The 144,179-nt window shown below is 43.6% G+C and overlaps 1 protein-coding gene across 3 annotated transcripts; it reads left to right on the top strand.

Annotated features, from left to right (window-relative positions):
- The first annotated feature begins 31,497 nt into the window (after positions 1-31,497).
- On the top strand, positions 31,498-105,834 carry ELF7 (hydroxyproline-rich glycoprotein family protein). 3 transcript variants are annotated; one of them, XM_087401435.1, is made up of 13 exons: positions 31,498-33,293; positions 47,026-47,094; positions 70,614-70,721; positions 70,862-71,042; positions 71,136-71,215; positions 71,505-71,624; positions 92,564-92,669; positions 99,388-99,474; positions 103,583-103,651; positions 103,750-103,821; positions 104,713-104,880; positions 104,984-105,151; positions 105,375-105,834. In XM_087401435.1, exons 1-12 carry the CDS (start codon positions 32,044-32,046, stop codon positions 105,119-105,121), a joined length of 2,448 nt encoding a protein of 815 aa, XP_087257561.1. In that variant the 5' UTR covers positions 31,498-32,043; the 3' UTR covers positions 105,122-105,151; positions 105,375-105,834. The 3 variants fall into 3 exon arrangements, with proteins under 3 accessions (XP_087257561.1, XP_087257562.1, XP_087257560.1); XM_087401436.1 differs by lacking the exon at positions 105,375-105,834 and adding an exon at positions 103,845-103,901 and having other exon boundaries at positions 103,750-103,764; positions 104,984-105,316; XM_087401434.1 differs by lacking the exon at positions 105,375-105,834 and having other exon boundaries at positions 104,984-105,316.
- The last annotated feature ends 38,345 nt before the right edge of the window (positions 105,835-144,179 follow it).

Genomic DNA, 144,179 nt, shown 5'->3' on the forward strand with positions numbered 1-144,179 from the left:
ATAGACTCGTTTCAGCTAGTACAAGATTGCTCTTTTCACATCCATTTGATGTCAATACAGACCATGTGCAGCAAATGTTGAGGGCAATTATGAGGTATAAAGGACCTAATTTTAAAAATTGGAGCATAGGTTTCAGATCACCAAAATTTTGTGTGATTCCAGAAGCGGCAAATCAGGCCTTGTATTGAGAAAGCGTATCATCAACGTTGTACTTGTGCTTGAGAAGGGGTTTGGAGGTGATGATGTGACGCTGGGGTGGAGGATCAATGAGGAAGAAGGCATGATTCTTCAAGAAAGAAGGGCATTCATCATCCATGGCTGCATGCCGATGTGGAGCTTTTGGTGTGTTGATAGCTTGTGCCAAGGTGATGGTATTGTCCTCGTGGATGGTGTTGACGTGGGCCGGGTTGCGGATGTGAGCAACAAGAGAGTTTGTGGAGTCACGAAAATGGCGTCCATGTGCCAAACAAGTGGAACAATGAAGGGGAGGTTCTTGAGGTGTCTGCATCGGGATAGGCTATTCTTGGAGTTTAGTAATCAGGCGTGGAAAAGCATCTCAGTTTGCATCTTTGTACGATGGGGAGTCCTCTTGATCATCGGGGTCAATGCTCAACATTTCATGGAGGGCCTTGGACGTTTGGCAGACAAGAATGACACATGGTGGACCATGAGGGAGGGGAGCCCGTTGAGGAATGGGAAAAGGTTGCCATGTGGATGGCGAGACTATCAACACACACACACACGTGCCTTCATATCCATCTTCTTGCGGATTTTGTTGGTCACGTGGACATAGGCGACAAAGTAAAACAAATGTAGATCATCTAAGGAGGGGTTCAAACCTATCTACAGCTCGTGAGGCGTTGCATGCAGCTCGCGGCTTGGAGCAGCCACTTTGTGAAGACAAGTAGCGGTGGTTAGTGCCTCACCCCAAAACGTGGGGACACTGAGTAGCTCTCTCATCGTGCGGGCGAACTCCATCAGCGTCCAACTTTTCTTTTGGCGATGCCATTCTGTTCAGGCATATGTGGAATCATCTTCTGTTAGAGGATCCCATGGTTTGCACGGTACTTATAAAAAATTTGAGAGAATCATTCTCCACATTTATTTGTGTGGAGTGATTTGAGGTGAGTGCAGAAACTTCATTCTAACACAAGGTACTAAGTAAACTTATTGAAGACCAATCGTGTGGAAATCTCGAAGGTGCACTGGGATGGAGCCTATGCCAACACCCTCAAACTGGCTGTTGTCACCTAGATAAACAGGAATGGGATGAACAAAAGCCTTGTACTCCATGAGCCAAGAATGGTCAGGAGTCACTTGGCGTGAAGGACTGGTCTCCATGAACCAAGTGGGTCGATGCTCAGGCATGACAGTTCGGAAAGAATGAGATGTGCAGAATAATTGGAGTGGTGGTTAGCCCAGGCAGAGTTTGCTTGTTGATTGGTTGACTTTTTGGGGGGGACATAAGAGTGTGTTTATTTTATAATCATTAGATTTGTACAATATTGTCTCCGTTCAACAAAACTCTCTCAAAGGAGAAGGTCTGAGGATATCAAAGTAACCATCATAGCTATGGAAAGACCAAACATCATAATGGTGACATGCCAAGTCTCCAGCAGCATCAACCTCAAAGAGCTTCTTCTTTGATAGGAAATAGCAAAGGGATGACTTGAGCCTGTAGACTCTGAATTGTATTTCTGCAACTGTTGAAAATTTTGTGGTGTTCATCAACTTCCTCCTTTAATTGGGCCAACTCAGCATTGTAATTAAATATATCCTGGTCAAGTAGCCATCTAGCTTGAGGGAGTAGAGTAAGAGCACAAAAGTCTCATTTCTGAACATAGAAGCTTTTCTGAAAGAACAATAAGCAAAAAGGTCTTCAAAGCATTTCTGGCAATCCAAATAAACCCTAAAGCATGTGCTCTTATCAGGTCCCATGAAGCATAAGGCAACTTGAGTGCATCCCCTAGCAAAAGAGATTTCCAATTTATAGGTTTCCCTATCGGGTACTGCACAAACTTCCAGACCCTTCTGGCACCAGGGCAGGTAATGAAAAGGTGGAAAACTTCTTCTTTAAAATTCAGGCATCTCTTGCATGTGCCATTGCCTTTGCCTTCTTTCACTTCTACAGTTTGTCCATATTGTCTTGTGCATGATTAGTCATAATAAGGTATACATTTTTTCAGGGATTTTCCTATCTCAAATCATAGGAACCTGCTTTTCCATTTATAGCTGTTGTCACTCCTACAGTTTGTTCATACTGCCTTGTGCATGATAAGCCTTAATAAGGTAGATTATTTTTCAAGATTTTCCTATCTTAAATCAGTTGGAACTTGTCTTAAATCAGCAGGAACTTGCTTTTCTAGGATTTTCTTGTCCCAGATCAGCAGGATCTTGCTTTTCAGGGATTTTCCTATCCCAAGTCAACAGCAACCTGCTTTTCCCTTTATAGCTGTTGTCAGCAAATTTCCATCTATTATTGAGAGTTGTCTATATCATCTGCTGGGGTTGGAATTGGCCCACCCAACTAAACTTCCTTAGTAAAACATTCCCCCCTTTCTAGGTTAGTTGTTTCACAATTGTATTCTGCTCATGACCAAGTCCTGAACCTGATTTGCTAATCTGAACTCCCTCCTTATCTCAGGCCAAGATTCCCATCTGAACAACACCTGGTCCCATGAAACCTTAAATGCTTTACGTACGCTTCATTAATGCTCCGATCAAAAAAGTATTCGTCAATTTTTGTGCACATCCTTCTACTCTGTGTGTGTGTGTGTGTGTGTGTGTGTGTGTGTACACCTTGGATTTCCCATAGAGCAAATACTGTTTGACATATGGATCGTCCAATGAAGTGGTGGAGAAAAAGGCTGCGTCTCCTTTGGCATTACAAAGTCCCTCTTCGACAACAGCTTTTCCTATGGCGAGTTCTCTTTGGCATTTTTCCATCCGGACAGTTACTCGCACACAGGCATATTGCTTCAGCTGTTTGTCACAGATGCCAGCACTCTACTGAATCAGTGCTTCACATTTTTTGGTTCTGTCCAAATACTTCTGATCTCATTGCTCTCATCAGACAGAGGCTTTGACAGCGATTTCCTACTGTTACTTTTGGCAGATTTTTTTGGTGGTTTGGTTTTCATCCGCAGAGACAGGGTTTTGATTTATTTTTTGTATGGGTGCGCTATTGGACCCTATGGACTTTATGGATGGACAGAAATCGTAGAGTCTTTGGTGATCCAATATTTTCATCCTTTCTTTTTTTCAAACGTTCTCTGCAACAATCATTCTACGATTGTCTTCAGACTCGTTTGATTGATCACGATGTGTATACAGCTTATACTGAGATCTTTAGTTGAGTAGTAGCTACTTCGTTCTTGAAGTAACTATGAATGTAATTATTCTACAGCAATAAAAGATTTCTTCCCACAAAAAGTGTGTGTGTGTACACATTAGGACCCATAACCAACATAGGCATCCTTATCCCCTTAACAATAGGCCAATTTATCCTTCTCTTGTACCTGCAACAATTAATTAAAGCACATAGCCATTGCACCCATTAATTGTTAGCCTTTGCATTCAAAAGAAATCTCTACACTGATTCCTAGTTTCTGTGGGTGTCCCGACCAAACAAACCAATGTGTACGCACAAACAATAATTCTCTGGTTGATCGGGGTCAATCTCTTTGACTATAATTAAGGACTTTCATCGAGAGGCAAGGCGTCTTAATTATAACCAAGTCTCTCCAACCGAGGTTGGATGACTAAACTCAACCCTCTTGGATTAAGCCAAATCTCCTTGACTAGAAGTCAATTCTTTGCCCAATTAAAAGAACTCTTTGACCATAATTAAAATAAACCAAAAACTCATTAATGATGGTCAAATTAAAGGTCAACTCAACATTTGACTTGGAATATTTTAGAAGACTCACATGAAAGGCATTTTGAATCTTCCAATGCTCTGGGAGTTGCAACCTCATTAATCTCATCTAAAACCCTGAAAGGGCCATAGTACTAGGAGATAACATGGCACACACTCTCTTTTCCCTTAACCTTGTGGAGCCTGACTTTTTCAAACTTGAAAGGTACACAATCCCCTTTCTTGAGATCTAGTTGTCTCCTGTGCTTATCTACATCTTTCTTGTACTTCCCCTGAGATCTCTCCATTGCTGTCTGTACTTGGGTGAATGTTGTCTAGAGATCTCTAACATATTGATCAACTGCAAAAATCTTGTCTACCGTCCTTAGGATTGGTGGCAAAATCACCTTTTGATAAATGACCTCAAACAGGGCTTTCCCTATGGAGCTGTGAACTGCATTGTTATATGCAAACTCCACAAGTGGGAGGTGGTTTTCCCAATCTAATTTATGATTAGCCACATAGCATTTCAAAAGATCTAACACAGTTGAATTTGTTCTCTCTCTTTGACCATTGGACTGGGGATGGTTGGAAAGAGGAAGAACAATTCAGTTTCTTCCCCATATTGTCTCTCCAGAATAGGCTGGTCATCCTGGGGTCTGGGTCACGACAATGGACTTTGGCATGCATGGTGTTTAAAGATCTGTGCCATAAAAACCTTGGCCATATTTTCAGCCTTTATGGTTTTATGTACTGAAATGAAATGGGCATGTTTGCTGAATCTATCAAAGATACTCCATATCACGTCATTTCGTAACTTAGATTGTGGCAAATCAAAGATGAAGTCCATTGCTATATTTTCCCATGGTGCCTGAGGCACAGGAAGAGGCATTGGTAGGCCAGGTGTCTTCTGTCTTTCTGACAAGCGAGGCATTCTATCACATACTTGTAAGTTGTGTATATCCTTACGCATGGTCGACCAGTAAAAATACTTCTCTAAAGCCTGAGTGGTAGCGATAATTCCTCTATGCTCAGCATATAGGGGTGCATGGCATTCCATATCTTGGCTGATACATAGGCAGTCATCCTTCATTAAATACCCTTTTTTAAGGGAATACCGACTTAAAGACTGCCCCTCTTGCATTTGCTGCTGCTCCCAGCGTATGGACAATCTGAAAATGATACATTGACAACATATTTGCCCATTTCAAGTGTTTGTCTGAGAGCTTAGTCTGTGTCGGAAAGTATCTTAGGCTTTGGTGGTCAGTCTTTATAGTAAAATTTGCACCTAAGAGATAGTGCTTCCATGTATTAATGGCATGAATCACAACTAACAATTCTTTCTCATAGATTCCCAGATATCTCTCAGCATCCCATAGTCTCCAGCTTTCATAAGCCACTACATGGACATTCTGATGAAGTATAGCCCCAACACATTCTCCGCAAGCATCGCAATCCACATCAAAAGCCTTGTACAAATTGGGGACTACCAAAATTGGTTCTATAGTCAGGTAGCTTTTGAGTGTATTGAATGCTGTCCTCTGTGGGTCATCCCAGTTGAAGGCTGCATTCTGTTTAGTCAAGTCATGAAGTGGGAAAGCTATATCAGCAAAGTGCCTCTGATAAACCTTCTCTAGTACGAGTAAAGACCCAGAAAGCTGCGTACTTCATGAGCACCATGCCATTTTTGAATAGCTTGAATCTTAGCAGGATCAATTCTTGGATCTCTTCCAGGAAGAATTCACTCTTCTTGCTATTGGCATAGAGCTGATATTACGCAGCTCTCTTGAAAAACAATAGCAAAGTGCTGTTGGTGCTCTTCTTTAGACTCCGAAAAGGCTATGATGTCATCTAAGAAGGCACCTACAAAATGTGTATACGGTCGGCAGATGTGATCCATCATTCTAGTAAAGGTGGCAAGGGCATTTGTCAATCCAAATGGCATCACTCAATACTCATATAGACCAAAGGTAGTGCGGAAAGCTGTCTTGTACATCTTGTGGTTGTATGCAAACTTAGTGGTAACCACTTTTCAAATCTATCCTGCTGAAAACTGAAGCTTCATTAAGCTGATCCAGCACATCATCTATGCACGGAATTGGGAATCTATTCTTGATGGTCATCTTGTTTGCATGATAATCAACACAAATATGAAATGAACCATTGTTCTTCTATACAAGAATTATAGGGGAAGAAAATGGAAAGAAGCTAGGCTGAGTTAATCCTTTGGACGACAAGTCCTGTACACGAGCTATAATCCCATAAGGTGATCTGTTAGGTGGCCCAATGCCAGAGGCATAAGCTCTATCTAATGATCAGGATGGTCTCTCAGGGGTAAGGCATCTGAAAAACAATCTTTAAAACCAGCAATGAAACTAAAATCTTTCTTTATCTGCATCATTCATTTTAGCATGCACTTCTAAATCATTTTCTTTAATGAAAATCGTGTATTTCCTTGCCAACAACAGAAACATCAGATACAATGGGGATAGTCTCCCCTCTATTCCTGGCAATGACACATCATGCTTTACCCTTATTTACAAACTCAAGCACTCTTTCACGAAGAGATAACTTCACTGCTTTACGATGAAACCAAGGCATTCCCAGAAGTACATCATGATGTTTGAGAGGGGATATGAAGAACTGTGTACATGGATACAAAGCTTCTCAACCAAGGGAGTAATAGGTCCCTATGGAACATCTCATTGGCATCTAGGGCCCTGCCCAACTCTTCGGTCTTTATTCCCAACCTTGGGGTTGTGCCTTCTGATATGAAGTTATTTGTAGCCCCTAAATCAAACAGAATAAGTGCTTGCTAATCTCTTATCTTGCCCCATGAAAGCAACATCTCTCTCTCCTCTGGAATTCCCCCGCCACCGGCCTGGGTGGTACTTGGGGCTAGCTTTGCTCCTTTGCTGCTGAATGCCTCTTAGGGAATTGGGTAGCCACAAGCCCCTCTTTGCCACACCTAAAGCATATGCCCTCTTTTGGCATAATGGCAATCTGTTCAGGAGTAAACTGCAGTTTCCCCTTAAAGGTTTTTTGTGCTCAGTTTCCCCTGGGCTTCTAGGCTGCAATTCCATTTTTAAAGCCTTGGGAAACTCCCTTTTCTCAAATTAGGGAGTGGTTGACTTCTTCTTCTCTATTGACCCGGCTTGCAAGGAAGGCACAATGATGGGATCCTGCATGTGCATCAGGCTGTCCATAAAGCTGAATGCATTATGTCATGAATACTTTTGATGTGCTGGGTGTTTACCATAGTCTGGATCTTGGGAGTCAGTCTAGCCTTATATTTCATCTTGTTGGCCTTCTTAAAAAGTGCAATCTGCAGATACGTAATCCCAACACTTTCGATTATAAGCCTTCACTGAATCTCCTACATCCATGTAGACTATCCCAACTGGGGAGGACATGGTCCCAACTCAAGGCATATTTCCCCCAAATTCCTTTTTTCTTTAAAAAAAAAAGGCATCAAGCCACTCTCATCTGCTATTTGTCAAACCGTTCTTTTTCTGTTGTCTGTCAGACTTTTTTCATAGAAAAAGACAGGTTGGTTAACTAACTATAGTCTGGTTAAACTAACCAAGGTGGATAGCTATGGTATGGTTAACTGAGCAGACTGGTTAGGTGGACCGTCCATCTTACTTGCTATTGAGTTAGCTGCCTCTAGTGTAGTTAGCTACTTACCCTTTGAGCAACAAGGTTGCTCAACACTGTCGTTTCCCACATCAATGCTCTTTGCTCACCGCTCCCTTGTTCAAAGTTCCCTCTCCTGCGTTCATTTTTACGCTACAGCCTATGGTCGACTATGCTCCCATAGTCTTCACGTCCACGCATCAAGGTTGAAAGATGCGCATCCATGTACTTATGGTTCTCCAGTGGGTGTTTCACTTGCATCGACGTTCGAAGACAAACTGCTTCGGATCACCTTTGAAGCGTCTCTAGAATGTATTCCAGGGTTTTGGCCTACGCTATGCAGTTCTTCACGCTTGATTGAAACCAACTATGGCAATTTTCAGTCAATTCCGTGTCTTACTATCATGCGAGGCGCGCCTAAGAGCACTGTCACGCGAGGCCTGTAGTTCGTCTGTCCGCCAGAACGTATTGTAGTCACACGAGAATTGTTGAAACTATAGGCATTTGTAGTCTAGCTAAATCCCATTGGCTCGTTTGGATTTAAACCCATTTTTGCAGCTTCCATTATTTATGTGCAGAGCAGTAGTAAATGCTCATATCAAAGTTTTGGAGTGCTGATTGGCTGAGCTTGCTTAATCGTGTCACAGAAGATGATTCGAGCCCATAGCCCCTCCTTTCAAGTTGGGACGATGCTTCGCTCTGGAATGTGAATCAATTCGCCCCTTGTTGGGGATTGATTCTCAAAATTTGCGACGAAGAAAGAGCCTTGCATGACAGCGCTCTAAGAGGGCCTCCCCATGCAGGCCAGTAGGGCTGGGACAACCCTAGTGGCAGCCAGATTGCACAACCCCATGACTGTTGGGCTGCCAGAGCTGGCTTTCTTACAGCTTTGCAATTCTAGCCCAACAACTCCATGACTGTTGGGCTGCCAGAGCTGGCTTTCTTTCAGCTCTGCAATGCTAGACCAACAACTCCATTTCAACCTTTGCTAGCCTAGCATTGCAATGCCTAGGTGCTCTGATTGGTCCAGAGACTTTGATGGTCTTCCTGTTGGCTGAAAGAACCTGCGAAATCCTTGTCCCGCCATCATTAATGGTATTCTGCAACCTCACAAACCTTCACGGGGATGTGCCATTTACAAAGCTAGTATAGCATCCAAATGCTACAGTTCTAGCATTCTCAAGAGTGCGGGGAGGTGCTCTAATCCTTTATTTGTTATTCCACTATCCAAGCGCTCACGCTCGCACCCCATTTGCATATGCTTCCTTTCCAAGATCACAGAAGGCAGGGAGATTTGGCTCTGATACCAATGAAGGCTCAAATGCTTTATGCACGCTTCATTAATGCTCTGATTCATCACCCAAAACCAAGATGGGCTCGATCCTCCCTTGAAAATTCTTTATTTTTTATTGTTTTTAAAAACTGAGTACAATTTGCAGCTCAGAATTTGATGCTTACAAAAGTCAAAAAAATGAGAAAAATGAGAATACAAGGGAGAGAGGGCTCTCCAGTCTTGGCAAGTGCCAAGTGTCAATTGCCTATCTAACATGCCAAATAGATTGGCTAGTGTAGAGGCTTCCAAGCCTTTCTTTGATAGGCAGCCTGGTTACTATCCGGACAGTGATTGCCCTTGCTGCCCAATTCCAGTGGTCTATTTTTCAAATGGATGTGAAGTCCGCATTCCTTAATGGAACCCTGGAGGAGGAGGTATACGTGGAGGAGCCACCGGGCTTTCAAGATCCAAGGTCCCCATTAAAGGTCTACAGGTTGAAGAAGGCGTTATACGGGCTGAAACAGGCCCCCAGAGCTTGGTACCAAAGGATTGATGTATTCTTTCAGAAGATAGGGCTAAGTCGGAGTCCTTCTGAGGCAAACCTTTACTTGTTCATTGAGAAGGGATTGCGACTGGTACTCATCCTCTATGTTGATGATCTTATCTTGACAGGTGATCATGTCAAGAAGATTTCACAGGTCAAGGAGCTACTCATGTCTGAGTTTGAGATGACTGACCTTGGGTTACTACATTACTTCCTTGGGATTGAAGTAAAGCAGGCCAAAGACAGGATCTTCATTTCACAGGAGAAATATTGCAGAGAACTTTTGAAGAGATTTCAGATGGAGGATTGCAGGACAGCATTAACTCCCATGGAGGTCGGGCTCAAGCTAAGTGTTCACGACACATCTCAGCCGGTCGATACTCCCTTGTACCGACAATTGGTAGGAAGTTTGCTTTACCTTACCAATACTCGACTTGATATTTGTTATGCAGTTGGGCTATTATGCCAGCTCTATGCTTCTCCCAGGAAGGGTCATTGGGATGCAGGTTTACGGGTGCTGAGGTATCTAAAGGGTACTTGCACCTATGGGATCACCTACACCAAAGGCATCGAACTAGGCGGGTTCTGTGACAGTGATTGGGCGGGTGATGCTGACACCAGAAGATCGACAACAGGGTATCGTTTCTTACTTACATCTGGTGCCATCTCTTGGCTGAGTAAGAAGCAACCCACAGTAGCCCTTTCATCTACAGAGGCAGAGTACAGAGCCGCGTGTACAGCAGCTTGTGAGACACTGTGATTGAGGTGGATTCTGGAGGACATGGACGTGTGTCAGGAGGACGCAACAGTGCTGATGTGCGACAATCAGAGTTGCATAGCCATTGCTAAGAATCCAGTGTACCATGCACGGACCAAGCACATCGAAGTTCATTACCACTTTGTTCGAGAGCTCATCATCGACGACGTGATCGAGCTTATCTACTGCCCGATCGCCGACAACTTGTCTGACCTCTTCACAAAAGCACTCCCTCGAGAACAGATGGAGCACCTCATCAAACGCATGGGGATTGGCCCACAGTTGTGATATTGAGGGGGGGTGTTAGAAATTCCCTGTGCCCACCTGTGAGCCCCCGATTTGAGGGGACAAGGGGCAGTGAGAGGTAGGAGGGCTGGGCAAGAGAGAGACCCAGGCTGACATCATAGGCAACCAGCACACGGGCTGGTTGCTGCCTGCAACAGAGAAATAGGGGGCTTTGTGCCTCCCTGGAGGCGCCTACAGCTGCATGGACTAGCTACACAGGGCACCCTTTTATAGGGGCCTGTGGCAGGCCCAGTCGGCCTAACCAGTGCCACCGACTAGGGCCAACCCTAGTCGGATTTCCAGGGCCGTCTAGTCGGCCACCAGACAGGGTACCGACCCTGCTGGTCGGTCAACCCAAAGGGCTTGGGTAGTGCCTATAAAAGGCCCACTCCTTCAGTCATTCCAGCATCTAGTGCAGGACAGAAAGCCTCCTTCCTAGGCTGTGCTGTGCACTCAGAGCTAGTTCAGTTTGTGAGAGAGAGTTCCATCGGTTTTCCTCAGCACTTCGCTGAGTTTTGTATTGCTCCCTTGGAGCTAGTTTCTGCCCACCATCCGGTGGATGAATATACTCTTTCTCCCATCCGTTTAAGTTATCTCTGAGTGAGTGTTTATTGCATCTGTGATCATCTATCTGAGTTGAGTGTGTGGAAGAGTGGGAGAGATCTTGGGTGGAGGTTTGAGTGATTCATTCCCTCCTATTCTCCAACACTTTGATAGGCAGCCTTAGCCCCTTAAATATAGGAAAATTTATCCCTCTCTTCTACCTGCAACAATTAATTAAAGCACATAGCCATTGCACCCATTAATTGTTAGCCTTTGCCTGCAAAATAAATCTCTAGACGGATTCCTAGTCTTTGTAGGTGTCCCCCACCACGCAAACCAATGTGTATGGACAAACAATAATTTTCTGGTTGATCGGGGTCAACCTCTTTGACTATAATTAAAGGCTATGACCGAGAGTCATGGTGCCTTAATTATAACCAAGTCTATCCAACCGAGGTTGGAACATCTTGGTTAACTAACCTCAACCCTCTCGACCTAAGCCAAATCTCCCTGACCGGAGTCAAGCTTACTTGATCGGAGTTGACTATTTTTGCATGAAGCTAGTTCTTTGCCCAATTAAAAGAATTCTTTGACCATAATCAAAATAAACAAAAAACTCTTTAACTTTGGTCAAATTAAAGGTCAACTCAACAATTAACTTGGAATATTTATTGTTTGGTGATATCCCAAGTCTATAGCCCTCTCTTAAATAAGTGCCAGGCTCTCAGACGTCTATGCCATTCAAGGGGTGATTCTTAAACAGCACAGAAACCCAAATGGAATCTAAGCCCATAAAAGAGCATTTCCCTGAGTAAATAATTTGAGATTTCACACTGGCAAGGCAGTTGCGAACTGTTGATAGCTTGGCGTAGTCCTTCCATTTGGGAGCTCTCACATGTCTAACATATTTGAAGTTTCTTAAGCATAGGTTGGACCAATCCATATTCAATGATTCGAGTTGCTACCGGTGCAAGGCTGCTTAGATGTTCTCCACCCCCAGCCCTCCTTCATCTTTTGCCCTTATACAAAAAGAACACCTGACCTTGGAGATTATATTTCTGTTGTCACTTCCTCCCCACAAAAAGGATCTACAAATCCTAATAAATTTATCCAAACCCGTTTTAGAAGGGCACCAGCAGCAAGGCAAATAAAAAGTTGAAATGGGTTAAGTGTAGTGATTTAGTACAACCCGTCTTCCAGCTAAATTGGCCTAAAAACCTCTCCACCCGTGCAATTTTCCCTTAAGCTTATTCAGAAACCAATCCCACCTTTCTTTCATGCTGACATTAAAGCCCATAGGTATTCCCAACAATTTGAAGATTTGTCCATGTGGAATTTTTAGAGCCAAAATCCAAACAAAAAATATCAAGGTAGAGCATAACAATCTCTATATTTGTGAGAGTGTTCTTGAGTGTAAGACTTGTGTCATCAACAAACTATTGATTCACTAAATGCTTTCCTAAAGGCGAATTCCTTTGATAGCACCATTGTCAACTTAGTCTTGAATCAACCACTCTAGAGTATTTGCAGCTATTGCAAACAGTAAAGGGGCTAAGGGACAGCCCTGCCTAATTGATCTTTTCAATAGAAAGGGTTGATTCATCTCCCCATTTACATATATTGGCAAAGGCATTTGTGAGTACCAATGCTACAAAAGAAGTATATCATAAGCCATGTGTCAATTTTAAGCCTAACATATGTCCTATTTTGTCTTAGCATGATCTATTCATGGCATCTAATTTCTTTTTTCTTTTGTAGTAGCTGTGCCTGAGCCTGAACATCCTGTTGTCTTGCTCTAGTTTCTAAATCTTCAAGCTCCTCACTCAACTTGCCCTTTCTTTTCGCTCTTATCTATGCCTCTCCCTCTCCTCCTCCCTCCTCCTCCTCCCTTTTCCTCCTCCTCCTCCTCCTCCTCTTCCTCCTCCTCCTCCCTCCTCCTCCCTTCTCCTCCTCCTCCTCCTCCTCCTCCCTCCTCTCTCTTCTTTCCCCCATGCTCTTACACCTTCTTCCTCTCCCACTCCTATGCTCCCCCTAAACCCTTAGTTCCTCAACCCTTACGCTCCATGATCTACAAGGGAGACGAGTTCTCCACCATGTACTCTACTCTAAACCTTGGAACCCCTTCTAAACTCTGGAACCTCCTTCTAAACCTTGGAACCTCCTTCTAAACTCTTGAACCTCCTTCTATACTCTAGAATCTCTCTCTAAACCTTGGAACCTCCTTTCAAACCTTGGACCTCCTTCTAAACCTTGGAACTCCTAACCCTGGAACCTCTTCTAAACCCTGGAACCTACTTCTAACCCTTAAACTCCTCCTCAACCCTGTAACCCCCAATGAAAACGAAAGCCTTCATTACCTCAACCATGATGATACACATTCCTTTTACACATGCATGCACTATGTTTGCTTACCACACTTAAGCCTACGTCTCTCACCGGAGCACGACTCCAGGTACTAAGCTACACATATACTACAAACGACAACCCTGATATATCTGTAGGTGACAAAAAGCCTCAGAACCCTGCATATTGAGAATACCTTGCTCTTCCCGTGGAAGCTGTGGGAAAGAGCCAACATTTGGTGCCACTGTCGAGGAGACTAGCATCTCAAGTAACAAGTAAACATACGCAGGTATGTGTAAAAAACAAACTACTTCGAACTTTCATGAACATATCACTCAAGAGCTAGGAGAGCTAAAATTTTCCAACTCAAGTAAAAAATAATAATAATTTCCTAGCTGAAACTCATCGTTATCGGTTTTGGAAAATGCATGTTTTCTTGAAAAACAACACCTTAAGGAATAAATCAAACCATGTGATGGTTGTCAGAGTGTAGAGCTTGAAATTCTGAACATTTCTCCTTTTTATGGAAGCACATTCCAACACAACCACCAAAAGTTATGGGCAATAGATGATTAAAGGTTCTAAATGCCATAACCCAAAAGAAAAATTAAAACCACCTCCCTAGTCAAACTTGGACAAATTCAAAGGTGCACATGTGTTTGACTAAATCCACAGCTCCCCCTCCTTCCCTATAAAAGAGCACCCATCCCTCTCATACTTTTTTTTTCACATCTTGCCTCCATCCTCTTCCCCATTCTGAGCCCTACGCAAGACACTCCTCCCTCTCCATCGACCACCACCCTACTCCCATCCTCACATGGTAAGTTACTTCGAGCCCATCTCGCAGGCGATAACCTAGCCATCCACCCACCATCCATTGGTCCTCAACAATCTTGTTACATCGAGAAAGACTTGGAGAGCGTTCAGGTGACCATCTCTTCCTCCCTTTGGATTTCCGTCAAAGTTTTATGTTTTCCATCAAAGTTTTCCATCTGTCAAGTTTTTTCTTTTTTCCCCTCCCCCTCCTCCATCTCCCCCTCCACCCTCCCCTCCATCTCCACCACCCCTTTTCCCCCCTCCCTCCCTCCATTCCCCCCCCACCCCCCCTTCCATCTCCTCCACCCCCCTCCACCACCACCCCCCTCCTCCATCTTCCCCTCCACCCCCCTCCATCTCCTCCACCACCACCCTTTCTTTCCCCCCCCCACCCCCTCCCTCCCTCTATTTCCCCCCTTCCCCCCCACCACCTCCCTCACTCCATTCCCCCCCACCACCACCCTTTCTTTCCCCGCCCCCACCCCCTCCCTCCCTCCATTTCCCCCACCCCCTCTCTCCATTTCCCCTCCCCCCCTCCATCTCCACCACCCTTTCCCCCACCATCTCTCTCTCTCTCTCTCTCTCTCTCTCTCTCTCTCTCTCTCTCTCTCTCTCTCTCTACCCCCCTCGCCGACCGCTCCTCCCCTAACCTACCCAAGCCTAGTACTAAAGCAAGGGCCTAAGCCCTTGCTGTTGCTGCAAATTGCTGCAAAGGGTAGCCCGATGGCGGTGCTCACAGCACCCGCTCACGACAGCGTGCTAGTGGAGCCGCCAGCGACATTGCCCGCCTACCCCTGCCACCTCCTCCCCACATCGAGGTGCTTCTACCACCGCCCACCTGTCCCAACCAACCCCTTCAACTCCACCCACCCCCTCTCTGTGCTCCCCCTCCCCTTCGCGTCGCGCCCACGCTCTCCCCCTCCCCTCCGCCCCGCGCCCACACTCTACACCTCCCCTCCCCTCTCTGCCCTCAGCCCCCGCCTGCCCCCTCTCTGCGCTCCCCCTCCCCTCCGCCCCGCGCCCACGCTCTCCTCCCCCCCTCCCCCTCCCCTCCACCCTCCCCTTCCCTCTACCCTCCCTACCACCCCCCCGCCGCCGTGCAAAACCACCCCTTGTCGCCGCAACATCCCCCCTCCCCCCCCCCAAAGTTCTTTTTTTTTTCTTTTTTTAAACTAACCCTAGGTTAGTTTAACCTAGGTTACGTTAGTCTAACCTAGGTTAGGTTTAACCTATATTAGTTACTAATAGTTAGGTTAGTTTAACTAACCTTCAATTAGTAACTAACTGTAGTCAGTGAAACCAGTTAGGTTAACTTCATGTCCATTCACACCACCCTTAAGACCCCCCCCCCCCCAAAAAAAAAGCCAATTTTACCCCTATTTTAACCCCTCGTAACTCGTCCATTTGAGACCCAAAGTGGACCCCGTTTGAACTAGAATTTCAGACACAGAAACACCACACCATGGGGTCTTTTTCCAGCCCATTGCACACCATTTCGGAATCCCTAGCACTCGCTCATTTGCGCTCTTGTGTGGGTCTCGTTTCGCACAAATTCGCTCGTATCTTCACGCTGTGACCTCCGATTAATGATCCGTCTACACTGGCACAGTTCCCTACACACGTAGGACAATCTTAGGCACATTACTAACACGACGGTCCCTGCACAAACTAACACCACTCTAACCCTCCCAACAAAACTACATCCACACCCGCACTTGCAACAGAGACACCCTTTGCAAATCTCGCCCAACAATCTACATGCAGCTACATTCCGGCCAACGCCTCTGACTCCAACGCTCGCCAAATCTGCATACAACTCCGCGACAACCACCGCCCCTGACAATCCTCTACCCCGAATCCCCCCCTCAGATTTTCAATCCCTTTAACTCCTCCACGCCACAACATGGCTGGCCGCCGTCGCGACAATGATGGGGATATCGACCTCAATGCAAAGGTTGACAATTTCTTTAATCGAAGAAATAATAATACTCAAGGCAGGCACCCCTTAGGAAAACTGGAACTTCCCAAATATAATGGTAGGGGAGATCCAGCCCGATTCCTCCAGCATTTTGATGCAGCATGCCGAGCAGGTGGAGATCAATCCCATGAAACCAAGGTGGCTTGGTTTCCCATGGCCTTAATTGATGAAGCTGGTACCTAGACCTTCTAGTGGAAGAGCGTGCCACATGGGACCTACTTCAAACAGAATTTTAACGATGCTTTCAAATGGAGAGGCTACAAGATGATCCCGCTCTCCAACTAAGCAAGATCGAACAAGGCCATCGAGAAGATGTACGCACGTACTTGGGTAAGATGAAAAGATTAATCGCCAAATGTGACCCACGCCCCGATGCAAAGTACCTCATGGCTTGGTTCATTGTAGGACTAAGAAAGAAAATCGGAAAGGATATGAAAAAGATAAGCAGCTTATGAAAAGTTCAGTGCTACTCATGCGGCAACCATTAACATCGAGGATGGCATGACCGACTCAGACACTAGCAATGATGACTGCAGATCTAGTGCATGAGATAAGCGTTCGAAAAAGGGCAAATCAAAGTCCACTGCCGAAACATCAAATGAAGATTGCCTAGAAGCCATGATCATGAAGCTGAAAGAAGACATGATGCAGGCCATGGAACAAAAACTTCACTTGTCTCAACCGCCAACTCAAACATATCCACGGTGAGAAAATGTATGGTGTCCACACTACATGGTAAATCATTCAGCAAATGGGTGCCCGGTCCTAAGAGACTACAGAAGCAAATCCACCGCCAAGGTTGTGGTGCCATATCTGCATCATCGACGGCCATGATGAGAACAATTGCATCTTCAACATGCGCAACAACCTGCCTCAACCTCAACAATACCAAGTGGCACCCATGCCAGTGTATAGGCAACCAGCACTTGCACAAGTGCCCCCAGCTCCGAGGCTAAATCTTGTTCTCATTCGGACACAAGTCCCACAACTACTCAGGAATCCAAATCCATGACCATATCCAAGAGCACCAAATCCTGCTCCTCAGGCAGTTCCAATACATCAATTACAAGCCAAGGAAGTAGACTCATCATTTGAGTATGAAACAGAGTACCCAGTGTACTATGTAGAAGGTGCAAAGTGTCTAATACCAGTTTATGCAAATAAAGTACATCCCAACACATATCGAGCACCAATCAAGTGCTACGGTTGTGGAGAAAATCACCAGATCGCAGAGTGCCCTCATCGTGGTAGCCCCGCTACTTTCCAACCACTCTACAGAGATTGTGGTATAGGACATGCCTGTATGGATTGTCCAATGAAAAATAAAGTCCCACAATAAAGAGAGGTTAAGCTTGACATCCCAATCGGCATCATTGGGGTGGACCATCAAAGTCTAGGTCCGGCAAGTGTAATATCACAACCTGTCAATGTAATTACATGCCAACAGAAAGAGGCCACCAAGGACCCTAACATTCCAATCCAACCAAAGCGACTTCTTAAAAAGAAAGCACAAGTGCCTCCACCTCCGCCAAGCAATGAGCAGCCGAGCTCATCCACATCAACTCTAGAGCCTCAAATAAAAGAAGCTGTATACCCAAATGCAGAGGTGGAGAAGGCTTGTTTTCAGGCACTTCAACAATGGGTACAAAAGGAACAAGCTCAATTTGAGGCTGAGAAACAACCTCAAGACCCAATCCATGACTTGGCCACACAGAGTATTGATATTGTACTCGAGCCTTTGTTCTAACAATAGACTCAACTTAATGTACTGCCACGTCAACTTGAAGGAGCCGCACTCTCTAGCATCTTGAGTTGCCTTAAGTCAATTCCATCCTCCTACAAAATTGTCCCAATCTCTGGAGAGTTTCAAAGGATGGATTGAACTCACAAATCCTCCTCCACCTATGAACGACATCAAAGATATCCCTGTGTGAGAGAGATGACATATGCAACATTATTGTGCCTTTGATCCACAAGGCATATAATGAAGTCCAGCGGATGGGGTGTAAATGTCCTATCAAAGGAGCTCTATGAAGAATGGGGTCTCCCACCAACGCAAAAGACTAATTGCGGATGATTCACAAGCTAAACCCTTGGGAATAGTAAATGGCGTGTCCACAAAGATCACTGGAGTCTGCTTTTCCCTCAATTCACAATCTTGGATCTCTCCAAAAAATCCTATCAAATCTTACTAGGACGTCCTTGGTTTTATGGGAAGCATCAGTCCTCCATGACTGGGGAACTAATAGACTGACAATCCAAAATTGTGACACCGCAGTCAGGGTGAATGTGGGAATAGGAGCTATAAAACCAATTGTTCCTAGAGCATTGGATGACACATCTTCCACGACAATCTCAAGCAAATCAGCTCCCTTGCAACAGCATACCATAGCGGGGGACTCACAAATCAATGTCAATAACTCGGTACAAACATTGGCAACCATCGACAACTACCATTCATTAGACACCATCTTCTCGCAAATTGATGCTAAGGTGCTACAGGTAGATCCTCCACTCACACATGAAGAACCAATCGATCTAGAGATGCCATTCTTTATGGTTGACCTCGAGTGGGATAATGAATCTGAAGAAGGTACCCATACCAATGATGACTCAGATTTTCCTTGGGACTTTGAAATTGAGGCTGAGAATGCTGAAATTGAAGATCAAATCTTTGATAATGACTTAGCCATTCTGCATGCCCTAATGGCAGTCGAGCTCCCAAAAGTTGAACCTCCAAAGTTGAATAACAACAGAAGATCCTACAAGAAAACTGAAGAAGGAAATCGTTGAAAAGCCAAGACCGAACACTTCAATGAATTCGAACGAGTCCAAACAAGGATCGTCGAATTGTACCTTGCAAAGCCAGCTCCCTTAAAATCAAAACCATCGCCTCTTGAATGGTCCCCTGAGAGACTGGAAGGAGTATGCACAGCAAATGAACCCTTACTTCGAAATACCTTACCAGTGGAAAAGTTACCTCACAGTTCCCTACGTAAGAAGTTTCGGTAATATAAGCCACATGTGTGGATGAAGCTCGATCAAGAGACTTTAGAACCTCCCCCAAGTACTACATAATCATGGGGATGGCTACATGGGCACCACTTTATCAGCATTATCGCTAGACCTCATCACCGTCTGTCATTCTCCAACATCAAGCTAGCCAAATGATCCAAATGTCACAACTATTCACTAGCTTGACCAAGGAAGAATATGCAAGAGAATTAGACAGGAAAACTGCAACAGAAATCGAAGAACAATTCAAGGCAATCACCATAGAGGTCAAGGCACTTTGGGCACATATAGATGAGAAGGAGGTAGAAGAAGTGTGCATGAACCAAGCTCTCCAAGCTCAAGAGAAGGCAATGAGGGATGTGACCTCCAACCTCCACCAAAGTCAAACACAGCGGACAGCAGCAGTACAAGCAACGGCAATCCTACAGACCTACTATAACTCCTTGACATCCGCACATGCTCAACAGATGGAGGTAGTGGCACAAGCTCGACTCACTCTAATTCACAAAGAAGAAGAGCTCCAGGATTGCAAAGACAAGCTTGAAGGCATGGAACAATCTTTGGCAGTACGTGCCTTCAGCATTGACGAGCTTACAAGGGAATGCAGAATCTTAAAGGACCAACTTCCTACCACTCAAGAGGCCAGCACTTCACAAGCACAAGTTTTGGACCAATGGTCCAATACCATTGACGACATTTCTCAACAGGAAAAGGTCACCTTGCAAATGAGAAAGCTAAGGAGGCATATACAGCCATCTACCAGCAATACAAAGAAAAAATGAATGAGATGCACTCCCAAAAGATAATCATCTCCAAGCTTGAACTCCAATTGCTAATGCACAACAATGAGGCATTGGAAGACAACACCAATGAAGCCCCACTACAATGCACAATGGTGGTGTACTAAGAGCTTGTGGTTGCTCTATAAGTGGAAGATCACCTCAATGCATGCGTGCTTATCCAATTGAAGCACCTCCAAATCAAGATCATATCTTCTCATCCAACAATCAAATGGGAATGTTCCATAGGAACCAAAACCCTGCGCATAATTTGCCAAGACTCGTCCAAAGATGATAAAAATATATTCTACCTGTCTACACATGCCGGGTTTATAGCACTTAGGACGGATGCTTTCATTGCATATGTATGCCTCATGGGTATATTTCCCCTCAGGGTTATTACAGGTTTGTTGCCATTGCTACAAAGGCCATCACTATTATTTGCAAGGCATGACATAACCGACATCCCACCCATGCAGTTGATGATCCCATCGCACCAGCAAAAAGAAGTGTCAGAAGATGATAGGGCCTATCTCACATCCAACTTCCCATATCTAACCACTCTTTCTGCCAACCTCATAACCTCACTTACCTTGCTGCTACTACCACCCTCTTAACCTTCCCCGAGCTCCATCCTAACATCTATTCCCTCCATTGTCTCTTTGCTCATGCCTCTCACCATTTTCAACTAACCCAACAGTCACAAACTTACGAGCCCCTCACACCTAGCTTCTTCTCCTCCCTTGCTAATCCTACCCTTGAGGATTACCAAGCTGCTCAAACCATTTGCCCAGTTCTTCCCCCCCTCCCCTCTACTCCCCCTTCCACAATTAACACTCTTCCATATTTCTCCCCCATGTCCCCAGATTCTCTCCCTGCCCCGTCATCACCTCCGAGACTACTTGTGCTTCCATCAGCAGAAAATGACATAGTATTTGATTTTGAATATCAGGATCTGGATAATGCAATTCGTACTCCCATGCCAAGTTCCAATGATGGGTATGGTTTTGATGAGATACCACTTCCCAGTAACCCCATCAAGGAATTTTGGAGCAAATATCCTGATATAAAAACTCGAGGTGGATGGACCATGGACAACTTTCCTACCAACCTTCGTCAGCATGTCAAATTAGTGAAGGTTGGATTAGCAAGTTGGATCCACAACCTGATTGGCGCCGCCCCAAGCTCTTTGATGTAATCTTCTTGAAGGAGTACCTACATGCACCTCCATGTCTCATAACCCATCCCAAGTTCTATACAATTCCATGGCGTAAAAAATGGGAAGCCAACATACACACTTTGGATGAAGATCGAACCATTAATTGGCTAATGATCGAACCATACTCTGGTGTAGAATGGAATATCCAAGGCACAATGGTCCGAGCACTTTAGCAACATGAGCAAATAATGCACAGCAACATTGATTGCTTCCTTCGCCTAAGTGCTATATTCTGTAAAACATTGGAATTCATTCTGGAGGTCCCATGTTACCTCGATTCCCATTTGCCTCTACTCAATTTCAATCCCAATGAACGGGTCGATGCTCAGATTACAAGCTGACTCTATCAAAGAGTGATCTTCTTAGAAGCACACCACATATCTTTGTTCGAACAAATGGTGGATACAAGCTACCTGGAAACTGAGCAAAAATTGTATGGTGCCAAGGCTTTACAGCAAGATCGACTGCCACGACACAAGTTCCACAGCCACTGGACTAAAGGCATGGCAATCCAGGTACGTCCTCATCGCAATAAGCCATAACCCGAGGATGGGTAATAAAATGGATCCAGGAGTATGTTGTCTTTGTGCCAACATGGACTTAGGTAGAACAGAATGTGTGTGTAGAGTAGCGGCAAAGCTCCGCTTGTACTTGCATAAGGCTAGAAATAATCCCTCTTAGAAATCCAACTTGCATGTTCTACATGCAAGTTCTACATACGATTCCTACATGCAAGTTCTACATGCGAGTTCTACATGCAACTCCTACATGCAAGTTCTACATGCAACTCCTACATGCGAGTTCTACATGCAACTCCTGTAGGGGTTAAAGGTCACTATGACTTTACCCCGGTTATGTACAATACTCAAACACATATATAAATGAATGAAAAAGAAGATTAGGGTGTTCTGCATCCAAACTTGTGTAGCTCTCATTTTCTCTCTCTCCCTCTTCCATTCTACTTTCGTTGAGAGCACTCTCAACTGGTATCAGAGCCCGGGTGTGATCTAGCCGAGCGTGCGTGAATGCCTGGAAGCTCAGCAGCTCTGTGGGAGGAAGGAGAAGCTCTGTGGGTGATTTTACTTGCATCCGAGTATGCAAAGACCTTGAAGGAACCTTTAGAAAAGTCACTTTGGTTTTGGGAAGTGATTTTGAGAGCCTGTTAAGTGTTTTCAAAGAAAAAGTCCTTTTTTTAGCTTTTCCCTATTTCGTTCAATGACAAAGACTCCGTATTGACTTATAGAGGCAACCATTGCTTGCTTTTGGTGTCCATTTCACTTCATTCTTGAATTTGGGATCATTTCGTTGGATTTCTGACTCATTGTGTCAGTTTTAACGTTTTTCTGTCCGGGTGTTGGAACTCAAGTTTGGAGCAACCATTTGCAGATCTGTCAGTTTCGGTGGACTCAAGAGGTCCTAAAACTTCTATCTTGCTCATCATTTGCACTCCAATGGAGTTTATAAATAGTTCAGTTTCCAAAAACATTTTTTAGTCCATGTGTTGGACCCAGTGATTGGGACCACGGTTTCCAAAACCGTCTGTCCCATTGCATTCTGGACACCTAAAGACCCCTACTTGTCAGTTCTTGCACGATTCGGTGGAGTATTTTTAGAGTTATAAATCTCTGTGTATTTGATTTCGTCTCTCTATTGTGCATTTTTCATTCCAAGGTGTTAAAACCTTATATTTATGCCACATGGCAGTGGATAAGTGTTGACTCCCATTTCTCACTCATCGGTTGGGATTTTGGAGTTCCAGCAGAAGAGAGATATTTGTAGATTGTCTTGTTGAGTCCGATTATGCAATGGCACCCATGTTTTGAGCATCTCAGGTTCTATTTTCAATAGCGGTCATTACCGTGGGAGCATGATTTCTTGAGCATACCTTATGCAAATCACTCTAGTTACAGTTTGAGCCATGTGCGCTCATTTGTGGTGTGCATTGGGTTGCAGTGGATGATTTATAGGCCATTTGGATGCATTGCGAACCTTATTGGATGCGCTGATAGGCCCAAATTACCTTGTGGGATGCTATTGTTTATGGACACTTTGCACATGGATGCTATTTTATGCTGAGGGACAGCCATTTGACACATTGCAGGTGATGCACTGATAGTGTTATGCTCTCTTGGATGAGATATTGTTGATGTATATGCCCATGGATGGTGTTTATGCTTGAGCCATTTGGCACTTATTGGCATTTTGGATTGCCATTGTAGTTGGCATTTTCTTTTGGGCCAGATTTGCTCATATGGATGTATAGTACATGCACATAAGTCAATTGTATCTTTTGATGCTTTGAGCTTTGAGTTTTGGTGATATTTCACTCTATTGTGGCGTACACATTTGGGTGCACCTGGTATTTGGTGTGATTCTCTCTTGCGAGCACTAGCATTTGGGATTTTGCTTTATTTACATCACGGCATCCTCTTCATGTCTGAAAAGGAGTTTGATGGGATAAACTTTCCTTTGTGGAAAGAACCGATAAGGGACGTGCTTATTTAAAAGAAGCAGATAAAACCCTTGCAAGGGATCACTGCATTAAAAAGTTTGATGGGACAAACTTTTCTTTGTGGAAAGAACAGATAAGGGATGTGCTTATTCAAAAGAAGCATATAAAACCCTTGCAAGGGATTGCAGCTAAGCCTGTAGCTATGTCCACAGATGAATGGAATGAGTTGGATGCATTGGCAAAGTCTACCATTAGACTTCATCTTGGGGAGACAGCTTATTTCATAGTAGTCACTTAAAAGACTACAGAAGCTTTATGGAAAAAGTTGTGTGCTACATATGAGAAAGAGACTGCCTCAAACAAAGTCTATCTCATGAAGAGATTGTTTGAGCTGCACATGGAGGGAGTATCCATAGCTTTGCACTTGCATGAATTTAATATCATTTTCAGTCAGCTTCAAGCTCAAAAGGTGCAATATTTCTCTTATGCTCATTACCATCATCATGGGATACTTGCCGAAGACTTGGGACTTTGTTTCTTTGCCACATGGAAAGAAAGCATTGCCATGTAAATGGGTCTACAAGATGAAGGTCACAGGTGATGATGTGCCTAGGTACAAGCCCCGTTTGGTCGCTAAAGGGTTCAAGCAAGAGAAAGGTGTGGACTTTGATGAGATATTCTCTCTGGTTGTCAAGATGACCAAACTTAGATGCATGCTTGGCCTAGTGACAGCAGAGGATATGGAGCTTATGCAGATGGATGTCAAGACAGCTTTCTTGCATGAGGATCTGCATGAGGAAATTTACATGGTGCAACCGGAAGGCTTTGAAGAAAAGGGCAAAGAGAATTTAGTTTGCAAGCTGAAGAAGAGTCTCTATGGTCTCAAGCAAGCGCCTAGAGAATGGTATCAGAATTTTGATGCTTTCATTCGGTCCCAGGGTTTTAGGAGTGAAATTGATCACTGCCTCTACACTAAAAGGACTAAGGACAATAGCCTGATACTCGTGGCACTATATGTGGATGATATGCTATTGGCTAGCAAGAATACTTATGAGCTAGATGCATTAAAGACCAAGTTGCATGAGGCCTTTGATATGAAGGATTTGGGACTTGCAGGTCATATTCTTGAAATGTGCATCATGCGTGATCGGAGTAGGAAGCTCCTTTGGCTTTCACAGAAGGAGTATGTTACAAAAGTATTATAGCGTTTCAATATGGAGGGGGGGAAGGCAATGAGTACTCCATTGCCTCCATATGTGAAACTGAGTCATACAGATAGTCCCAAATCAGATGAGGAGAGGGCCATGATGGCCAAGGTTCCCGATGCATCAGCAGTTGGGAGTCTTATGTATGCTATGATAGCTACTAGACTAGACATTGCATTTCCAGTGGGAGTTGTTAGACGGTATATGGCTAATCCAGGAAAGAGGCATTGGGAGGCAGTTAAGTGCATCATGAGGTACATGAAGGGTACCAAGTAGATGTGCATTTGCTTTGGTAGAGAAGACATGCATGTACTTGGGTACACAGATTCAGACTATGCAGGGCATGTGGATAGTTGGAGATCCACTTCTAGTTATGTGTTCACCTTTGCAGATGGTGTAGTGTCGTGGATGTCTCGCGCACAGAAGTGCATTGCTTTGTCTACCACAAAGACTGAGTATGTTGCAGCCATAGAAGGTTGCAAGGAGGCTATATGGCTTGATCGACTAGTGGGAGATTTGGGGATTCATATAGGTGTACCGACATTGCATAGTGATTCCATGAGTGCTATTCAGCTAGCATGGAACCCAGTCTTTCATGCAAAGACCAAACACATTGAGGTCAGGTACCATTTCATCAGGGAGATACTTGAGGACAAGCACATAGAGCTTGTCAAGGTTCATACAAATGATAACCCTACACATATGCTGACGAAGAGTCTACCTAGTCAGCGGTTTGAGTATTGTCGTGTATTGATGGGCATTGGATAGTATGCTCACTGGTTGTTCTCCCTTAAAGGCACATTGTCCTTTAAGTGGGAGGTTGTGGGGGTTAAAGGTCACTGTGCCTTTACCCCGGTTATGTACAATACTCAAACACATATATAAATGAATGAAAAAGAAGATTGGGGTGTTCTGCACCCACCAAAAACTTGTGTGGCTCTCTGTTTCTCTCTCTCCCTTTTCCATTCTACTTCCGTTGAGAGCACTCTCAACTCCTATATGCGAGTTCTACATGCAACTCCTACATGCGAGTTCTACATGCAACTCCTACATGCGAGTTCTACATGCAACTCCTACATGCAACTTCTATATGTAAGTTCTACATGTAGAGAGAGAATGTCTTACAATTCCTACATGCAAAGAGAGAAGCTCTCCAACTTGTATAAATACCCCATAATGGAATGAAGCCCACACTCTTTGGGGCATTGTGTTGAGTTCTACTTTGATATTCCAAGCAATTGTCTCAAGTATCCATGCTTCCTTGCACTCCACGTCCAAAAGCATGTCCTAACCTTGCAACTCCTCCTCCCCTCTCCTCCAACCTTGCAACCCATCCTCTCCCTCTCCTCCTCCCTCCTCCCTTCTCCTCCTCCCTTTTCCTCCTCCTCCTCCCTCTTCCTCTTCCTCCTCCCTCCTCCTCCCTTCTCCTCCTCCCTCCTCCTCCTCCTCCTCCTCCCTCCTCTCTCCTTTTCGCCATGCTCTTACACCTTCTTCCTCTCCAACTCCTATGCTCCCCCTAAACCCTTAGTTCCTCAACCCTTAATCTCCATGATCTACAAGGGAGATGAGTTCTCCACACCATGTACTCTACTCTAAACCTTGGAACCTCTTCTAAACTCTGGAACCTCCTTCTAAACCTTGGAACCTCCTTCTAAACTCTTTAACCTCCTTCTAAACTCTGGAATAATCCAATGGAACAACCCAGGTATCTAACAATTTCGTTTGCCCTAGTCCATCTAAAAGGGAAGTGTGTAGATCAATCAAGTAAGGCATCCCACCCCAGCCAAACTATAGTTGTTTTGTCTTGGTTAATTTTGGAGTCAGAGACCACATAATACTCCTTGAACACTACCATAAAGTTCTTTATATTCTCCTCCCTTCCAACTAAGAGACTAGAATTATCATCAACAGTGCAAAGATTAGAACCATGCAAAGGCATCCCCTTAATGCATCCTTGATTTGCCAAAAGTCCAACGAACAGAGAAGAGGCTCAACCACAATGGCAAAGAGCAAAGGAGCCAGAGGGATTCCATTAAGAGAAAGCCTGGCAAATGCATTAGAGAACAACACTCTTGTCATAGCACAAAAACCTTGGCCAAACCCCAATTTGTCCATAATCGCCAATGATAAAATTCTAACTGATTCTATCATATGCTTTTTCAAAATCTAATTCAACAAAACAAACTTCTCATTGTGCAACACAACATAGTCAATATCAAGAGTCACGTTCATAATAGCATCCTGTACATTTCTTCCAAATATAAATCCATACTCTCTGGCATGCATAATTTTCTTCAGGATGAACTTTACCCTATTAGCCATAGCTTTTGCCATGATTTTGTCTACACAACTCAACATACTGAGTGGCCTCTAGTGCCCAAGCAAAGACATGCTCTATCCCTTAGGAATCAGTTTAACAATGCCAATGTTAATACTTTTTGGCATGTAGCCCTTATGAAAGCATGGATTTATTAAAATAGTCATATCCTTGCCACAAACATACCAGAAATGCTAGAAAAATTTTATACACTCCTCTACATTTTACTAAGAAAATCATTTACCCTCAATTTGTGATTTGGTAATAGTTGAGGTATTGATCCCACAATTTTTGACAAATGTTTGATAAAAACCTTAAAATCTTATCTTCCTGCACAACTCTTTCTCTAATATCCTCTCCTAGCCTCTTTTGTTTTATGGCATTAAAAAAGAAAGCAGATGGCTTATCCCCATCCTGCATCCATTTGTATCTTGAGTGCAGCGTACCTAGACTGTTCAAGACTCCTCAGAATCAACTCAACAGAAGTCAACAATGGCGGAAGCATATCATCCTCAGGAGATTCCTTAAAAGGCATTCCCTCACCCAACTAGCCTCCTTCTCTTGTATCCTTAAGAACTTGGCTCTTGTACGCCTAAACTCTTTGGCAATAATGGCTGATGCTTTGATACTTGCCTCCCACTTCTTAGCCGGATTCGAGTGCATGATTCAAGTGCACTCTAACTCTTTGCTCCATGCCTTTGAGGCTGCTTTATCAAATGCAGGCATGCCCAAGAAAGAGGTGTTTAGTTTGAAAGGAATTGGACCACACTTAGTCTGCCTTACAGCCAACAAATCAATAGAAACCAACATAGGAAAATGATTGGAAGACACCACCTTGGTCAGCACTTCACCATGAAGTACACTCGATCAAGCCTCACCACTTTCCAACTGTGATCTAGATGATGGTTATGCCAAGAGAATTTACAATCCTTTAGAGAATCATAGCCAGAGCCCAGTCGACCATTTGACAAGCAATCATCAAACCATCCCACTCTTGCCTTTCCTAAACATTAACTAGGCATCCTTCACGATCCGTACCATCAACTAGGTTATTCCAATCTTCCAAGCATATTACTTGCTTGCTTGTCAAACTGCCTTGATGCTTTTGCCACAGAAAGCTCTTTGAGTAGAAAGATTAGGGGCATAAATTGAAGCAACAAAAAATTTACATCCTTAAGTCTCCAGTTCAGCCAGAAGATATTCACCTGCATCATCCTTCACTACAGAGATAACGGAGAATTTTGTCGACACCAACAGAGCCATACCTCCTCTCCTGTGAAATGGATAGTTGCACAAGACTTGGTACCTAGAAACACTCCAATCATTGAACCCATCCTTATCTAATCTAAGTTCCTGTAGAGCAAACACCAAAGGACTCTTCTAACGAATAATCATTTTCACTGACAATTTCTTCCAAGCCGAACAATATTCCAAGTCATCGCGGCTAACATAAACCTCTTTTTGGTTACATGCATGTTATTCTAAGACTTCTCGATCCATTGCTTCGGCCAAAGGAGCAAAAAGATTAATAAAGTTGCCCTTTCATGCTTTACTTTTGGCAGCACAAACCGATTCAACCTTTTTTGACCTCTCCCCACCACCTTCATTGGTTCGAGTCTCTTTCTCTTTTGTTAGGGTTTTATCAACCTCTTCCGCTTTCGAACTCTCCACTAATCTTGAAGTAAGCACCTTCCCTTTATTAGTTGTTGAGATATTATTCAGAACACCCTCGCTAACCTCGTTACCATTCTCCTCAGAAACAATGATCGGCCGTCGAACATCAATGCATTGACCACCTCCCTTAGATATTGCTTCAGAGGCATTTATTTGAGCATTAGGTTTTGATGCAACCAGAATACCTTCATGTAGACTAATTTTCCTTGATTTTTCTTGCATGTAGACATCCTCTAGTGCAAGTAATCTCTCAAACACCTTTGCATGTCTAGTTGGACACTCTCGCACAAAGTGACATGACGATCTACACAGATAGCAAGCATTCGAAAAATTGCTAAACTGAACCTCCACAAACACACTCCACCCATTAGGAAGAAGCAACTCCAAACCTTTTGGAGGATCCTTCCTCCTATCCCACAAGAGACAAACTCTAGGATAACAATTTTCGATTGAACTGGTGGCACATGCAACACTCTCCCAAGAAGAGAGGCAATCTTCTCCAACTCGAAGGCATTCTCATTGAGGAGGTAACTCATTAATGTTAGGAAATTGAACCCACACTAGAGGCATTCCGACTGCAGAACCTCTTCAGGAGTAAAATCCGCACTCTAGGGAATGGCTTAAACCAAATTCCCTTTGTAGCCCGCCAAACTGGATACCAATCGGTCCCTCTCATCAGCATTCCTAACAACTGAAGCTTGATAAAAACCTTTGCCAACAATGAACCTAAAATCCATCAAGATGTATTTATTCTGGTAGGTGTAATTAAACCATATTTCGAATTTCATCCTCCTGCGGGACCTTTTCGAGAAAGAACATGAAAAATGGGTGCTCGTATACTCATTGCAAAGTTGCTTTAGATCAATGCCCATTGACATCCGTAGTACTCTCTTGGATTCAATTCAATTTGCTTGCATGGACTGTTGCTTCTTGAGATTGATCTTTTGGAGATCCTTTTCTGAGCATATAACAAATTGACCGGGTAGATTGCACTTCTTGAAAATCTAGCAACATCGGTGAACGATCCAATTGTGCATGTCATCTCACTGTCATTCTCCTCCACGCATGTCTTAAGGAACGCCCTTGAATCCTCAACTTGAGTGCCAAAACTACCAGTTTATCCTTTGGCATGTCTCTTGTCAATAGGCATGCTGTTAGTTAGAACTTAGAGTCCATAAGCTCAATTTACTAGGTGAATGGACGAGAAGAGTGGGAGTGACGGCTCGGTGATCCCTTCTCATTCCTACCCTGAGTAAATATACTTCCCCCCCCAAAAAAAAAAGGTAAATTCTATTAATGCTTGAAAATTCACCATTCAAAGAGCTTCGAAGAGGAGCTATACACCATACAAGGAGCTTCCAGAAGGAAATGTCGATGAAAATACTAAACATGTTGCGAGCTATAAGTAATAAGTTGAACCACGTTCAAGTGGCGTGCTGTGAAGGGATTCACAATAGGAAAGAGGAAAAGGAGAAAAAGTTGGAACGACATTAAGGGTCAGTGCATGCGAGGCCACTTATGCGAGGCTGGTGGTTCATTTTCTAGGTTCGCACCGTTTATGAGGCAGAAGTGAAGCGCCTTGTTGGTGTCAAGAATGGCACCTCCATTTTGGAGGTTGTAAAACTCAGCACCAGAGTGCCATTTTTCTGGAAGCCAATCAAAATCTGGCATGTGGCACTGTTGTTGGGCTGAGCTGCCTTTAATGCTTCAGATCTTGATGGGCAAGCCAATCAAAGTGGCACAGCTCTCTGCAAATATTTAAAGATGTCCTGCAATCCTCTACTAAATGTGTGAAGCTCCCTGAGTATTTTGGCGTATGAATGAAACGACTCTCTTGAACAATTGCGCATTCTTTTGCGCATATGTAGTAAGCCTAAGTGGCTAAGAAAAAGGGGGACCAAAATAGAAACAAGAGAGAAAGGGGGAAGAAAAAGTGGAGCCTCAACGAACCACAAAAAAGCTAGAAATATTTAAACAAAGAATTTAAACAAGGTGAATGGGCCTGCCCGAGATAAAAAGAAGAGAAAAGAAGGGAGAAAATGGTGGAGATCACATGGTCCCGACCAATCACAAAAAGGCATGAAAATTTAGAGAAAAACAGGAGGTTACTTACTGATTCGTTAAGTGTGGCTGACATTAGTGCTACAATGTCGAGTGAAGTAGCGCCATCTCTCTCGACCTTCCCTTCAAAGGGGTCCCTTCAAAGGGTCCCCTTTAGCTTCTTAAGAGAGGAATCGTCAATATAGCGTACCTTAAGGCAAGCCAACACAAAGATTTACTTAGAGGGCATTCCCGCAAGGGCAGAAATGCCAGGGAATGCCATTACTGGGCGGAAATGCCTGCAAGGTGCACCGTTCCCGCAATCACTGCTCTGCTCAGATCTGGCATTTCAAGGCTCCACTGGAGATAGGATTTTCGTCTCTCCAAGCGGGCATTGCGATGCCACCTTCAACTCCACCTGCCCCAGTTGATTTCAATCTGCTCACTAGCCTCTATAATTGCGGGTCGCAGCTTCTGGAAGGTTCACAGTCCTTTGGGAACCTTCGATTGCAGGTTCCCCCTCCGTTGGCATTCTGACAATGGACAGAAGAGCAGGAAAATCTAGAGAGTAGAGGAGACGCGAGAATGTAAATCCATCTCTGGTGGCGTAGCATTTCACAGCCCATTGGGTGGAGGTGAGCCCGTGACAATGTGAAGGAAAGCAAGGGGGGCGGGGCCAAATTGAAAGTCCAAATTGAATTTAATGCACAGAAATTGGAGAACAAAAATTGCACAAGGTATAAAGGGTTCCAAATTCCGACTGAGGGAGCTCGCTCGCTATACAACAACTGAAGAGACAGCGATCCCCTCCTTTCCTTCTTCATCTCTGGGTACCATAAAAGCGATCCTCCACCGCTTTTTTCATCGGGCCCTTCAATTCCCTTCTCCAATTTTTCCTGCCCATCTCCTGGCTTTTGCCATACTCGCTCGATCTCTGCTTCCCTTCTTCCTTCTCTCCCTTTCGATTGCTCCCTGTTTCGAATCCATCCGGTTTGGCCTTCGCATCCCTGGGTTTTATATCGCTTTACCGCCCCCTCTGTGCCATTGGAGTATGCGGCACATCTTCTCATTGCAGCAGCAGCAGCGGTACCGTCTGTCACCCAATCAGGTAGTTTTGGATTCCTCTAGGTTTCGCCTTGTACATATGCATCCCCTCCCCTGTAGGCTGCGCTCTGGGGTGTAGAAGGTTGGAATTCAGTGCATGGAAAGGCAGCCAGGGAACGCAGACATCCAAAGGGGTCGTCTTGCTACAGATTTCAGGTAATCTAGTGTTGGAAGAGGAATCCAGAGAGCGACGCAGCGATTGAGGGAATGGCTTCATCAGTATACCAAAATGCAGGGCCTGGCAGACCTCCACCTCCCCCCGGAACATACAGGCAGAATCCACCTCCTCCGCCACCTCCTGGACAATATGGAGCTCCAAATCCATACAGCTATGGAGGAGGACCGCCTCCTGCTTATGCAGCACCCGGTCCTCCCAGACAGATGTCGTATAATCCCACATATGTCTATGGCTCGGCTACCCCTTACGGACCTCCAGGAGTCTCAAACCAAAACCAGTATGCTCCCCTTCCTCCGTTTTCCTTATCCTCTCATCTTCCTCCCCCTCCTCCTCCTCCTCCTCTTCCTATGACCTCAGCTCCGCCTCCTCCCCCTCCACACCCAGCTCAAGTATCCCATCATAGCGTCTCATTCACCTCCACAACATCCCAGCCACATCAGTCAGGGATTCACACCCCTTACTATCCTTCTTCAATTCCCCCTCATAACAGCCAGTTGCCACCTCCTCCTCCTTCTCTGCCCATCTCTCATTCTTCATCTTCCCAAACTTCATCTCTTGTGAATTTCCCGTCCACACTTTCGAAGCAGCAGTCTTTACCACCGCCACCACCCCTACCACCACACGATTCTTTGAAAGATACTTTGAATTCTTCTTTGCCTCCCCTTCCTCCCATCATCAATGCATCGTCTGCACAACCTGCCTCAGCTCCTGCAGTTTCTTCCAGGCAGAATGCAGCTCACATACCTGCTCCAAACAATTGGGTTTCTGGGGCTGAGGCTAGCAATGCAGGAACTGCACAAGCCAGTCGTAATTCCGGTAGAGAAGGGAGCAACGTGAGGTCCACCCAAGGATCATGGAGTCTACCAACGTCACAACCCTTGGCTTATCCAGCATCAATGCAAAGAATGGGTAGCTCTCAAGAAATGAGAGCAGGGGTGTTACCCACAGACCTCTCAACTGCTGGAAAGACTGCAAAGACTGTTTCAAGAGCATCTGGAGCAGCGACTGCACTTAAGACAGATGACAGATTAGAAAGTGAACAAGACCAGCGTGAAAGGAGAAAGCGGGAATATGAGAGAAAGAAGCTGGAAGAAAAGAGGGAGAAGGAAATGCAATCAGGCTCTATTGTGCACAAAATGCAGTCTGCAGGAACACCTTTGGCAAAATATTCATCTGGGGCTGGTTTGAGGGATAGTCGAACTGATCGAAAATCTGGACCCTCTGTGGACAAGGTTGATAATAGACTGAAGCGACCTTCAACTTTCCTCTGTAAGATAAAGTTAGTATCCATCTGCTTATCGAACTCTTGCATGTTTGGATACTTGCAAGTCCTCTATATGATATATGACGTATATTCAGCTGCAATTGAAATCAGTTTGCATTCTCTGCAAGCTCAGCATATGTTGACACTTGGCAAATTTGCGTCTTAAGGTGTTTGCCTGTTCAGGATATCATTTTACAGATGCTTGTTTTGAAATCTGAAACGGGATTAAATCTGGTATGGAGATGGGTCTTGGGGTGGCAAACTGAGACGTAAGAATGTTTGCACTCTTGCACATGTCTGTTTGTATACTCCTTGTGCCACAATATTGATTTCAATGCAATATTGTAGGTTAGAATGTAGATAAATCATAGAACTAAATAGTTGAGCTCCTTATGTCATGGAATGAAAATACTTTAGAACTATCAGTGCAATTTAAAGTGTTAAGAGAAGGAAAGGTTCACTTTTGTTAATCTTAAGCTTGTAAATCTATCTTGTTTGGAAAAGGTTTTTGCATAGTTGTCTAAGTTTTCTCAACTTTTGAATATCTCACTTCTAGTGAAGTGGGCATTTTGAGTAGATGGAAACTTGGATTGTATGCAAATGACCAAATATGAATTAATTTGAAGTATCAGAAGATGGATTTGGGGACAATTGGGTAAAGGGTGTCATTTGTGGTAGAATGTTTTGACTCACTAAATACATTTGCACAAAGTCTAATGATTTTCCAATCTAATGTTTTTTCACAGTTTGAATTTTTTCCAAGTAGATGGTCAGGGTCTTATTGTAATGCTTGGCTGTTGGGACCTCATGTGTGCATTCGCATGGTTTTGTATTGACTATCAAGTTTAATTGTTAGACACTACATCTATTCCTACTGCAGATCACGGGAGTAGCACCAATTCTTTCCTCCCAGCCAACCTTGCTGAAGCACACAAGCTGACAGAGAATTCGAATCAGAAAACATATGTGAATTTCCATCTCTTCTCTCTCTAGCTTCAACAAGCCCCATCTCCCTAGATGGATCTAGATGCCACATGTCATCATCATAGGGCCTTCCTAATGCAACATTTCACCCCTCTCTTGGGATGCTTTAAAATCCTTTGCCCCTAGGCACATTCCTTGCATTAGGCCCTTAGCCTTAGATCCACCTAGTCTGGTCACCTAGGACCTTGACATTAATTCCCTTCCGATCATTTACATGAAGCGCAAACAAATAATTACAAACATAGATCCTTTAAGGGAAATGTCGACTGATTCTTCCGAGGTCATGCTACCTCGGCTAGAGCGTAACATTCCTTCCCTCTTCAGACATCAGCGTCCTCGATGATAAAGTCTGGGAACACTCTCCGCAACTGGTACACGGATTTCTAGGTAGCTTCGGATAGAGGCTGACCATGCCATGCAACCAACACCGTGGGTATCTTCCGATTTCGTATTTGCATTGTTCCTCGGTCCCAGGATTCTTGTTGGTTTGCGCCTCGCATTATCCTCTATCTCCTGAAACAAAACCACACCTTCGATTAGTGAGTCACCTGTATGTAAAAATTTCTTTAAGCACGAAACATGAAAAACCGGGTGCACCTTACACCCCTGTGGCAATTCTAATTTATAGGCTACCTTGCCTATTCTCTTTAGAATTAACCACGGCCCACAGTATCGAGGTGATAACTTAGCGCACACTCCTGAAGTCAACGACTTCGAGTGCGAAGGAACTCTGAGAAAAACTTTTTCTCCTTCCTTAAATACTCTTATAGACCGGTTTTCATCCGCATACACCTTGGCTCTATCCATAGCCTGGCAGATATTAGCTCTCGCAAGTGCTAGCATCTCCCGCATCTGAACCACAAAGTTCGCGGCACTAGGCACTTTCTGAGGTACTCCAACTATAGTTGGATTGGCTGGTATATAACCATAGTTCAGCTCAAACGGACTGAACCCGGTAGATGAATGTTTTCTATCATTATAGGCAAACTCTAACAATGGCAACCACTTGTCCCATATATGTTGCCTCAATGACACATATGCTCTCAGCATATCCTCTAAAGTCTGGTTGACTCCCTCCGTCTGACCATCCGCGTCAGGATGATCCCCACTACTCATTCCCAACTCAGTCCTTAGTGTCTCAAATACCGCTGTCCAAAAATGACCGGTAAATCTGACATCTCTGTCTGACACGATCTAGGCAATCCATGCAGACGAAATATATGTCTAATGAACAAATCCGCCACTTGCGGGGCACTAACAGACTCTCTAGTCGGAATGAAGTGAGCTATCTTGGTTAGACGATCAATCACCACAAGGATAGAATCATAACCACCTTGTGTCGTAGGCAGCCCTACTATAAAGTCCATGGAAATGCTCTCCCACTTACTTAGTGGTATCTCCAAGGGCTGTAAAATTTTCGGGTGGCTTCACCTGCTCGGCCTTGCTTACCTGACACGAAAAACACCGTGTCACATATTCATGAATATGCTTTTTCATCTTTGGCCAAAAGCAATCTCGCTTCACGAGATCATATGTCTTCTCGACTCCTGGGTGTCCCGCACATGGGCTATCATGGCATTGTCGAATGACTCTCTACCTGAGATCATTCTGACCAGGTACTACAACCTTGCCATTTCTTTTTAGCATACCATCCCTTATGGTATATCTTGCATAAGTTTGGCCTTTTCTGGATGCCAGGTCATCCTTTTCATTTTCCTCGGGTTTTAACACATGAGCTTTAGGCCATAAGCTCTGGACAAACTCGTCCACCTTTTGAGTTTCTCTGATCTCGGTCATTAGAGCACTCTCTAATACCGTGAAACTCAGGTTGTGCATAATGCGAGACAACGCATCAACAACCTTATTGTCTTTCCCTCTTCGGTACCGAATCGTTAAATTAAACTCCTGCATGAGCTCTGCCCACCTAGCTTGGCTGCCCCTCAAGTTAGGTTGTTTACAAAAATGTTTCAGAGTATCATGATCCACATCCACATAAAACTCTGAACCATACAAATAATGCCTCCATGTTTTCAAAGCATGGATAACAGCATACAACTCCAATTCATGAGTTGGCCAATTCCTTTGAGAGGGAGAAAGCTTCTTGCTTTCAAAGGCTACTAGCCTTCCCTCTTGAAGGAGGACTGCTCCCACCGCAACGCCACTTGCATCGGTTTCCAGGAACAACGGTTTCTGGGGATCAACTATTTTTAACACCGGTCCTGTGACCACAGCTTGTTTTATGGTGTTAAAACTTTTTTGTTGATTCTGTCCCCATATAAAAGGTACTTTATCTGAGGTCAGATCAGTCAATGGCGATACTATTTTGGAATATCCTTTGATATGCCTTCTATAAAATTGGACAAATCCCAAGAATGATCGCAACGCGGTCAGACTCTGAGGGATTGGCCAAGTCAGTATCGCAGCCACTTTCTTTGGATCCATTTCTACCTTCTCTGGAGTACTTATGAATCCTAAATATTCAAGCCTAACCATACACAGTATAGTTTTCTTTTTATTTACATAAAGACTGGCTTTCCTCAAAGTACTGAACACTATTCTTAGGTGTTCACGATGCTCAGTAATACTTTTACTGAACACTAGAATATCGTCAATAAAATGTACTACAAACTTTCCGATATACGGACGTAGTAAATCGTTCATAAGCATGCCGAATATAGCCGGAGCATTGGTAAGTCCGAAGGGCATTACCAAAAACTCATAATGATCAAACCTGCTTCTGAAAGCGGTTTTATGCACATCCTCGGCTCTAATCCGGATCTGATGGTAGCCACACTTAAGATCTATCTTGCTGAAAATCACGGCTCCATGTAATGCATCTAGCAAATCATCAATCCGAGCCATCGGATACCTGTGCTTAACAGTGATATTATTCAATGCTCTGTAATCTATACAGAGGCGAAACGTATCATCCTTTTTCTTCTTTAATATCACTGGCGAAGCAAAAGGTGAGAAACTTGGTTGAATCTGCCCCAACTTGAGGTATTCTTCCAATTGTCTACGCACCTCCGTCTCTTCAGTAAAACTCATTCTATAGGGAGGTCTATTTACAGGTTCTGCCCGCGGAATCAGTTCAATTTTATGCTGAACATTCCGCAGTGGAGGTAACCCATAAGGTAGTTCATCCCTAAAACATTCAGAGAACTCCTCTGTTATAAGATTAGCCAGCTTGGCCATCTCACCACTTTGGTAACATCAGTGCTAGCCGAAGAATCATCAACAGGCTCTATTGATGCTGTGCAAAGGAATAAAAACTCTTCTTGAGCTTTTCGGATTTCCATCACGGAAACCAACGGTCCTTGAGGTATATCTTTTTCACCTCGCAAGACATAAAGCACATCATTCATCTTGAATTGATATACGTGCTTTTTCCAATCAATGGCTGGATTCTTCCTAGAATGCCACGCCATACCCAGGGCTATATCTGCATGAGCAAGCTTGGTCATTTCAAAATCAAACTTCTCAGCATAGTCCTGGATACGAAGCTCCAACTGGGTAACCCTTTGGTCCCATACGTTAGTTGATTTTCCATCTGCCATCCTGACTGTATACGCATAGTCAGATGGGCTAGTCTTTAACTTCAGCCTCTTCACGAGCTTGGAGTTAATCACATTGTGCGTTGACGCCGAGTCAAACAACACAATGACATCATGATTGGCCACTTGCCCTTTCATCTTAATTAACTCCGTATCATTAAAGGTTGTATACCCCGTTGCTACGGGCCTAGATAGGATGTTATCAGGTGCACTCGTTACTAGCTTAGCAACAGACACACATAACAAACAAGGTACTGACCTCTGAGAAGATCCCGCTAGCTAAATCTGCATCTGTTCCGCTCTGGGACTTCCCTCCATTTCCACGTCGCATTCTGAGACTACCATCTCAGCCATCCGACGATCCTTATTTCGTGGACAATCCTTCCATTGATGAGGCTGAAGCCAACAAAACACAAGCCTTCTCTCCTTGCTTTTTCTCTTTGCTCTGGGTTTAAGGGAGACTTTGACCAAGCCCGGGCTACCATTGGTGTTACTTTCCTCTTCACTCCAATGGTGGTACTTGATTTAGGAGTTTCAGCTGGTTTCGCCTGCTTGGCTTGACCACTCGGCTGAGAACCACTCCCTTTACTAATCCACTTCTTCTTAAACCCATATTTCTTCTGGTACCCATACTGGGTTCCAACCTGCTCAAACCCACTTGGCCTGCTGCCCTTGGCATCTTCATAGTTCAGGGCTATGGCTATTGCATTATCCAACGTGTTCGCATACTTAGCCCGAACTTCCATTTTAATCCAATCATTCAATCCAAATATGAAATCTTTCACTTGGATTGATTGAGGTAGGGGTTCATCAACCTTCATTACGCTCTCTCGAAACTTATCGGTGTATTCTGCCACTGACAAATTTCTGTGACAAAGGTTTCTATACTGATCCCAAGCTCGGGATGCTTCGTCAGGAGGTAAGAAGTGTTTCCTAAATTCCCTTTTAAACCCCTCCTAGGTAGTGGATGCAATAGCATCTTTCTGTTGTTTAATCCACCACCGATCCGCTGCCTCACTAAACATGTGGGTGGCCTCGCAGATTTTCTTGATATCATTTCTGATTTCACAAATGGCGAACGCCTCGTCCCATTTGTGTAACCAGGTCTCAATGACATCAGAACTACGGTCATTCATCCGACCAGAATACTTTTCCGGCCTATAATTGGCAATATTAGGTACTTTAGCCTTTCTAGGCTCGACCGTATGGAAACTAGACTCCGGTTCCATTGGAGCCTTTCCTTTCTCATCTCGAGAAGGTCTGGCAGACATACTGTGTATCACTCTTCTAAGTTCAGACTGCCCTGCATTTGCCTGTAACTGTTGCGCTAATAACTGCTGCAAGGCATCCTCAAGTAATGCAATCCTGCCAGATAAGGTGTGAGCTACTGGGCGCGACACCTGCTGGGTCGGCCGGACTCCTGACTCACCAGGGTCCCTCCTGGAAGCCCCTTCTTCTGCTTCCATTCAGTTCAATGGGTGTTTTGTTTTGTTTTGGGGTTTAAAAAAAAAAAAAAAAACACCGCTAGAAAACTGTATTTACAACTGATACAATTCAGGGTACTTGCACTCTGACACAATTCCCTATAGTAGGGAATTCCTGCAATCCCACATGCACATTGACTAGGCATTTGACACAGGCATATATCCCAAATAGCGCTTTTCCCTATACTAGGGAAGCTCCTGCAAACTAACTCTGACTGAAGCACATAGGCATAATCTCAAGCATAATCTGTCCCTGCTATAGCATCGAACCTTCATGCAGACTAATTACTAACGAGACCCTCTTCATGCAATGGAGCATCACCACAGACTAAGATCGGAAAAAAAAACATAAAATTGACGAAGGCCAAAGAAAGCTCCTTGGTCTAATTCTGTCTGAGGGAATCTGTCTCAGCTCCACTTTGTTCAAGCCCCTACGCTCCTGCGACAAGTCTGCAACCAAGAGCTTTGCTTGAGCGTCGATCCAGTCTCAGCTTACGAGCTGGCTGCGTGGCGTTGGAGGGCTTTGACCGTATGTGCGCCAGGGAAGCAGGTCAAAAATTATTACGGGCCAGCCAGACCTGTGGCCAGATAGCGGGAGATATGACGAAGAGACGAAGCATATTTTTACAGGCTCCCCATAACCTTCGTAATCCTGCCCGCGCGTCGCTCATCCACGAATCATCGAAGGCCTCCCATCATACAATCACTGGTTCCGTCGTAGACCACGGGCAGCGCCAACCAAATCTGCCCGTCGTGTGGAGGTCACGTACGCCTTTACTGTTCCTTCGTTGGGCGTCACACGTGGCAAGTTTGGAGCGAACAAGACCCGTCGTATCAATCTAGTCTCAGCTTTTGTCGTCACACCTGCGCTCCAAGCTTCGTCGTCGCATATGACGTTAGCAGCTTCTCTGCATAATCCACGTCCAGACCTCCGCTCACGCCTACGAGGTACACCCCTAGATATCCAAGGCAAAGGCAGAAATTCGAGCACCAAAAGGCCAGGCCCCACATGGACTCTCCGTCACCCAGATCGTCTTTCTCACCTAGCAACCTTTTGGCTCTGATACCAATTGTTAGACACTACATCTATTCCTACTGCAGATCACGGGAGCAGCACCAATTCTTTCCTCCCAGCCAACCTTGCTGAAGCACACAAGCTGACAGAGAATTCGAATAAGAAAACATACGTGAATTTCCATCTCTTCTCTCTCTAGCTTCAACAAGCCCCATCTCCCTAGATGGATCTAGATGCCACATGTCATCATCATAGGGCCTTCCTAATGCAACATTTCACCCCTCTCTTGGGATGCTTTAAAATCCTTTGCCCCTAGGCACATTCCTTGCATTAGGCCCTTAGCCTTAGATCCACCTAGTCTGGTGCTATCAACCCTCACCTAGGACCTTGACATTAATTCCCTTCCGATCATTTACATGAAGCGCAAACAAATAATTACAAACATAGATCCTTTAAGGGAAATGTCGACTGATTCTTCCGAGGTCATGCTACCTCGGCTAGAGCGTAACATTAATGTTGTCTTTTCTGGACACTTTTGTAAGGTTGCTTTTGCGGGCCTTATCAAAGTCCCTTCACGCATTCGCACAGTTCCATTTTGAATACCAAGCCTTATATTCTCTTCTCTGGACACCAACTTTGTCTATTCATTTCTGATCTCTTTTTAAATAGATGCTATGTGGACTTTGTTGGTTTGTCCCGTACAAACAACTGTGTTCAGAGCAACTTGTTTGATGTCTGCAACTACTCGTTTTCTACTAATAACATGCTTTAATTAATTGATAAATCTTTTGGACCATCTGTGAATAATGAAGAAGGCACTCTTGTGTTATGGTTCAACTAGTGGCATGTTGTCACGGGCATCCTCGGCCCGTGGCATGCTGGACTGCCATGTGGGCTGTCCAGTCAGCAGTCCAGCAGCCACGTGGACTGCCACACAGCCAGCTCAGCAGACCGTACAGGCACCACATCAGCAGGGCACCATGTCATTGCCAGATGCCACATCAGCGATGATGTCAGCAGGTCAGCTGCCACATCAGCAACAGCAGGTCGGTTAACAAGAGCAGTCTGGTCGGTGGGCAGAAATATGCCTGGTCGGTCAGTTTGAGGCCAAGGGTGGCCCATAAAAGCAGCCCCTTTGGCCTTCATTTCTCATCCCACAGTTGGGCACTTCAGCCCTCAGAATAGCAGCAGCAAGGCCTTCCTGCAGCAGACTCTCAGCTTCTTCAGGGATCTAGTGAGGATTCACCTCCTCTAGGTAGTCTAGTTTCGCAGTTAGGGTTTTAGCCTCTCCATACAGTTGTATTCATCCCTTTGGGCATTCATACACTTCCGTTATATTCTCTCCCTTTGATTCTCTACTAACATCCACAGCATCACTTTGTGTATTGAGTGTATCATCTGCAGTTTGCAGTTAGTGAGGAGGAGAGAGAGTGAGGATAGTCTATCTCCCGCTACATTGCTATCAGAGCTTCAGATTCTTTCCTGAGATAGAGGGGTTTGTAGGTTATCTATTTTTGTATTTTGTCCCTACCCCAGACTAGTGGTAGTACCATACTCCATTAGCCGCTCCCTCCCTTAATCCATCACGCATCTGGCTGGCTCCCTTCTTCACCCGTAGGTCTTTACACCTTACGGCGTGCAGTAAAGAGGGGAAATTATTTCCAGGAATCAAGGGCTCAGGACAGTCAGGGACAGCCCCATCGTTTATGGTCCAGACAAGATCGGGTAAGGACCATGAGCACCTGTGAGCAGTCGAACACAGGGAGGGAGGGTTCAGTGCCTCAACCACCACCACCACCCCCACTATAGAATCCCGCAGACATTTCCATGTCTGCTATGACAGCCATGATGCAGGCTATGATGCAGATGCAGCAACAGTCCGATGCTCTCTTCACTCGCATGACCCAACTTTAGGAGATGCTAGAAGATCGTGAGTAGGCCCCCAGAGAGCGCGAAAGGCTAGCTCAAGAGGCAAAAGAAGAATGCGATCGGGAGGATCGAGAAGGAAAAGGAGAACACGATCGAGAGGCTCAGGAAGCCAAGGAACTTCGGGACTGTGAGCATCAGGAGGCCAAGGAGCTCCAAGAGTGTACCGCTCAGGAAGAGAAGGAAGAACGGGACCGGCAGCTTCTCATTTCTCTACTCTGACTAGCGGGGGGAAAAACGGAGAGATTTCCACTCCAAGCCAAAGAAAAAACCCTTAGTGTTGACTTCGGGGCTCAATCAGTTGAAAGCTATTTTTCAATGATGCACAATGAGCGGTGCATCCTAGCATCCATGCACCTCACACGCGAGGCAGTCACCTGGTGGCTCAAGTGGCAGAAGGACCACCATGATGCAGACGAGGAGACACCTTTCTACAGCTGGACGGAATTCGTGAAAGATCTTTTATTACGGTTCGTGCCACTGCAGTATCTGGACAGGCTCCAGAGTGAGTTCTACGAGCTACGCCAAGGAGACACCGAGACGGTGAATCATTATGCCAATAAATTCACTCGTGTTAATACAGTTGCAACAGGAGGACAGGCATAAGCTGAGCAAATTTCTCCATGGACTGCGTACAGACATCGAGTGGGATGTCAAAAGTTTCAGGCCACGGGATTATGAGTGTGCATACGAGCTTGCTCCGAATTTTGAGCTCGTGCACAAGGGTCAAGGATCCAAGCATGTCAACAGTAATAAGTCCCAGGATTCCACTCGAGGTGATGTTGGGACCGAAGCAGCTCGGAAGGCTCAGTTGTCTCTTACGCCAACGGAACCAATGACCTTGAATGTTGCATTCCAGGGCAGCAGATAGAGTGCTAGCAACATGCAGCCACTCCGAAGATCTTAGGGTGGGCACACAGTCGGCCACTCAAGGTCGCACCTACTCAGGTAGCAAACGTCATCTTGGGAGCACGATGGTTGCACTTGTTCGAAGTCCGACTGGAATATCAGCACCAAGGCTTGGATGCCAAAATCCCAGGCCATGGGTCCAAGTTCATCTATTGGGTTAAGGGTGTTCCGCCTCGACCTTTGATATTAGTCATTCAAGGGGTTCGAGATCGGCGCCAACAAGACACAGTATCATAGTAGGCAACACGGTTACAACAAGACTAGGATGCCTCCCTCAAACCCAATCTTCCTCCGTCCCTATCACCTATATGCATTGAGGGAAACCATAGGGAGCATCATCTTGGAGTATTAACCCCCAGCACCTATACTTACCAGCAGTTAGCACCAGATCCAAGAATTCAGTACCTGCAGATTAGGATTCATGCGCTTAGCAAGTGCACTGCCACATGGGCTGTCCAGTCAGCACGGAGCGGCCACATGGACTGCCACGCAAGCCGGCTGCCATGTGGACTGCCACACAGCCAGCAGCTAGCTCACTAAATCGTACATGTGCCACGTCAGTAGAGCGCCACATCAGCAACGACGGCAGTAGGTCTGTTGCCACGTCAGTAACAGCAGGTCGGTGAACAAGAGCAATCTGGTCGGTGGGCAGAAATATTCCTGGTCGGTCAGTTTGAGGCCCAAGGGGGGCCTATAAAAGCAGGTCCCTTGGCCTTCATTTCTCATCCCACAGTTGGGCACTTCAGCCCTCAGAATAGCAGCAACAAGGCCTCCTTGCAGTAGACCAGCAGGGTAGCCTCAGCCTCTTCGTGAGGATTCACCTCCTCTAGGTAGTCTAGTCTCTTTCCAGTTTGCAGCTGAGGGTTTCAGCCCCTCCATAAAGTTATATTCAGCCCTTTGGGCATTCATACATTTCAGTTATATTCTCTCCCTCCGATTCTCACTCACATCCACAGCATCACTTTGTGTATTCAGTGCATCATCTTGCACTTTGCAGTTAGTGAGCAAGAGAGAGTGAGGATAGTCTATCTCCCACTACACATGTCTACTCCACTCTTCATGTATGAAGAATCCTCTTTGTATATCTAAGACTATTCCCTTGTGGTGCACAGGTATGTTTTGCAAAGAGGGGGGAGGGGAGGGCGAAGTTGTGCCTGTGTCAAATTCAAATAGGTGTAGATTTGTTCAATTGACTCGGTGATGGATCCTTTCTTGGCCTTAGTTATATCCTTACAACAACGCCCGTATCTAACCGCATGTCAACTTGGCAGAGAGCCACAGAATTAGGCAGTGTCGTTGTTCAGGGTGTAGTAGATAACAACGGGGCATAGTTTTGCCAATGACTTGGGCTCTCAGTTCAAAGCTTGCTGCACCAAGCATTTGCTAGATTAATCACTCAGCCTGGCAGTCACAAAAGTAGTAAAGAATATGCTCTTCATCGTCATTGCTGAAAGCACAGAGTGTTATAGTCAACCTGCCCTGCACTGAAAGTCATTTTTGTAGAAGTCACCAAGCTAACGTATTAAGCTTGGAAATTCACGTAGATTCCATTTGAATGGAGATACCCCCACCAAGGAGGGTCAGGGTACCTCAATTGTGCTGAATGTGAAAGAAAGCAGGGGAGGCTTATGAGTCTATAGTGCCCTTGAAGCACATGCACAGAAATTGAATTGCTGCAATGGAAATGGCAATCATTTTCTACAATGCTCACCTAGAATGCTGAGAGGACGAACTCGAAAAACTAAGCTGGACGCACAATGAATCCATGATACATTTTTGGTCGGCCTACTTCTGCTACTATGTTGGCCATTTCCCCTGCAAGGGCTAGGGTGTTGATAACCCAAATATGAGGGAAGGTTGCATCCTCCTCTCTGCAACATAGCTCAGGGCCTTCACTGCTCCATCTAGGGGAGTAGAAGGAAAGGTTGACGAGAGGAACAATGAAAAAGATAGATTTTCAGTCATTAAATAGAAGATGAAAGCAGAACTTAGATCAGTACTATAATTGGGTATATTAGGCGACCACTGACAAGTACAAATAGGAATGTTGTGTATTCGAGAAAAGGTAAAAAGATAGAGCCTGCCTCACAACCCCAGAAGACAGAAAAGAAGGCAGGGAAAGGAATTAAGATGGACAATGACATGCCAATTCAAGATCCTAGCCACTAGATCATGAAGTCACGGGGGATTATTGGAAATATACCAGCCTTGATCCTATTTGATGCAGGTTCAACCCATAACATTATATCTTGAGGTGGCTTGCATTATTGGGACTGCATCAGATACGAATCAGAGTACCAATGCATCTCGAGCTTTCACAGGTGTGCAAGAGCAGAGCTCTCTCCAGCATAGTTACCAGGGAACGGGAACGTTCCGGGAAGGGGGAACGGGTACGGGAACACCACGTCATACACGACACATCATCATATGGCATAAAACTATGTTGGAAAATGAAAGAAACTAACATTTGCAGCTTTAAACTTTATATACAAGCTCTAAAATACCCATTTGAAACTTTCGAAGAGCCAAAAAAAAATTATTTTGGGGCCATTCTGGTTCTGGCCTGCTACCTGGAACGGCGTTCCAGACGCTCCGGATGTCGGAACGCCGTTCCATGGTAACTATGCTCTCCAGTAGTAGGAAAGCTACACGTTAATTCTACAGACATATGTTGATCATGCGAACTTCAATATGGGACTGATCACTGGAGTTGATGTTATTTGGGACTACTCCCTTGCAGTCTTACGCTCAGCCCAGTTATGACTACATCAGACATTAGATCATTGTAACATTGTATCCTTGGTAAGCCATGCTAAATGTCAAAAGTTATTTGTAATTTGCTGCATTCTTATCGCATCAATGTTGTAGTGACATAGAATGGGTTAGGATCTAGAGAAGATAGACAGACTGAGGAGAGGGGCTTTTTGAGGCAGAGCAGCACGGAGATTGTTTTTTAATCTGTTGCCATTTACCCTTCCCCTGAGAGACCAAGAGATATGAGGATTGATTTGATTCTTGATAGTGCTCCCCCCAACTTCTACCTTACTATGTTAGTAAGGCACAACAAGATGAGATTCAAATATAGGTGGAAGGGTTGTTATAGCAGGGATTGATTAGGCCTAGCAATTCAATATTTCGTTCTCAAGTGTCTTACTTTCAGCAAAAAGAGACTTAAATCACTAGAAAGAACAGGTTTTTGTTTCCGGGAAATGACAACATCCTTGACTAATTGATCTTAAGTTGTTGTAGCAGGGATTGATTAGGCCTAGCAATTCACCATTTCGTTCTCAAGTGTCTTACTTTCAGCGAGAAGTGTGCACATTATAGGGTTTTGAATCTGTCACTTCCAAGAACAGTTTTTGTGTCCGCGGATTGATTGGATGTTAAGAGTGGATATCATCAGGTGCGTATTGCTCCATAGGACATCTTGTAGCTCCTTTTTGGCTTAGGAACGGTCTTTAACTGGGTGATGAGTTGATTTTTCCAGAATATTTAAGTTTCTTTTTACATTTTGTGATGACTTTATTGCTTCTTGCAAAGATGAAGCTGAGCTCGATAGCTACTTTGTATTTCTTGCTGAATTGGATGCTTCATCTAATATTTCGTTGTAGAAGATTTTCAGCTTCCAGAGAAGAGCACCCTCATTGCCTGGTTTTTTTGATTGCTTGACAGCTTTTCAAACAGGAAAGATAGATGGGTGTGTGGGACTGTGCACTTATCATTACTCATTTTTTGCACAAAATACTGAAGATCAGGAAATATAGATGGATGGGGGGGACTCAGCAACTCACTATATGTCATTTTGTTACAGCGTGCCCCCAAACTACCCCGGTTCTTTTCCCTTCTCGAAGATTGAACCTTTGTTATTTTTCCAGGTTCAGGAATGAACTTCCAGATCCTGTGTCGCAGCCCAAGTTGCTTCAAGTCAACAGTGACAAAGATCGGTGTGGTTCTCTTTCTTTTTTGCTTTGTTTCTGGAAAATATGAGAGTCCGCAATACAGAAATGGTTTGGAAAGGATATAGCTGTTATATGATGATTTCTTGCTGTCTCCTCCTGTCTGTCTTACTTTGGTTGTAGTACTGGTCTATGGGACCTGTTTAAAATACAAACGTATACTGAAAGTGTAGTTTACATGGCCACGTGTGTGAGGGTGCCATCAGAAAAGATACAATAGTTTCACGGCATGAGTGATGCTGAGGAAATTGGTGATCAAGCAATTCTGCGCAGAGAGAGAGAGAGAGAGAGAGAGAGAGAGAGAGAGAGAGAGAGAGAGATGATATGATTGCCTTAATGTCCGCAGGAGACCCTTCAGGATCTATGGGACTAGCAATCACTATGAACTAATACTGATCCCTTATATCCAGCGAGAGAATATTTTCACAAACTTGTCATGTATTGAGTACTTGTTGGGTTAGCTTGTGTGCTAGACCTTGTACCTTGTTGCAATGTTCCAAAATCTCTTTTAAGTAGCTTCCTAGCTTTTCGGCTGGCTGCTCCAGCAGGTTTTTTTAGATCTCTGCTGTCCCCATAGCCTTCTTTGATGTGCGTGTACATGCTGTTCATTTTCTACCTCTCGTGGGGCAGATTTTGCAGGTTCCCTCTTTGGTACATGTAAGAAAATGGCAGAGTCTACCAAATCTGTTGAGATAGTCGTGTGTTTGGATATGGTTTGCTATCCCGAGCTCTGCAAATCATATACATATGTAACACCAATCTTGTTGCGCATGTGGCACATTCTTGTAATGGCAGTATATGCCACTCTTACATGACAGTTCATCAGAGGGAGTATCCCTAAATCCGAGACAAGATAGCATACTGCGGTCATTGCTATCGTCGAGAAGCAGGATGGCCTACCTGCTAGAACAAAAACTGGAAGTGGTAAACTACGGTCATTGCCACATAATTCTTGGCTCACTTTCGGTGAATCTCTGTGTTTTGGATTGTGAACTTTTCTGTGTTTATTGGGCACTTGCTATAAAATCCTGTCAAAAGCAATCAGCTTGCGGTTGCGTCCCATTCTTCCTGATATTATCCATGATACAGAGATTTGATTTGTTCATGGCAGAAGCATTTTTGATAATATATTCTCTTTTTGGGAAGCTTCGGAGTGGGCCATGCACAGTGGACAAAAGATAGCCATTCTTCTCCTGGACTTTGAAAAGCATATGACAAGGTAGATTGGGATTCGAGGGCACCCTTCTTCATTTTGGGTTTTCAGATGCATGGATTAGAGGGGTTTCAGCTTTGTACAGAGGAGCCCACAGCCAGTTACTTATAGGAGGGGTCAGGGGAGATAGATTTCAGATTTCCAGATCAGTTCGTCAGGGATGCCCTTTTGCCCCCTTTCTTGGGCTTAGATTACCGCTTAGATAGGAAGAGGACCTCATCGATTATGAGCTAGCAGATGACACTGCTATTTTCTTGGAGGCCTCCCCTCAGACCCTCACCTCTTTCAGGACAGCCTTGGACTTGTTTTATATGGCAGCAGGTGCTCACATTACTTGGAACAAATCCAATGGCTTTTAGATCAGTGATGATGACACTCCAGATTGGGGGGCTGATTTGGGCTTCACTTGGACCCAGAGGGGTGTGTCAGTCAGGTACCTAGGATGCCAGGTCGGTTTGGGTATCTCTTCTTCAGAGCAGTCTGCTCCGGTGTTGGAGAGTATCAGGAGAAAACTTCTTTTCTGGAGCTAAGCCAGATTAGACCTTGCATCCAGGGTGGTGGTTGTCAACCAAGTTCTGTTGGCCACGGCTTGGTGTGTTTGCTCTTGTTGGTGTAGCTCCAGGGATTGCATCACTTTTAATGGAGCGGGCTAGATGGCACAGTAGACACTATTGCCGGGGTGGCTTGGGAGACCTTGATCCTTCCCACGCAGCAGGAGGGTCGCAACATCATAGACCCAGATTTGCAATGCAAGGCCCTGCTTTGCAAGTTTGTGGTTAGAGGCCTTTTGCCTACGGAGGAGCCTTGGAAATATCTCTTCATTTAGGACATTCATACTTGCAGACCCTCCTCAGGTGGAGATTGGATTGATAGCACCAGATGGATTTTCACCTCTCTCGAAGAGATTGATAGGCAACCTTTCATGTGGAATGATTGCATACTTGATGAGCATGGTAGGCAACTTGGTTTATCTCATTATATGCAGTGGGAGAGAGGCTCAGTTGCTTTTGTCGGCTCATGGAAAGCCTTCAAAAGGCTTCTAGAAGATCGTCAACAACAGTTGGCAGTACTCAGAGGAAGTGTAGGGAGGATACTTTAGATAGATGCAACCTTACCTCATGATTGGGTTGTTACAGATGACAAACCTGTGGCCTACTCAGTTTGGATGGGGGCTTTCTCCAGGACTGGTATTCCTCTTCAGGTCATTGCTTTCTTGGGAGCACAGGAGGATGCCTTGGTTTTTGATGTACAGTCAGGTGGCAGGCTGCCTATTTCCTCAGATGATATTCTTTTGGGCACACCATTTCAGCGTGTCAGGATCATAGGCTGTGTGGAACAGGGCAAGGATTTTGCTTGGCATATAGATCCGAGCCCCTGTCTTTATATTTTGGGTTCATGGAGGTTGTGTCTCTATGGAGGAGTCCCTATAAAGTATCTTCAGTGGGACCCCGGAGAGTGGGAATGGATTGTTGCAGAGAACCAAGAGAGGAGTCTTCCTTTCTTTGGTTACACAGTCAGTAATGCTAGAAGATTCCAGATCAGTTATAGAGGTCGGAGACCTTCCATTCCTCCTCATTGAGAGGGCTATCAGGTTTCAGCTGACTTGTAGAGATGCTTTTGGAAAAGGCTTTGGAAATCCCGAAGAAATAGAAAGATTATTTTTTTGGCTTTCTATACATGGAGGGATTGCAGTGAACAGGTGGAAGTCCAGATTTGGGGCAGATTCCACTTGTCCGAGGTGCTTGTCTACAGATGAGTCGGTTCTTCATTGCTTATGGGACTGCAGACATGCGAGAGTCATTTGGATGGGGGCTGCCGGGATTCTTAGCACTTTTTTCCCCTTCATTTTTTCATCACGTGGGGATCAGTGGCTTGGCTCTCTTTATTAGGTCCTTAGATATTCTATGAGTGGCAGGATGCTTCCTGGGCCATTTCTATTCGACGGCACCTAGTTGAGCCTTGCTCTTTCTAGGATGTGCCTATCTCCCGATATAGACCGCATGCTGATGTGGATTTTGCTTGGGAGATACGGGCTAGTATTACTGCTTGGCAAATCTAAAGGGCCAGATGCACAGAGGCCATTGATGGATCTCAAGACCACCCTTCTCATACCGTGGCCAGTATTTGGCTGATACCATTCACACTTTGATGGCCAGTTGGGCGAGCATGCAAGGGTCCTCCAGGGCAGCCTCTTCCTAGAGGGTTATATTCCTTACAGAATGGAGGAGCATGCATTGGGTCACTGTGTCTAGAAAGGTGAGCAAAACTTGAGCATCAACATTTGGCGATCCTGCTGGGGAATTTCATGCTAAGATTTGAGTGGGCAATTGGGTGGAGTAAGTTAAGGATAGGGACTAGAGCATAGGATAGTTCAAGAAGAATTCCTGTTGATAAGTGACAAGTTACGTCAGTTACTTTGCCACACGTACTCAGAGATTACATCAGGGTTGAGGTGGCATTTTCAGCCTCAACCTTGGTTTCTCTCCAACTCTTTTTGAGTTTTCACTTACTCTTCTAGAGTATTTTTTCTCATGTCCAGCTCCGCATTGAGCTTGCTCTCGCGGGTTTTTTTCATACTTAATAGAAGTCTCTTTCATGGAAAAAAAACTTTTCTGTGTTTTGTTCCTGATATCCCACGGATTATGGATTGTTTCTTTCTTGCAAGGACTCTTTATAGCTGCTAGGATAGATTCGGATAGTCCCATATAGCCATAAGATGAAGTGGGTAAGTAGTTGAAAGGAACATGTGTGAAAAACATGCATGGGATGTTTGTCTGCATGCATGAAGTGCTTTTGTGTGTACTCATGATGTACCACTACTTGTGGTGTGGGTCCTGAGGGATGGCCATATGAAAGTGGGTAGTACATCGAAAGGAACATATATGGGTCCTGCGGGATGGCCATATGAAAAAAAAGAAGGTACACATTGACTGTATGTTTGCATGCATTGAGTGCTTGCATATGCTTTTGATGTACCTCGTGCTTTGGGTCCTATGGGATGTCCATGAGAGGATAAATCATCTATGTGGGTCCTACGGGATGGCCATATGGAGCATCTTGTCTGTCTGAGCATGAATGTCTGCTGTTTGTGGAAGGATGCCTGGTTGTGTTTTTGAACTAACTGAGCCTTTGAGCTTCTACTTGCTTCGAGACTTTTGCTACAGGTTCTGATGGAACAAAGCAAAAAGTTCGGTGCAAACGGGGACATTTGCAATGTTTCATGAGGAGGGTCTGTCACAGGGACGTGAATTTCTAAGCTTTAGGAATTTACGGTGATTGCCCTAGCCTCCAACAGATTAAAACAGTTTAAAGGACACTTCAATGCAATAAATTCCATGGGCCAAGGCAAGGGATTGAAGGTTAGAGCAGGGTAAAAATCCCATTCGCTAAAAATAGCTCCAGGAGCCACGTTTGGCTAGCTGGTTTAGAAAGCAAGAAAAGTCGAAATTTTCTTTCAGGGCTGTTTCTAGACCACAAAAAGACAGAGAGAGGCAAGTCGTAGGTTGGGAAAGTGCTCGAGGGCTATTCTATCACATCGCTTTGCCTTTTTTTGACTACCAGGCCAGTGTGTGGGCTGTTGATGGGCTGCCAGAAGCTCAAAAACGAAATTTGTTTTTGTGCCCGGTGCCTCCATATCAGTTCGTTTTTGTTGCTTGCCTATTATTCATGCCTTTTCAAAGGCCCAAATCTGATTCGCACTTCTTCCAGGAGCTTTCCAGGCTAGGTGGCTATTAAAATCACACTTTTCCAGGTAGTTTGGACAGGCAACTCGATTTGCTTCCAGACTTGGCGATTCTCTTCGAGCATGTTTTCCAAGGTTGCTTTTGCTGATTTTCACCTACCAGGGTGCCAGAGATCTTGCCAAGGAATTTCGTTTTTCCATGTTTGCTGATTTCCCCGGGTTTCCCGAGCTTTCTGATCGGTTGTCTGCTTTCCGGGAGCTTTCCTACTACTTCAGAACCTTCAGATCCTTTTGCTTTGTGCAGCTGGCTTTTTTGTTTGCCAGGAACAGCCAGGTGTGGTTGTTTTGTTGGTCTCTGTCTTGCTAGGACTCCCTAACGGGTATTCAGAGCTACCAGGACAGACTTGGCTGATTTCTCTCCTTCCAGGACTCCCCTAGTGGGTATCAAAGCTGCCAGGTTAGAACCCTCAGCCAGATTCGGAAGAAGGGTTTCCATGGAATGTTGCACTGAACTGGGATGCCTTTTCTGTGATTTCATAGGACGGAAGTGCCTGTGAATGGAGGTATCAAAGCTGCCAGGTTAGAACCCTCAGCCAGATTCGGAAGAAGGGTTTCCATGGAATGTTGCACTGAACTGGGATGCCTTTTCTGTGATTTCATAGGACGAAAGTGCCTGTGAATGGATTATTCAATTGGCTGTTTGTGGGCTGATGTACTGCGGTGCTTTCTTGTATTTGAAAGCCTTTTGAATAAAAGATAAAAAAATACCGAAAGGAGCGCTAAGTTTAGGGCCAATCTGGTGTCCGGTGCAAGTGCGGGGCGATCTAGCTCTCGGGTGTTGTGTTCTAAGTTGATTTGGTTTGCTGTGGAAAGTTTTAAGTGGCTGTACATTGAGTATTTGCTGGTTGTTATCTGTTCACTGCCCTTTGGATTTCGAAGGCCGGTTTGAACGAAACCCTCCAACTACTAGCAGAAAACCAGGGAGAGAAGTAGAGAAAACTAGTCCCATCCTTAGGCGGGCACACCCCCATAACAGCTCTCACTTCCAATGGTACAGAGGGGAGATGACCAGAATTCTAACAGATGCGTCTAGACGCTCCACTATCAAAGTACCATGCGATCTGTTTTTCATTCACATTCAGGGACATGTGCTCATGTGATGGATCATAACTACCAACCAAAAAAGCCCACTCATCCTACACAAAGTTTGCCGAGGTGCCATCTTTATTTGCAACAGCAGTAGCGGAATGAAGAGCCAAACCTGATTCTTTCTTCTTAGACCCTGGGAGCATGATGCTTCGGTGGAGCTAAGCTGTCCTTGGGTTATAAGGGATAGCTGGATGAACGTGATGGAGGTATATATTACTCAAGGTTTCTGGTGTGTTCATGATTGAGGAGAGTGATGCCATGGACGATTGATGCATACTCGGATATGGTACCTGTTTTTCAAGACGGCTTACTTTGGTGGAGCTGGACATAGAGGAACAAGAGCTGCGGGCTCGAGGATGCGATATCTAGGACGGCCCTGACTTGTTCCTAAGGGCTTCTCCATGGAAGCTAATGAATCATCTGCATTGACAGTGGGTATAGGGCCGCGATGGGTCAGTGGGATAGCGATGTCACCCCCCGTCTATGAGCCTCCATATAAGGAGGACATGGAGAAGGATGAAGTGCAAAATGGGATTGGGTTGGAGAAGCCACATTGGTAGAGAATGAGACTACCACGGGGGCAGATCTGAGAGACAGATAATTGGTACAAACTCTTCCTGCATTCACTTATAGAGTGACCTGGCTTTTTATAGTAGTGGCATGTCCCTTTAATCTTGGGCTGCTGTATATCAACCTCGCTTTACTTGACGGCTGTCCTGAAGCTACCTTTGACTTAAAAGCACTTGAATTTTCTGTCTTTTCCTTGTTATGAGCGGCACAGCCTGATCATTGCCATGTATTAAGGAAGATTTATTCTTTCTTGTTTGTTTCTCTTGCAACAACAAACTCACTAACTCCTCAAACGTAAGCCGCTGGGGGACATACTGGCTCAACTTTATTATATTTCTATTTGTTTTGGACCATAGAGGTTAATTAACCTATGCTTGTCCATGGATTGATTGATTTATTTGGGTTAATTAAATTATTTTAAGCTATGCCTAAGAAGAGTGCACATTATTTAAGAGGGTAGGATTGGGGGGACATACTATGCGTGCAATTTGTCGTAAAATCCTCACTCACACTGCGTCCAGATATGTGTACAAATTTCCCTAAGTCTAGATACTAGACTCAAAAAGCAGCTTAAGCCCCAAAGTGTACTGCAAAAGAACCTACAAACCTTTGAATTTCTGCAATTTCTTGGAAATACACCTTATTTGTCAATATGAGGCAGAAGCCCCGAATTTTATAGACAAATATACTTGAAATGGACAAAAGCCCCAAATTTCACTCTCAATCTGCAAATCTCTTTGAAATCTATAGGAGTCCCAAAATCTAAAATTGCAGTACTGCAAATGCCCCAACATACTAACTTTTGGGCTAAGAGTAGTAGTTTCTGAACGCTCCATATGGCGGAGGTTCTGAGCCCTTCACCGCCCCGCAGTCAAAAGGGCAGAACAACAACAAGAAGGGTAAGTGGAAGTCTTCTTCATCAAAATCTTTCGAGAAGAAGTGCCTTGGAGGTGGATCGAACCTGTAACCATTGTGGCGAGAAGTGTCACTATTGGAGGAAATATCCTTAGCGGAGCCAAGAGAAGGGTATAGGTTCCTCAGTTGCAGCCGTGAGATAGCTGCAGCTTTTGTGCAATTGGAGATCATGGACACCAGAGCTTCATCTTCTCGAGTAGGGAGTCTCAGCGTTGGGGATTCTTGGGAGTGGATTCTAGACAGTGGTGCTTCTAGGCACATGCCTCCTTCATGCGAGATGGTCCAGGATCTTCGGTGGCAAACATGCAATATCTTCATTGGTGACAATTGCACTATCCCAGTTCAAGGTGAGGGTAGGTTGGAGATCATTCCTGATGGCAGAGGAGGGAGGCATTTGTCCCGGGTCCTTTATGTTTCATCTCTGGGTTTCCATCTTTTGTCAGCGCATGAGGTTTGCAAGACTGGCATGAGGATGGAGTTTGAGGAGGATGCGGTTACTATTCCAGGCCAAGTTGTTTGGGAAGGAGTGGTTGACAATGCGATTTACAAACTGTCAGCCCCCTCGTCTTACAGTTTCTCAGCTTGGTGACTTGTGGGATCTCCATTATGGCCACTTGAATATGGAAGCAATACGGCGGCCCTTCCGTGCCCACAAGGTGGATGGCTTGCCAGATGTGGGCAGCGAGCAGGGGTGCTGTAGTTCTTGCATTCGTGGGAAGGAGCATAGGGAGACCGAAGTAGGCTACAGGCGGGCTTCGCAGCCACTAGAGTTTGTTCACGCTGATCTATGTGGACCTATGCAGACCCCTTCCCTCAGTGGAGCCATGTATTTTCATGCTGCTTATGGATGATTGTAGCAGGTTTACATGGGTTTATTTTTTGCCCCATGTGTAGCAAATGGCGAGGATGACGTTGAAGCATTGTGATCTTCCTTGTTCACTTTGGGGGAGGCTGTGGTGACGGCTGTCCATACCCTCACCCAATCTCGAACGACTGCTTTTTCTTAGGTACCTCCATTTGAGGCTTCTTTTGTAGAAACTAGATGTGCCTCCTTTTTTTATTTTTGGGATTTGATGCCTATGCACACATTCCAAAGAAGTAGAGGGGGGCTTGACTCAAGTTCCAGAAGCTTGTCTTTGTGGGATACAAATCTCTTTCTAAAGGCTATAGATTACTTGACACTAAGGACTCTTTGAATGCTAGTTTTGCAGCTGCTCTTATTTCAATACGCCTGTACCACCATGGAACCAAAATTTGAACCATTGGGCTTGACTTAGTTCTACCACCCCCGTGTTGGGTCGCTCTATTATATGCACAACATGCTTGCCAATGCGATCTTTCCATGGCCTGAGTGGACCACACTCCGATGCTTCCATAATTCCATGCCATGTATGGTGCATGAGCATATAATATGTGCTGCCAAATAGAAAAACAAATCAGTAAATATAGGACCATTCAATATGCATATCTCAATAGAGGGAAGCAGGGAGGTCATTGAAGAGCATGTTCCACGGAGGAGGAGCCATCGCTTCTTGGTGAGTTAGGTGACTATGAGGATCAATCTCGGGCTCTTGCTCCTGACACCCAGCCTCAGTTAGTAGCAGAGGACGCTGTAGCATATCTACATCTTTCTCCACTAGATTTTTGGATCATTATTGGATATCCTGTTTCATTTATTATGATCACATGTTTACTGACCACACGTGTGAGTTCTTGTGACACCTCCCCATCTGTAAGCCCCCATATGAGGAGAGCATGGGGGAGGTAGACTTGGGTATGTTGGGGCTGCCACATGGGCAGCAAGCACATAGGCTTCCTTGTGAGCAGCACACAGAAGAAGGTACCTGGCAAGGAAAAGCTCCCCCTAGAGGACAGAACTGAAAGCAGATCAGCCACATGGCTGTCTGGAACAGTATGGAGCAGGACTGCAAAGGATCTACAGCATGGGGCAAATCGTCTGTTTCTCGAGATCATGCAGGAACATTTCAGAATCCTAGTGCCTCTGTACGGATGTGTACGAGAGCTTTCCAGTAGGCAGCAGGCTGTATGGATCTGGAACAGGAGGTTCAGGGCATGTACAGGTCCGGAAAGGAGGCGGGACACCAGGATTTGTTAGGCGTAGGGATCATGGTGTAAGAAAATGACCCAACAGAGGGTACGCACAGCGGAAGACTTATAGTAATGAGGAGCTCACACAATGCGCTGTGGGATGTGGAATCACAAACTTCTTTACTTAATGTGCATAATATAGATGTGCAGACTCATCAATAGACAATGAACCAGCCAGATAGAGAAACCACCAAAATATATATTTCCGTCCAAAACTATGGACACAATACAAAATAGATAGATCCAGAGTCCCACCAATGGTGTGGTCCTGTGATCCAACCACAAGGTCCTTCTCCAATCTGCTGGCTATCTCTAGACTTGAGCCCGCATGTCCCAATCTGGGCCGACTGGACAGACCAGGTTGGCTGGCCCAACCGACTTGGTTGGCTCAGCCCAACCAGCCCCAATAGGGCCCTTTACTGGCCCCACAAAATCGCCGTCTTGGGCTCTCTTTTCCAGGGCTTGCTGGCCCATGATTCCATGCAGGGGCAGAGCCCTTGGCCAGCCCTAGATAGGGCCTGGTTGGCTGGCTTTGCCCAGCCCAACCAGCCCTCCATATGGGCTGCCTTGTGCTGCTCCATCCCCTGCCATGTTAGTGCCTGTTCCCCCTGCTTTTGCTGCGCCAACCTATGCACCATCATCAGGGTCTGTTGCAGGCCCTTCGCCTGCCCACTACCCTCGCCATGCTGACACCATCTGCTGGTGTCTGTTACAGGTCGCAATCCTGCCCACAGTCCAGCCATGACTCCATGCCTTGTGTCATCCTGAAGCTGTCCTCTGAGTGCCTCATGCCAGGCCTGATCCAAGACAATGTGTCCCCGCCATCTTCCTGCACATGAGCAGCTCCTGATGCAGCCTTTCATCCTTGGGATACCCCACCAACGATGAATGCTCCAGATCTGTCCCAGATCCACACATCCAGGTAATCTCTCTTTGGGCACATCCTGCCCTAGGTCTCCCTCCCCCACACTCTCCTCATTTGGGGGCTTACAGATGGGGAGGTGACCATTCCAACACATGGGCCAGGTACATGGTTGGGACAGAGGCGAGAGCATGGGCTAGTGGCTGCCTACCATGTGGCCAAGCGGGCCTGCAAGGCAGCAAATAAGCTGCCCCACAAGTTCGTTTTACAGACTGAGGCTGTGGTTGGCTGTGTCGGCGGATGTGGCTGATCCAGTCGGCTATTTTGGGGGGGCCTATGGCCCTATAAAAGGAGTCCCTCTAGGGCTCATAGATCATCCAGTGGAGCAGCCCTTCAGGGGCATTCTGGAGCAGCAGAACAACATGCCTTGGGCCAACATCCAGGAGGACCAGAGAAGAGCTGATTACTGTAGACAGCTTAGAGGGAGACTTCACCCTTGGCTGTCTTCCAAGGTAGCAAGGTGTACGGATCAAAGGGGCATGCACTGCCTTACATGTGGCTGTCCGGGAGGGATAGCTTGGAGTTGTGTTTGTGGGCACAGTAACGAGGCCAACTCAAGCTCTACGAGAGCATGCAGGCTGAGTGTTCTAGAACTGCCATGGAGGTAGGAGAACAATGTATTTTGTAAGTTTAAGTGTCCATGCTTTGGTGGGACACTGGACTTGTTTTGTATTGAGTCCATATCTTGGATGGAAATATATCTACTGCTGGTTCTATATCTTTCTCATGAGCACTGTCTATTTACTTGCTTGCATATGTATATTGAGCACACTAAGGAAAGAAGTTTTGGATTTCACATCAAAGCACCATTGTGTGAGATCCTAGGCTACACAATATCTATCTTCCATTGTGTATACCCTCTTCTGTGGTTATTTGTAACACGGTATCAGAGCCCGTATGAATGGTCACAGGTGGTGAAGCTTGAAGGCAAGGACCTTGTTGAAGGAGGACCTTGATTGAAAGCTCTAGGGAATCATCTTCTATGTTTGAAGAATTGTGCCCTTGCAAGAAGGAGGGTGACCTAGGTTCAAGCAAGTGTGTACAAAGTTTGTTTGGTTGCTATAAAAAGTTTCTTGTTGATTGCGCAGGGATTTCCATAAGCTATGTCTTCAAAGAAGGGTTCTGGTGGGTGGAGGTTTCGGGGTAGTTGGTTCAAAGACTTTAGATGGGACCGAGGTGTGGCGGGGCCAGTGGAGGTGCTCCCGCATCTATGGTTACTGTAACTATAACAACCTTGCCCTCTATGACAATTTTGAATTTTGGAGGGATGGGGAAGCTTGATGGGACAAACTATCCTATCTGGAAGTAAAGATCCGGAGCCATCTTGTGTCTAGGAAGCTGTTGAAGATTACGACGGGAGTGGATTCAATGTCCACGAACATTAAGGACGCATGGGAAAAGCTATCTTTGCTATAGATCCAGACGAGTTCGAGGCATGGAAGGACAAAGATGCCCAAGTTGCGGTGATTCCTGATATTTAGATGGCGGGTACGCCCGTCTAGGCGCGGGCCACTCTAAACGATTTGTGCGAGACAGACAACACGTCGCGGATCCTAGTTCTCAATCATCAGTTGTTCCATATGAATATGGATAAAGGAGATACCGTCCATGACCTTCTCACGAAGGTGAAGGTGGTGAGAGATTAGCTAGCATCAGTTGGTCAAAGGGTGAACTCAAGCCAGTTGGCATCACTCATCCTTGGGACGCTACCAAGGAGTTTAAAGGGCTTCATAACTACTGTGACAACAGGAGAGAGGAATAGGTCTTTGGTTGGGTTCCTTATGTTGCTGGAGGAGGCCCAGGAGAAACTCTATAGCAAAGAAGATGACAAAGCACTTTTGGCGAAAGACAAAGTCAAGGGGAATAGCAAGCCCAAGAAAGACATTTCTTAGGGTGAAGAGGACTATTCAAAAAACAAGGAAAGAGGAAGCAAAAGAAGAAGTGCTTCCACTGTGAGGTGCCATGCCATTTTGTGAAGGATTGCAGAAAGAAGAGGACACATCAGAAAACAAGAAAAGTGGAGGAAGAAGAAGAAGCGCTTATTTTGTGAGATGCTAGGCCATTTTTTGAAGGATTGCAAAAAGAAGGCCGTGGATCCGAAGAACAAGAAGGGATCTAGCTCAGAATCAGGCGAGTCGGATAACACAGCCAATTTGGTAATCAGTGGAGAACTCTTTTTGGTGACATGTCCGTGTATTACTAAGATAAGGTATGCAAGCCTCGGTGTCACAGTGAGGATGTAAATGTGGTTGGAAGAGGAGTCGGAAACCTTTGTGGAAGGTGTGGACTCTTATGGGTGCTTGGCTGGAGGACTCTATGGAGTGGCCTACATAGAGCAAGCACACAGGCAGGAAGACGTTCTGGAATGTATTTTATTTAATTGATTTGAGCCTTTATAGCATGCTATGGGAAGAATCTGCTCTTCATGTTTCTCAGATCATGCGAGATAGGAAGGTGTATGTCTTCCTAGAAGAGAGAAGTGGAATTGTGGAGGCTTCTTCAAATCTCGGAGACAAATTGCTCGAAGGTGATCAATGTGAAAGGATGCTAAAGCCAGAAGAGTTGCCTGCTTAGGGTCTAGGTGATCTGGAAATATTCTTTGGATTTCATGTCTCGAGATGGTTGTTTGTTTGCGGACCTTGCGGAAGAACTACGGGTGGAAACAGACCTTGAGAGCATGGTGCTTGGATGACTCCAGGCTGTCCACTTGTTATGAGCGGGACAGCTGGAGGAAGTTGGCAACTAGATGGATCGTGGGAATGTGACTGAAGATGGTGGTGCCATCAGGTGCTACTAATGATGGACCTGTGTACGAGGATGGTTTGCCTATGCAGGACCGGACTTGGAGGAGTAGGAGCTACTGGTTGAAAGACTCCATTGTTCCAGAGGGTTTGACATGGGAGCTGAGGGAGCGTCTTCATCGACGAGTTGGGATTGGGCCAAGATATGTCGGTGAGCAGGGTTGTGGGAAAAGTCACCTTCCCATTTGTAAGCTCCCATATGAGGAGAGCATGGGGGAGGTAGACTTCGGTATGTTGGGGCTGTGTCCCATTGGGCAGTACATTGGCTGCCGTGTGGGCAGCATGGAAAGGGGGCTGCCACACGGGCAGCACATAGGCTGCCATGTGGGCAGCACATAGAAGGTATGTGGCAAGGAAAAGCTCCCCTAGAGGGGAGAATAGGAACGGATCAGCCACGTGGCTGTCATGAACAGTATGGAGCAGGACTGCACAGGATCTACAGCATGGAGCAAGTCATCTACTTCTCAGGACCATGCATGAACGGATGTGTACAGGTGCTTCCAGCAGGCTGTACAGATCTGGAGCAGGAGGTTCAGGGCGGGTTTGGGAAGGAGGTGGGACACCAGGATTAGTTAGGTGACAGATTTGTAGGGATCATGGGCTAAGTAGATGGTTGGGATAGAGGCAGGAGAGCCTGGGCCAGTGGCCAAGCGGACTGCAAGGCAGCACATAAGCTGTCCCACATGTTGGTTTACAGACCGAGTCTTTGGTTGGTTGGGCTGGCTGATGCGGCAGCTATTTTGGGGGGGCCTGTGGCCCTATAAAAGGAGCCCCTCTAGGGCTCATAGATCATCTATTGGAGCAGTCCTTTAGGAGCAGTTTGGAGCAGCAGAACAGCAGGCCTTGGGCTATGCTCTAACTTCTCAAGATTGAGGGAACCATCAAAAGCTTGCAAATCTAAGGTTGTATCCACCTAGAGGACCAAAGAAGAGCTGATTGCTGTACACATAGCTCGTTATTCTGCCTGCAAAGCTCTCTCCTGAACAGCCACATGTAGGCATTGAATGCTCCTTTGACCCATATACCCTGCTAGCACGCAGGTTAAGTGTTCTTTAAGTGCCACGGAGGTAGGAGAACAATGTCTTGTTAGAAACATGGCGAAGGGGGAGAGAGAGAGAGAGAGAGAGAGAGAGAGAGAGAGAGAGAGCTAGGGTGTGATGAAATAATGCTCAAATGAAGACATGAAGAAGGCTTTCATTCATTTTTCAAGTGTAACAAGACAAGTGAAGTACAAGCCTTATATAGGCTACTCACTCACACACTAGCACCTAGTGCATATGGGATAAGTCCCATGATGACACGTAGCACTCACACAAGACTCACTCTCATAGACTAGTACTAGATCACCTAGTACTTCACACTAACACATCACATCACCACACTCTTTGGCTATGATATCTCCAACAAACCCCTTCAGAGCAAAGAGTGTGGGACCCAACATGCAAAGAGTAGACCGGTCCCCCCTCCACTGCAATACTGCAAAGAGTAAGTCCAACTATCCAACCTCCCGTGTGATAGTGACTTCTTAGTCAGCTTGCGACCGGCAAGGGAAAACCATCACTCGTCATCCCCCCTTACTCTGAACTGGGTGGTCAATACCATCAACCAAAGTAAAAGACAATACATTCATTTTTGGGGGACAATTTTTTGGGGGACAACCCAGGGCAGAGTACCTCTTATTGACTCCAAATACATTCAATTGAGAGGGACAACTCAAGGCTGAGAATCTTTCTGTGACTCAGCACAAACACACATAGAACTAAGCATCATCTACCTCCTTAGAGAGGAATTGATCATGCAACATAGCAGATGAAGCTTCCTGCTTAGGTCTAGTAGATGTAGCCTATAGATTCTTGAGCTTGTCCTGTGTCTCCTTGGCTGAAGTAGTGAGGTCAAGATGATGAAGTAGTTTGTTAGCCAACCTCAAACCAATAAGCGCAAGTGCCTTCTCATTCTTGTCATCCCAAGTTGATTGGTCTTCACCATGAGGATGAGGCTCCATGTGGGCAAACTGAGGTAAGAACTTGGCAGCACCAGATGAAGAACCAGCAAGTATGGCGGCTGGTGTAGGACTCCAAAACGCAAAAGTAGACTCCACGTATGCAAAAGTATGGTGGCTGGCAGTGCTCGAAATACCAACCGTAATCAAAACACAGCAAAAATATGCTCCAAAATGTAGAACTGAACCACGAAAGGAGCCCTTGTGGTCGAGATAACTGCTCGAAATGCTGCAGGTGTGTAGGTGTTCCAAAGCACAACAGAAGGTCCGAAATCTGCAAAGCGGCTCACCAGGGCACTCCAAACTACTGCAGCAGGTCACTGATTCAAAAAATCGGCTGATGTAGATGTACTAGAGGCCAAGAAACAGCCCCAAAATGGCTCTGTTATAGGTGGTTATGCAGTAGCCGCTCATAAATCACTAGATTCGGCGATGAAATGTTCCAAAAGATCCTCGAATGACCACACGTGCAGGAAACACCTTGGGGAGTGAGCCGACCAGCAAGCAGGGAGGCTGCCAAGACAACGTAGAGCACTCGGGACAGCTCCTAGGCAATCCGGATGGAGGCGGCAGGCTGTGAAGACTCTAAGCTGATGCAAACGGGTGCAAGGAGGAGGTGAATAGAGGCGAGATAAGCTGAAAGGAAGAGATAGCTAGAGGTGGAAATGAACAGGGGGTCTAATCTGGTGAAAGCAGCAAGAAAATGGAGGTAAAAACAGGGCGAAATGGAGCAGGGCTGAGGTGGCTGCAGGCTGCAGGAAGAAGGGCTGAAGTAGAATTAGGGTTAGGGCTGGAGATGGTGATGACGTGGCAGGGCAGCTATGGCTAGGTCAGGTGAACATGGCTTTGATACCATGTTAGAAACATGGCGAAGGGGGGGAGAGAGAGAGAGAGAGAGAGAGAGAGAGCTAGGGTGAGGAAATAATGCTCAAATGAAGACATGAAGAAGGCTTTCATTCATTCATCAAGTGTAACAAGACAAGTGAAGTACAAGCCTTACTCACTCACACACTAGCACCTAGTGCATATGGGATAAGTCCCATGATGACATGTGGCACTCACACAAGACTCACTCACATAGACTAGTACTAGATCACCTAGTACTTCACACTAACACATCACATCACCACACTCTTTGGCTATGATATCTCCAACGTGTATTTTGTAAGTATAGGTGTCCACGCTTTGGAGTTGGACTTGTTTTGTATTGTGTGCGTCTCTTGGAGGGAAATGCATCTGCTGCTGGTTCTACATCTCTCTCATGAGCACTGTCTATTTACTTGCTTGCATATGTATGTTGAGAACACTAAGGAAAGAAGTTTTGGATTCCGCATCTAGACACCACTGTGCGAGTTCTTGAGCTATATCTATAGTCCGGTTGTGTCACCTTCATTGTGACCACACTATGTACGGTGCTATCTTCAGTATAGCCTTTGTCACCTTCAATGTGTCTGTCACCTTCAGTGTCATTTGTTATCTTCAGCATGACTTATTTATTTTACTGTCTTTAGTATGTACTACGGTCTTGATTACACCATACTAGTCACATCTAGTGATGGGATGCTGGATGCTAGTGGATGTGGTGGACTTCACATCAGTGAAGTTATTGAAATTATGATTCAATTTCGTTTTTTGGTCACTTCTAAATGAATTTTTTAATTTCTAACCTATCCGCCTTGAATTCTAAGAACTTTGGTCATGTCTGCGTTGAAAATAATGATTTTCAGATTTCGTTTTTCACATGTAATTCCATTTAAAAGTGATTTTTCAGATTTCATTTTTACCTGTAGGCTTCTAAAGCTGGCTTTATGTATTCCTAACAAATACCCTTAGAATTCTGAAGATTCTAACCATTTTAGGTAAGAAATACTAATGATTTTTTATGTGAACTATGTGTTTGAGAGATTGAGTGACAAGTTGGTGCAAATTCAATAATTTTAGAGAACTTTTATTGAGATTGGCGAGTTTTGGGTCTCTCTTCACTTGGTTTTTATGAGGGGCTGCCAGTGGTTACTTTTCCTACAGTTTCCTATAGTTTCCTCTAGTTTATGTATTGGGTTTTCCCATTTTTTCATTCATCCGGGAGATCATTGTATATATTTTGGACTGAGGATTTCTAGGTTACCCCGGTCTTGTCCGAGGATTTGCATCACTATTATAATTGAAGCGGAACATCATTCTAATAAAGAAATATACCTGGGATTAGCCCAGGTGGGGGATGTACCTTATTCACACCCCATTGGGTGCCGGACTCTTTTCCCTTGTCTTCGTGAGCTTTGCGTGAAATTTGAATGATATATGCGTGGATGTTATCTCAAAATAATGGCTATTTAAATTCTAAGTTTATTAAGTAATTTAACTGGAAATTGTGCTTCCCTAGAAGCACGACTTTGACAGGTATCAGAGTGTAGTTTCCTTTCCAGTTCAAGAGCTTAATAAATACTTAGAACATAGCCTTAGGTCAACTTAGGAGTTCCCTTGTATATGTTTGTGAGATTGTGTGAGAGTCTGTGCTTACCCCAAGCTTTAACATACTGAATGCAAGAAGAACAGAGGTAGGAACAATAAAAAAAATAACCCTAACAGCTAAGAAGACTATACCACGAAGCAACAAAAGATTGAGAAGCATGTTGATTGGATGCGACCAACTCACTGAGGATAAGACTCTTGTGATGCAGGAGACTGGAGGAGAGCATGTTGCTAACCGCCTTAGTAGCTTCTCCACTTTGTTTGGGCCCATAGAACTAAATATTGGACCCATAAGAATGTCCCCTCTCTCGCATGGTCAAAGGAGAAACCTAACCCAAACTCCACATATGATAAGTGACTTATGTCGACCTAATTATTATTCATGACTTAGGCTAAGAACGAGAAGATACATGCAAGAGATTTTGTAAATGACATTAATCAAACAACTTAGAGTTCACAAGAAAGCTTAGGAATAGAGCTAAAAGTCATGTCATGTTGTTAAGTTTTAACTTAGAAAATAAGGATAAACGGGAACCTAATAACTGCATTAGCCATTCTTCTATTCATCACATAGAGTAAGAAAAGTAGTATTGGTGAGAGTATTTCTTAGCTGCAAGAAGTACATCCATAGTTAGCCATTATTAGCCCATGCAAGGTGCATTGAGGGATCAACGGACATGGATGGGTTGGTTGGACAATCAATAAGACATTGTTGGTATGCATCATTAAGCATTAGCCCATGCTACTGAGCTGCATTGAGGGCTCACCCTTTAGGCAATGGATATGGGTGGGTTGGTGGAATATTAATCACATATTACTAGTTTGTTATTCGATGAGCCGAGAGGCTTTGGATATCTTATAGCTTTTTGACTCTTTCAAAGCTGCGATAGAGACATATTTGAAGAAAAAGATTTCAGACATGAATATTGTACTTCAGGACTCATGAGAGAAATTAGTCCGAGAGAATTGGGGAATGCAAATAACCAAGGAGAAGCCAACATCCAAGGATGTGGATGGAAAAACTTACAAATTATATCAAGAGGAAGGAAGGAAGGAAAGAAGACCCGGTCCCGTTGGTTTTACAGGTGCTGAGAACATGTTTTGGGATGATGAGGAGGAGAAAGATGAGCTTCATGATGCAGTGAGAGACACCTACCTAGCAAAACAATGAGGGGGGTTATAGATTGGAGTCACCTGAGATGTTGACACCGACACCAACACCAAGTTGGGAGAGAAGCATGTGTAGGTATCCAAGTATGATGGCTATCATAAGGCTGAAGTTCTATTGGGATGGATCAAGAGTTCAGATACTCACTTTGCATGTGAGATGACCACGGAAAAGGCCAAACTGAATTTTGCTACTTTATTACTCAGTGGATTAGTTGCTCTTTGGCAACGGGACTTAGTACCACAAGGTATGATGCCAAAGACTCGGAAAGAGTTCAAAAAGCAGTTAAAGCAACACTTCTTGTCTCCTGAGTTCGAGGCAAAGATACTCTTGGAGTGGGATGTCTTCAGCCAAAGAGGAGAGAATCGAGCTGAGAGTACATGGATAGATTCTTGACAGCACTTTGAAGGTGCAGACCATAGAAAAGAATAGACTAAAAGAGCAAGCATGTAGGAAAGGGAAGGAACAAAAGTTTAGGCAACCCGTAGGAGTGGAGGCAGCAAAGGTAAAAGTTATCCTGGAAGGAGGAGAGGAAGAAGGGGCTAGAGACTCAAATCTTGAAGGCATGGGGTCATGTGGAACACATATTCTTGTTTGATGTTGGTTCTACCCATAACATCATCACTTGGGAGTTGGCATCATCTTTAGATTTGTTCCAGATCTTGATCGTGGAAGAAAAGCTTTTGTCGCTTTCCGTGACTCACTTGTGAACTTAATTGCACCAATGGGCAGTAAATTAAGATTTACATATTCAAGGATACTTAGACCACATAGACTTGCAGGTCAGGCGGATAGCAGATTTGGACATGATATTGGGACAGTTGTCGCTAGGAAGAAGACGGTGTTGGTTCAACAAGGAGAATGAGACATCACAATTCAAGCTAGACTTTTGGGCAACCTCATACCGATGGTGAGTCACATCCAAGCACAAAAGGTATTTAAGAAATAAGTTTGTCCTTATTTAATTCATGTACGAGAGTCTGATAAGGATAGGAATGAGGATAGTCTCACCAACGGATAGAAGAAAGGTCCTAGAAGAGTATAAGGAAGGATTCCTACAAGACTTAGCTAAATTATTGCTACCTGAAAGGCCAAAGAATCTCACTATAGGCTTGATTCCGGGTAGCACTCCACCCAATATGCCACCTTATAGATTCAACAAAGTATAACAAGATGGAATTTGGAGACAGGTCAGGAACTGTTGGAACATGGATCGATTAGGCCTAGTAGTTCATCTTTCTGTTCTCCAATACTCTTATCACTCAAGATGTGTATGGACTATAGGGCTAAACAAAATGACTATCAAGAATCGCTTTCCAATCCATCGGATTGATGAGATCCTAGATAGTCTTAAATAAGCCAAGATTTTCATTAGAATAGATCGTAAGAATGGATACCACCAGGTACAGATTGCCCCTCAAGACATTCACAAAATGGCTTTTAGGAGAGCACAAGGGCTGTACGAATATTTGGTAACCCCTTTTGGTTTGAGTAATGCTCCAACAATATTCAACCGGATGATGAGCCAGTAGGCTGCGAGGTGGAGCTGGAACTCACTATCCGAAACCCGGCACTGTGGTGACTCGCCTATGAGCAGGGAAATGTCTTGGATTTGCGTTTGTCAAGCTGTCTCATGTTGTGGTGGGGGAGGGGGAGGTGCTCTCCTTGATCTCTGAACCCACTAAGCTATGTTCAAAGTGACCCCTCGTCTCAGGCGATCTCCTCTGCGGAAAGCTGTGATAGGTCGGACCTCAATAGAGTATGCTTTGGTCACTCTCCGTGTTGCCTGTGGCCTTTGAAACCCTCTCTCGGTAATCCAGACTACTCGCATATTAGCTAGCTCCTCCTCCTCCACTCCACTGTGCCCTGAAGTTGACTCAAATGCATAGAAGTATGTGACTCGCCACTGTGTGTGGTCAGCCTCTGTATCTTGTGGTGTGGTCGCCTCTTGCTGCTCTCTGATCTGTCGTAGCAGGGTCTCCCTGTGTCGGCTTATCCCAAGCAGATAGAGCCCAATGCAGACCTGGTCATGGAAGTGGATCAATCGTGATAGTGGGCCGAAGCCACTCCCATCCTGAGAGAGACAATGGTATTGCTCCTGAATCTCGTAGTAGGTTAGACAAGCGCAAAGAAAGTGCTCCTCTGTCTCAATCACTCCCAGTGTGCATAGCATGCATATTCGTTGCTCTCTAGGTATACGTGCTGCTCTCCTTGTCTCAATCCTCATCTGATGGGATGAAATTCGTATCTGTCCAATGGCGATCCTCGGTGCATGTGAGATGCCTTTGTCCTTGAGATACTGGGGATTGATGATGAATCCCTCCTCTAAGACGCTTAGGAAGTGGTCGCGATAGAACTGGGTCTTGGTGGGGAGCTCCTGATCTCCCCCCCAAGTCCGAGACGTGTGGAGTTGGAGGAGTTCTAACCGTATGATACGGTTAATCTCATCTCATGGGATTGACTCAGGGGGTGCATCCATACTGTACTCAAAGGGAGGGAGCCTTTCCATCTAAATCCCGTGTCTGGCAAACCATGTGGATATACGTGCATACCATGTGTCCGCCCCACTCTCAGCTAGTCGGTCAGCCTCGGTAGTCTCTAGTGGGGTAAGCCACAGACTCCATGATGAACGTCACTGTCTGGAAGATGGCATCTGTTTGTATCGGTGTCATGGCGAACTCTGACTATCCTATCTCATGTGGGACTGAGGGCTTGCTCCGAATCATCCTAGATCCCATAGTCATCTGTAGCCGCTCAAGTCTCCTCCACTCTGCTATCACATCCCCAGAAGGGTGCTGCATACATGGCAGTTGGTTGCACTAGCATATTGAAGAGCCAACATGCATGGGCTGCATGTGTCATAGTGAAAAGGGCACTTGTGAAGATTGCTCCCAAATATGTGTAGGACTACACTATCTCCACTGGCTTGTCTTCGAAGCATTGCACGTGAGGTGTTGAAGACCATAACCTTGGTCTTTCCAAGGTTGACTATCAGGTCTCTCTCGCTCCAGAACACCTCTAGGGCCTTCAAATGTCTCTATAGCCCCTTTGCTGAGGATGAGACAAGGACTATGTCATCGTTGTATAGCAATATCTGTATCTGAGAACGGCCAGTACTGATCCTTCACCTCCTAGGCGGTCTATGAAGGAAGTGATCTCATCAATGTAAGCCCGAAAAGGGTTGGTGAGAGGAAGCAGCCCTGCTTCACTCCGATTGTACTCTCGACCCAATCCGATAGACCATCTGGGGCACAACCTCTGCCTCTGGTTGACTCATATATGCTCATCACCCCCCATATCAATGTCCTTGGAATCTGTAGCTCTTGTAGTCCCCTGATCATGCGTGATCATGGGATAGTGTTAAAAGCCTTCTGAACATCTACAATGCGTGTGTAGACCTTCTGGTGTCTAGATCTCGCCTCCTCAATGATAGCCCTCAAAGTAAAGATGTGATCTAGGGTAGAATGCTATCTCCGGAATCCTGCCTGTCCTAGGGTCCGCTGCGCTCGAGCCTCTGTATGATTGCTGAGCTCCCTCTCTAAAACTGATTCATAAATCTTGGCCAGAGTGTGGCCCATCATGAGGGTATGGTAGTTCCTAGTCTCCATAGGGTCCCTGGATTTGTGTATCGGCACAATAGTGATGGTGCTCGATGCAGGTGGAAAGCCGTGACACACAGCCCGATTGAACATTTGTGCTAGGACCGGAGCTAGGACCTCCTGTCCATGTGCAAAGTGCTCTGTCCATAGGCTCTCATGGTCTTGCGCTCTTTGACTACGCTCTCCGATTGTGTAATCAACGAAATGCAGCCCGTACATTTTGTGTGGTGAACAAGTCACAAGTGGTGGGCTTGGGCATAGAGGACTTATTTGGCAGTGTTTGCATCTGGGCATCATAGAGGGAACATGCACTCGTGTGCCACACATCTGGGTCAATGATGGGAATAGGTGGCTTTCCCTCCGATGGAAACCCCCATCCAGCGGTCGGGTCTCCTTCTTGAAAAGATCTGACAATCTCATCCATCCTATGTGTGAGGAAGGCCCGCCTCTTACGACGTGTCAATCATCGAAAGATCCTATGTGTCTCAGGTGACGTCAGATGACCCAAAGCTTGCTCTTGTGTGAGGTGTGCTCTTGCCTCTTTGCCCTCGTCGGAGGCGTTGGCGAGGTCTATATTATCTCCAAGTAGGGCCGGGAGCTCCTTGGCTAGGTGAGTCACGTACACTAGGTCAAGGGCACGGTCAAAGTAGACTTAATTCGTGCGGGCGTTGGGGGAGCTCTCCCTGTGGCTGGCATGGTGGCAGAGATATGGAAGGCCAAGTATGAGTGGTCAGCTCCGGGTGGGGGGGGGGTATGGCGACGTTGTGTATCCGTGAGACAAAGTCTAGTGTGTGTGTGTGTGTGTGTGTGTGTATAGATAGATAGATAGATAGAGAGAGAGAGAGAGAGAGAGAGAGAGCATTCCCTCATGTACGTGTGTAGTGCATGTTTCTGTTTGTTATGGTTTGCAGATATTGCAAGTACACCATCACATCATTGGAGAAGACCCAAAAGCATAAACTTCTAGTGGATTCTGACTTGGGCATTCCCTTGGATCTACTCGATATAAGTGTCTACAAGTAAGGGAGTTTATTTATGTCACTGATCTTTCTTTCATCTTCTTCATTGGCTTGTACATGGTAGATCAGATTTAAACGTATATGTTTGTTTGTTGTTTTTTGGGTTGGGGGGGGGATAATATGGTGGTGTATCTGTGAAGCCCTTCAAAAGTGAAACTACCTATGGATCCTGAAGATGAAGACCTATTGCGAGACGATGAGAAGATACCTTCAGCAAAGATTGATAGCGTGCGGAAGAAGGACAGACCAACAGACAAGGGAGTAGCGTGGCTTGTGAAGACCACATACATATCTCCCATTAACCTTGAACCTGCTAAGCAGGTATGTTTACTTGCCTATTGTAAATTTTCCATTCATTTTGTAATATAGGATGGATTGAATATTCAGTATCAATGTAGTTACTTGTGAGTGCAGGCACTGACTGAAAAGCAAGCGAAGGAACTCAAGGAGTTAAGGGAAGGCAAAAGAGACTTTCTGGAGTCTCTTAATGACAGGTAATAGATCTTAAGAGTCCTTAGATTGAAAGCATTCAGCATTTGGCTGAATTATCTTTTAATAAGAGTTTCAACCTTGAGTAATAATGAGTCTACTCTCTCTCTCTCTCTTTCTCTCTGGATATTCAGTATGTGGGAACATCCTCAGTTGCCCCGCCTTTGTTGTTTGTCTGTCTTTTGGTTTTAAAAGCAAGTCCAAAAGCAGACTTGCTTTTAAAACCAAAAGTAGGTTTTGCTCCAGTCGGGCCTATGGCTTCTGTCTTCTGAAAGATGGATCTGGGTTTTACAGGGAGCAACAGATACGTTCGATTGAAGAATCATTTAGAGTTGCAAAACAACAACCGGTTCATCAAACCAAGCCTGTCCTTGAGCCAGTGGAAATCCTTCCTCTGCTTCCTGATTTTGACAGGTAAGATTCCTCTCCCCTCAATCTTCCATTCAGATTACATAGTAAAGGATGAACATAGTGTTTTAGTACGTAATGTGCTTGTGTATGTCACCGTGTGGCTGAATATGGAAAACAATGGTAGTGTTAACTATTCTTGGACCTGTTTCATATAAGGATTCATTTTGTAGATCCTGTTTCACATGGTAGGAGAAGCACCTAGTCTCTTACTTAGGTCCATTGCCTGTTAAACTTTTTTGCTGGTCATATATTAGTTCTTTTCCCTCAAATTCTCGTGATGCTCATCTTCAAGTTGAAACATCATGAACATACCCTTTTCCGGTGCTATGGTCATTCCATTGATTTGGACAACCATTCTCTTAGGAATGTTACTGACTTACATTCCTGCAGAAGATGGAGATTAGGCTGCTAGCAGATGAAACCTTAGATGGATAGAAGACTGAGAGTAGGCATGTACCACTGTACAACTATATGAGAGGCGTCTTACCATGTGCATACCTGCTACATGACATAGGCTCAAATTTACCAGGCGTACGGTTCCTTGAGAAGGGTGTGGATACACCTATCGGGCTAAGGGCCACGGAGCCCCGCCCTCACTCTCCTAGTCTATGTACATTGCTTTTCCCGGGAGGTTGGCCACTTATTTCAGATCGTTTCCAGGGGACTCCGGGCTCAATCTGGTTTGGTCGCTACACCATCTTCTTGCTGGGAACCGCAGAACAGCATTTCTTTCAGCATGCATCAATGGAATGTGTGGGGAAAGAAACCTAGGCCAGCGAGAATAGCCAATGAAAACTTCAGTTTGGTTTTTGAGCAGCATTCCTTTTGGCTCTTCTATTGAGCCTTGTGGCTGTCAAGATACATGGCAAATATTGAGGGGGGGGAGCGCTATCTTCCTGCTCTGCCACACAGCACGTGCATCCTTGCATGAATCCTCAGACTCCCCATCGACTCCCCAGTGACAATGTGTAGGGAAGGGGAGAGCCTCATCAGCAGCTCTCATTTTGCCTAGTACATCGTCTCCTCCTCCTCCCTCAAAGTGTCACTTTCTTGCTCCCTACATGTATTCTTTTGATTGTTGAGAGAGAAAGAAAGAAAGAAAGAAAGATTTATTAACGTCTGCAGAAGCCCTCACGGGGCTATGAGACAAAGTACACATCCAAAAACGGGGAAGCTCTTACATCTCTGAGTGTCAAGAGAGTTGAGTAGTGGACAAGGAATCTCAGCTTGAGTTATTTAGCACACTGCTAGTGGCCTTCATTACATCATTTTTAGACTGAGAGTCTTTGGGTCTAGATTTGAAGTCTCTAATTAGTGCTTTACCATCTCGGTAAACAGACCATTTCCCTTTCTTCCGAGCTTCTTTTACTTTTGTCAATTCTTTCTTGCATTGAGCTGAGTCGGGGTGAGCTCCTCTGAAATCCACATCCTGGTACCTCTCAGCTTGTTGGTTTGTCTGAGGACTTTGTTCCTTTGCTGTAAAGATTATTCTTGCCCGTGCCCCCTTTTGGTCGACAAAATCTCTCTTCTGAATCTTGGGGATTGTCTTCTTGAGATGTTCAATCTTTGTTTCCGTACCTCCATTTTCTAGAGTCCAGCCCTTGGATAGCCCTCCTATGCGTATAATCTGATTATTTGCAGCTCTGGTCTCTTGCTCTTTTACCTCCTCATAGACATCACACTTATTGATCTTGTTATTCACCGTTGCTGTGAATTCCTTGTTTCATAGACTTGGATTACTTCCTCTTGCGCTTGCTTTTCATTTCTTCTCCAGAGAGGCAGTGTGGAGCTTTGCATTTCTCATTGTAGGAAATAGAGCTACTCATGTGGATCGAATTTGATCTAGAATCTATGGTAGGTCAAGGCATAATAGCAGTGTAGGAGGGCTTCGTGGTGACTGGGGTTGTAGCAAACTGCATTTTATTTTCGGGAACTGCATTTGGTCCAAGCTGGGCCAAGGGTTCAGCCCAGCCCGGGGTGTTTCGACACTGACATGCCCTCGACTAACTAATATTCCTCGACCTATTGCGGCGGCTGCTACTGCTACTGTTGAACATGATGCCCCTGAACTTGACCCTGGAGTTGCTGCTGCTAACAAAGGCCTGCTGTACGGGCTGTACGGGAGAGGCTACGTGACTAGTACAGGAGGTTACATGGTTGTACAGGAGAGGCTATATGAGAGAAAGGCTGCGTGGCTATATGGCTAGGGTTGCACCTAGGCTGTACAGGCTGTACGGCTAGGGTCCCCCAATGTGCACAACCTACAGATTTGCTGCTCTCTGGGTATACCCGCGGCTCTCCCAGCCTCAATCCTCAGCTGATGGGACGAGACCCGCATATGTCCGATGATGATTCTGAATGCATGTGAGACTCTTCTATTGTCGAAGTACTGGGGTCTGATGATGAATCCCGCCTCTGATACTCTCAGGAAGTGGTCATGATAGAGTTGGATCTTGGTAGGGAGCTCCTTCCAAGTCCAAGATGCATGGAGCTAGAGAAGATCTAATTGTATAATACGGTTAATATCATCTCGTGAGATCGACGCAGGTGGCGCGTCCATGGTGTATTGAAAGGGAGGAAGCCTTTCTACATGAATACAATGCCTAGCAAAACCATGTGGATATACGTGCATACCATGTGTCTGCTCCGCTCTCTATTAGTTGTCTGGATGACACCAAGGCCAACCTTGGTAGACTCTAGTGAGGTAAGTCCCAGTGGATGAATGTCACTATCTGAAAGAGGGCATCAACCTGGAGAGGTGTCATGGCGAACTTTGCCTGTACTATCTCATGTGGACTGAGGGCTACTTCGAATCATCCTAGATCCCATAGTCACCTGTAGCCGCTCAAATCTCCTCCACTCTCATCGGGAGATCACTCCCCCAGAAGGGTGTTGCATACATGGAAGTTGGCTGTACTTAAGTGTCAAAAAGCCATCCCTTTGTCCATTGATCCTAAAAAGTGTGTCTAGAAGCGATATCTCTCTAGTTGGACCAGAGCGCACTGCCATGTGAATCGTGCCGTGGCTGCATGAGTCATCGTGAAGACAGGTCTTGTGAAGACTGCTCCCAAGTAGGTGTAGGACTGCGGCTCACCTCGGTAGATGAAGCTATTGATGAAGCATTGTGCGTAAGGTGTTGAAGATCATAACCTTGGTTTTCCCAAGGTTGATTGTCAGGTCTCTCTCTCTGTAGAACATCTCCAAGGCCTTCAAATGTCTCAGCAACCCCTCCGCTGAAGAAAATATGAGGACAATGTCATCAGCATATAGCGATATCCGTATCATGAGATCAGCTAGTAGTGATCCCTAGGCGGTCTATGAAGGATGTTTCTGTGAAGGGAAGTGACTGTCTGGAAGATGGCATTAATCTATAGTGGTGTCATGGTGAACTGTGCCTGAATGATCTGATGAGGGATTTATGGTTTACTCCTAATCATTCTGGATCCCATAATCACCTGAAGCCTCTCAAAGCGTCTCCACTCAGGCTCTGACCCCAAAAAGGTGTCGCGTACATGGCTGTAGGTCTCACAAGCGTGTCAAACAGCCACCTTTGTACGATTTGGTATATTCTAGTCGTACAAAGGTATATGTATATATAGACAATTGACATATAAAATTAAAATGTACAAACATTATCCATAAATGAGTAGCAGCCAACCAGCCTAGAGGCAGCCATTAATGATTAATCAGAATTCAGATTTATCATTCAAGCACACAATTGTCAACCATACTACATAGTAAATATTAAATAAGTTTAGACATCAATTATAAGTTAGGACTCAGCTGCCATAAAGCATAAATTGAAACTTGAAAGTACTAACTAGTAACTAGCTAGAAGATACTAGCAGCTAGCTACATTCTCCTATCTTTTGATTATACTCTTCAAGGTCCACAACTGGCTGAGATTCACCCTCGATGTCATCGTCATCAGCATCGGAATCTGAAGAAGATGGTGTATCTGAAGAAGAAGCAGAAGAGGAAGAAGAGGTAGGAGTAGGTGCAACTGCAAGACTTGTAGATGCAGCCCCCTCTCCTCTTGCAACTCCTCGTCACCCACGGGTATGTAATCGTGTGGCACACACCTCCACACGTGCAATGAAGGGAGATAGGGCCTGAATTGGTGAAGGCCAAAAATGGCAGGAGAGGGGGAAGAGGAGAGGGGAGGAGGAGGAGAGAGAGAGATAGGAGGGATAGGGTTAGAGAGAGAGAGAGAGGAGGGATAGGGTTAGAGAGAGAGAGAGAGAAAGAAAGAAAGAAAGAAAGTGTATTATTGTCCACTAAAGACCAAAATGGGCCCATGGGACATCAAGAACTCTGCATACAAGATAGCACAAAATCAATGTGCCACAAAGAAGAGGCATCGTCGAATATCATCTAAGTGCTACGCAATACAATGCAAGTGAGAGAGAGAGAGAGAGAGAGAGAGAGAGAGAAAGAAAGAAAGAAAGAAATTTTATTAAAGTCTTCGGGAGACCGTGAAGGTCTATGAGACTAAAGATAACTAGTACAATGAGCATAACGGTGGCGGTCTCAAAACGGTCCGGCCAACCGTTTCTTCAAAAAAAGTTATGAAGGACGGTGTGTCTAGTCCTGGTACAAAAAATGTGTATCTATCTCCAGATGATAAAAAAAATGGCACAAAAAAAAATGGAGCAGAAGGGGGGAGATACAAATATATATATATGCCTGTGGTGATCGTCAGAGGCCAATCATAGAGGGGCCGTCAAATGGGAGGTCAAAAAAACCCTGCGATGGATGATTGGCCTCTGACGTCACGCTGCCTAGTCAAGCTCGATCGTCGGGGGCGGCAGGTGGCCCTATGTTGAAGAATGAGAGCGACGGTGACCCCGGTAGGGCGGGCTGAGAGCATAGAAGGGATGTCATGGACCCGGATGTGTGAGTCTGTCCGCTGGCGCAGCTGTCGTGGCTCTAGCTCTAGCTCTCGCTCACGTCCGCGTCGTCGGCTAGACTGAGGAGAGGTATCTTGTGACTGGAAGAAATTAGTGATGGGTCGCTGAGTGTCCTCACGCTGTGTGGGCTGCGCATGCTGTTGTGCCCGGAGAGATGCATCTCGGTGGCGGGTCATCTCATGTAAGAAAGCGGCTAGGCACCGCTGGTCGGGGAACTGTAGCATGCGTGTGAGGGGGCCGAATCCGTCGCAGAATAGGCAGTGGTACTGGCCTCGGATGGCATAATAGATAGAGAGAGAGAGAGACAAAGAAAGACAGGTATATTAACGTCTTCAAGAGACCTCGCGGGTCTATGAGACAAGATACAAGATATATGTAACCAATACAAGCCACTGTGGGCTGAAGCAAAGGGCTCACTAAGGCCCTTGCTGAGTACTAAGTGCTAAAAATGCAAAAAGCTAGGACAAAATATATAGTAGGGGAAAAAAAAGGAGCAATCAACTGCTAAGAAACAGAGCTCGAAGTACATGTGGCGGCTCTATATAACTCGGCTCCCTGATGGTCCTCTGATGTGATGCAAAGAGCTCACGTATCTGTGTCTGTTGAGTTGTCTTCTGCGGTGGCGATGGGCGTGCTCTCTTGGATCTCTGTATCTGATGGGCTACATCGAGAGTAATGCCTCGTCTCTGGCGGTCTCCTCTGAGGATGGTTGAGATAGGTCGAACCTCAATCGTGCGTTCTCTGGTCGTCCCACGTGTCGTGTGTGGTCTCCGTGTCTCTCATCCAGCCACATCGTGGTGATGGGCCTCATTGCTAATCCATAGTGCTCTCGTCTCCTCGAGCTCCTCCCCCTCGATCTCATTTGGTGCTGGCTCAGATGTGTAAAAATCAGTGACGCGTGTTTGTGCTCGGTCTAGCTCGGTGTCGTGAGGCATCGACTGTAGCTGATCTCTGGCCTGCCGCACAAGGGAATCTCTGTGTCTTCGCATCTCAATTAGGTAGAGCCCAATGCAAACCTAGTCGGGGAAATGTATCAGTCGAGTGAGTGGTCCGAAGCCAAGCCCCTCCTGAAAGAGACAGTCCCCCTCGGATCTCATAGTAGGCCAGACAAACACATGTGTCTCGACCTCCCCCATCATGCATAATCTGTAGGCCCATTGCTCTCTAGGTATGCCGGCCGCTCTCTTAGCCTCTATCCGCAGCTGGTGGGACAAGACTCGTATCTGTCCGCAATCCGCAAGGCGTGTGAGACTCTCCTATCCTCGAGGTACTGGGGTCTGATGATGAGACCATGCTCCGATATCCTCAGAAAGTGGTCATGATAGAAGTGGGTCTTGGTGGGGGAACACTTGATCCCCCCCCCCCCTCCCAAGCCCGAAATGTGTCAAGCTAGAGAAGGTCTAATCGTATGATACGGTCTATCTGATCATGTGGAAGGATCTCTGGTGGTGCATCCATGCTGTACTAAAGGGGGGGAGCCTATCGATCTGGAAACGGTGGCTATCAAACAATGTGGACACTTGCACATACCATGTTGTATCAAAGCCTCTCTCTGCCAGGCCTCGGGATGACTCCAGTGCCAATCTTGGTAATTTTCACTAAGGTAGGGCCCAAACTCTGTGGAGAAACGTCACGGTCTAGAAGAGGGCGTCCATTTGGAGAGGTGTCATGGCGAACTTTGCCTGCATGATCTGATGGGGGACTGAAGGGTTACTCTGAATCATCCTAGACCCCATGATCACCTGTATGTAGGAATATAAAAGCAAGAGCTAGAAACTAGAAAACTAGAAGTAAAATAAGAACAAGATTAAAAGACAAAGAGTTACCTTATAGATGAGTGTAGACAAGACACAAGCTAGATAGATTGCAATGATGTGACCCATGAATATATGGGCCAAAGTACAAGACATAGAGCAAGAGTGCTTATGGGATAATTGTAGAGGTGCCACATGGCACACACTCAAGACACAAAGACTAAACTGAGACTAGACAAATGTAGACTAGGGAAATAGTACACCTAGTGTGCACTTATCTCCAACACCCTCCTTAAGTGGACACTAGGAGGAAGACAGAAAGACAAGACTAGAAGACAGACATAAAGACCGATAGACTGAGAGACAAGACAGAAGACATGACAGTCAAAGATCCTGAGACACCCCTCCTCAAGTGATATCCTCATATGGGTCCACAAGGGTAGGGACAAGATGGATCTAAAACAAAACACAGTCAGATTGATAGACAAATAGACAGACAGACAAGACTAGATAGACAGAAGACTGACTGTAGACAGACAGATAGACCTTGGAGACATTCCCTCCTCAGGTCCAAAAGCAAAATGAGTAAGACACTAGAACCCCTTGACCTACATCATCGGTGGTCAAAGTGGTAGACAAGAAATATGAAGTAATCAGAAAGCCCACTTCTCATCATATGAGGAAGGAACAACAAGATCTGCTGATGGAGATGTTGCAGCAACATGGGCTAAGGTAGATGCAGGGGCTGATGTAGAGGGTTTGGAGTAGCAATCCTTCTCCCGGTGATTATCACGGCCACAAATGGTGCATGGATGAGCCTTGAAACAGTCCTTCTCCATATGATTAGTTTTGCCACAATGGGTGCAAGGCTTTCTTACCTTAGAACTTCCTTTCTTTGCTAAAAATGCAGTGTCAGTTACCTTTCGTTGTTGAGTTCTTTCTTCTTCTTGGAGAGCATTGATGATACCTTCAAGAGTAGGACTATTGTGATACTTGAAGGTAGTGACAAGAGTAGCATAGGTGTCAGGTAAGCTTTTGAGAAGCACAGCAATAGCAATATCTTCGGAGATGGGGGACTTCACTGATGCAAGCTGAACCATAAGACTGCGAAGATAATTGACATGAGAGGCTATAGTAGCTCCTTCCTGCATATGTAGATCAAAGAATGAGATCATAAGTGCAATCTTAGAGTTTTTAGATCGGGGTCCAAAAAGGGTATCCAAAGTGATCCATGCTTGAGAAGCAGACTGTATGTCGGAGATGTGATGAATGTAATCATCTCCAAGACCGAGCAAGATGATAGCATAGGCTTTGTCATTCTTGGCAGTGACAACTTGCTCAATGTTGGAATCTTCGGGAGCAGCACGGTGAACAACGTCCCAAAGACCTTCTTTCATAAGATGGCACTTGATTTTGATTTGCCAAGTATGAAAGTTGGACCCATTGAATTTGTCGATAGACATGAGAGAATGAGTAGAAGAACCCATGTGGGAAGGTCTTACCTCTTGCTAAGATGCAAGGGCAGTGTTTATTCCCTTACAATATTGCAGAAATGAATGAAAGAAGAGATCCAAGAAGCCGGCTCGCTCACCACTTGTAGACTCTTCAAGAGGAAGTGAGAGCAGAACTGAATGCAGCAAATAGCTCGTTAACAGGAGGAAAGTCGATCTGCAGCTGCCTCTAGATGATGCGCAATAAATCCCAGGCAGAGGCAGAGGCGCAGAAAGGGGCGCGGTCCAGGAGGTGCAGGCAGCGCGAGCTCCAAAGCAATGCCGTAGGGAAGACGTGGGCAGCTCTTCAGCATGAACAGGGGCGGCAGCTCACGGGCGATCTCGTGGTTCGCAGCAGCAAGACCTTGAGCTTGAGCATCAAGGGAGAAGATGGCGCAGATCACGAACAGCAGCTGGAGAGGTGCGGCCTGTTGAAAGAGGTGAGCGCAGCAATGGTGGGCAGAACTGAGCAAGAATAGCAGCGGCTGGCAGAAATGGCGCACAGATCTGGCAGAGAGATGGCGGGGCAGAAAGAGGCGGCCTGATGTGGTGGCGCAGAGAATGGCAGGGCAGGCAGGAGCAGCCCGTTTCGGAGATGATGGCGACCAGCTGAGCGGGGCAGAAATCTGAGAAGAGGCGGCTCCTTCAGCTCACGAGATCGGGGTAGAAGCAGAGGATAGCTGGGAGAGGTGCGGCTATGGCTACAGCAGACTGAGGGGAGAGAAGAGGGATCTACATGGCTCTGATACCATGTAGGAATATAAAAGCAAGAGCTAGAAACTAGAAAACTAGAAGTAAAATAAGAACAAGATTAAAAGACAAAGAGTTACCTTGTAGATGAGTGTAGACAAGACACAAGCTAGATAGATTGCAATGATGTGACCCATGAATATATGGGCCAAAGTACAAGACATAGAGCAAGAGTGCTTATGGGATAATTGTAGAGGTGCCACATGGCACACACTCAAGACACAAAGACTAAACTGAGACTAGACAAATGTAGACTAGGGAAATAGTACACCTAGTGTGCACTTATCTCCAACACTGTAGCCTCTCAAATCCCTTCTAGTCAATAGGTGAAAGGTCACTCCTCCAAAAAGCTGCTGCATACATGGCAATCGGTCTCACGAGAGTGCCAAAAAGCCACCTCTTCGTAGGTGGATCTTGGAAATTGTGAGAAAAATGGAAGAGAGCAAGAGTGAGCTGTTGGAGATAAGTGCACACTAAGTGTACTATTTCCTAGTCTACATTTGTCTAAGTCTAAGTCTAGTCTTTATGTCTTGAGTGTGTGCCATGTGGCACTTCTACAATTATCCCATAAGCACTCTTGCTTTATGTCTTGTACTTTGGCCCATATATTCATGGGTCACAGCATTGTAATCTATCAGTCTAGCTTGTGTCTTATCTACACTCTTCTCAAGGTATTTCTTGTCTTTCAATCTTGTTATTTCATTTCCAGTTTCTAGTTCTAGTTCTTGCTTCCATATTCCAACATGAGCAAGATGGAGAGTGAGCTGAACCCTATCTAATCACTAACCGTAGTTAGAAAAGTGCCCCTAACCCGCTTATTACATTACATTGGCCATTGCCTAGAATATAATAATAATTCTAACACCCCCCTGCAGTGCCAATGTGGTGTACAAGGTAGTGATCAATCACCAAAAGGAGATAAGTTTAGGGCACTGCGAAATGCCTCAAACTTCTCACGTGGAAGTGCTTTGGTGAAGATGTCTGCAACATTGTCATGTGTTGACACATAGATCATATTGATCTCCCTTGCATGCAACTTCTCTCTGACGTAACGATAATGAACCTCAATGTGCTTCGTGCGAGCATGAAACACATGATTCTTTGCCACTGCTATAGCACTCTGACTATCAATAAGAGACAAAGATCAGCGAGCAAACGTCGTAGCCAAACACACTCAACTGTCGCTGTGAAAGCTGCCCTGTACTCAGCTTCACATGAGGAAGTAGCCACTGTAGATTGCATCTTGCTCAGCCAAGAAATGCAAGCTTTGAAGTTATTGTCTTCAAACCCTTTGTGGGAGCCCGATTCAAAACATAGTTGGCACACATGAGGCCTTCAAGCCAAAACCTGTGAGGCAACTGTTACAAAAAGAGAGTGAGAGAGCAGGAAGCAAGAGAGCTGAATGTAGTGCTTGCAATAGAAGAAGTAACTAATACAAGAAGTGGGATGGGTTTTGTCTAAGTGACAAAACCTTATCCTTCACTAACTGTGGTTAGGGGAAAAAACCTCTAAATGAGGGAAAAGTGTCCCTAACCTACTTATTACATTACATTGGTCACTGCTGAATTATAATAATAATTCTAACACCCCTATGCAGTGCCAATGTCATGTACAAGGAAATGATCAATCACCAAAAGGATATAAGTTCAGGGCACTACGAAATGCCTCAAACTTTTCACGTGGAAGTGCTTTGGTGAAGATGTCTGCAACATTGTCATGTGTTGACACATAGATCATACTGATCTCTCCTGCATGCAACTTCTCTCTGACATAGTGATAGTGAACCTCAATGTGCTTCGTGCGAGCATGAAACACAGGATTCTTTGCCACTGCTATAGCACTCTGACTATCAGTGAGAACCCTCCAATGAAAGATGAAGATCAGCAAATAAACGACGCAGCCAAACACATTCAACTGTCGCTGTGAAAGCTGCCCTGTACTCAGCTTCACATGAGGAGGTAGCCACTGTAGACTGTTTCTTGCTCAACCAAGAAATGCAAGCATGTCCTAGAAAGAAACAATTCCCACTGGTGGACTGCCTAGTATCATAGTCTCCAGCCCAATCTAAGTCACTATAAGCATGCATCTGCAAGTCACCCCCCCGGGAAACATCAAGCCAAAAGACTTTGTACCTTGCAAGTAATGGAAGATGGGTTTTACAGCTTGCCAATGCATAATCTTTGGGCTGTGCATATACCTACTCACCTGAGAAACTGAAAACTGAATATCAGGTCGTGTATTGTAGAGATAAATGAGGCATCCGACAACCTGACTATAGAGTGTGACATCAATTGATTCACCCGCATCATGCATTGTAAGCTTCAGCCCTGGCTCCATGGGAGTGGACATAGGCTTGCAATCATGCATGTTGAATCTGTCCAAGAGCTTTTGAACATACTTGGACTGAGACATAACAATGCCACGTTTCTCTTGAATAAACTGGATCCCCAAAAAGAAATGTAACAAGCCCAAGTCTGACATATCAAATGTAGCTTTCAATCGGGCCTTGAAATCTGCAATTACTTCCTCATTTGATCCGGTGAGCAGCATGTCATCTACATAAAGAATGATGACCAGAATATCCCCCCCATCCTTCTTGATGTAGAGGGTGCTCTTAGTTGGACTATTGTGCAGCCCCTTGCTGGTCAGAAAGGCATCAATTTTGGCATACCATGCACGTGGGGCTTGTTTCAGCCCATACAAGGCTTTATTCAGCTTGCATACCTGAAGTGCATTTCTTGAAATTTCAAAGCCCGGAGGTTGTTTGACATAAACCTCTTCCAACAAGTCTCCATTAAGGATAAAATGTCCAACTGATGAACATTCCATTCAAAATTTGCAGCCATGGCTATAACTGACCTGATGGTTGTCATCCTGGATGTAGGAGCAAAAGTCTCCTCATAATCTATGCCCTTTTTCTGAGCATATCCTTTTGCAACTAGCCTTGCCTTGTACCGATCAATGGACCCATCTGGTTTTCTTTTGACTTCGAAAACCCACCGTGTACCTATGGCATTCTTACCTGGTGGCAAATCCACAACATCCCAAGTCTGATTTCTATGAATGGACTGCAACTCATCGTGCATGGCATTCATCCAATGCACATTATCTTTTGCTTCTTCAAATGTCTTAGGCTCCTCCTCATCAAGAAGAGTACCTGCATAAGCTGATTCAACTGAATGAGCTCCCTCCATGTGCCTTACTGCACTACGAGTTCTACTAGGCAATGGAGCTTCAAGCCTACTCTCCCTGAGAGTCTGAAGCAACCAATGCGGGACTGTTTTGGCTGCGTGTATCTCTTGAATTTCTTGCCTGACAACTTTATCCACACCCTGAGGTTGTACCAATTCAGCTGGGGGCTGAATCTGTACTTGTGGAGCTGGCGGAGGTTGCTGTAAATTCTGATTTTCAGCAGAGGAACCAAATGCTATAGGAAGCATCCCCTCAAATACATCATCTGAAGAGGCCGGAATCTAAAATTCAGCATTTGTATGTGCAGAATTTTCAGAGAATATGACCTCTCTACTGACAAAAATCTTGTGTGTAGCAGGATTGTAGAGACGATAGCCTTTGCTTTGTGAACTATACAGCTAACTGAACAAGTAAAATCCCTTCCTGGGATGTAAGATGCACAAATAAAATCTGCCAAAAAAATTCTGCCCTCAGTGACAAATATTGTCACAGCCTGTCAAAGGCTCAAAATGCACCACAATGCTTTGCTCAATGCCCAAAAATCTGCAAATAGAATCTGCAAAAGGTGGCAAAAGTCTGCAATTTGACTCGTACTGAGTCCAAAACTGTTTGCAGACTTCCAAAATGCCCTTTTACCTGCAAAATTGCAACCCAAATGCAAAAGCCCCAATTTCTTGTGGGAAATTGCATACAAAAGAGGGCAAATGGTCTGAAAGTCCCAAATGTTGCACAAATTGCAGTCTGCTTGCAAAAGCCCCAAATTTCACTGCAAAATTGCAGTGTAATTGCAAAAGCCCCAATTTCTTGGACAACCGACAACCCAAATGCAATATCTGTCCACAAATCTAGAATGCCCCAAATTCTCTGCAAGATCTAAGCCAAACAATGGCTATCTGCAGACAATGCTTGCCAAAAAACCAACTGCTAGAGTACCTGCAAGAATAAAACTTGCACAGAAGGCCTTGCAACAGGAGTGTACAGACGCTTTTAACTTGTACGGAACTGTCAGTACGAATTCCGTACAAGATACGGACTGAGTACAGCCACCTTGTACGGACGACCAACTGTACGGAGTACAGACAAGCTGACGCAGATGTACAGAATGGTGGCGGCGTACGAAATGCATGACTGTACGGGCGCATGAGCTGTACGGTATAGATCTGTATGGTGCAGACAGTACGGACAGTACGGTGATGACAGAAGTACGGATGGTACGGACGCCTTGCAATTGCCACACGTGCGGTGCAGTTGTACGGTGAAGTACGGACTGTCAGCCCGTACATCGTATGGATATTGTACGAAAAGTGTACTTACTGAATGGCAGCAAGTACTTGTACGGAATGTCAGCGTAGGCTGGTACGGGAGCAGTACGGACGAAGTGACGCCTGCAGTACGGAAGTCGAGCTGTTGACTACAAGCTGTACGGATGACAAGCAGGAAGAGCAGGGAGGAGGGTAGCTGGGTAGGAAGCTTGCGGGCAAGGAAGCTAGGAGCAGGGTCTTGGTGCTCTGATACCAAATGTTACAAAAAGAGAGAGTGAGAGAGCAGGAAGCAAGAGAGCTGAACGTAGTGCTTGCAATAGAAGAAGTGACTAATACAAGAAGTGGGATGGGTTTTGTCTAAGTGACAAAACCTTATCCTTCACGAACCGTAGTTAGTGAACTAACTGTGGTTAGGGGAAAAAACCTCTAAATGAGGGAAAAGTGCCCCTAACCTACTTATTACATTACATTGGTCACTGCTGAATTATAATAATAATTCTAACAGCAACTTCTTACTGGTAAGCATGCATCTATCCATCTCCATAAGAGTGCAATTCTTGCGCTCAGCTTTGCCATTTTGTTGAGGTGTAAGCCTCACTGTAAGCTGATGCGTGATGTCTTTCTCCTTCAAAAATGCCTCAAACTCATTAGACATATACTCCCCCCCTCGATCTGTGCGAAGTGTCTGCACCTTGAGTCCTGTCTCATACTCAACCATAGCCACAAAGTGTTTGAAATGCATAAACTTTGCCTTAAGACCATAGACCTAAGTGTAGTTGGTGAAGTCATTTATGAATGTAACATAATAAAGATAACCCCCAAAAGTAGGTGTCCTCATGGGACCGCAGACATCACTGTGAATAAGCTGTAATTTTCGAGTAGCTTTCACTGCACCATCCTTCTTGAAAGGAAATCTATGCATCTTTCCAAGGATGCAACCCTCACATGCATGAGGAGGAGGTCACTCTAAAGGAGGCAATTGCCATAGCTCATGTGCTCATACTTGGCATGCCATAACTCAGCATGCTGCATCGCAGCAATGGGAGTGCTCACTGATAATGCAAGATCGGATCTTTTTCCATATAAATCAAGCTGAAAAAGACCCCGATACAAAGTGCCAGACAACATCAAAGCATAGTCATTCTCTTTGTCTTTGACTGCACACTTAGCATCATCAAATACAACCTGAAATCCTCCTCTATTAAGAGAGGACACTGAAAGCAAATTCTTCCTTATGCCTGGCACATAGAGAACATCTGAAATTCTGAAATCTGTACCATCAGTGGATGTGAGAATAATGTCCCCCACTCCACACATTGAATAAGAAGAATTATTTGCACAAGTCACCTTCTTTTTGGTAGTTGGAGGTTGCAGAGATGCAAACAGGCTCTTCTTAGAAGTGATGTGCTTTTAAGCACCACTGTGAATGATAAGATCAATTCCTAATCTTCTCTTGGATTACGTCAATCACAGGCGATGGCATCACGTATATCCACCTAGCCTTTTTCATGGATCGCATGTTACTTAAGATACGTAATTCATTTCTCATGCCTATCCACAAACCCACAACTCCCTAGATGGTTCCCTCTGCCACATGTCATCATTTTAGACCTTTTACTTGGTACACCATTTACCCCTCTCTTGGGGCACAATTTAGAACATTTGCCCCTTGGCATTATTACGCATTTAGGTGCACCTAGGCCTTAGCACTCAGAACCACCTAGTCAATGCCATTACACCCTCACCGAGGACCTTGGCAGTTACTTCCCTTGACCATTTAATTTACGCACATGAAAAATTACAAAAGTCGGTCATCTAAGAGAAAATGCCCACCGATCTTTCCGAGGTCATGCTATCTCGGCTAGAGCATAACAGTGAAAATACCAAGTATTCAGTGTCTCATTGACACTGAGAGAGCATGCATCCTTTCATAACTGCAAGTCAAGAAAGCATAAGGGTCATCACTATCCACTAAAAAATGTGCAGTGCAAGACAGAAAGGCATAGTGTTCTTCCACAAAGTTGGCTGTAACATCTCTCCCATCATGAGAATGAGGAGCTGATGCATATGACACAACCATACCTGAATCCCTTTTCTTCTCTTTAGGTATGCACTTCTTGCATTCTCCAATATAATGACCTGGCTTCTTGCAGCAGTGACAAATGTCCTTCTTTTTCTGCTTATCTGCATCATCCTTAGTCTTATAAGAGGGCTATCCTGAATCAGCTTTATGCTGATGTGAGGGCTGATTGGCATGTTGCTTTTGCTGCCCTTTTGCCTTGGGCTTGAACTTGGAAAGCATGGCATGCTCGCCAGCCTGGGTTGCCATATTTCTTCGTGTCAGCTCCTCCTGCAACAGAAGTCCTACCAACTCGTGAAAGGAGAGAGGATTGCTGCCCCCCCTCAATGACAAATTCAGCGAAGTGTTGAAACCAAGATAGGACTCAGCAAGAGAATTCAGAGTGGTGGTAATCATCTCTGAATCTGGAATGACTTCATCAATTTTCAGCAGTAGCTCCCTCAAATCCTGAAGCTTTGTGAGGTGAGAATTCATGGTATCTCCCTCATCCATATGCATATGAGAAAGCTCTCGCTTCAAAAAGGAAACTCTGGCATCATTTCTTGCTGCAAACATACTCTCTTATATCTCCCAAGCTGCCTTTGATGTCTTGCATGACCGAATGTGAGGTATAATGAACCTCTTGACAGAGAGAGAAATCACTGATAGAGCTTGTGCATCTCTAGAATCCCATCTTTTCAGCTCTACTGTGGGAGCTCCTGGAGCGGCAACTCCAACTACTTGTGCTGCATTTTGACCTCTACCCTTGCCTCCAACTGTAGGAGTGACAGATGTGGCCACTGTATCTGGTCTTGCTTCAGCTCCATTGACATAATCCCAAAGTTGTCTGCCAACCAAGATATTGCGAACCATAAAACTCCATAAGGAGTAGTTGGTGCCATCTAACTTATCCTCTTGTGTGAGGACTCCGAACACCTCATTGGGGTTGTTCTGAGCCATTTTTGCCAGATAAACTCAGAAATACAGCAAACTGAAGAAGTAAAATCGGGATACAAAATGCACGAGTGAAATCTGCCAAAGAAAATCTGCCCACAGTGACAAATACTGTCATAGCCTATCAAAGGCTCAAAATGCACCACAATGCTCTGCTGAATGCCCAAGAATCTGCCAAAAGTGGCAAAAGTCTGCAAATTGACTCGTACTGAGTCCAGAAATGCTTGCAAACTTCCACAATTGCCACCCAAATGTAAAAGCTCCAATTTCTTGTAGGAAATTGCATACGAAAGAGGGCAAATGGTCTGAAAGTCCCAAATGTTGCACAATTTGCACTATGCCTGCAAAAGCCTCAAATTTTGGGAGGAAATTGAGCAAATGTCACTCAAATTTCAAGTCTCCTGCAAACAGCCCTAAATTTCCACCTGCTACAATGAAATGCCAAACAATGGCACAATGCACAAATGAACCTGCAAATGGACCTTGCCAAAAAGGACGGACGCCTTTAACTTGTACGGAACTGTCAGTACAGATTTCGTACAATGGTACAGACATTGTACGGTGGAAATCCGTACACCTGTACGGATGTACGGACATAACTGACAGCATGGTTGTACGACGTGTACGGATATACGGACGGAATTGTACGGCGCGGTTGTACGAAAAACATGTACGCTGACAGTACGGCTTGTAAGGTCGAAATAGTACGGCTTGTACGGTGAAATCGTACGAAAATCGTATGGACGATGGGTACGGAGATGTACGGCTAGTGTTGATGTAGTTTGCACGTGCGGCGTCACAGTATGGACTGACAGTACGTACGTGTACGGACGATGTGTTGCAGAGTTGACGATGAAGCTATACGGACGGGAGCTGAAATGCGGGAGCTGGGAGCAGGGAGCAGGGAGTAGGTCCGGGAAGGAGAGTTGCTGTGATACCAAATGTGAAAAAAATGGAAGAGAGCAAGAGTGAGCAAGATGGAGAAAGAAAGAAAGAAAGAAATTTTATTAGAGTCTTCGGAAGACCGATGGGTCAATGAGACTGAAAGAAAACCTGATACAAATCACAGTAAGGGTGGAGCTACTAAAATGAGCATCATCACCCGTGCTAAATCCTAAGTCTGATCATACATAATCAAATACATCTAGGTATGACAATGAAAAGAAAAAAGACTGGAGCGGAGGTATGTCATGTTGTCCTAGCTAGTGCGTAGCTGGTGATGGGACGTTGGCGTCCGTCAAGGGGTCCTGTGCATCTCGATCTCCTGGAGGAGGCTCGACGTAAGACCAGAGCTACCGTGACTTCCGTGGGACGTATCCTGGGTCTAAACAATGACGGAAGGTCCCATCTGTGTGTCCCCTCGATGTCTTGTGTGTTGTGTTGTGGTCGTCGGGTCGGGGTCTCTGTCACGTTTGCGGCTAGACACTGGACGATCAATGTCACTCGATGGAAAGAACTCTGTAATCCTGCTCTGAGAGGTGTCTGATGGTGTGGCCAAGCCCCGTCGCCTGAGTAAGTACTCTTTGTGTCAGACCCCCTCGTGAATGAATGCCGCGAGACATCTCTGATCTGGGTAGGTGAGGAATCTAGAAAAGAGTCCAGAGCCGTCTCTGAAGAGACAGTGGTAGCGACCTCGAATCTCGTAGTACACTGGGCACCTGAAAATATAATGCTCCGGGCTCCTTTCCAGATTCCTTCCAAAGTTGAACGTAGGTCACTCCCAAAGTCTACAGAAATGAAGTGTAGTACAATGAAAGAGATGAGGATTTTGTCGAAGTGACAAAACCCTATCTAATCACTAACCGTAGTTAGAGATTAGATTGTGGTTAGGGGGAAAAACCTCTAAGAGGGAAAAGTGTCCCTAACCCGCTTATTACATTACATTGGCCACTACTTGTGGAAGCATTGTCTCTTTGATCGGGCTAGGGCTCCCTTCCCTTGTGAGTTGTGCTCTGATGGCGTGGGTCATCGTGAAGCCTGGTCCCGTGAATACTGCCCCTAGGTACGTGTAGGACTGCACTATCTCCACTGGCTCCCCACTGTAAGTGAAACTATGTCGACGTGGATGTTGATGAAGCACTGCTTGGGATGTGTTGAAGATCATAACCTTGGTTTTCCCAAGGTTGATTGACAAGTCCCTCTATCTGCAGAACATCTCCAAGGCCTCCAAGTGTTTATGCAAACCCTATGCTGAGGACAAAATGAGGACTATGTAATTTGCATAAAGTAGTATGTGTACCATCAAATCAGCCAATAGGGAGCCCTCTCCTCCTAGGCGATCAACAAAGGATGTGATCTCATCAATGTATAGTCTGAAGAGAGTCAGTGAGAGGGGGCAGCCCTGCTTCACCCCTATGGTGCTCTCAACCCCATCTGATAGCCCCCAAGAGTGCAGACTCGCTCTCTGTCGGACTCATATAGACTCATCACTCCCCAGATCATGATCTCTGGGAGATGCAGCTCCTGTAGTTGCCTGATCAGGCGAGAGCGAGGGATAGTATCAAAAGCCTTCCGAAAGTCCACGAAGCAAGTGTAGACCCTCTCTCCCTGCAAAACAACTCTAGGGCCTTCAGGTGTCTCTGTAAACATGCTGCTGATGAAGATAAAAGAACTATGCCATCCGCGTATAGCAGTATCTATACCAGTAAAGTAGCCAGCAGCGCTCCCTTACCACCCAAGCGATACCTCCATAGAGAGGTGTCTTACCATCTTCGGGAGGCCTCGTGGGCCTATGAGACAAAGTCATGTGGGAAGTGCTCTGTCCGTAGTCCGTCATGATTTAGCTCTCCGATTATGGAGCTGACGGAGTGCAGCCTATACATTTCGAGCAGTGAGCAGTGAAATATTGACAAGTAATGGGCTTGGGCATAGAGGACATATTAGGTGGTGCTTGCAAAACGGGACATCATAGTGTGAGCTCGCATATGTATGCTAGACATATGGATCTGTGATGGGAAGCTTCCTCTCAGATAGAAGCCCCCATCCAATGGTGGGATCTCCCATGCGAAACGATTGGATCACCTCATCCATCCTATGTGTGAGGAAAGCCCGTTGCTTAAGGTGTACCCGCCATAGTGAGCTCGCTACGCATCGTGTTTCGTCAAATGACCCACGGCTCGGTCACATGTAAGGTGAAATCTTAACTTTCTGCACTTGTCATCAAACCAAGAATTTTGAGGTATCTTCCTAGGAGGGGCATGTGCTGTAGATCGAGTCGTAGGAAAAGATCTGGTAGCAGTGTCGTGTACCATTGAGACAAGGGTGTCCGAGGCACGGGCAAGGTTTGCATCATTTCCAAGTAAATGTGAGAGTGGATTGAGCATTTCGCACATGGGCAGGAGGTCTTAGCCCCGGTTCTTGCATAGATGTTCAACCATGCTGTATGCCACCGGCTTGGAGCACCACCACTATCGTACCAATATGCAAAGCAGGAGACCCCATGGATACTGGGAACTATCCCACCCTCATAATTGGCCACACACTAACCCTCACGGGCCAAATGGCTCACATAGAATGGGTCAAGACCGTGCGGTCAAAATGGATCTGGGCATTGATTTGTGTAGGAGGGGCTCTCTGTGTGGTTGGCATGGTAGCCGAGATTCTAAAAGCTAGGTTTAAGTGGTCAGCACTGAGTGGGGGAGGAGGTACAATGAAGTAATGTACCCATGATACAAATGCTAGATGCCCTATCAGATAGTCCACAGTACTTGTCCCCCCGTCTTGTGGGAAACAAGTGAGCCCACTGGGTTATGACCATCTTTGGAGGTCGTTATAGATAATCAAATCATGGACAGCCCCAAGCTCAAGTAGATTTTGCCCAGATTTCGTCACATGCGGTGCATCTGCTGAGAGAGAGAGAGAGAGAGAGAGAGAGAGAGAGAGAGAGAGAGAGAGAGTTGAGGAACAAGAAAGGGAGAAAGAAAGAAAGAAAAAAAGTTTATTAAAGAGAGACGGTCAAGCGAATGGAAGCTGTCAAGCCATCACTGATCTAGTGCCTTCCTTTGGGCATGCACTCACTTCTAGGCATGAATCATGGAAGACAGTTGTGAGCTTCTAGCGTGTGGTCATTGACATATAAATACACTTGCTATCACTATACCCACTGATAGAGCAAAAAGGAGATTGAAAGAACCTGATCTACATGTGTGTCAAGAAGGTGATCGAATATATGTGTCGGTTTCAGGAAGATGATCTTACTAATTGTGTTGCAACACTGTGAGTGACCATTGATTGTTCTCCTTGGCTTTCATCCTTCCTTTCCACCATGCATAGATTTTTGATTGCTGAAATCAAGCTGAATTATAGAACATACTCAAAATTGCCAATGACATTGTAGATCTCAATCCAACTATTAAGGCTATGCTTTCTTTATCGAAATTCTGGTACAAACATGGCTGATGCTCTCTTTGTTTGTTTGGTATTTTGTGCGGGTAAATAAAGATTTCTTTATGCTTTCTCCTATAGAGGGTTGGTGTTTTAAATTATCTGCTAGACAACTGTTTTGCCATGATGTACTTGCTAGAAGGGCATTACTGTCTTGTATTTCATCTGATTGAAGTTCACGTTTGCAGGTGGGGAGATAGACTTCTGCATGTGATATTTGATGGTGAACCCACAGCTGACTTTGAGCTGCACAGCAAACTGGATCGCCCAGTCCGTGATGAGCTTGAAGCACAAGTAGGTGCTTTTCATAAGATTCTTTTTGAGTTCCTTCCATTTCCCCAAACCTCCCTGGCCCTAGAAAAAGACACCACCACCAAAAAAATAAAAAAGCAAGAGAAAGAAAACTCTTCCTCCTTCGTCTCTCCTTCACATGCTGCTATTACATTGAGTGAGTTTTACTCTGATAATTTGAATCATTCTTAGTGATGATTTGCCCGTGATTTTATGTCAGATAAATAGTTTTCAAACTTTAAACACTCATAAGATTGAGCTAATAGTCTATTTTTTTTAAAATTAAGTAAGGGGAAAATATATAAATACGCAAACACTTTTTTACAGTAAAACTTTATATTACTGTGTGGGACCTCAGCGTGAAGTACAAAAGCTAAAGATTACAATTATGAGCTTCGGGCAAAGGAGTCAGGAGGCCAAAACCTTAGGAACAACCAGAGTGCAGCAGAAGGATTAAATCAATTAAGGTCAGGCCATTCCCTGGTGATTTTGTAGCTTGAGCAGCCCCAGCGTGGGCTTCCCCAGAAGGGGATCCGCATCCCTGACTCACTATTATAGGAGCAAGAGGTGCAGGAGGCGGCAATAGAGATTTGGAGGCAGCTGGTTGACAGCTCAGAGGGAGGATGGGCTGGGTAGGCAGCAGAGATGATTCATAGGAACAACGAGGAGCTGGGCAGCTGCTCTTACAAGCTTGGGAGAGAGGCCTTTCTTCACTTTTTGGGAGGCTCTTGACTGGGCATAGGAGGAGTCTCAGCCTCTCGCCATCCTAGTATTGGATTTCGAGGGTATCCAGGGTGGAGTGGCCCTTCCAGGAGGGCACTATGTAGCGGGGGCTGCGCTTCTCTGACCGGTGGATAAAGGTGTCTCGGCCTTATATGCAAGAAGCTCCAGTGAATCTGCTTATAGGGGGTCACATAGGCAACACCTTGCTCTCTCTCTGCTGTTTAGTTCCATAGGGCTTCCCCCTTGCCTTCTTCCTTTTTCTTTTTGTGGTGGAAGCCTTGGGTTATTTTTTACGCTCACAGGCGGGGGCCTCATAGGAATGAGACTCGCACTCCGGTGGGATGAGGTGCTGCTGCTAGACTTGGAGTTTGCAGACAACATGGTACTTTATGTGGAGGACTCGACAGAGACCTTTGATGCGGTTACGAGAGGTCAAGCTACGTATTGCACGGCCTCAGGTGCCAGGATCAACTGGGCCAAATCAGTGGGCTTCCTTATAGCCATTGAGGAGGTTCAAGAGGTCGGAATTGGGGGGCAGACTGTGCTGTATCCCGAGTGCCAGGTGGGCATAGATATTTCAAGGGAGCAGCAGATAGCCTCGGTCTTGGAGAGTGGAGAGTGTGCGGAGCAAGCTTCTTTATTGGAGCTCAACCAAACTCTCTCTAGCAGGTAAGGCAGCTGGTACGCGACTTCCTTTGGGCACGCTGGGATGGCACCTGGAATACCCGAGCCAGAGTGGCGTGGTAGACGGTGATTTTTCCACAAGTTCAGGGGGGCCTCGTCATCATAGACCGTGAGATGCAATCCCGCATAGGTGGACAATGGCGGTTGTCGTTTTGATGGAATTTCCTGCCCTCGCGCCTCACAGGGAAAGGATTGCCTTTGATGAGAAGTCTGTTTCAACTTTGGAAGCGTTTGTCACTTGGTCTTATTCGAGCCAACCCCACATGCAGGGAGGAGTTAGCCCGTCCCTCCTCGTTTCCGCCTCAGCTCAGCAAGCCTCAGCAGCGCGTCAATACCCGCAGTAGCCCTCAGCCTCTTGCAAGCCTGATGGAGAATCAGCTCGGCGTGATCTACATGCTAGGGAAAAGGAGAAGATGAAATCTTGGTTCTCCAACCCCATCCTATAGGAAGGGACAATCCTACATCTACAATTGTATCTCAGCGTATTGGCATCATTAAAATAAATAGTAAATACTCTCTACGGAGGAGGAAAAGAAAAGGGGGGGTGTTGCTGCTTGCGTATTCATTCTAACACACGTGCAAGTGCAAACACATGAGTTTGTGTGCCTTTCAATTCAATACACACTTCTGTACTTATAGGTTGATAATCTTATATCCAATAACATAAATTTCCACCCCATCCCAAATAGAGATACATAGCTTGTGGGAGCATTTGGAAGAGGAACGCGACCCTATGATCCTCACCAAGCAACTTTGCAGAGACTTTCCAAGGGAAGGATCTTGTCATTTACACCAAGACACATCAGAGAGGGAGCTACCCATAGTACATGGATACACATGGTTGTCTGCATACCGGACAGAGATCCACATTGATGATGAGCGCGTGGCTGATGCGGAGTTGCAGCTCTCTTCCAGTTACACACCTTCAGGCAAATGGCATGGTCCTATATAGACATTGATGAACATGCGTGCTACCTATGGATCCGACTCATGAGACCCTCAATTAGAGATGCGTGCATTGTAGCATGCTACCCCCCACCTCAAACATCGGATTATGCGAGGATGGTCTTTGGGAGGGGACATGTTTCACCTTTCTAGAGGTACATGCAACAAGGTGAGGTTGTCACTGGCCTTCGAAATCCCCAAAGGGTGGTAGATACAATTAAGGAGCAAGCAACAGAAATTACAGCCACTTAGAAAATTCAGATTTGCAAGTAAGAAACTTTGAACAACAATTCGAGAGCTAGATTGCCCCGGGGTCACACTTGACACCGTATTGGCCTCAAAACGTGGCGCCCCTGGCGGTATTTCTTTAATATTATCAGAGAGATCAATTTTACAAGAGAGCCATAGCCTGGCTAATATCTGATAGATCAATCATTGATTACTGATAACAGAAACCTTGTGCAAAACCCTAGCAAGCCAGGGTATGACCTCATGGCAAGTTCAAACAGATGAAGGGCATCAAGAACAACCACTGACAACTGCCCAAACAAACTGCGAACTGAAGGACAGCAAACCCTACCTGTCCCTGGCATCTGGCAAGATCTCTGGACAGAGCAATAACTGAAAAACTGCAAGAACATTGCTTGGCTGAAAATTGCGGTTGCAAAGGTTGGCTCTTCTGATCAAAGGAGAACACTGTCTGCTAGGCTAGTAACAAGATGCTGAAATCCTCAGCAAAACAGTCCGAAACTGATGCGAAATAGTCGCAAACTCCTCCTGACAGGTGCGGCTGCAAACTGAAGCTCTTTGATGCAACGAACTGAAGACTGGCACCTCCAGATAGCTCCAAACAGCAACGGTTCAGCCAAAAAACAATCTTTGAAAAAAGATCAGGCTCCACATACAACAATCTCCCACTTGGAGACTGATCATAGTAACTCCACTTTTACTACACTCACTGAAATTCTTTGGATTTGGCTGTCCCTCATATTATTCCTCATTCTTGAAGACCAATTGAAATTGAGCAAGAGCTCAACTTCTCCCTAGTGAGCACCATGGTCAAACATGTTTGCAGGATTTTGGCTATTGCGTATCTTTTCCAGATTCAACTGTCCATCTTCCAAAAAAGATCGGATGAAATGATATTGGCAATTTGAAAACTCCACGATCCACTCCAAACAGTCCTTTGGGTTAGAAAAAGGAGCATGCAATTGGGGAAAGGATAGCAGAAAGGGAGCAAAAGCATGTGTCTGGGAGAGAAGATGATGGAAGCTGGCGACAAAGATGAAGAGAGCTGTCCAAGATTGCGACTAGAGAGAGAATGGCTGTGTGGAGGCCAATAGAAGGGCTGTGTGGAGATCTAGAAGCTGGAACTGTAAGGGAGGTGGAGCAGGGAACTGGAGTGGGAGTTGTCCTAGAACAAATTGCACTACTGGGAAGGAGAGCCTTGCCTGTTCTTTTAAACCTATTGGGAAAGCTTTACTTTCACTGCTTTCTTGCTTTGCCCAAAATCACTTGTGCCATGTGGCCCTGAAAAGCTCTGCTTAATCCAAAGGATTTTTGCCCCTTCTAACCACTTGCCCCTTGGCCCTTGGCCCTAGGAATTAATTTACAAGGTTAGCCTTTTTACCACTCTAGGGCTTAGGCTGTCACACGTAAAACCCTAATTTTTAGATTATCAGAATCGCACGCCCTTGTGACAGAGGTCCTACTCATGGGGGATATAATGCTAGGACTAGGGACATGCAACTTGCAAGCGGAGATCTTACATTTCTAAGGGACATGCGAGCGGAGATCTTACATTTCTAGAGGATGCTAGGGGACTTAATGCCAAGTCTAGGGACATGCAAGCAGAGATATTACATTTCTAGAGGATGCCATAATACTCCTAGCCTGAGAGTGAAGTTCACACACAAATAATTAAATGTACATATTGGATCGATGATCACACAGTGTAGGAGATATTTACCAGACACGTGTACCACTCATGACTGCTTATTCACAATTGATTACAAAGATGGCTAGGATTAGAAAGATACACAAGCTGGCCACAGTGTAGTGGACTCTATCATGGGGTCCCTTGCCTTCAAGTATAGACCCTCATGCTTGGAGTAGACCACTCCCATCTGTCTTTCGATTTGACACTCAGGACACACTCATCCACATATTACCAATATGACTTTGATTAGTCCATAGATTACGTATACGGTAGCTAGCTCGACGTTCCTCTTTCCCAAAACTTTCATGTTTAAGCACTTAATGTTTTAGAATGTTTCCATTTCTTGGTAACTCTTGCTCATATCAAGGAAATAATCTTGGTCTAAGGTAGTGAGCAAGCATAAGCCCACAATAGTCATCCATGCTATTTTTGAGGAGGGGAGCGAGAGATGGAACGAAGATCTCAATCTAGGGATCAAGGTTGATTTATCAACCCATTGGATATAATCTGGAAGCTCATGCATGAGAAAATCCATGGAAAGGATGAGCATCATGTGGCCTGCAATGGTGCTTAATGGGATGGCTAAAAGTGGGCCATTGGAAGGATTTTGTTTCTAGGAAATCTTCCTATGTAATCAAATTACCAAAATGACCACCACAATCCTGCGTCTAGAGTACAAAGTCACTATGCTTTGACTACTCTAGAGTGGTAGCTGTGTGTGTGTTGGGCCTTTTCGCCCTTCACTCAAATTGACTGAGGGATTGCTTTGCAATTGTTTGAGGAAGTGCTCTACACTTGAACTTTTTGTCATCTTGATCTATTAGAGTCTTGCTTCAGTGGAGGTGTGTTTCCTTAGGTTTATTTAATTAACTTTTGAAATTACAATAGCCAGGATGGGAATCTAAATAGCAACAGTAACTCCCATCATCCACACGTGATTTTAAACAAAGAGAGATTGAAACATAGAAACAAGGACACCATAATGAGGATTACTTAGCATGTGGCATATTTTTGTATTTTCCAATAATGCCTGGTTTTTGAATGTAATGGGAGTCTAGAACTTTGGATGGAATTAAAAAAAACCCTAGTAGATTTTATCTTCTTCATTAATAGAACTATGACAAAATATCTTGGAGAAGCTAGGAAGAGTGTAGAACCATGGATATCCATATAAGGATGCCAAGGCTTAGCCAAGGCTAGGCTGAAAGTGTAGAACTCATGATTCTTCTACTAATCCTCCACGAAGGCCCTACCATCATCACGACCCTCATCAGTCTCATCCTTATCGCAATACACAAAACAGCTTCTTAGATTAATTCAAGTAAATATATGTTAATTTAAATAACTAGGAATTATAAAATAATTGATTTGATTAGTACTTTTAAGTCTTCTTTTAATATTTTTTCCCCACCCATGCACACAATTAATTACACATTTGGGCCTAGAACTTTTGATGTATCCTAGGCTTAATAGGGACATAACCTTGCTAGACTCCTCGTAAGTAACCAAACTTGAAACTGGCGGTTAGGACTCAATGTTTAATATCTAATGCGGGTTAAAGACGAATTCATTCAAAGAATGTCTGGTGTCGGAGATTACATGCAAACCTCATGCTTAATTTATGAAGTCCTTGTAAACCAAGCATTATTGCTCGACACACCAAGGCTCACCAGGCCCGGTCTGTACTAGGAAACTCAGGGTGTATGAACTCTACGAATGGATATAGGAACTGTGTGGATGTGTGGAGCATCCTAGTCTTGTGAGGCATGCTGACAAGTGGAGGGTGATTCGGTAAGAAAGATACCAAGCCTTGTGGACTTGGACAACCTTGTGGGTTGTGAAACAACTCGATATGCAATGGAGTCCACCCCATACACTAGCTCCCAACATCGTGTCAATGGATGTTACTAGCTGTACACTAAGGAGTGTCAGCTGTGCCTACCCTCGTGAAAGGCACTACCACCGTAGTAAGATGGTATAGTCTGATGGGAAGAGATATCTCTGAATCTGAAGATGACCAATATGTTGGATTTGATGAAGATAACCAGCCATGTGTGTGAAATTCTGTATAGAGAACTCACACGAAATACAGACACATGGGATCAATAAACATGTGCACAAAAGGAATCTGAAATGAAATAAACGGAATGAGTGTCCATAGAAGAAGTGAAGGGCTGTTGGCAGTATTTCCGTAAATCCTGCTCTTCCCTGAATCCTGGTGTGTAGGATAACTTTTGCTCTCTACTTATGCCCTGTTTCCTGGTCTGAAGCTTGCTTATAATTGACTTTACTCAGTTTTGATTGCTGTGTTTGGATAATTTTGTTGTTTCTACGAACTTTCTCTTTGAAAGACAATAAATTCATCTTGTTAGAGCTGATATGTCCTGCAGTAAGTAAAAGGAAAGCTGACAGAAGTACTTGTTTGGACAGGCGATTCTGAAAAGCGTAATAGTGTCTGATCCAGAGACAGCAAAGCAAGAGCGATTTTTGTCATATATGGTGCCAAAAGTGGACGAGGTAGTATTCATGATGCGAAAACTTATTATCAATCAGTGTTTTATGTCTTATTGTTGTGTTAAAAAAGAGGAGGGTGATCATCATTTGGAAAAATATAGTTTTCAAGCTGTCCGCGTACTATAAGTGTGCAATTAATGACCTCCACTAAGTATTTGCTTTAAATGCCAAATTTGAATGCTAATGTAAGTCGTCAATACAGTCATCACTATGTGAAATTAAATTAGCATTTAACATACATGAGACAAAGCTTCTTAGTACTTTTATACGAGCCTTCATTGCACAGGAGTCACCTCCATGCTTTGGGTGCTGGTATTGAAATAGGGTCGTGGTTTGTTTGAGTTTCAGCTGCTAGCTTGGGAAAGACTAGATATTTTCATTGAAATAGATTTATCTTGCAAAAAACTCAATGGTTGGAAAATTTACCAGTTAAAGTTTGTGCTGGGTCAACTCAAAAGCACAAGTATTCTGTAGTTGGTTGTAGCACAGTTTTGTGAAGCGAGCTAAGCCTTTGGATGGGGGGCTGGCACTAAAGCAGAAGACTAATCAAAACGTAAACCACATTCTCTTCATTCAAGCTACAACTGCTTGTGAAGACTATAGTATGTCATTCTCCCAAACGACCATTTCTACGAAAAAGATGCTTAGAAAGAAAGTTGATACACCACTTAAGATAGAACGAATTTACTGCAACATGGACGAAAACTTCACAAGATGAAATTTGCATGCCTGCTAATACAGCAATAACATATACAAAGATGAATCTAGGAACATGCCTAAACTCATCCTTTGAAAAGACAATAAATAGTGCAGTTTCAATCTCATGATAGTCACTCACAAGGTTGATAGTCCCTCTTTGATCACTCTATCAGACCAGCAAGCGTCCTCTTTTAATTTTTACCACAAATAAAAGTGATTCAGAGCCTTTCACTGGAGACTAAGCTTTCTCTTGAATGACTTGCTAAGAACATAGACGGGACAAAGGTATGCATGCATCTGTGCATTGAAATAACACTTGGACCAACTTCATGGAGGCATACCTGTGTCCATCAACATACACACAGCCAGCTCATTTTGATTAACCTTCTGCTTTGGTCCACCCACTCATCACAGTGCCACATCATTCTTGGCTGCTTCCATGGCACGATGCCCCCCAAGTACACATTTGCATGATATTCATGAACACAATGCCACGTCAATATTTCAAATTTAGCATGTCTTCTAATTTTTCATTAGAAATTAAAAATTGAGGTCAATTGTAATTGTGCACTAACGAGACTTAGTGTCAGCTAGGCTAGCGAATCCTACGTAAGTCTAGAGATCAAAATCCAACTATTGACGACTATGACAAGTGGTCACTTTAAGCGTGCGGTTACCCTTGCCCTACTTTTCGGTGCGCATGCTTTGCATTCAGTTCACACCACCCTTTCACAACACATGTTATCCATGTCATTTTAAGGCTGTTTCGCATTGTTATTCATGGATATCTGTGTACCGTCAGCTCTCTATTTAGCAAATCAGGCCATAATTTGGTCATATTGTATCAGATTTGAGTGCACTCTTGATTGACACCTTAAGAACATCAAATGTTACACTTGTAAAGCCATTTTGCTACTTTTGGTGTATTTTATAGAGGCATAAGTCTTGTAATAGTTTTCGGTACTGTTTACTATATCTTTATCTGCTTTTATCAATTTAGTTTTGTCTTCACCAGCCTCTTTTAGTTAGTGAAAGGAACAGTCTTTGACACTTCGAAGCTTACCATTATCACTTTTATATAGTTTGGTCAATATGACAAAATCACATGCTGATATAGTATTTTGAAGTAAAACAGTAATTTTGATGATTACAATTATGGTAATTAGAACATTGTCATAGAAATGGAGAAAACACTTGAACCTCTTGCACCAAGCTTAACAATATCCTTGACAACTGATGAAGCAAAAGAGCTCAGTGAACAAAAAGTACACTAGGATGAGGTTCGAGTATTTTTTTGGGGGGGTGCCAAAATAGACTTCTATTAAGTATGAATAAAAGTCGCTAGAACAAGCTCAATGCAGTAATACATCATGTCGTGCATGTAAAACTCCTCAAAAGAGGTACAAAATAACCAAAGGTTGAGGCTGAAAATACCATCTCAACCTTGTAGAAAACTCAAAGAAGAAAGGAGAGTCCCTCCGTTCCCTGAGAAACGCAGCCCTCTTAGTAGAAGCTGCTCGAGAGGACCCGTACATAACGGTCCAAATGGGCATCAGTGTGTGAATATTGTTTGTCCATATATTGGCCATGGTCTGAGAGGGGATCCATCCAATGCCTCTGTGCACTTGGCTCTCCATATATGCCACGCTGATATACTGGCTAGTATCTCCCAAGAAGAGTCCATTGAAGTATGCACAGCCTTGAAGGGTGAGGCAGGAACATCATCCAGAGAACATGGCACAATCAATTGTCGTTTGACAGCTATAGCCCATGATGAGTCATGCCTCTCTAAGAAGACCTGAGGCCCTGAAAGGGAAAGCCGAGCAAGTGAGCCCCAAGTCAAGAAGAAGGAGGAATGTGCCAAAAATCTGAAAATCTTTGCAACCCTTTTCTATATAATCCGTGCTTGTATGCAATCCCATAACAATGCTAAAACAACAGCATGGCACCAGGGCAAGTAGGATCAGCCCCGAATCTGGATCTCCACAGGTTCACTGCAATCCCACCATGAATAAAAAGCCAGAAAAAGAGTGATTTCTCTATTCTTGTGGGATTTCCAAAGTCTCCTCCCAAAACTTTTTTGCAAATCAACAGAAATATGAAATGCATCCCCATGAAGAGCTCTGGAGGGCCTCCAATCTCTACAGCTGAGCTGAAATCTCCTGGCATTACGAACCGTGCAACGAAAGAAGGGGAGGTTCCTCTCTCGGTGTCCTTCATCAATCCACTCCCACTCTCCTGGGTCCCATTGCAGGAATTTTATTAGTACACCTCCATAAAGCCATAATCTCCAAGATCCTAGGGAGATCCAGGTACCATTGAAAGTTTGAACCAATCTCCACGCAGCCTATAATTGTGATCGGCTGAAATGCTCTCTCTAGCAAGATATGATCTGAAGATCTGGACAGCTTGCCTCCCGAAAGCACATCAAAAACTAAGGCATCCTCCTGTGCATCTCGAATTGCAATAACCTGAAGTGGAATGCCCGTGTTAGTGAAAGTGGCGATCCAAGTGAAGCAAGTGATAGACATGTCATCTGCCTCCATCAAATCCACTGGTAAGGCTGCATCAATTTACTGAATTCTACCTGCACGCCCTCTGAGATGACTAATCATCTGAGCTTTCCTATCCACTGGAAGCTTTTTTAAAACTTTCCATGCACCCACGGTGGGGGCAGGTCCCCTCTCCCAACTAGACCATTGCATGTAATGGGAGGCACCCTTTGATCTACCATTCTTATCCAAAATGCTTTCATTTCACACGAGTGGCTGCCTATCAATCTCTTCACGAGAGGAAGGGGGCACCCTCCAAGAGTATTCCCGAAGCTGGCCCATGCTTTCAAGATAGTTGTCATGAGAGGGGAGGAGGGAGATCTGAGACGGGCTGAAGTAAAAGTCCACCTGGTACTATCTATTCAGTCTCCTCCCGAAGACGGTGTGCATGACTATATGCTGCGAATAAAAAAGTCCTTCCAAGGCTCCTGTCCAGGCATAAGTCCCCTCCTCACAACCATCTTGCAGAGCAAGGCTTTACACTATAATCTGGATCAATTATGTTGAGCCCCCTTCCCAAGTGGGGAGAATGAGAGTCTCCAAAGCAACTCTAGTTGTAACATCCTCTTTGCCATCAAAGTCCACTCCATATGAAATTACTTATCGGCCTCTTAAGCTGAGTGGTGCAATCCCTTGAGTGTATTGGAAATTCTATTTTTAGAATTGCCATCATATTTTGTGAAAGGATGTGGTGAACTTTGTGATTTTAGCAGGACGTTTCATGTTAATTCAATTGAAAGTTTCCCTCAATTCTATATGGGTTGAATGTTGTAGTAGGTCAGTGTATTTGAATAAGATTGGTTGAGTTGCAAGATCTTACTCTTAGCAATGTTCTTTTTGTTTTTCATGTCGATTTGCAGTTGATGAAGGATATTTATGATGAAAATGAAGAGAGATCATATACCTACATGAGGGAATATCGCTTTGAAGTGAGTTTTTAAAAATTGTACCAGCTTTAGCATTTGGCATCTCTTATACTATTCAGTGGACTAAGGAAATGTTTGCAATGACTATTTTAAACTTCCAGGTGAGGCCTGAAGATTCACAGAGTATGGGGACTTATGTCTTTTCTTTTGGGGAGCATTCGGTGCAATATCTGGTAGGTTGCCTCAGATATTTTTCTCACAGAGTATGGGGACTTATGTCTTTTCTTTTGGGGAGCATTCAGTGCAATATCTGGCAGGTTGCCTCAAATATTTTTCAGGGAATATCTGTAATTTCCTGATGGCATGATTTTGACTAGAAGTTATGCTCCAATAGTCTGAGGCCAAATATGAAATGTGATGTGATGGTTTTTATTTTATGAACTGTGGCTGGCTCATGAGAGTGCAAGGATCTCATTGATGAGTTCTGCTGTGTAGTTTTGAAGAAATGATAGAAAGTCAGGGAGTATGTTGTGTAAAAAAGTAAAAAATAGTGACGTGGACGTACTGTTTACATGGCATGCACCTGCTATTGGGCATTGATGATGTAAGTAGGCATGCCACAGCATGTAGTTCATGCTAAGGTTTTGGTTGAGTTTCTCTGAGTGGACTCTGAAGTGAAGCTTGTTAAGTTTGGGAATGAGCTTGGGCTTTTCATACATTTTGTACTATATCTGCAAATATCTGTTGATTTTTTGTTTGAGTTGGAGCCATTAAGTTATGCAAACTATTTCTATCCTGGTAGTGCATTTATCCAATCAGCTCTCTTCAACTAATTTTGTTTGGAGTCCAGAGAACATGCTGAAACAATGAGAATATCTATGTACAACTGCTGTGATCAAACAACTTTTAATGACCTTATCTGGTTGTATATGCTTCGTAAAGCCATCCTCTTGAGTCCGTCTTTTTTATTTCAAGAATTGATAGAATCTTTGTGAGGAGGTAGGAAGGTTGCCATTCAATGGTTTTAAGCTTTGTAAGACCCTTGTGAACTGGTGATATGCGTGTCTTATTTGTGTTCATTTCCAAAGGTCACAATTTGATGTAGGATCTGATATGCTTTGCAGCCAATGGGAACAAAGATGTCTCTTCAAAAGAAAAGAGCAAAAGAGGGTCGTTCTAAAGATGAGACTGAGAATTCCATTGCTGTCCCTGAATGGGTGACTGTACGTCGAAGGGAAATGACTCAAGAGGAAGAAGAGGATAGGCAAGCTCACAGACTAGCACTCACAGAGGTGAAGAATGGAAATGCCGTCTCAGCCTGATTTTCAGAACACGCTCTGCATTGATATATGCCTGCTAAAATGCAATATCTTGCTGTTTCTCGTCCTTTTGTAGGGTTTCCCCCCCTCTGAAGGCTTGAACTCTCGTGGTGTCAAACGAAGGCAGTCCGATGAGGGGGCATTGTTGCCAAACCTAAAGCGAAGAGGAAACGAGATGGATCTAAGTGATGATGAGGAAGAGGCTTATATGTAACTGTATTGTAGTTACAGTTTTCCATATCAGGTATTTAACTGCATCATGCTACCCATCAACTTGCCTTTTTAATGATGCCACTTTTTAGTCTGTGTGACACTTTCTGTTTCCTCAGTTCGGTTGTTTTCGCTTTCTCTCTGCTTGCATGTTGAGCTTCGCGCATTGTACACGAGGGAAATATGAGCTGTTTATCAAGCATGGCAGTGGCATTATATCTTGTTGTTTTTGTGTGTATCTCTTTGCTTTTATGAAGGCATGGATTACTCCTTATTGTTATGACTGAATACTGCCGCGAATTGGCACGATGGCAAATATGAGGTCAATTTCACGTAAGGGAAGTACATAGGGGAGTACAACTAAGGGAAGTACGTAATAAAAGGATCATGTCAGTCGTTTCATTGAAAGAATTTAAGCAGCATGATGAGAATATATTCAAGGACTAGGTATAAAATTTTCAGGGCAATCTGTATAGTGAAAAAGTAAGGCACAAGGCTTCTGAACATCTCAAAGCCTTTTCGCTTTCTCAGGCCATGCCTTTGTTGAAATCCTGGACAATGGTATGCTTTAGTCTGACAGTTTTATATCTGTATTTATCATGCTGACTATGAAGGGCTATGTTATTGGATCAAAGATTTTGTAACACATCGGATACACTTGACCATTATTTTAGTATGTGGTCAATGCAATTGTTTATTTCTTAACATGCCCTTGTACCCTTGAAACAGTAGTACATTTAGTGCTCTCTTTAACTGTCATTTCTTAACATACACTTACGTAGTACATTTAGTTGTCACTTTCAATTGTTAATATTCTTCTGTTTTTCATCATGTGTTTGCTAGTCTTCATAGCTTTGTTTTGACAATATATCTCTGAAAGTCTGATTGCATGGCTTTTAAGATTGACATATTCTGTGGGCTTGATGTGACTAGCTGTAAATAAAGTTCTTGTTCTGTTCTCGAGGCATACAATTTATCTGACTGCAATGTCGTATGAAAACTTTTTGAGCTGCTGCAAAGTGAACAATGGATAATCAGAGACTGATCTATAAATGAATAATGTCATTCTATATGCACAAATCAGCAGTGGACTTAAACGTGCTAATTTGACCCCAAAGAGTTGCCAAATCTAAGCAAAGCAAGGTTCCATTAAAGGCCTGGTCCAGGGTGAATGAGCTTTTGGATGATATGATGAAACCCTACTGATATCAGGCATTTCCCATTGTCTAATTTGGTTGCAGAACATCTCTGTAGTTTTTAACAACCCATGTAATCCTCCCTGTCAATGAAAAAGTACAGAATCAATCAATTTGTCAAGATATTCCAATGTATCAATATGTTGTATTTGCTTCTCTCCATCAAATACATAATTATTTGGAGTGTGGGTTCTACCTGGCTACAATTTTAAAAGATATGGTATCTGGTCTATTCAGTATTTTTAAAAGAAAAAATATGCATGATTTTCTTAGGATGTATGTTGGGTTGCTAGCTACGTTGATATGGATCTTGCTTGAGTAATTCAAAATAACTCACGCACCCCAACCCTCCCAAATCCCCCCAACTTAAGAAAAACTAGCCTCACAAGTTCTTTTGGAGAATCATGTGCTCACCCTTGTTGAAATACTTGAGCTTGGAAAATGGTAGTTAAATAAATCCTTGCATATGTTAAGAAATTGAGTTAACAAGCTCGGCCTCAAAAGTATGTACTATCGAGATGGCATATGCTCTCAATGCGACTAGAAACTAACCAGATTCCATTGACAAACATTAATTATTTAAGCCTATAGGGGGATCCCCCATATACTAATACAACTCTTCTTTTACAATTGTTCAAGGAAATATATGAAAGCTTCTCAAAGGTCATAGGAAATGGTCAAGTATAGTTTATATCTTTTGTGAGAAACTTGAAGGACAGTTATGCACCCTTTGTCCTTTAAGCATGAGTTTGCAAAAAAGTGTATTTGTAAAATTAATGTAAGATTATTAGTAGAGGTTGCAATTGATTCCCATATTTTACTTTTTGGGTCTATGGTTTAGATTGTTTACTTTATATTGTAAAAACATATTAACAAACCTTGCTTTAAATTTTACATAGTATTTGGCTCCATAGAACGAAAGAAAGAAAGGATCGACTTCTTTAGAAGTCCAAAATAGAATACAACGCACGTAATCTTGGAGGCTAAGCTTAAAGTCTTTGCTCGCAAGATATTATTGAAGGAAATAGTGTTTAGAAGAACAAAATAGCCTAAAGCGAAGTGTAGATCACAAGTCCGTTGATGTGAGGTGCAACATGACTCATATAGTTTGCGATTGAGGCACAATCCTTGATTCAAAGTAGGTAGATATATCTAACCAATATGCCTTTAGATGCATATTCTTGGTCATATTGTGAATCATCAAATGTTTAGCTATTGGTTGAGATTTTTGAAGACGTGTTGCATGGGTACGTGTGCTAGAAGATGAGCAATTATGTGCATGTATATTGGCATGGCATGTGGTGCTTGGAATCTGCTAGGATCACCCTCATAGCCCTTGCCCTTTTTAATGGAAAATGTGAATTTTTTACATGGCTTGTATGTGATGGGTTGGGAAGTGCAGAGGTGGTGCTCCAAATGTTACTTAGATGATCTCATGTGGAAGTCGAAACTTTTGCAAATGATTTTGGAAAACATCATGATTTGTAATTACTCGAATGCTCTTAGACCAAGTAAGGTTGAAAATGTTGTTTAATATGCTTTTTAAAGTATACCTGGAGAAGGCCTTGAACCATGTTTGTTTGCTCGAGTGAAATCAAGGTTTTGAAATTGAGGTCTCCAAACCTATCGTACCCTAGTGTGCATAAGTACCATGATTTTGATAAGAGGCTATCGCGGCTCTTTGAATGGGTATTGATGAAGAAATTTTAAACATTTGTCCAATTTTTACAATAACTTTTTTTAGATTGTACAACCAAACATATTGAAAATTGGTTCCTTATCTCTTTCAATCATTTGACCAACTGAAAAGATTTTGATCCATTGTTGGAATGCTTGTATGCTTTGTGTGCGGTATTGTCACCCACAATTTCTTGTGTATTCTTATTTGGATGAAATTTATAAAACCATTCTATTTCATGAGACATTATTGAATGGATTGCCTGCGTGAATTCTCTTACATGAAGTAAGAAGTAGAGCACATGTGGCTTTGATGTTCTTTCTTCCAAGTAAAAGTAATACTATTAATGTTGCATTGAGTCTTTAGACTAGTTATTTGCAAAGTTAAGGGTAGACCAAATTTATGAGTTGCTTGGGTCAATACTCTACTTAATGTGTTTTCCTAGTCATGCACTGCAATGTAGAGCTATGTATGGTTTGTGTAAATGCTACGATTGACATCTTGAGTCGTTAAATAGGAGATAGTAGTTCATTTACTTTACCTATGAGAAGTAGTTTGAAACTTCAACCATCCATATACATCGTGCTTATATGCAACTATGCATTCTTGTTATACAATGATAGGACACCATGAGGATACGTTGTGGGAACCTTTATAATTGGAGGCATCTCTTTGCTTTGCGAGGTTCCATCAAATAAGAATACATGCAAACAAAAGGACAGGATAGGTATGAAACATTTTCTTTGACAACAAGAATGATGACCATCATAATCATTGTTGCCTTGTTTGCATATTGTTAACAGGACTTCGCATGGATGTGATTTGACCTCTTAAAGGGAGACCTAGAAGGTAGCGTAAGTCAAATAACCTCCAAGTTTTGGGACTTTAGAAGGTAGAGTGTGTAGCTCTAAAAGGCCTATATGGATTAATATGGTTTTACATATTGAAGGATATACATTCTCCTCCTCATCCCAATCATACCTTTTGGTAGCTTATCAAGAAGGTGGTGTATGCATGCACCGGCGGTTTGCTTCTCTTGCACCCGATGGTACTAGTTCTTCAAACATTAAAAAAAAAATCTTCTTATATCTCATTTGGGAGAAAAGAAGTGGCAAGATATACTTATTCTTAACATTGATGTTCTAATTCTAACAAGGGACCACACACATAAGAATATAGAGTTATGGTATATCTTGAGGAGGAAACGAGGGGGATGGTAGGGGTTCTTCTTATGAACATCTAACATACAACATTATGCAATGGAGGGGGACCAGTGAGGTATGAGGCTTGAAAAAATCATTCATACATCAATATTGAAGTCTCTATAAAGTGAGTTTCTTGCTTCTCTATATTATGTGCTAATTTGGAGGTAGGTTGAACAACGGTCAAAGAAGATAGGATAGATAATAAGAAGGGAATAGAATTATGGAAATGTAGGTCATTGGGGACAAATTTACCCATGCTACCATTTCCAAGGCTTCAATGGGTATAACTATAGATACTTGTGCCAATCTTTTTCAGTACTTCAAAGGCTAAAATTAGAGCTCATGTGAGAAATAGTCCTCATTGATAGAATTTGAACAATCTAACCTAATGAATAGCTATAGGTACTTGTGGCAATTGGTTTAGTACTTCAAAGGCTAAATTAGAGCTCGTGTGCGAAATTTGGCTTAATTTTTGGGCGGATTTATCAAATTTAACGCTCTACTAGTTAGGCTAGTCAATCATGGATAAGCCTCCTTTGGGTGAAATTTGCCCCTATTTTTTCCTTGTATGCACTCCCTCTTGAACTTTTTACATATCTATGGGTTCTAAATGGTCACCTAAGTTGTTATTCTCTTCAATGGAACTTAACCATAAACCTTTCTATCTAACTCTTTATGATTGTGATGGATTTGTCTCTACACAATAAAAGGCAAATATTTTGCTATTAACATATGGTGATAGCTAAAAAAGAGCTTGTTCTTACCCAACCCATTTGAAGACACTTTAAAGTTTAGCACACTAGGTCAACAAGAAGTTTTTTTAAGAGTCACTAGACACCTACATCAAAGGGTTCTAAAAACTCTAAAAAGTTTGTAAATGGATGAGAGGATTAGGTTAGTAATCATATTTTGGCTCCCATTCGATATCCGATGACATACGTATACGCTTTTTGTACCTATTTGAATTTCAAATAATAAATTGAAAAAGAGTGTCACCATCAAATAGAAAACTTGTACGAAGAATATTTTACGTATTTTTTGTGTATTTTTGGACCCATCAAATTTGATCTTATAGGATGGGTCCAAAAATACACAAAAATTTGAGGTGACCTTATGGAAGAAATTGAGCATGCCTATTGGTGTCAAATGATATTTTTCCATCCCATTAAGGGAACTCACGATATGCATAAAATGCCGCCTATTGACATGTATTGAAAATTTTGATGCCCTAGATGTAGAGCACAAGGCACTACAAGATGAGTTTTAATTATTTATGCATTAGCCCATCAAAATGTCAAATACGTTGAAAGCATGCAAAAATAAATATATGATTATCAGGGATTGCTTTTAAAGACAAGTTAAGTAGGGATGTAAGATTACCAAGAAAGGATTCGTCTCACAAAGATGGATGGTCAGAAATGGCACATGCCAAAATGTGAGAAGACATGAAAAGCCACATTGGACACTGTTTACTCATCCATAATTTTAAATTCATGCAAGAAATGTTGGATGTCTTCTCTGCCCATAAATACTCTAGGGAACCGGAAGGTTTAAGTTTTAGCTTGATCCAAGATATTTGTCATTGATCTAGTTTGGGAGGAGTTTTTGGCTTATGCTAAATCATAATAGATTAAAGAAGTTTTCATTTCTTGAAGTAAGATAAGTCACAGCGATAGGAATTGAGCACCCATACTGCTTACACTACATCTTTGGAGATTGTGACTTTCATTTTGATCAGATCATATAGCTTATATTGTCACTATAACCAACCATAATACATTTTGTTGATTTCACGTATAGTTTCCGCTTGTGATCATAATGTCTGTGATCATACACAATGCATCCAAAATTTCCAAGATGCCTGGTTTTAGGCTTAGAACTAATTAATGCTTAATATGCTATTTGCCTTGTACTCGTCCTGTTCAATGAGTAATCTACCCAATAGTGATATGGAAAATGATTTTCATTAAGCATTTTGCTAGCACAATTTTTAAGCGTTTTGTTCTTTCTTTGTACAACTACATTTTGCTATAGAGTATTAGGACAAGTAAATTGTCTTCTAATCGCATAATCTTTACCAATTTTCATAATATGTTCACCTTCTTCATTTGATTGAGAACCTTGATTTTATTGCTTGTTTGGTTTTCCACCATGGCTTTGAATTGTTTGAACTCAACGCATATTACAACATAGAGTGAACCATTTACGCTTTCAATTTTGCATGCGTCCAAATATTGGAGTGTATCAAGTCAAGAGTACCTATTGTTCTAATTGTGGTTTTGCTAAAATTGGCTCTAGCTTTCTTTCTAAAGCAATTTGCATCATAAAATCATCTTTGCCTTGCTTTCGAAAAAGCAATGTACTTCATACAATTTTCTAAGAAATATGATTCTTGGAATCCCAATTGGCCATTTTGATGTCTTGGTTGTGTCCAAACATTTGAAATTTACATGTTCATATCTTTTATGCCAAAATTTTGAAACTTGTATTGGTTGATACTCTGCTGACATTGTATGAATATTTGGTATCGATGGTATCATTTTGAATAATTTTCCCTCTCTAATTTCTTTTCCAACAAGTTCATATCCTTTAGATTTATCTCTAAGCATTCATTCATTTCCATCAGAGATAACCCTGTTATTTTTCTCTATCGTATGGCCAACTAACAAGAGGTTCTTGTTGGATTTTGAAACATTATCTATAAATCATTTATGTATTGAAAATTATCCATAGGCACTTTGCCCATTCCTTGAATAGGATTTAATGTATTATGAACTATGTAGATTGCATTTTTGGATCCTTCCAAATGTCTCATTCTTGTAAACCATTAATGCCCTTTCTAGAAAAGGTCACTGTCATGGCCACTTATGGGCCCCCATGTGAGGAGGGATCGGGTGTAGTATACATAGGTAGACTCAAAGTAGAAATGGGTGGAGGGGTTTCTGTAGGTGGAACAAATAAGAGGTAGAAGTAGGGCCTATTTTTAGCCAGGTACCGCTAGACCATATCAGGTCCAAGGGGACTATTTGTCTAGTAGTATAGGTAGACTAACAATAACATTATGTTTGAGCCAATTTGACCCTAAATTGACAACCTAGTTAGCCATTGGTTGGTATAAACTATCTAGTTGGACCCATATACTAGTGGATCAACTATATGCTGATAGAGTAGTCTAGGTCTTCTCTCTCTAGTAATCCCATAGAAGCCAAATTTGTCAACAAAAAAGTGCTTGTGTGGCAGTGAGTGCTTAGATGGCACGATTGAATGGACAGATGGTGTGGCATTGCCACATGGTCATGTTGTTGTGGCACTTGACATGGCACTACCATGTGGGCAGTGAGGTGGTAGCTGACATGGAGGTGATGATGTGGTAGTCAAGGATGACATGTTAGTGCTAAAGTGGTTGTTGCTGACATGTATTGGATGATATGGACTAGTTGAGATGTCATTGATGCTGGTGGTGGCCGGTCGGCCGTGTGAGGCCATGGGAGTTAGAGTTGAAAGGACCACTATAGCTGAGAGTTGCTCTTGCCTTCCTATGAGTTGCAGTTGTGCGTGCGTGCAAGCGCACGTGCACACACACACACACACACACACACACACACACACACACACACACACACACCCTCCCAATGGAGAGAGTATAATTAGCACCTTGAAGTAAAGAGGATGTCTTCCCATACAAAACATTGTCAAGAAGGTCATGATAAACACAATGCCAGGAGTAAACTGGCCTTGGAATATGTAATATGATATTTGAGTTATGCTTGAATGGTGACTTGATGCACTAATACATCCTCTCCATAAGCACATGGCTTATATTGCCCATTATGGTCAACCCTATAAGGACAATACTCACTATTGGGACCTAGCATAATTTAATATTAATACATATACACATAGACACATAGTCCCATTCGGAGGTATCAACATTATAACTCAAAAATATTGGTTATTATGAGGTTAAACTCCATGTAAATTACTATATTAAGAATCCAACATGTAATTTTGACCATGGATAGAATGAATGTTTTCCAGAATATGAAATGGAATGCCATATTAAAGGTTGGAGGAAATACATTTTAGGAATTATAATCAATCAAAGGGGATACATTTTGATAGACACCAATGGTTATATATATATTCACCCCTAGTGAGGATCCCCAAACTTATGATAAGAATATAAACCAAGGAAGTCATTGAATTTGGACCATTAGAGTAAACATTTTTAAAAAGAGTAAGGTATATTATTTAATATTTCCCCCATCGGGAGCCATAAGAGGGAGCATCACGTGACATAGGATATAATCCCCTAATTGTATTATGGAGACCAATATGTAGATTTAATAGGCACGAGTGATGTAAGGCCCTTCTATAGATGGGAAACCAATTGAGCTATAAATATTTGGACCAATAAAAACCCCCCTGGGACATATAATATAAGTGCGATATGACATGAAGGTTACATAGGGCTCTATGTAATTTCCCAAATTAGAGAAACACTTAGAATAACCTACACGGGTTAGAAGCTAATATATTTTCATAACAATTATTGGGAAACAATTATAAGGAGGAATATTATGGGATGCATCCCCATGACCAACTACACGGGGTATTGATATATTGGATCTATATGAATGGGGACCCCATATTCTTTAAAAGAAAAAAGAATGAAGACTAGGAGTCCAATGGGTATTTACCATTACTTAGTTGGGAGACTGGAGACCGGGGATAACCCATTAGGAATGTAATTATAGTAATAAAGGGATGCAGACTCCACCCAGTACTTGGCGGGACCTCTACTGTCACTGCTCACTACAAGTTCAGTTTGAATATTTCACTGGAGCATGATCTAACAGTTGGAGAGATGAATTAATACTTTCATATACCCTATAGTACCTGCTATTAGCTTACATACAACTTTTTGGGTTCACCCAAAATTTTGGAAAGGGATCTATTTTCATATGGAACCTCTACACACATGGGTGGATATTCTTTAACATAGATATTCCTAATTGTGTTCATTAAGCTGCAATTTTGGAGAGATATGTCTTTTTGTTTGTTGCATAAGTTCTCCCATTTGACAATATGATGGATTTGAATGGGACGAGTTGTGTATGGGATCTTTAGAGCAACATATTTATCCTTTTCTACTAGATGATGCCTGTTTATGTATGCCAACAAAATTTTGGATAGAAAAATGATAGCAAGTTTACACATATTTGCAATACACTTGATGTCTATTATGATGGAAATGATAAAAATTGGAATACAATTGACGTGAAAATTTTGTAGGAAATGGGTGTGATTTTTACTTGCATTGGAATAACATATGTGTGACGTTATTACTTAAGGGCTATTTGAATTAATATTAAAAGGAATTCTTGGATTCTTCAATGATGATTGAATTTGATAAGTTGAGAAATGAGTAGAGAAATAGGACGAACACACACCAGTATAGCCATTGTGAGGTAAGATAAATCTCATGACTAATGGTTATTCTTGGCTTTGGTTATTAGGCCTCTTCATGGTACAAGGATTTGATTGCTCTTGGATATGTGGATTCACTACCAACACCATCACTTGGATGCTAGGCCATAATGACAATGTTGAATAAAAGAATCCATGAAAGAATTATAGCCCTGGACATGCAGTAAATCAAGATTTGAACAAGCTATTGATGATGCGTCTTTCCATCAATGATTGGTGCAAAATTTTAGTAATCAAGAAGGGGAATATAGAAAAGATTCTGGAAGTCATTAACCAGCTATCTCTATCTTTGGACCAATTAATGGAAGAAGACAATATTGCTTTACTGGAATTTGCTAAGAAGTCTCCTGATACAATGAGGAACCTATTTATATATTCAAATCTCTCCCCTCCAGATGGGCCTGTTTGGGAACTCCATGACATGAATTTATTAGCACCTTTTGCACCGGACATGTGGATCTTTCTAGAAGATCTTGTGGATTCTTATAAAACATTAAAAGCAGAAGCAAAAGGCAAGAACAAAGCTTCAATATTAGCAAAAGGCAAGAACAAAGCTTCAAGAACAAAGGTTTGATCATGGGATTCAACTCGAACTATGATTGTGACGTTCATTGTAAAATCTCTTGCATAAAACGCTTGGCGGAGGCATCATTCCTAATGCTTTAAAGAGGATAAATGAATTAATTCATCACAGTAGTGTTAATTATGTTTACTGTTCTATGTTAATCATTTTCACTACAATTTATATTTCTTTTAAGATAAGTTATTGTATGTAGAATCATCTTTAGATATGAAAAGGAGACCCAGTTGAGAGAGATTGCATTAAACCTTTTACACTTGGGATTTTGGGACTTATGTGGGTCCATAAGGTATGAAGAAATTCTTGTAATCCTATTAGGTTGACATAATTAAGATACAACCATTTAAATTGTTTGAGAGTTATATACTCCCTCATTGATTAGCCTTAGTCTAGATAGATTACACTCAAAATCTACTTGCTTAATCTCTTACATTTGATTGGATTTTTTATATATCCGTTTATAGCTTCTTTCCAAAAGGGAGAGCTTATGAGGGTCTACCAGCTTGCCACCCTTGTTTTTTTGTTGTAGAAATTCATTCTATTGCCTTTATTTTTAAATTTATTTCAACACTTCTTAATATTTGTTGATATATTAATAGGAATAATATGGTGGAAAATCCATGGGAATTTTTTAAGTTTTCCCTATATCCTAATGGAAATGGTATAATGGATTATCCACAATAAATTTTAAAGTTTTAATACAATTGATATGATCATTGTATATGGGTTGATATTTTACTTATGACGCTTGCCATATAAACTTGTATTACATGATTTTTGGGGTAGAAATTAGCATTTGTTAATCCTTTGGCACCACTTTGGGAGCTTGGACATTCCCTTTGACATCTTCGATACATTATTTTAGAATTGCTTTTAGCACTATTTAATATTATTTTGGAATTGGTGCAGGCACTATTTATCATTGGGCTATGAATTTTTAAATGATATTGCAAAGATGGAAGGTATAATGCAGTGTGTTATCCAATTCAAGACATATTTTAGACATGCTTTACCATAATCCCCCTATGGATGTAGATTTCATGAGAATTCCCTTTATAAGCGTTTGACAAACTTTATTAATGCCAATTGCCTTATAAATGCCAAGATTTTATTAATGCAAATCTAGATTGAGTGACATGGATAACCATTGTATGCCGGCATTGAAGGCTAGATTCCACATCAGAAATGTATAGATCTAACTTTCATTTTTGTTGTGATGGTGCTACGGTGAGTCGACTTACCTCTCCATCAGATTGGCATTATAAAATCTATGGCATGATTTGATGGACATAAAATACGGCATTGGCAACTTCAAGTAGAACTTAGAAGATTATCTCCATCTGTTGAAATAAGGGAATGAATTAGTTGTTGGAGATTACTTTTGACTTTTGTAGATTAGACTTTTTTTTAATATGAGGGAGAGAATTTATGATGACTCCACTTCGATACTCTGTCTGAAAGGGTTGGATTTTAATGGATTACTCTCACTTGTTGGTTGGAAAGGGCAATGGAATTTGTTAGCATTTGGTTTATTCAAACATTGAAGACTAGTCCAGTAGTCTAGTAGGCTAAATGTTTTGATAGGAAACATACACACACCCCCCTTCGAGGCCCCTTACTTTCTGTGAGTATGCCTAAAAGTTGGAAAATATTATTAGACATAGTGGATAGAATATGCAAGGTGTGGCTGGGATAATATTTTGATCGCAATACAGTGAATGGTAGAATATGCATGATGTGGCTCGTAACCATAGCACCACACTTGGACATGTTACAAACATATAAGATTTTAGTGAATGAAAGGCCTTGGTTTGTATATATGACTTGGATCCTGGGGCCTAATTACTTTTACTATATTGGTGAAGAATTACTAGGCCTAAACTTGGATGACCCTAACAACCTTTATTGGCACTTGCCCCAAGTTGATTTTATTGCAATGGTGATGCTATAATGAATTAGTGAGATCCTTATAATGCAATTTATAGAGTGCAATGCATTTAATGCTTTTGGTAGGGAAACAAAGTATGATCATGGATATGCCATGGATGTTTGGTTAAAAAGTTCTTTGAGAAAAATATGAGACAGTCTTCCCCATTAAGTTCTAGAAGTAGAGAGAACTAAGAGTGCTTTCCCACGACCTGCAACAGCAACAAAAATGCTATGATAGGAAGTAAAATCTGACAATGCACAGCAAACATTCCCACGAAGGCAAAAACGGACGCCACGGACGATTTCAGAACATTAAAAGAAGATGTCAGATGTCAGGGGAGAAATGGGGTCTCAAAAGGGCCTCCAATTAGTGTTTCCTAATTTCAAGGGATTAGAGAGGGATTTGAGGTGTACCAATGAGAGTGCTCCTTTGTGTGGGGCAATGGTATGTTAAGGTGGAGGGATGGCAGGCATGCAGAGATCCACTATTGGCTATTCCTCTTACATTGGGGACCACCCAAACCATCCTCCCCCCCTTAACCCATGCTTGACCACCCTCCCATGTGCACCCACCCTAGATCATCCCCAAATCTCATTTATGTATTTGTGGGCCCTTGTGGGCGAATTTCTCTTCTCCTTAGGTGTGTTGCAGGTCTGCCCCCTCTTTCTCTGCTCCTCTGCTCTGGTCCAACTGCCCTCTCTCTCCAATATGGGACCTTTTGGATGAATTTCTTTTGTCCTCTAGCCTACTGCAGGTCTGCCCCCTTTCTCTACTCCTCTGCTCTGGTCCAACTGCCCTCTGCCTCTATTGTGGGACCTTTTGGATTAATTTCTTTTGTCCTCTAGCCTACTATAGGTCTGCCCCCTTTCTCTGCTCCTCTGCTCTGATCCAACTTCCCTCTCCCTCCATTTTGGGACCTTTTGGACGAATTTCTTTTGTCCTCTATCCATTTTAGGCCTACCCCCTCTCTCTCTTCTCCTTTGCTCTGGTCCAGCTGCTCTCTCCCTCCATTTTTCAAAATTTGGGTTGCAGCACCTCCTACAACTGGTCTTCTCTCTCCTGCATTTTATCTCATATTCTCCTCTTTAGAGCACCTACTGAGGTTCAAGATGCTTCTTTTCTTGAAAAAAACAATCATGGATCACATATTGATCCTGCAACTGTACAATCACATGGTAACATGGGAGATCTCCACAAATGGTGCCATCAATAGTCGCAGAGTTTACAGATTATGATAGGACATGATAGAAAATAGGTGATGTTTAAGGAGGGATAAGAAGGACCATGAATGATTACGAGGGAGGAGAAGCAAGCGGAGGATTAGGTGTGAGGATGAAGGCAGACGAATACGCATGAGTAGGAGGAGTAGAAGCAACAGGAGCAGGCATGAGCATGAGGCAAGAGGAGCTTGCATGAGTAGGAGGAAGGAGGAGTAGGCATGAGCATGAGGGAAGATGAGAATGGATGAGCATCAAGGAGGAGGAGGAGTAGGAAAAAGCAGCAGAGGGGGAGGAGGACTCGGGACGCATGTGGGAGGAGGGAGGAGGAGGAAAAAGCAATAGGGGGAGGAGGAGGATGCATGTGGGAGGAGGGAGGAGGAGGCACGTGGACAAAGGGAGGAGGAGGGGGGGAGGGAGGAGGGAGGCAAGGGGAGGGAGGAGGAGGAGGAGGAGGAGGAATGGGACATGTGGAAGAGGAGGAGGGAGGAGGGAGACAAGGAGGAGGATGGGGGGAGGAGGAGGGAATTCAAATTCAAAATTCAAAATTCAAAAGTTTGACTTTGGAGGATGGGGGGAGGAGGGAGAGAGATAAGGGAATGAATTAGTTGTTGGAGATTCCTTTTGACTCTTTTTATACATTAGACTTTTTTTTAATATGAGGGAGAGAATTTATGATGACTCCACTTCGATACTCTGTCTGAAAGGGTTGGATTTTAATGGATTACTCTCACTTGTTGGTTGGAAAGGGCAATGGCATTTGTTAGCATTTGGTTTATTCAAACATTGAAGACTGGTCCAATAGTGTAGTAGGCTAAATGTTTTGATAGGAAGCACACACACACACCCCTTTGAGGCCCCTTAGTTTCTGCGAGTATGCCTACAAGTTGGAAAATATTATTAGACATAGTGGATAGAATATGCAAGGTGTGGCTGGGATAATATTTTGACCGCAATACAGTGAATGGTAGAATATGCATGATGTGGCTCGTAACCATAGCACCACACTTGGACATGTTACAAATATATAAGATTTTAGTGAATGAAAGGCCTTGGTCTGTATATATGACTTGGATCCTGGGGCCTAATTACTTTTACTATATTGGTGAAGAATTACTAGGCCTAAACTTGGATGACCCTAACAACCTTTATTGGCACTTACCCCAAGTTGATTTTATTGAAATGGTGATGCTATAATGAATTAGTGAGATCCTTACAATGCAATTTATAGAGTGCAATGCATTTAATGCTTGTTGGTAGGGAAACAAAGTATGATCATGGATATGCCATGGATGTTTGGTTAAAAAGTTCTTTGAGAAAAATATGAGACAGTCTTCTCCATTAAGTGCTGAAAGTAGAGAGGACTAAGAGCGCTTTCCCATGACCTGCAACAGTAGCAAAAATGCTACAATAGGAAGCAAAATCTGACAATGCACAACAAATGTTCCCACGAAGGAAAAAATGAATGCCACGGACTATTTCGGAACTTTAAACGAAGATGTCAAAGGTCTCATCGAGTAGGAGGACTCGAATGAACCATGGCCCCGTAATGCTAGGGTGGAGACTAGAATTTTCGCTCTCCACCCGAGCATTACGGTCATTACGGGGCTCATGAGGGAACATCAAAAGCATTGGGAACCTTTGGCAAATCTTGGCAAAAATGCCAACGCGGGAACTCCCTCTAAGTACACTTGAGTGGAGTTTAATTTGGAGGGTGATAGAGTAGTACTTGGGGCTGGAGAAAGAAGTGGCCACGTGCCCATTATCTTCTCCCCTTCCTTTGCCTTGGTAGCTTTGCCCTTTTATCACACTGATCAAGCTGAAGGCGGGGAGCAACTGGGGCCTTGAAGCCAATGGTCAAATCCATAGGCTACCCCCCCAAGAAGTGAAAGAGTCCTTCATATGTTTGACAGCCACAAGCTCAGTCCTGCTCTTCCAAGGGAGAACCTTATTGAGAAGTGCATACAACCCTTTGTTGTCCCCTCGACTAACAGCAAGAACTAGCACAAGTGCCCTCAAGATACTTTGGAGCTGAGGACTGTGGATTGGACGCCATCCAAGTAACGGCTCTCACGCTCATTCACGTTGGAGCTCTCCCAGTTTTCACCCACAAGTTATGTCTGTGTGCAAAAGAACCACGTCTGTTTGTAGTAAGCACCGGGATGTGAAGATGACTCCTACGAGATTGGTTATGCTACCACTGAATGGATCATTCGCTCCCTAAATCTACGAGCTGGTAGATTGCGTACCTCACTCTTCTATGAGCTGGTGTTTCTTCTCACAGGATGAAAGGTTCCTTTTTTACAAATTGTCGTTCATCTATCCAGATCGCTTGGGAAGCTGAATAGCACTCTGATATAGAGGAGTCTTTGAGTTTTCATGCTAAATTTTGAAATGGCGAATTTCAGATACTTCTTATGTTTCGAAGCTGCACGATCATAAAAGAGGCTTAGATACTTCTTATGCTTCTTAGCCTTCTCGCTATTTCATTGATTTGATTTGTGAGAGTTCATGAAGTGACAAAAATTGTTATTCTACCCGATTCTAGGATTCACAATCATTTCCCACCTCTGGTTAACATGGAAAGAGCCCTCCAGTAGGATTCATGCGGTGTTGAGGCTCTGTTTGAAGTAACTATGTTGTCTGTGTACACTTCAAACCACTCGATACTGATTGTTTAATAAAATACACGGTTTCAAAACCTTTGGAGCCACGTTAACGTCTGTCAGGTTCACTGAGGGGTGGTCTCCATTTAAGAATCGTGGTGCACTTGTGGTGCATTACTTATCCCATATGTTCTGACAAAGTTTTGAGTAGAGAAACTGCATGCTTAGACCAACGTGTTCACTTGATACCAGTGCAGCTCAGTTCGCTTAATACCAGGGTAGCTCAGTTCACTTGATAACATTGCTATAAGTCTGTCTCCTTACTCAGTGTTGGGACTGCATACAAGGCACGATGACAGAGGTTAATGCTGGGCATAATATGGATCGAGCTTCTTGTTCATGGCTTGGAGGTGGTAGCGTACGCAGTAAGCAGTCATGTTTGAGGGAGGCATGCCAACCGTGGCGAGAGGCTGGCGAATCTGTTGGAGGGGCTTGTCATATAAGAAACTGACAATGCATGATCAAGCGACAAGCGACAAGATATGCCACAGTTCAAGGGATATCGCTCTATTCATTCATTTGATTATTGCTTTACGTTTGCAATTGTTGAAGTTACTCTTTATCTCAACTAGGAGCATATGTCGCGGGCTATGAAATGCCAAGCAGGCTATGACTCCAATGTGAGCACACTGCATTTTTGTCTCGAGCTCAGAAGTTTAGAAGGTTCCCTCTACATTTATATGGTCCACTGATCTCATGAGTGAGCATCCTCACTCTACCCTTGTTTTTGGTAGAGCTCTCTACCACAACAGAGCTTGCTTAGTGTTTGCAATAGATACAAGGAAGATGGAAATTTGTATTCCTTGTACACGTTGTGAGCCCTAAGGGACCTAGATGAATGTTGAGTTGATTTCATTTTATATCCCAGGGAGTTAAAATGTTTTCTAGGTCACCAATTTATGTTAGCCTTGAAGCTTTGTGACCTCTAGAACTATACATTTTTTGAACCTGGCAAATGAGAAGCCTACTATTTGCTCACCTTATGGATGAGTGTTCCCTTGGAGGATCCCGACACCTTCCCAGGCAATGGGAGATTCAACATGGCATTGGAAACAACAATTCCCCCCCCCCCCCTCCTTCCTCGTTCAGGTTTTCTTTGAGTAGATTTGAAACGTCCACTTTTGTCGGTTGCCCTAGACGAGAATTTTCATCAGCTTTTTAAACTTGACAATCATGGGTTACATTTACATTTGTTAATTTCCTATAGTGTTAGAGGAATCTTTCTATTCTTGTTCTTTGGATGATGGAATTAAGGTAAATTGCAAGAGGGATTATCATTTATATACTTGGGGATGATGGGAGAAGAGGATACTTGGATGTATTTGAATTTATCTTCTATAGTTTGACCCTGACTATTATGCTAGGAGTTCTACAAAATAGAATGCCCAAAATTAAAAGATATGACATAAGGGTTATTAAATTTTTATGCCTTGATCATTATCTGAAGTAGGAGACATGGCATAAGGATTATTTGCCATTTAAGAGATTTTTTACATTATTTTATGACCTTGGATATTCCCCTTAACTTAGAGGAAGCACCTGCATATAGGATTGGCTTGAAGAAGAGAAATAGATAGCTAAGATGTACTTGAAAGTACATTACGGGTATGAAAGATGTTTAAAGGCAATGTTGAGAACGTTTTGAAGATATGTATTATGAACTCATCCTAACTAAGGGATAATAAAGGATATTTCACTTTAAGAGCTTATTTACATTTACTTTTTCTCATAGAATATTATTTTATGTATTTCTTAGGCATATATGATAAAATATAGGCCCACAATAATTTTTCCTAAGTGTCCCCCTTACTATTTTGAGGGTATGATTACAGCTGCATTGGTACAAGTACTACTCTTCTTTTTCCTTGAAATTGAGAATGACATTAATTATTTAAATTTGCCAAGATTTGATTTATGATAATCTAGATAGGGTGACATGGATAACAATTGTGTGCCAGCATTGAAGCGTGGCTTCCCTCGCCATGAATGAATTGTCCTAACTTTCATTGTGTTGTGATGGTGCCAGGTGAGTCGGCATACCTGTCCATTGGTTTTGCATTGATAAATCTAAGGCATGAAGATATCACATTGGTAGCTTCAAGGAGTATTCTATGGCAGATTATTTCCAACTACTTATAATTTGAGACTAGTCATGAGTATTGTTGTACTCTTTATAATTTGTTGATATGAATGTGTGTGTAAATGGACTCCCACTTGACTCTTTGTTAGAAGGAAAGTTTAGTCATGGATTATTCTCACTTGTGCGGTGTTAAGGAAAATGGTATATGGTTGGATTTGGTATATGGTATACTAGAGAGAGAAAATGGTATATCCTTATAATAGAGGCCCTTTTCTCTCTCTAGTAATCCCATAGAGATCAAATTTGGCAATGCATAGAAACGCGTGCGCACACCTATGCACGCGCGCACACACACACACACACACTCCTCCCTTCGAGGCCCCTTACTTTCTACGAGTATGCCTACAAATTGGCAAAGATTATTAGACATACTGGATAGAATATGCAAGGTGTGGTTGGGAAAATATTTTGACCACACTTACAATGAATGGTAGAATATGCATGATGTGGCTCGTAACCATACCACCACACTTGGACATGTTATCAACATATAAGATTGTAGCAAATGAAAGGCCTTGGTATGTATATATGACTTGGATCCTGGTGCCTAATTACTTTTACTATACTGTGGTGAAGAATTACTAGGGCTTGCCTAAACTTGCATGACCCTGACAAACTTTATTGGCACTTGCTCGAAGTTGATTTTATTGAAATGGTGATGCTATAATGAATCAGTGAGATCATTATAAGGGACCTATATGGTTGCATTTGGTTTACTTGTACATTGAAAGTTGATCGTGTACTGTAGTTGATAGGACAAACACACACACACACAGAAAGAGAGAGAGGGAGAGAGAGAGAGAGAGAGAGAGAGAGAGAGAGAGATAGAGAGAGAGAGAGAGGGAGGAGGTCTCGGACTTGGTTTAGATTTGTGAAGGTGTTAGCAAGTCTCTATCTTGGTTTATAATTGCGAAGCTATGATTGTTGCTCACCTAAGCATTGTTTCCCAATGTCATGGATAAATTTTTATTTGTATACTTTCTCTACATCTTCTCTATTCTTTTGAGTGCGTGTGCACGCGTGCGTGCATGCGTGCATGCGTGTGTGTGCGTGTGTGTGTGTGTGTTCATTAGATAGATACACTATCTACTTGTCTTATAATGAAAATTTTGATTTTGTATTTGTTGGTCTTCACTTTGGGGATAACCTCTTGTACTATAAAAATACATGGATTTCAAAACAAAAGTGTGTGTGTCTCATTTATGTGTGGTCAAAGAGTTTCTAGATTTGTCTATCGTTATTGAGGCTAAAGCATTACTACCTCTATTTTCTAACATGATATTAGAACTAGCATCTTAGCTCTCATGGCCAATTGAAGGAAGGCGTCCCTCGAAGCTTGAAGCAGACTCTGGTTTAAGGCAAGTGCATAGATTCTTTTAGTTCTTTCATTGTGTTCTATCTCTATTTCTATGATTTTAGAAATGATGGTTGTCACATGCTTATCCCTAGCTTTGAGGATATGATAAATCTAGAGAGGAGAAGCTATATGAAAGAAATAGCAACAAGAACTTTGTAGTAGCAAAAGGTGGCAAGGTAAGTTCGACAAAGGGCAACCCAAGCAAGTGTAATTCCAAAGGTTATTCCAAGAGTGAGAAGTTTGAAATCTATATTAGAGACAAAAAGAAGAAAAAGAAAAATTTTCATTGTGAAAGCCTTGGTTATTTTGCAAAGGTTTGTAGGAAAAAGAAAAAATATCAAAAAATAAGAAGAAAGGCAAGCCTACGTAAGAATATCAGGAAAAAAAGGAAGGCCATGCAATGAAGAGAAAAAATTTAATTCAACCCGTGCAATGATTAGAGAGTCATTCATAGTCATTGACCATTGCTCCATGCTAAGAATGACTAAGGATGAAGAAATTTGTTATGTTGATAGTGGAACCTCATGGGGCATGTCAAACAATAACATTGAATGGCACCTGCACTTGCACATCCAAACTCAATGATTCCTATCAAATAATGACAAATGCCCTATCAGGGCATAGGGAGTATTCCATGCACTCAATATAATGGCTGAAGAGTTTTTGTAGTCATTGGTTTTTGCTAGTTCCCCCAACCAAAATTTCCAGATGTGGGTACCTCCTATGCTCTAGTTACACAAATGGAGGAATTCAACACCACTTTGCAGTAGTCCCTAATCCAGCCCCTAATCCAGCAGTAGCGGCCACAATGTTTTTTTCTTTGCTCCTCATTATTTTGTTACAGTAAATTCTTGCCAAAATCCCACAATGGAAGAGAATCTTGAGCGGCTTCACTTGGAGATAGTATTCATCCTCAACACCAGCCCACAATTCTCCATGTTATGAGGCTATACTTACGTGTCTGCAATCTTCCCTCAATCTTCATGGTCACCACATTTTGACCTTTGAAGATATGTTCAACACACACTTTTGGCAACCTCTTCATCCATTTTGCCACATCTCCCAAAGGCTATTTGACAACCAAAAAATTCATGAACAATGCCCTAAAGTCCCCGACATCATGCATAGATTTCGATCCACAGATGAATCATGAATGGAAGGGGAGCATCTTAACCACCACAGTTAACCATGATATATTTTGCAAGATAGCACATAGAATAGGGAGAGGATGAAGGGAAGATAGTAGAAATCTTCCTTGGAGTCATATGGGCCCAAGTGCCTTGTAAAGATAAGAAAGAGAGAGAGAGGTATGAAAGAATAGGGTTGGGCCCCCCTTCAAAAGGTGGAATGTATAAATAGCCCAAATGTTTGACTTTGGTCTTCATGCTATATGCACACAATACAAGCTTTCTTTGTCTCTTTCATGAGTTGTCTTGAGCTCTCTTGTTTTCGATCATGGTTGTGATTGCCACTTCCTCTCCTTTCTTCCCCTATTCACTCCAACAATTCGAAAGCTGCTTGTGTGACACAAGTGGACAAAAAGCCTTGCATTGCTTCTTACCATGGAAGTCGAGGAGGGAGTGCCCTCAGTGTATTGGTGACAACACAATGTTTCACTATTAGCATACCATCCTTCTTGATCCTCAGTCATTGAATGCAAGGCCTTCATTAGTTCAAAACCTTTCCACCTCTAATGTCTTCGAAGAGGCATGTAGGTGGGGTCGACCCTTCGGTCTTGCCTAGCCAAGCAATAAGTGTGCCAAGATTCCTCCTGCTTCAAAAATGGTAGCCACCACCACTACGGTTGGAGATTTTCTTCTATATCTCTCTAAGGCTATTTATTGATATCTGGATGGATATATCCACCACATGTTTGCCAAGGGTGATCCCTTTTTTGGAGGAGGTTTGTCAGGGTGTGGACTTCCATTATATCTTTGAACCTTAGTTGGAAACTTTACAGTTTTCCCTGCCACCTATTTATGTCCAAAATATATTCGATCACCTTAAAGGATGTGATCGCTTGGTACCAGGTGTTATGGTTAGGGGATGGGGTTCCTGCAATAGGGAATGCTCTTCTTCTAGTCGATTTGGGCTAACCTCCTAATTCCACTAGACCCTCGGTGAGGGTACCTAGGTCTCCGGACTAACAAGCTCCTACAGCATCGTGTTTTGAGAGAGTGTGGTGGTGGTGGTGTGTTGAGATGTGGATGGTTGTGAGGGACCAGAGGCAGTAGTGGTGGTAGGAGTTGGATTGACAGGGAGTGTGGGGCCTTGGGTAGTTGAGTTGGAAATAGGGCGAGACGAATTAAAAATGGCCCATGTCGTATTGACATCACCTTCTTGGATGTTAGTAGGGTAAGCCACATGCGAATCATCAAACCAACTGAAGCAGGGATGATAATTTTGGTTGGTTGATATTGGGAACTATAGTAAGAAGCATCAGTCCTAGTGCCAGCCATACTGTTGCATCCACCCAACAACTTTGGTTAAGGAATATGGATTGTAACGTACATCCTTCAAGTCACTGGGCTTTAATAGTTTTAGTCCAGGCCTGTCATGCAAAAAAAGGGAGGAGTCTTGGAGGACTCGACATCAAGCCATAAAATTGGAGATAATGGGGTGAAAGTCAAGGGTGAGGATATCTAAGTCATCTTCCAAAACGATATCCTCATGGAAATAGGCAATAGCTATTATTGGGTGGACATGGGCATTAGTACAGTGGAGGAGAATATGGAAGGTGACAGAGGGTAGGGGATTAGCAAAGTTAATGAGATGTTGTGTGGCGATGGAGATAAGTGTGTGGAGGTGATAGTTGAAGGTATCTTCAACCATGCATGGTGCAAATGCGAGTGCAACGACACATGTGGATGCTGACAGGAGCTATTGGTGGAGTTTGTCGAGGTCCTGTTCTAGAACTGGTGGAAATGGCAAGCTTGGAGTTGCTCTTGTAGCGGAAGAGTCTGATCATTTTTTTGGCATAGGAGGGCATGGAGGTGCTTGATCTGGTTGGCTTGCTATACCAGTTGATTTTTTAATGGGTATATTTTGAGCATATAATGCCTCTTATTGTTGTCGATCGATGACATCCTAGCATTGGAGTGCTTTGTAATCTTTCCATGGCGAGGGCTAGCTCCATTTCCTACAACTTGTTGTGAAGTTGCTTGACGTGCTCTACTACCTGCTGCAGCCCTGTGGCCTCAACTATTTTGCGATCCACCCTTTCCTTGTCAAGATCCTTTTATAGATTATCTCTTTGGAGGCATGCCACATACGTGTTAAATGCTTGTTAATCAACCTACTCTTGCTTTTGTGTGAGGATTGTGCGGCTATCTAAGTCATGGCTACCAGGGTGTCCATAAATATATGCTCCAATCTTTGGGACATCCTTGTTTGTCTTCAAGAGACGGGCATAACTATCAGGAGAGGAGTAATTCAAGGAGGTGCATTGAGACAAGGTGTCCATATAATCCCTCCACTTGGCCCATACTAATGTCTATTGCTATTGCCGATCTTGTTGGGCCTTTTCCCTTTACTATCATTCACATGGAAACAAGGAGCTTCTCGATTGTAACATTGATGGCCCGACCTTCAGCTCCTATTTTGGATGGGTGGGGAGGCGATCTGGGTCTATGATCATGGGAGAGGTCCATAAGAGAAGTTTCCTCAACTCTAGTAGTTTCTCCGTGGCCTTGTTAATATCTTTTGCTTGCCAACTTTCACTTAGTTGGTGGGCCTTGTATCCTTTATTCTAGAGCATTTCTTGGTCAACTTCTTGGCTTTATCTTTTCTTCGGCATCAGCTTGTGATCCTTGGAGCTGGTGGCTTGACAGTCATTCTGCCTTTTTCTTTAAGGACCATACGGGCTTTGTAGGGGTTGGCATTATGCATGGTGAAGATGACAACAATGAGCTATCTTTTGTGGCACTGCCATAATTTTCCATGGGCAATGGGTCATGGGACAATTGAGTTATAACCAGCATCAACAGCATTGGGTTGTTGATTTTGTATTGCGAGTGGTTGCACACTGCTAATAGCTCCACGTAAAAATAATCTCGTGATACTTGGTGATCTCATGCTTGTAAAGGCTAGTTCTTTACTGAGCATGCGAGCCCAGTGACTGGTAATTTTTACTGCACTCGTAGTGATCATGCATGCTAAAGCATGGTGGTGGGTGAGCGGTGGCACGGTGGAATCATAGCCAAGACAGATGTGGCTGATGACAGCCACCACCATTGATCAGTAATTCCCACAAAAGTAAATCATAAATCCTAATCACCTCTAATCCCTCATTACCATAATTTAGTGCACTCGTAGTAATCATGCATGCAAGCCCGGTGGTGGTAACTGGAAGCTGAGTAATTGTGAGCCGCAGTGGTGGCTGGTAATTAACTAACCGCTCGGTGGATCATAGTCGCCACCACAGACATTACTGGGAATCTTAGGTGCCACCACCTCTAATCATTCATTACCATGCAATTCAGTACTGTTGCCTTGAATTATTCAAAATTCGGGCCAAAAAAAAGTGGAGGAGATGACGGAGAACATCCATAGCCTTAGGATGAGGGTGGAAGGAATCAAGAAGCAACTTTGTCATGTACAGAAATCATACCCCCATCATAGATGACTATTGTATCCGATAGCTTGCATGCTACCACCCTGTGCACATTTTTTACTTTGGAGTGTTTGTGCATACAAAATTGCTATGTAGAGAATGCCATTTGCCATTGCCCAGGTCATGGACAGATCAAATGTGCCTGCCTGCTACAGCTATCTACGATGAGAACGTAGATGCTATAGCTCAATTTGCCATTTGGGCAAAATATCTTAAAGACAAGGAGCTCAAATTGAAGAAGGCCAAGACCGAACTTGACTGCGAGGAAAAGGATCCTAAAGCAAGAAACCAGCTCCCTTTAGGAAAGGAGCAAGAACGGCTGAGCCTACAACCAAGAAGCTCAAATCAAGGAAAGAGGAAGCGACATGAAGGGAAGGGCCCAGCCAAAATATGAAGGAACTAGCCCCATTTTGGAAAGGAGCAAGGAGGGCTGAGCCTGCAATCAGGGAGCTCAACAAGGAGTCCTTGAGATGTAATCTGAAGTAAAGGAATCTTTGACATTGTAATCTATTTAATCTGTGTGTAATCTATTGAATTGTTAATCTCTCCAGAGTTTACTTGGGCAATGTTTTCTCAGCTAAGTGACTAGATAGTGTCCTTTGATCCACACCAGCGCGGTGATAATAATGAGACGAAATATTTCGACTTGACAAGTAATGTGAGATGAAAGATTTCGATTAGAAAACTAATGTGAGACAGAAAGATTTCGATTAGTAAACTATTGTACCATGAAAGATTTCGATTAGATAACTAATGTGAGATGAAAGATTTAAATTAGACAACTAACATGAGACTGAAGAATGAGAAGGTCAGGCTTAATGAACTCTCTCCCTATTTAAGTGCAGTGCAGACACAACTAAGAGCCCATTACGAAATCTAGCCCCAAAACTCTGTACACCGATCCACCTACTGTGAATCTATGGCATACCCAAAAGACTTTGGAATGCTTTTGTTCTATCTAAAAATGATGTTGGATGAAATCCTCATAGAAACAGACCCAGAGAAGGAGGAAAATAGCTGCAAGGAGGACATGCTTCGGGGGTGGGTTTATTACTTGGAGGGCACAGACGGTAAATATTAATTTCCCAGGCTATTGTTTTTCTTGCTCCTTTAAGGTACTTGTCAAGCTCATAATGTAGGTTTCTTTTGGCAGGGCATGATAGAGGCGCGAAGATGTATAGACCACAAAGACCAGGATGAAGAGGACCCCTAGCGAAAGAAGGAGTTACTATGGGTGTATAAGTCGGCAGAGTCAAGCAAGTAGAGTGTAATCTGAATGTGTGAAGAGGTCTGCCATTGTGCAACAGACTAACCTCAAGAGCTGGGAGATGCTTGCTATAGAGGGGTTGATAAGATTGTTGGGAGTCTGGAGCAAAATGTCGTTGTGTTTTGAAATAATAAAAATCTTACAGACATTTCTTGAACTTGTGGATATTCTCATGGTGCTCGTAATACCTAATTTTGTATCAACCTGCTTTCATGTTAGTACTTAAATGTTTTAGTAGCCCAGTGGTTGAATCTGATGGTTAACTATACCCAGTCTATAGGGCACTAGCACTGTGCAACAAATTTTAGGATAGCACGGCAGTAATGTAGGGATAGCACGGTAGTAGTGCAAACAATATCCAAATAATGAGTCAAATTAATGCAAGAGCTAACCTCATTAAGGCTAAGACACTTCTATCTGACCACCCATACTTTACTTGCAGATTCAAGATTGAGAGACAAGCACGTAGTTTAGACATCCTAGCACCCTTGTACAACTGTGTTGATTGCAACTCTCGCATTTTGACCTTAAACTCTGACATCACGTGTACATGGGATGTAGTGCCCCTAAAAATAGAATCCATCATGTTGACCATACCCTCGTCATCATCCAGGAGACTATAGTCTTGCTCAAAGTGTGAAGGTATATGCATACCCTCGTCAGCCTCCTCATCCTGTTTTAAGATTTCGTGTAAATATAAGATCTTGTCTCAAGGTTTCGTATCATAATGGTATCCAATATTAACCACGAACTTAAATAGCTTTGACTTATCGATAATCCATCAACACGTGCAACACCAATGGTGGGTACTGGTTCGGGCTCCTCCCCATACATCCGTAAGTGGCGCATGATAATACGACGTTGATGTCGTACTTCTTGCTTGCAATGAGTGCAATGACAATACAACCTCTCCGTAAGCCACTTTTTGCTCCCGGGTGTTGGTGCATCATCTGACGAGCTTCCACTTGTCCCTTCCATCTGCACACTTCTAAAATCACAACATAAGTTGCAAGGAAATATATTAATAGTAATAAAATAGCCACCTATGAGCTTCTTTTTGTCCTGAAGCGTCACTATATAGCGACGTTTTGCTCTGTTCCATCGCTATATAGCAACGATTTGCTCTATTCCGTCGCTATATAACGACAATTTGAATTATAACCATCACTATATAGCGACTGACCAATGTCGCTATATAGCGACGCTATGGGCTAAAACCCAAAACCCTGTGACGCAGCGCTTTCTTTAGCATCTCTATTGTGGGAAAAGTAATCTGTCCTCCCACCTCATATCCGAGGACCTCGCTTTCCTCCTCTCTATTCTCTACTCCTTACCACTACTCAACCCCTCTCCTAACACTTGTGCTCCCTCTCCACCCTTCTCCCACTTTGCTTGTGTGAAAAGAATTTTTTCAAGAAGGTGAGTCTCTTTGAGCAATGTAGGTTCGTTTTTTGTGAGATTTCATTTTGTGAGTGTTGAAGCATGTTTCTTCTTGTATTGCTAAGGCTATGTGCTAGTTTTCATGCTTGATTTTTAAGGGTTAAAGACAAAAAACGAGATTTTGTGAAAGAAAGAAGACTCACCTCTTCTAGTCTTTTTTGTATTTCTCTTCCTCCTCTTTCTCCTTGTCTCCTCAATCTAATCCCTTTGAGAAGTTGCTTCTTTAAACTCCTCCTTTCTTTAACTAGTGATTTAAAAAATGGTATGTTTCCTCTCTTTTATAGGACCAGTCCACAAAACATTGAGCGGGACTATTCCAGGTGAGAAAGTGCTTCCTCTTTTTTCCTTTTGTTATTTTTGTTATTTGCATTGGCCTGCAGCTAGCGTCTTAAGCGTTAGCTGTAGTGATGGGCGTAGGAACCCTCTCTTCCCCTATTCCCTCTTCTTTCCCTCTTTTCTCATCTTTCTTCTCTTCTTTTTCCCTCTTCTTTTTCCCCTCTTTCAATCTCTTTTCCCCTCTTCTTTTTCCCCCTCTTTTAATCTCTTTTTCCCTCCTTTTCTTTTCTTCTTTTTCCCCTCTTTCAATCTCTTTTCCCCTCTTCTTTTTTCCCCTCTTTCAATCTCTTTTTCCCTCCTTCACTTCTCTTCTTTTTTCCCTCTTTCAATCTCTTTTTCCCTCTTCCTTCTCTTATGTTTATGCTCTTTCCCCTCTTCTTTTTCCCCTCTTTCAATCTCTTTTCCTCTTTTCCTCTCTCTTTCCTCTCTTTCAATCTTCTTTTCTCTCTTTTTCTTTTATGCTTAAGCTTTGTCTCTTTTTCTTTTATGCTTATATGCTCATGCATAAGCATAAGCATATGCTTTGTTTCCTTTCCCTCTTCTTCCTCTTATGCATAAGCATAAGCATATGTCTCCTTCTCTTATGCTCATGCATAAGCATAAGCATGAGCATATGTCTCCTTCTCTTATGCTTATGCTTATGCATGAGCATATGTCTCCTTCTCCTTCTCCTTCTCCTCTTTTCCTCCTTTCCTCTCTCTTTCCCCCCCTCTTTCCCCTCTTTCAATCTCTTTTCATAAGCATATGTATTCGCCTATGCATAAGCATAAGCATATGTCTCCTTCTCTTATGCTCATGCATAAGCCTAAGCATAAGCATGAGCATATGTCTCCTTCTCTTATGCTTATGCTTATGCATGAGCATATGTCTCCGTCTCCTTCTCCTTCTCCTTTCGTCTCTCTTTCCCCTCTTTCAATCTCTTTTCATAAGCATATGTATTTGCCTATGCATAAGCATAAGCATATGTCTCCTTCTCTTATGCTCATGCATAAGCATAAGCATAAGCATGAGCATATGTCTCCTTCTCTTATGCTTATGCTTATGCATGAGCATATGTCTCCTCCTTCTCCTCTTTTCCTCCTTTCCTCTCTCTTTCCCCCCCTCTTTCCCTTCTTTCAATCTCTTTTCATAAGCATATGTATTTGCCTATGCATAAGCATAAGCATAAGCATGAGCATATGTCTCCTTCTCCTTCTTCTTTCCTTCTTTCAATCTCTTTTTCCCCTCTTCCTCCTTTCCTTCTCTCATGAGCATGTCTCATTTTCCTCTTTTCCTCTCTCTTTCTCCCCCTCTTCCCCCTCTTTCGATCTCTTTTTATAAGCATATGTATTTGCCTATGCTTAAGCTTTCTCTCTTTTTCTTTTATGCTCATATGCTCATGCATAAGCATAAGCATAAGCATGAGCATGAGCATGAGCATAAGCTTTCTCCCCCTCTTCCCCCTCTTTCGATCTCTTTTCATAAGCATATGCCTATGCCTATGCCTACCCTTCTCCTTTTTTCCTCTCTTCTTTCTCTTCTCCTTCTCCTTCTCCTTCTCTCTTCTTTCTCTTCTTTTTTCCTCCTTCTCTCTTCTTTCTCTTCTCTCTTCCTCTCTTTTTGTCTTCTTTTCATAAGCATATGCCTATGCCTATGCCTATGCTTATGTTTGTTTTTTGTTTTTTGTTTTTTGTTTTTTGTTTTTTGTTTTCGTGTTTGTGTCTACATTAGACATGGGATCACATCACATGTCTGACGAATACGGATAGTCTCGCAGGAGGAGACATCACGATCTCTATGCTCCAAAAGACTTTGATTCCTCTTAGGCGACACCTCAGGGGCTACCGACTCCTCTCGGACGTAGCACTACGGCTACCCCTCGGGGAACTCCTTTACTAGTAGCCCATGGCTTTGTCGGGAGTCCCGACGAGTTTGTAGCATAAATGACCGATGAGGAGGCAGCGAGATTCTTCTCTCTGCTATCTTAGAGGACCTCAGTAATTCCCTTTCCTACACCGATGGTTGGACCTACTGCCTAGCCGTCCCCTCGTGCCCCTTCGATTGAGGGGTCATCACCTGCGCGTGCCTATCATAAGGGAAGGAAGAGTAGGAGGGGCCGCTTATGTTGTGCTGACTCGGGAGATGTGAACGAGTCAGCACACTCACATCCCTACAGGTCTCCACTTGGTCCCGAGACACAGTATCAGTCAGGTCCATTGCCCTCTCCTACTCCCATTGCTACTCCTCGCTCCGGAAGAGCTCGCACAGCTTCCACTCGCTCTGACTCTGCCACTACCATGAGTCCTCCTTACCCAGTCGAGGACCTCTCCTATCAAATCACGGTTGCTAGAGAGATTTGCTAGAGAGATAATAGAAGATAGAAAGGGCAAAGCAGTGATGGCCACCATGAGGTGGTTGATGAGCCACCACTTCAAGAGCGGCATTGCTACTGATTGGCAGTATCAAGATGACCAAAAGAAGCAGGCGATCATCGATGAATTAAAACAAAAATACCCTAACCCGCCAAATTGGGAGTTACCTGACGAGGGTCAGGGAGCAAGTGCAACTCACGAGGACTAAGGATCAGGTTAGCAAGACGAGGACGAGGAGGATGATGATGATGATTCGAATGAGTAGTAGTAGTAGTAGTAGTTTGCATATACTTCGCCATGTATATCATTTTGTATATCGGCTCATTTGAGCGATTTTGTATCACCCTTTTCGAAAGGGTAATTTTGTAACAAACAATGTTGTATATCTTGTAATAAAAAACATTTTTTTGTAATTACAAGAAAAAAAACATTAGTGGGGCAAAACAGGGCTTGCTATGGCCCTGTTTAGCCCCACTAATGCTTTTTTTAAAGTTCTATTAATCGTTGCTATATAGCGACGTTTACCAGTGTTGCTATATAGCGACGATTATTGGCATCGCTATATAGTGACGCTGATATAGCGACCGTTCTTTTTTGACGCTTATAACAACGTTAATAACGATGTTTGCACTTGTAAATTTTTTTTTAAAAGTGTAAAAAACGTTGGTATTTTCATCGAAAAAGGGCCTATGCCTTGTAGTGAAGAAGACATTATTAACAAAGGGAAAGGTGAAAAGGGTCTTACGAATTCATGCATTGAAGGCTTGAAAAAGGAAAATTTCACAGATCTTCTATGGATGAATTAAAGTGCACATGACCCTAATATATCTTGCTTTAGTCTCTCTATAGTAGGATTACACAATCACCAACATCTAGGCCATGGTTGTATGCTTTCCCTCCCATACATTAACATCTTATTGGAAAGGAACTAAAAATCAAGCTTATGTCCCTCCTTCTCAAATAGCTTTCAGGAGGTATCCCTCATACTGGAATGCACTCTTAAGTGTCGCAACATCTGGAATGCACTCTTAAGTGTAGCAACATCACTTCTTAAACCCTGATCTTGACATATGTAATAAGTTTGCACAAGGGGTTCTAAAGCACTCATTGAATTGAGAAGCCTACACATAGAAATGATGTCACCCCACAAACAAGATCCAAGCTGATGTCCTCAACGACTAAGTTGGTCTCATCTCCCCCTCCCTCTACATCATGTACATTTGTAGATGTGTCCTTTGTACCTATAGACATCCAACTTTGATCTATCCCCTCCATGGTACCTTTCCTTAGTGTCCCCCTCCTTACTATTAGGATGAACATGAGGCTTCCTCTTTCCCCCTCTTCTCTTTGGAAGTGATGAGACTCTTCCTTTACCACTCACTCTTGTCTTGGAGGGAGGATCATTTTTTTTGGTCCATCATAAGAGGGCTTAAGCAATGCCTTTTTAAGGATTTAAGAAATGCCCATCACAGGGGTTATAGTGTGAAAGCATTTCCCATCTCAAGGCTTAAGCAATGCCTACTATTGGGTTGATAATGTTAGATATCAATGCTCCACTCTCGTGTAACTACGCGGGAACCAGCTAACTCTACTTGTAAGCCCCCCATATGAGGAGAAGGCATTTGAGTAGCTCGGTTATCCAGTAGGTCCTGGTTTGGACACCAGATGGGGGCCATGTTTGGCCTGATGGCTGGACGGCTTCAGATAGCATTGGCACACCACCAATCAGGCTACATGCAAGTGCAGGAAGGCATCCCTTCACTGACCGCACTGAGGTTAGATGGAGCATTTCCCCGGGCAGCCCACTCTCGGGTTGCGGGGCCCGTTTGGAGCCTCAAATGATCTCGGATGGCTTTGGGCCGAATGGTGACTATAGGTCAGTTGCTCTGTTTTGTGCATCGGTTCTATCGTATGGTCGGTGGCCTATTTCAGCGGGACCGACCCCTAGTCGATCGTTTTTGGTAGATTGGGTCGATCACCCAATTGAGCCTAACCGACTACGACTAGTGGCTATATAAGAGCAAGCCCGTGAAGCCCATTTTATCATTGGCTACAACAACCCTGATTCCTTAGCATCCAGCCTCCATCCTCTACTGTTTCCAGCTTGCCATCGAAGCTTCTTTCACAGGAGCGCATGGTTGGGAGGCAGTGCCTTCTAATATATCAGTTCTACAGTAATCAAATTTTTGATTCTCCATACTATCTTGTTTTCTCTCTTGCGTACGAGATCCTGTTATCTGTTGAGCACAGATGTTGTATTATTTTCTTACATGATACCAGAGCCTGGACTCTAGCAAGAAGATTTGGTAGTGTGTTTCTGTTTGCGAGCAAATTGTGAGAGATGGCCCAGCCTGCAAGACTGCGAATCCCACCATTTGACGAAAGCGAAAAGTTGGACGGCTCTAACTATCCACTCTGGAAGTTCAAGATGAAGATCATCCTAAGCGCATATGAGCTTTGGGACATTGCTACTGGGGTGGACGTGAGGCCGGTTGTGAGACCGGATCCAGCCAATGCAGGACAATAGATAGTACCAACTGCGGATGAGATTCTCGTGTGGATAAGAAGAAATGCAGATGCGCTGTGTTCTATTGTCTGCAGTGTAAGTGATTCCGTCATGGCATTAATTCAACATGTCACCACAGTGGAGGAGGCATGGACGGTCTTGAAAAATCAGTACGAGACTAGAATCAGATGCGGATTCAGAATCTGGAGACTCAACTCGCGAACAAGAAGTTCTCTGAGTCTAAAGCGGCAAAGAAGTTCATCACCAGGGTGAAGAATCTGCACGATCAGATGATTGCGATTGGCATCACCATCACTAGTGAGAATCTAGCACGAAGGTGCATACAGATTCTCCCACCAAAGTACGATGGTCTTGTTACAGCGCTGAATACGCAAAACAAAAATCCGCCCCTCAACTTTGAGGACTTCTGCGCGATGCTTCTGGAGGAGGAGATGCATCAAAAGACGAGGACTAGAGAAGATTCGGCTTTCTAAATCGGATCAAAGAAAGGTAAGGGTAAGGACTCTGGTAACCCATCTTCTTCTGATGATAAAAAGAGAAAGAAGAAGATCAAGTGCTTCTATTGCAACAAGGCAGGGCACAAGTAGAATGAGTGCCGAATGAAGATTGTAGATGAGAAGAACGGAGTAAAGAAAGAGTCCAGCAACAGCGCACAGGCAGTACCAGTAGAACTGTTCATAGCAATTGAGGATATTTGCACGGAGGCAGTTCATGTACCTGTAGATGAACCGTGGATCATTGACAGTGGTGCATCACGCCACATGACCAGTCGGAAGGATTGGTATACCTCTCTACAACCGGTAGGGAATGACATCCTAGTAGCAGTCGGCAATGATGCAAAATGTCTAGCAAAAGGAAAAGGCACGATTGCTCTCAAGTCAGATGGAGTTGTCAAACAGTTGTCCGATGTTCTTTATGTGCCAGATATCAAGAGGAACTTGTTGTCCGTTTCTGCAATCATGGATCGGGACCTCAAAGTCCAATTCGATAAGAATGGTGCAAAGATTCTAGATCTTCAAGGGAAGGTTGTTGGTAAAGGTACACGGTGCAACAACATTTACAAACTCTTAGCTTTCAGTGCTCGAGCGGATGTGAAGAACACTAAGCTGTGGCATGAGAGGTTTGGTCATCTAAACCTTAGTTCTTTGAAGGAGATGCATAAAAGTGGAATGATTGCAGACCTACCAGAAATTTCAGATCTGCCCGATGTATGTGAAGCTTGCATGATGGGCAAGCAGCATCGGCATCCCTTTCCTAAAGAGGGTAGTAGGGCAAATGTTCCTCTAGAGCTCGTTCACACAGACCTCTGCGGAAAGATGGAGACGGAAGCTTTGGGTGGTTCCTACTACTTCATGATGCTGATCGACGACTACAATAGAAGGATATGGATATACTTCCTGAAGACTAAAGACGAGGCTTTTAGTAGGTTCAAGGAATGGCATGTAATGGTTGAGAAAGAAATGGGGAGGAAGGTGAAGAAGTTGAGATCAGGCAGAGGTGGAGAGTTCACATCAACTGAATTCGAAAGTTACTGCAAAAGTCATGGGATCAAGAGGCAGAAACCCCCGCCACATACATCATAGCAAAATGGAGTAGCAGAAGGCAAGATGCGCGTCATCTGCAAATTAGGCCGGAGTATGATGAAAGGGAAAGATTTGCCAAAGACTTTCTGGGCTGAAGCATGTAACAGGGTAGTTTACATCCTGAATCGCAGCTACACGAAGGCTGTGAATGGGATGACTCCACTGCAAGCCTTTTCTGGTAAGAAACCTTCGGTTGCACATTTCAGAGTTTATGGATGTGGGTGTTTTGTGCATGTCCCTGATGCTACCAGGACCAAATGGGAACCAAAGAGCCAGAAGTATATTTTCTTGGGCTACAATGAAGAGGCGAAGGGTTACCATCTCTATAACCCTGTTACTAAGAAGGTAATTGTAAGTCGCGATGTTGTCTTCTCAGAACATCCGCATTAATTGGAGGAGGATGCTCCCTTCCGAGACAACTAGGACCAGAATATCCATCCAGTACCGCCACCAACAGCAAACCGAACTCTCCCAACAGTGCTTGGGAGGATTCAAGACAAAGAAGATAAAGAAGAGCATGCAGAACCACAACGGCAACGGCCATTCTCGAAGTGGATAAAGTAGCTTTTGGATGGTAGAGAACCTCCAACCATTGAGGAGGAACCATCCGAACACCGCCGGTCCAAGAGATTAGAGGAGCAAAGAAGGGCACAAGAACATTTGGTCAATTATGCTTTGATGACAGAAGTGATCCGTGCTGATGAACCCAAGTGTCTTGAAGAGGCACAGGGTGATGATAGGTGGATGGAGGCTATGCAGTCAGAGTATGGCTCCACATAATGAAGAACAACACTTGGGACCTTGTGGATTGACCACCAAAACGCAAGGTAATTAGAACCAAGTGGGTGTAAAGACAAGGTACAAGTTCGACGGCACAAATAAGTACAAGGCTTAGCTCGTGGCAAAAGGATTTGGACAGGTACATGGTTTTGATTATCAAGATACTTTTGCTCCCATAGCTCGACTAACCACAATTTGCAATCTTTTGGCTTTAACTGCCCAGGGAAGTTGGCCCGTGATTCAAATGGATGTGAAATTCACCTTTCTGAATGGAGATCTCAAGGAGGAGGTATACATGGAACAACCACTAGGTTTTGAGATCCCCAGTTCAGAAGGTAAAGTCTACAAAGTGAAGAAGGTACTTTACGAGCTAAAACAGGCCCCACGAGCATGGTACCAGTGAATTGATGCCTACTTTTTGCAAAACGGGTTCAGGAGGAGCCCATCTAATGCAAATTTGTATATCTTCAGAGAAGGAGGCAAGTGTATGATCGTGGTCCTTTATGTGGACGACCTTGTCATAACAGGGAACCATGAAGAGAAGATCTTGTAGACGAAGCATTTGCTAGGAAGAGAGTTTGAAATGATAGACCTCGGACTGATGCATTTCTGTTTGGGGATTGAAGTTTGGCAGGAGGTGAAATAGATCTTCATTTCACAGCTAAAGTATGCTGGAGAGATACTGAAGGCATTTGGCATGGTTGAGTGCAAGACAGTTGGTACCCCTATGGAGGTTGACATGAAGCTCTCAAACGAGGATTCATCAGCACTGGTGGAGGAAGCAAAGTACAGAAGACTTGTGGGCAGCTTGATTTACTTGTGCAACACGCGGTCGGACATTAGCTTTGCGACTGGTGTACTAAGCAGGTTTTCCAATAAGCCCTAGGAGAACCATTAGAGGGCAGGGATGCGGGTGCTAAAATACATCAAAGGCACACTTGATTATGGCATCACCTATACCAAGGGCAACATCTTGACCGAATTCCGTGCCTCGGATTGGGCAGGAGACGTGGACAGCAGGAGATCCAGCCATATAAACACATAAGAAGTGTGTAGAGTGGGCTGCTAGGAGACTATGATATTGTGCGCCTCTTGGAAGCCCACTATACCCTTTGTTTTTGCCCTTGATAGGGCCCCAAGCAGTGCCTAGTTAGGGCCCTTGATAGGGACCAAGCTATACCTAGTTAGTGCTATTCATAAGCCCTTCAAAAGGCATTGCTTATGCATTTAATTTTGATTGTGGACATTGCTTAAGCCTTCAAATGGGCAATGCTTGAAATTATAATCCCTATGGTGGGCATTGCTAAATCCCTTTAAGGGCATTTCATTAGCCCCATGATCGGCAAAATAATGAGGAGAGGGCGATCCCAAAAGGATGCAATATCGTGGCGTCTCAAGAGCCCTCTCTATTCCTTTTTTTGGCCCATCATTTGGCTTAAGCAATCTCTATAGAACGCCAAATCAGAGCCCATCATAGGGATTACAAAGTCCAAACACTACTTGTCTGAGGGCTTAAGCAATGCCTAGCATTGGGCGTATAATGCCTTAGCAATGCCCTACAAAGGACCTATGATGGTACTAAAAAAGAACATTCAAAGAATGCACTTTGAAGGCCCTATGAAATGCCTAAGAAGAATCATACAAGAAAAAGCATTCCTTGGGCTCTAAGAAGGGGCAAAAGACAAGCAAATTGGGCTCCTAGGAGGCCAATTGGCTCCCAATTTACCTTGATCCCAACTCCTTTTTTTTTTTGGCCCTTGATAAGGCCCAAGCATCGCCTATTCAATGCCCACTAAAGAGCCATAAAAATGGGTAGAGGTGACTCTGATGAGGCTACAACATTGCGGTCTTTTGGGAGCCCCATCTGCCCAAAATTTGGCCCTTCAATGGGCATTGTTTTGGCTTCAAAATGGTAATGCTTGGGCCCTATTAAGGGCAAAGAAAAAGGAAAATGGGGCTTCTAGAAGGCCACATTATTGCAGCCTCCTAACAGTCCGAGGCCACAATATTGCAGCCTCCTAACAACCCCCTCTTCCAAATTTTTTGCCTAACAACTAACTTCAAATGGCAATGCAAAAGGCAATTTAAGCTCGTTTGTGGGCATGCCTGAGGCCCAAATATGGGAAACTCTTTGACACTATAATATCAATGATGGGAATCACTTAAGCCTTGTGATGTGCATTGCTTAAAACCTTCAAAGGGATTTGCTTAAGCCCTTTGATGGGCCAAAAAAATAAGCAAAGGGTGCCCATAGGAGGCCACAAAATGCATTGTATAGGCACTCTAAGCCTTGTAAAGGGAGTTGCTTTAGGCCCTTCAAGGAACTTTTCCTTTACTCTTTTGTCCCATTATAGAGCTTAAGCAAATCCCTTTACAAGGCTTTTTAAAGGGATTTGCTTAATCTCTATAGTGGGCCAAAAGAGTAAAGGCAATGTTCCTTGAAGGGCCTTAAGCAATTGCCTTTACAAGGCTTAGAGTGCCTATACAATGAATATCTTAGTGTTTAAGTCCCTTACCTTGCCATAGCTATGCACCCTTTGAAGGGAAAAACAGAGGGTAGATGTTAGGGGATTGATTGATCCTAGTAGAGGAGATGAGATAGATAACTAGTTTAGAGCTAATTCCCTCTCCCCTACTTTCCTAACACTTTAAGAGGTCAAGATTATTGGTTCCAATTTAGAAAGTAGACTTAAATTAATTGATAAAAGAAGAGACTAGTATTACACTTCTTATGATGAAGGGAAGGGAGGTACTACTATTGGTGTTCTCTCTCACTATAAAGCAGGTGTGCTACAGGTTGTAACATATGACCAAAATAGATGGGTGATGATTAAATGCCTATTAAAGGGTCAAGAATTCTTAGTTATCTCCATTTATGCCCCAAATTCTATTGTAGACAAAAAGACAATGTGGGATTCACTGATTGTTGCAGAAGGCAATTGTTTTGCCCTAGGAGATTTGAATATAATTAAAAGAGAGAGAGATAGATGGTTGGAAAAGGGGACATAATAAGAGGTTCTAAATTAGAGTCTTGGGAAGAAATCAAAGATCAACTTCAATTAGTGGAATCTGATTTAGAGGGTGATTTCACCTGGTGTACTGGTTAGGTGGATGAATCTAGGAGGGAGGCTAGACTTGACAGATTTATATCTCCTAGGGACTTTTGAGTAGCATGAGCTCTATAAGAACTCAGAATTATTCATCTTTCACCTTGTTCAATCACAAACCAGTTTTCCTCTATTGTGATTTTGGCTTTGAACAAAGATGCTCCTCCTAGTTTAAAGCTGATCCAAAGCCTTTCTCCTTAAAGACTATGGTCAAAGCAGTTTGGGAAATTACCTTTTTTGAAAGCAGATTTGTTGCAGACTCTTGGGCAGTAGCTATTGAGAACACTCAAAATATGCTAAAAAATGCAAGGAAGAATAGGGAAAGAATTAGAGCTCAAAGGATGGAAGAAATTCAAGAAAAATCCAAGGGATCAGAATCCCTGGCCAGACATGAATTTATGGATGCATAAGATGAATTGCTGGTAGCAAGAAAGGAACTTAGAAGGTAGGAACAAGTGAGGATAAATGACACCAAGGTCTACTTCAGAGAATAGTGGGCAGGGAAGTTGTATAGACCTACTAAAGAAACATTTTCAATGCAATGATCAATATTTTTGTCACAAATACAAAGCACCTAAATTCTATCGACTTGTGAAGTTTTGAAATGCTTGGCTCCGAACGTAGGTAGATCTCAAAATTTATTGAATAGAGTCACCATCCAGTACCTCCTTTTGTCATAGCTTGATAGAGGATATGCTAAACATATAATTGATGTCATATTATGTATGATCGTATGATAGGAATCCAATATTTACCTTTCCTAAAAGTGCCCTTCTCAACAAGCATAGAATGGTAGTCCATTGCCACTTAATCTTTATTTTCTCTAGCTATATTGTCTAGTTGCACCTATAGAATAGGTAGCAAGGCCTTGAATGGTTTAAAAAACTTCATTGCTATTCCCATCAGGTTTACATAATTTCTTATATTCAAAGTTGTCAGAAATACCTTTGCTATCAAGATCTCATGATAGACCATGCAACTTACCACATGATACACTATGCAATTCTTCTTTTTTACATTGTTTTGAACACGTTTGAAATGTGGTAGATTAGTCTTCTTTTTGGGCCATACCATCATCTTTTTCTCTTGTCCTTTTCCATCTTTTTCCTTCTTGTGCTTGCATTCCTCTATGTATTTGGAGATCTTTTATTGCCATAGTTGCAAAATGCACCAAAGGAATTGTCAAGGAATTCTTCCATGTACACACATTGATAGTGGGATTTAAAATTTGCACAATTTTCACACACCAAATTTATTTTTCTTGTGCATCTTCTTGTTGTTGAGGCCATCTCTCATATCCTAATACAATGCACATATGAGTAATAAGTCTCATGTGAGGTGCTCATGATGTCCTTGTACATGCCATGAATTTTTTGCTATGAGAAGCCTATCTATAAAATGGAGAACATCACTATTGGCCAATGATTTTGCAAGATTTTTGAACAATCCATCCATCCATCCTTGTAACGGTTTCTAATTGGACCTAGTATCTTTTGTTGGGCCATGCATTTCAATATATTTTGTAATCTATATGTCTTATGATTTCCCAAGCAATGGGAAAGTTTAGGTGCCTTGTGATATATTATTTGGGCTCCAAAAG

The sequence above is a fragment of the Dipteris shenzhenensis genome, chromosome 30 (genome assembly GCF_047967505.1).
Source record: "Dipteris shenzhenensis isolate YYH24624 ecotype China chromosome 30, Dip_SZ_1.0, whole genome shotgun sequence".
Taxonomy (NCBI): domain Eukaryota; kingdom Viridiplantae; phylum Streptophyta; class Polypodiopsida; order Gleicheniales; family Dipteridaceae; genus Dipteris; species Dipteris shenzhenensis.

What these genes read in the sequence shown, in the direction of transcription:
- ELF7 (XM_087401435.1), top strand. Translation starts at nt 32,044, where the DNA reads ATGGCTTCATCAGTATACCAAAATGCAGGGCCTGGCAGACCTCCACCT. An exon ending in TGGTGCCAAAAGTGGACGAG is followed by an intron (nt 99,475 to 103,582) that starts GTAGTATTCATG and finishes GTCGATTTGCAG; the next exon opens with TTGATGAAGGATATTTATGA. An exon ending in AGCATTCGGTGCAATATCTG is followed by an intron (nt 103,822 to 104,712) that starts GTAGGTTGCCTC and finishes TATGCTTTGCAG; the next exon opens with CCAATGGGAACAAAGATGTC.